This window comes from Danaus plexippus, chromosome 27 (assembly GCF_018135715.1).
Source record: "Danaus plexippus chromosome 27, MEX_DaPlex, whole genome shotgun sequence".
NCBI lineage: Eukaryota > Metazoa > Arthropoda > Insecta > Lepidoptera > Nymphalidae > Danaus > Danaus plexippus.
This window is the reverse complement of record NC_083555.1, coordinates 2,298,866-2,443,044: the sequence shown is the minus strand read 5'-3', so window position 1 is coordinate 2,443,044 and position 144,179 is coordinate 2,298,866. Positions and strand designations below refer to the sequence as shown.

The window sequence follows — 144,179 nt, the reverse complement described above, 5'->3', positions numbered from 1 at the left end:
TAAAAATGACCCTTTCATAATACGAAAGTCTTATAAAAAAATATATAGATTCAAGTGCAGATACATTATTTAATTGCGGAAAGTATTTAATAAATTTAAGTTATAAAAAGTGTCAAAATAATTTAAAATATTAAAACCGTAGCAATCGATATTGATTATTGTAACTGTATTTAGACTTGCATTAAAATAAAAAGTGTCAGCAGGTTTATGCATCACGCGTTTCATGTCATGTCATGTCATGTCATGTCATGTCAAATAAGCAGGATCCTTTATCTATCTAATCTTTATAAATCTAAGAAACCCCCCAAAAAGTTCAATAGCATATTTGTTGTTATATTAATTGAGTATATGCTAACGAACACACATTTGTTGACTGAAATAAATATGTCATGACTACACTCCATGTAGATTGAAACTAGTTATAAATTGTGTCCATTGTTCGTACACAATTTCGAACTTTGTGACACAATGCGGGCGAGCACAGAGTCAACTTTTATAGAATTAGTGGCTTTATTGTTTCCAATGAACACTATGACTTATTTTGCTTCTAAAAGGTTTTTTTTTTTACAAAATTTCCGAGGAAAGCACCAGTATTTATAGAAAATTTGGCGATCGATTGATGTAACTTTATATAATTATAATTTTTTTTTTAGTTTTTCAATGTTATAACGAAATGTACCTTATATTGTTTTTGTCGGTATTCCAGATTTAATATAAATTACACTTATACATAATTCTGAATTTAAAAAGGAACGATGAAAAATATTTAGGAACCGTAATTGATATTTTAGATTGTATTCTATTTGAATTAAAAAAAAACATTTTAATTTCCTTATAACGTTATAGATATTATTGTAGTAAACTAGTGTTACAATTATTGTTTGCCTTTATAGTATTTTTTATACTTAAAAGTAATTAAGGTTTTTAAACTATATTTAGAACAATGAATTCTGAAGTAAATTAGTCTATAAAATATTGGAAGCGAAGGGAATATAATAACAGATAATTATAAACAATAAATTACCGTCAGTACTGTATTAAAAGCCCGTCTTAGAGATTTGAGAATTACTTAAATATTTTATGCATACCTTTATTTGACAAACAATGGTAAGCTCAGGTTAATACACAAGCTATTATGTGTTCTACTTTTAACCCATTTCTTGTAAGAATAATTTTTATTAAATATATAGGTATGTCAAATTATTATATTTAAATGAAAGAAAATATCAAATCGATAAATTAAATTTCTTTAATTACTTGTACTTTAGCAATCTTCATCGATCTGTGTACTTATATTGTATACGCATTTTAAACATTCGTGAACAAAATTTGATAATATAGAATAAACAGAAACAGAATTACTTTGTGATTATACATATGTATTTCTTAAAGTTATCATGTTTTATCACGATATAATATCTAAATATCCTAAACAAGTAATTGATACTGAAGTAGAATATAAGTTTACGCAGCGTAATGTACAAAATTTATCTCTATTCCAGAAATATCTTCCTAAAAAACATCCTCACATGTAGTCTAAATTACACTTATATCGACTTGTTAGTGACAAAATAAAAATTAATAAGAAATATTCGGACTATTGTCACATGTAGAAAAGTTAACATAACATTCCATAAAAAAAAATATTTGCTTTCTCCCAACAAACAATCATAGAATAATAATCAATTTAACATTGTAAGAATATTTTTTGGCTGAAATTTGCGTTTACAAAGATAAATGATGTAGAAAACAAACACGTTTCTTAAGCTTAACTTTAACTAAAGACAAATATCAGTTCAAACAGAATGCACTGAGAAATGGTGTAAAGAGTTAATTTGAATAGAATGTTGTTATATCAAAACTTGCATCGATTTCAATATTTTAAATTTACAAATCTTAATTATTTAAATGCAATTTTCGCCTTTGCCTTTCAGTTTCGTATTTAGTATGTTTTAATTAATTAATATACTTTAAGAAAATTGCCATTTCATAAAATAAAAATTTTTAAAATACATTTTTTTTCTACGTAGCGGCACGTTATGACAACACTTTCAGTAACGTCAGCAGAAAACAAAAAATGTTTTTGTAATGAAATAAAATAATAGCACTGTATTGATAAAATATTCACGAGTAGATTTTAAATGAGAATTTAGTTAAAGAATACTTAATGGAGCTATTTAAAATTCTGTCTACTGTCACGAAGGAAGTTCAAGTTTCGGACCCAATGTATGCCGGTTACAACCCTCTTCTAGTTAAATTAACGGCTTTTTCAAACTATACCAAGTTCATTAAATTATTCCTTAAGCGTTTTTAAACCTTTCATTGTGCATTCATGTTTTTGTTTTCTGTAAGTAAATCTGATTAATTTAACATAGTTATATATTGATTTGGTATCTTGTTCTCCAATATTACAATCGAATCAACATGATTTGTTATTTTTTAATAAAGTGACAAAAAGGTTTCAGTTTTATAACTAATATCAGTAACGAAAAGTTTTGTATCTGTTAAATTTTCTAGCAATCTAAAAAAAAGTCTAAGAGTGTTCAAAATCATTATTAACAATGATACATACTACTTTTCGTTTATAAAACCCTATTGTAATTAAACAGGGACAGGGATTTAAATACCTGTAATACAGATGTTTATCTCGTAGAAGATATTTTATAACAAGTTTCGTTTTAACTTAAATAAATTGTTTTTATTACATTATTAACAACAGGATGGAGCAACTACACTACCCAACTATCCGTAGTTTCAAATTTAGTACAAAAGTTATAAGTTTTGCTTGCTATGTGTTAACTATATAATTTATTTATGTTTACATTTATTTCAGTATAACGTTCTTTAATTTTATTATATCTTTATAAATGAATCGTTCAATTGTAACAAAAGATATTCCAATTTAATTTTTTTTATTTCACATAGGATTTTCGAAGGAATTATATGAAAGTGTTTTCACTTTCAATACTATTTAAATATAAAGCATTTAAAATCTGTATTACCAAAAAAGTATCCTCATAAAGTTCACAGCTTTGAAAAACTTATTCTCTTATGCTGGACGTGACCAAAACTCACGAAACGAACCGACGTCCGATTATGTGACAGGGATTTTTCAGTATAAAATACAATGAAAAACATTTATGTTCCCCACAGAGATTTAGAAGATCTCGTGTCGTCGGTTCTTATAAACTTTCAAGAGCCATAAGAATACGAAATAATGTAAGAAAATATGAGAACTGTCCTGCTTTGGACCAATTGAAACAGTGAAAATAGATTTTAGAATTTTATTTTTAACCATCGTTCTAATCGTGGCTTATCCAGTTTATTTCAAAAGTGGCTTTAAATTCTATCTAAATATTTTTTAAATGCGCGAGTAGCCCTAATTTGTTGACGTAGATTCTTGTTACTTTTTGTCCACATTGCGAGTAAAGTTGCATAAAAAGCTAGTCCAAAATGCGTCCAGCTTGTTCATATATCATAATTAATAGGGTAAATTATTTTCCAGATAAGAGTCATTAATTAATTGCATCGAGAATTAATGAGTCATGTAGGAGATGATAGATAATGATATGTGCTTTAGCTTTGATTAATTGGATTCGTATACACTTAATATCAGGATTAAATAGGCATTTGTGAAACAATGTAGCAAATCAGACAAAAATTTTGTAATTTTATTATAAAAACTATTAATTTTTAACTAAACTTTTAGTTGAGCTTCAATGAGTGAAATTATTAATAAATCAGCGAATGACGTCTTAAAACTCATAACTATGTATTTTGGTTGTCCAAATAATACAATAGAACTTTCTTAATTTTTAAACGATGAACTTTTACTTTTTTCGTGTCTGAAGGATCAGAGGACCTAAATACGAACATGTGGAACCAATTAAAATGGCACATCTTTAGAACGATTTAATACCTTTGACGCTTTGTCGTGCTTTAAAAATATGGAAAGTATTTTATAAAAGCGTTATTCTTTTATAAAATAAAAATAATTTTCGTCACTGTTGTTGAGACAAAAGACGACACTTGAAGACACTTTGCGGATGTGGGCTTTACATGTATGGTATCCATAATTTTTGATTTCTTTTCCTATTATATTTTTAATAAAAATTCATTTGTTTTATTTATTTTTAATGCATTCTTTTGACGTTTCTTGCAATTGTTTTATAACAAATTTAAAATACTTAAAATTTGGTAGAGTGTAACATGTATCTACATGTATGTATGTATCTTTATGAGAATAATGAATTTATGAATGAAACTGTCAGAAAATTTCAAATTTTATAGAAATGTTGTCCTTAAACTTTATAGAAAATGGACACCCTTCTAACCACATACTGAAGCATACTTCTCATTTACGACATATTGTTCAGATTAGGTTTCGAGAGGCTTCTCGAAATACGAGTATAAAGTGTTTAATGTAATTATATAAAGTGGAATATTTTCTATTACTTTTATAACATATATTCAAATAGCAATGTTTTATACAAAACAATTTTGAGAAGACAACAAAACGTGTGTAAATGTATTTTTTTAACCCCCATTATAATATCTAAGTAAAAAAAAATATATTCGTATTTTTAATAAGCAAGATCAGGAATGATGTTATTAAAAACTTATATCATAATAATATGAAGGGGAGTTCGCTTGTGCTAATGAAACATTTCAGTGAGGTCACTGAGTAAATATGTAGAAAATCTAAATATACCTAATTGTCGCGATTTTTATTCTCACATAAACATATGCCTTAAAAGAATGCTGTTAAGAAACTATTTCATATTAAATTTCTATAAATATTTTGATGAAGCTTCCCTAAATGGAATAATTTATAACATCTATTTTAATTACACTGAATTTAACATTCGTGTAAGCTAAATTCAGCAATTCAAGGCGCTGAAATATTCGTGCCCGCCACTTCACTTCCATTTCCAGACTTTGCGAGGTCTAAATCCGCGCTTAAACCTTTTCTGCCAACTTGACCCACTTCGCTGTGGTCCAAGTTACAAGAAAATATGTAACTGCTGTATAAAATATAATTTATTGGTGCCTTTCTCTACACACTCTTTAATTTTATACATATAACATAATTATGCACAAAGATTATCAATTTTTTTCTATAGACCTAAGATTATATTACATTTAGAAACAAGTAACTATATTCATGCATTGTTTTAACAATTGCACGTATTATATTTTATTTTCAAATAAGCATCAAAAGTGAATTTTGCAAATTATATACATTGTATTTTTAGTGGTAAACAACCTGATTGTATAAAGATAGTGGTTGGTTGAAAATTGTTATCATTTAATTCTAAATGTATTTTTGCTTATCGGATATGATTTAGGTGGAATGTGAAAACGCAAAAGTATACTAATTATACGAAATATAAATGCTTGCTAAATGCGGATATGAATGTTTCTTTGTCACCGGTACAATGGAATACATCATCACTATTCTCTTTAAACGGAGCTATTTTAGTATAAAATATATAACGGCGCAATTGTTGTTATTTGAATAACTAAAATTGAGGGTAGTTGAAATTATGTGGTGTCACCCGCATAACTACCCGCGTAGCCACCTGTGCAGGTGTAGTCACAAGAATGTTGTTATAGATAGAGGAGAGAGTACAGATTACAGGGAGCCTCGCTCGAGCCTTTGCAGGGATTGGACCTCTTCGAAATAAGGTTTTCGTCAAACCTTAATGGTCAAGCCTTAATTAGGTTACCTTCAAGAGACTGAGATCCTGACGACATTCAAGAATAAAGTCATCGGTGATGTCAGTTATGCTAACGTCACTCTTTTACAAAAAGACAAAGTGTTTCATACTACGACATATAAATGTGTAAAAGTTTAAACCTCTCAGCTTCTATGAGTTATAAAAACTATTATAAATTTTACAACGCTTAAAATGTTATAATCGCGGGCTCTCGTCGCTTGCTCCTGTAAAGTGCCCACTTCCAAAACTTTTCTAACGTTGACTCTATGTAACTTTGCTCTTAGTTTCAATTTATTGCTTAGTTTTAAGGTAAATAAATAAAAAAATATATTTAAATCGAGATTATAATATTTGCTTATTGTGAATACATAAACACATTGCCCAGGAACATTTTTAACAAAGGGGAAATTAAGGAAGGATTGTACATTGTTGTTTGTTTTATTAAAGATTCAAATGCAACCTCTTTTTATACCAAGCTGATCTTCTGAAAACCTTCGTTTTATAAAAATAGTCTTGAGTACATTAAATTAATAATTATTATATATAGATTTGAAAAAAGTCTTTCTGCATCGAAATTCATTTGCCCCTTTTTATGTATATTCGAGTTTCCATAATGACTTATTTTTCAAGAGCTTAGTAAAAATATTGAAGTCAAATAATTAAAAAATACAAAAAGATTAATAAACTAAATATTGCAGGAATAAATAAAATAAGACAATGTCATACATATGATCGTGACTTAAAGTTTAATCCGACTCCAAAGCAAAGATAACAAGTAAAGGATTTGAAGATTTCTCTTCAGGGATTACATCGCGGACTGTGTTTATTGTATCTGAAGATAATTCCATGAAAGAAATAAATTATATGTGAGGGGATTTTATTCTTTAACCTTCACAATGTTTCTAATATTAGAAATTAATCTTTTGTTATGTCAAATAAAGCAACAAAATATTATGTTAAGTATAAACATAAATGAATTGACAAATCTAAAAAAAAATGTTTCGAATTTATATCTTTTAAATTATTTGTAATTATATTTTATTAGACTTTCTTATTATAAGTTAAAACTTATTAAATATACCTTTAAACATTTCATTGATGTGGTTTTAATAAAAACTACATAACCATTTCTCAAAATTTCTCCATGTATGAGATATAAATATTGTTTCTTTATATATACCTGATTTATATCTCACTCTCATAAAATATTTATGCCCTAGATGTATACCGACCTGCACACGCTTACAACTAATATTCAGCCATTTATTTATATATATGACATTTTATTAACGTCGTAATTTTATATCTCTTCGATTTAAGGCAACTTAACAGCCTTGAAGACAACTTCTATGATATACCAAACTGAATATAATAACTCTACACTGAACATAAATTTCGTGTAAATTTTATATTTGTTTAACAAGTCAATTTTTGCATTTGAAAACCCATTTTTCTAGTTTAGAAAACTATGTTACTTTTTCATAAGAATCTCATGTTGTTCCCTTCCAGAAATAATTTTCTTTTCATAACAAAGAGAACTACTCTATCAACTAGATAGATAGATAGATAGATCGATAGATAGATAGACAGATAGATTTCTAGATTTTTTGAATCACTTAAATCGCTTAGTGGACTTTGGTTTTAATATGATTTTTTTATCAGTACAATATTTTCGGTTTATGTATTAAAATATTATATTATTAAGAACTGATAGTAAATTTTTATATTAGGTATGAAAATCTTCCTTCTAGGACAATTAATTCAAACTATGTCAGCCAAGTGAATGAGTTTAGACGAGGCTACATGGAAAAGTTAGTCTACAAATTGAACACAATAAATTTTCATTTAATTTATAACTTTCATGTATGAAGCTAATGTAACAATGTTGAAACATGTTACGTTCGAAGCAATAAATCATTATACACTATGCAATGTTAACCACACATTATTTTGATCAAGTGTATTTCAACAGTAACGCAAAGGAATAAGGCTCTAATTTATACAGAAACAAATATTTTTTAAATTAATCACTTCAATTTGCAAATTAAGTTTTAGTTGAAAAATATATTTATGCTTTCGTGATAATGCAAATTTATTAATGTTTGTTTGGAGAAAATAACACTGATGTATAGCAAAAAGTTACTTATATTTATTGAAATAATATAATTACAGTAAATTTTAAACGAGTGAATTCACTACATTGACATTCTGAATTCTTATAAAACAAAAAATCTTAAAACCAATAGATCATATCAGCAACCCAGAGGGAGAAAACTTCTCAACATCCAAGGTTTCGAAATACTGACAATATTGAAGGCACCCTTGGGTTTCATTTCCTACTGCTATTCTTGTTGTGGTTATTGCATTATCTTAAAATACTGAATGTAAATTCATGAAATATACAGACTTTGACCAGTTAATTTCTAGCCATTCAGGAAGGAAGGATAAACAATAAAGAGAATTAATAATTAAAGGCAATCAGTTTAAAAGACTGTATTTTTCATTATTGTGTTGTGTAAGAGAAGATTGTATAAAATGTTTCCGAGAATCTATTAGAATAAATATAAAATTTATATTTTATTTTATAAAGTAATTAAAAATATGGCATCAAACCTCTTGACATTACAGTGAATAGACCTTAAGTTACATAAGATATTGACACATGACGACAAATGTACCAGCATTTGTCAGCGAGGTGACTTTTACAAGTTACTGCGAGGGTAAAAAGATTTCGACATATTCTATAATAATTTGAATGTCTTTTCTTTCGTAACATCTTGTACGCACTTTGTAAATGAATATTTGAATTACGTGGAATATTTTTCTTATATTATATCATAAAATTTTATTCATTATTTGTCTATCTTATCACAGAATACCTATTACACTAAGTAGAATTTATTTTGCATAAGTATTTTAAAGTATGATCTTCTCTTTGTTTCAGAAATAATCACAAGGGGGGATTTGACCTAGTGAATCTGACTAGAATTTTTTAGTGTGAGTCAAATATATAAATATTTTTTACATTAAGCAAACTCCGTTTAATTAATAGCAAACAATAGTCTTCTCCAAAAATAATAATTTAAACAATTCTATAGAGAGCTTACTTTTAATCATTATGAAAAGCCTAAGCCTAAAGCCTAAGAGTTGCAAAAAGATATACCGATAAACGATAAATATTTTTTTTTTCATTTTCGGTAAAGTATTAATTAAAACTTTATGGTCAGGCAAAAAAAATAATTATAAAAAGCCACTGATTTCAATAAACGTAGAATTTTAGAACTTTATGTAATAACAAAAAACTGCTTCCTTGTTCAAAGCTAATAAGTTTGGTGAAATTCAAAAAAGCTTGGCTAACTAAACGACTTGGTCTTTTTTATTTTAATACTGTCGCGACCAACGATTCTGCTTGTGTCAAGGGATTAATTACAGTTTTTGCTGTGTACCAAGCAAAGAGTCAATTATCCTGATGTACACTTAAATTCCAACTCTTTAATAATTTGAAGCAATTATTCAATTGAGAAAAAATTCAAACAAAATTCTTTGTCTGTTACGTTCAATCAATAAAGGTGGTGTGAAGAGTCTTAAGCAGCCTATACGTTTTAATTTGCCTGATTTGAAATATGTTTTAAATAAACATGACATTTATTATTTTATCATTTCAATACGTACACAATATCCTTGATATTTTAGTTTTATTTTCATATAGAAATCTATATATGTTTTTGTTTTTCAGAACACAGACAATAACAAAGTATGTTTTCTTTTTATAATACGCCATAAATAAGAATAAACAATTCATAACATCAAGGTTTTCGATATAAAGTTTGAGGTAGCTTCTTCGAATTTTGTTTTAAGTTATATGTATATTTGATATTGAAAAATAATTGTAGAGCTTTTTATTGTAAATAAAAAGTTTCTACAAATTTATTTGAAGATAAAAAAATATATTAATTAGACATTACGTAAAATTTATTACTAACGCAATATACATAATGATTATTTCAAAAAATAAATGATTTCAATGAAAAACGAATAAACATACCTTGAGATAAGGTTTTTTAACAGGCTTATTGTCCTTGAAAATAAATTATTTAGGTGTAATAGAAACAAGAATGGGTAAATGGAAGGGGATGATTCACGGCCAGCTAACACTGTGTCAAACAAAACGCAGCTGCAAAGTTACTTCACGTCAATTTCACTTAAATGAATGGTATTACATAAGATGAGTCAATCGCTCTTCACGGTGCAGTCAGTTGTCAAGTAAGTTAATGAAGTTTGTCTAAAACAAGCAGAAGTGATCATCGTAATAGCTACACTTAAATTAATAATACGAAGAAACAAAACATTCTAAGTCGCATATATATTGCAGAAAAATTTCACTATAACAAAAATTAAGCTGATACTGAGTAGGTCATTAACTTCAATTATTTCATTAGCCTCGGTTATGGCACTATTAATATCAAAATATAAAAGGGCTTTTGTATGGTAAATCACTATTGTCAGTCAATTAAAAGACAAGTTTGTCGAGAAATTCACCATTATAAGAAGACATTAAAAATAAATAAAAAAAATCTGTAGATCAATTGGTATAACAGAGACATGACTTGGAAATTATATTTTCAATTAACTTAATATTGAGTGATCCTGATTAAAACCTTTTCAACAAAGCTCAACAGAAAAATTATAACTTGCTTCACACATCCGTCACTCGTGACAATCTATCAAAAATAAATTGAAAATGTAAAACTTAAAATACGTGAAGATACACAATGAAACAAAAAAATATATCAGAACATCAGTAAACTTAATCTTAATACGAAAAAATTTTATCATCACAAATGGGTCTAATCACTAGTAAGGAAATGTTAAAACGAAAAATTGATGAAGCTACGAGCAATTCTAGGTATCTATGTATTTTCATACCTAAGACTTACGTTAAAAAAGGGTAATTTTGTTTGTTTCAAGGCTAAAATTCTCTCGGACCAGAAGTGACTTATATTTTATAGCTTTCTTTATTGTGGTCTCACTTCTGCAAAAATTTATTCTACAAAGTTCTTACATTAGAGGAGCTCCTTCCCAGTTAACTTGTAATTTTTTGGTCGCTAACCTAAAAGATAAAATGAAGAATAAAAAAATTAAATGATAGCAAAACAATTTTTTTTTATTATTTTAATATTTGCGAGCATTAAATTGTCTTCATTCTTTATAAAAAAAATGTTGCATTGAAGTTAATTATGTTATAAAATAAACCGATTTTTGAAATTCTTTGATAAAAATATTTTATATAATAACATTTTTTTTAAGCAATATCAAATAATAAACGCATAGCGTCTTTTTTCAGCTTATCAAATTTGCGTTACATTATAAATACGGATAAATCCAAATGGAAAGTCTTCAAGAAACGGGAGTAAGTAACTTTCAGCATTTTTGTATGGAGTTTGGGTTTTTAATTAAATTTTCATAACTTCAAAGGGTGCACGTACATCACATGATTAATTTTCTGCTTCATCTTACAGAGTTGCTCCTATCCCAGCCTACCCCGCAACAAACTTTAGGCCAATGAAAGGATGTCCTTGCGGCAACAATGGACCTTGTAAACAAAAAATAACACCACGAGGAGTAACCATACATTATCCTCAAAAGTTAGTTTATTTTTCACGAGTAATAACTTTGATTATGTTAAATAACATCTTATACTGTTTTTTGTATTTCAGTGAATGTAAAAAAAAAATATTGTTTTATACACTTTTTTCTGTCAACAGGAAGAAAAAATTTGGAAAATTTACTACTAGCAGAAACTTTATCCCACCAAGAGCAAGAGCAGTTGTTAATAATAAGTAAGTTGAGCACATCAAATCTTATGTTAATGCAGGAATGTTTTTATTTAAACATATTTTTTTCTTCAAAAAAGATTCAATAGTGTACGGGACTTAAGGAATAAAATCAAAAAGACTGTGAGAAAAGAAGTATCTTTTTCATTCCCTTTCTTTTTTCCGTAAGGTAAGCTATGAGAGTCCCGTTTTATGTTTAAACTAAATAGAAAACGTTTACGGGCTTCTTTAAAAGAATTATTACTTCATAATACAACACAGTCATAAAATTCTGAGCTTACTTTAACAACTTCGCTTTAATTTGTATGTTAATTTTATAACGATTAGTTTCCTGTTAGAAGTTAACTGGTTTGGTGAACTTAGGTATCAAGGATAATTATAGAATATATATTTAATTGCAATCGTTGCATGATAATAATTTTATTTGTTATTTTATTCCAAACAATTAAAATCAAAGGCCAAAACCACTTGTCATTTCTTATATAATAACACTTCTATAATTGTAAACATTATCAATATTGTAGGTTTTTCAATATTGATATGAATGCCTTGCAGTGGTTCTCAAATATATTTGGTTAATATAGATCCACAAACGTAAAAGGATCATCTTTTTTCCAAAATAACGTAAGGCATGTGTGGCCTATGATTACTATTAAATGTATCACGCGAACCAATATAAATGTTGAATGTCCATTAATGCATAGGTTTTTTTTTAATTAATATAATTTAGTTATTATGAAGATATTTAAATTCGATAAGGTCTAGTTAGTGAAAGAAAATATTTTGAGAAAATATCCGAAATCCTAGATTTTCTTAGATTTTTTGATATTTATTTAAGCTTTTGGATAATTTTTTTTTTTTTTCATATTTTGATAACCGTCTTAAATGTCGTAAAGTAATGCTTTAAGAGGCTCTAAACATTTTTTCACACTTATATCCTAGAAATTCTACGAATGTAAATTTTTATAGGGTATTTTACTGTCTGTTTGACATCTATGCATCGTGTATCATATGAAAATATAGGGAAAATTCTCCACAAAACCATGTGGACAATACCCCGTTCACAACTCATGAATGGCATAGAAATTGTATAGTGTTCAGTTTGACACTTAGATGATAACGGCCACCATTATGACCGTTATTGTTGTAGTAGAATCATGAATTATCAAATGTATCCTGATATTATTATAAAAGCAATAGTTTGTTTGATTTTATCCCAAAGAAACAAAAACTACTGAATAGATTGAATTAAAATTACTACAACAATGAAAACTCTATATACAGACGATTATTACATAAGCCTTTTCAATATCTCGTTCTATATATATGTAATTTTTTTTGTAATCAAGTAAGTAATGTAAGTTTGTAACAAACTTTTACCCAGATTCCTTTGTTTCAGCCCACGACCAATCCCAAAAGTCAAGGTGATCCGCCAAAGGAAATTTCCGACTTGGCGATTAGACAAGATATACAGTAGGTAGCTAATGTCAAACTTTATGCAACCAAGTTAGCACTTTTGGGGTAAATAATATGAAGTTCTTTATTATATTTGGTTAATTTATTATTGTGAACCATAAAATAAAATGAATGTACTACAATACATGTGCCTTTATATTACACAAACATTAAAATTATTTAATGATTCCTATATTAAAACGACTAATGGTCCTTCAATCAATATTTTTTGACATAATATTTCTATTTCTGTCTAAAATTCAAATATTCGATCCATATATAGCAATTTTATTAGATTATTATTGATTGCAATAATCACCCAAAAGAAATATGAATTTTGAATGTAATTTATTAGAATTCAATGAAACAAAAAATAAAACTGCCACCTTTGAACTCCAATTTGCACCGCAACAGTTACTTTTAATGCATGCGCATATATTTTCAAATCAAAACACCGAACAATGCAATACGAAGTATGCTAAACGCATGAATACTAACATATATGAAATATTCCATTTTAATTTATATTTATATACATATATATATAATAATCAGTAGATACTTATTATTCAAGAATATGAAATTACACAAACAATGTTACAATAAAAGTAAGCATAATTATTTTAATGGTCAAGCAACATTGAAATCTATATTAATGTTTTTAATTAATTTTGTCATTTCTTGTGTAAGCGCGTCTTATAGATGACGTCTATACGATACGACACGATATTACGAAATTTTTAATTCTGGTTTTGTCACTAAATTATTCGTTTTGAATTTAATTTATTTTCTTGTTGTACATTTAAGGTGCTGTTCTGTGTTAACAATATTAAGCATTCACTTAGTACATATTGTAGAATTTTATTTGTAGTCAATTTTAACCTGTAGATTGTATGAAAGCTATGGTTGGAATGAAAACCAGGGTGCTAAATTATAAAGCTCGCTGAGATTAGTAGACAAATGGGTCTTTGCTGTCAGCTTGACATAAATTTCTGCTTTGAATAATTATTCAGATTCGCTATTAGTTGAGAGCCGAACGTTTGAGTGTGAAAACTGAAGTAAGTGAAGTCGTTGTATATGATGAGTAGTAACTTGATGATTATTATCACTGATTAAATTGTCTGAACGACATATTGTTCATTGTATTGCAGATTTTATTATTGTCTATGAAAAAGATCAACTAAGCATGAAAAAATTCAAATGTTTAAATACATTAGCATGTATTTTATATCAAATCCCTTATATTTATCCTCGTGAATATTTAGAGATCACAGTTCGTTTGGTAATACGTGGTATTTGTTTTCATTAAAATCGTCAATCCTGTAAACGTTGATGGGTAACAAAAACATGTAACACAATGTACAGAGGTTGATGCCTAAATGAAATAGTTCAGTGAACGTATAATATATGAATAATTAATAAGTCATATTAGTTTACCATTCAGTACTAATGAACCAGGTAAATAATAAGCCATTATTTATTTCTCTTCTATAGTTATTGTTCGGAATTTTTTTGTGTTTTTTACAAAAAATTGTATTGATTTTTTTTTTGCAACTTAGACGACAGGAGATATCAATGATGGAGTTACGAATTTATTATCTTATTATCTTAGTAATAGGTATAAGGTTTAAGTCTAAGGACTTTTCTATTTATTTAAAAAAAGTATTTCTTTCTTTATAATGATATATGATAGCGTTAGGCAAATTCTATACCATTTTTAGTATATAATTTAATATAAAATTAATATCAGTGTATACTTTTTCTGTCAAATATAAAATTGAAATAATTCGGTTTTACTGTTTATTCCTCTTTTAGTTAAGGATAACAATTTCATGGAGAGCTTGTTTCAAATAAAACAGAAAAAATGATATGAATGAAATATATGAAGAAATTATTATAAGTATTTCGTGGTCTAGAATCTGAAAAAACAGAGGGTTTCTAAATTATTATTAAATCTATAACCAACTATATTATCTTGTCTGAAATTGCGATACAGAGCTTCCCGTGCTTATATTAATTTTGTGTGAAAATCCTGCTTTAGTTGTATGGTTGGTTTGGTATCCTGCTCTAGTTGTATGCAATATTAGATCTATAGTCCAAAATGTTGTGAATAAGGAAAGTTCAACTGATCAATTGGGAGTTTGTGGTCCAAAACATAGTATTAAGTAAGAGTTTCCGATGATGTAGAATTCCAAGTTGAACTTGAAGACTTACATTTTGTTACTCAAGACGTGATAACATTTACCCGGGGATTTGATTTACGGGATGCAATTTGTGTTTACAGCGAATAAAACGATAGCTAAGGTCTGTTGAATTATTTTATATAAAATAAAATGCAGGCTTGTTAAATGGTCTGTTTTAATTTTGAATTGATCTACATAATATCAAAAAGATGAATTTAAATTTTTTTAATAATTTTATTCTTGGTCTTGTATAGTTGAAATAGACGGAAATAATTATAAAATAAGTATTATATAATATTTTTTTGGTTAAACTTTTACGATTCCATATGTCTTGATTGTAAAGCAAAAGGTTTATGTATGATAGGTCCGACTAGAAAGCAATTTACCACATAATCTGGAACAAAAGATAAAAGTCGCATATTGACTCGTACTGACAAGGGTCCGGGTATAATAGAAAATGATTTATAGTAACAGACTCGTCTCGGGCCATATAACACATTGTCACTCTTTCGTACAACATGAACAAATTTATTGAGAGCTAGACAACATTGTGTGGTACAGTTGTTTGTTATAAATTCAACGTCTTGATTGACAAACTAGTGGTATATGTACATGTGTACGAGGTACATGTACATGTGTACGAGGTACATGTACATGTACATGTGTACGTACGAATTTCATATGCGTGTGCACATAATATAATTGAGATTTCCACAGTATATTCAAAATATTTTTTTATAACTTGCTTAAAACTTAATAACTGTAGAATTTCTTGTATGCAGTTATATATTCTGTAAGATTGATTTGGTTTTCTGAAAGCTCTTTGAAGTTACCATTATATTTGATACCATTAAGTCGGTTATTGTATTTTTAATGTATTGAGAAATATATATAATTTATTTTTTAATAATAATAGTATATGATGTTAAAAATTACAGTCGTTAATATGTTAATTTATGTTCCTAACCTTGACAGTTGGTTGAAATGTTTGTTGATTTCGTTATTTGCAAGAACCTAGATGTAATCTTCGAATAAATTCTTGTTGTTACCACTACTTCCACACCATTTAATATCTCTTCAGGCGTGTGAACGGCGCCCAATACAATGCAGCATCTCCTTTTCTTATGATATTGCTTTTATTAGTTATAGAAAAATTGATATAATTAAAGTAATATAATTATATATTAAACTATATCTATGAGTAATGACGTATATCCATAGAGTTAGGATTTAACACACACGATACATAAACATTGAAATTAAATTTACTAAACATATTTAATACAAAGAATGAAATATAATGAACTGTTAGAATAACTTTTAGCTGTTAAATAAGGTTTATTTGAAACGGTGAAAGTGAACGAAATCCGATACAGTCTATTTGTAAAGTAATTAAAACTTCCTCATTAGAAGTGTGGAATGTTCAAACTTATTTGATTTCTATCAAGTAGAAGTGCTTTAAGTTTAATTACTCTCAAGGTAAATAAGTTTTACTTTCTTGTTTGAGATGTTAATAGTTATAATAGAGAGATAAGTCTTTAAGAAATGTTAAATTAAAATAAAGATATAAATAAGATCCTCTTTAATTCATTCGTCTTTTGTTTAAAGTGACTTCAGATTTATAATATTTTTGTAAGATTATTATTTTCATTACGAATCATTAAATTCTAAGTAGGACTTATTAAAAATAAAACAGATATTTTTTAAACAAATTCATCGATACTCAAACGTCTCTATTATTGTATTAAAAAAAATATATAAGTAATTAAAAATCACAATAGATGCTTTTTTATGTAATAATAGCAATGGAGATTAGAATATTTTTAGTTGAGCAAAGCGTGACAGTATGTATGTAAGATAACTAAAAAACATAATGAGTTTAAACACTCCGATTGTATTTTTCAAAATATCAACAATGTTCAACATATTTATAAGTCATGTATTTCCTAAGAGTCCTTTGTCTTGTATTTTATTCGATGTTCGAGATAACATTATGAATAAAACAAAACTAAGGCCAGTGTTTATATTCTATAACAAAAAGTTGTACGAACCTTCAGCAATATTAAAGGATTACATTCCGACCTTTATAGCATTGCCATCATACGGAGGAAGAGCAAAAATATTTTATAATCTACTACTATTCGGAAGAAACAAAAAGATAATGATGCTGTTTACATACTCTGTGGAATTTATTTTAATAGGGAAATATTTTTCTTATTATGAGTTAGAACCTTTATACTATCGTTTATCGTTCTAGAAATGTTGGGAAAATATATGACATAATATTAATAATCTATTTATAGTTGGTTAGTTCTGTTATTACTGACAACATATAATATCACATAAAAAATATTTATACCGCCCTAACTACGAAAAGGTCTAGGAAACTATTTCCGAATTGAAAATAACTATTTTGGACAATCGGGTACTCGCACTGTGAAGCAAAATCCCCACCGAAAAGAAATGAAATACAAATTACCAATACAAACTGAACGAGGTGTGCGTTAGGAATGTACGGTAAAGTACTATGCTTTCAATCAAATATATACATATATATATATATATATATATTATAAATATTTTACTAACAAAAACTGTAATAAAATTTTAACTCCGCTTTTAAACTTAGAAATCAAGGCCGTTTTATCTAATACGTAAAGCTAATACAAGCAAACAAGCAGAAAAAAATTGTGTATTTCTCATGTATTTAAGCAAAATTTTTCCATTGACGTTGCAACATTGTTATTAAACGAAACCAAGCTCTTTCTGCGACTCTCAAATACATGAAATCTATATATTGTTAAAATTCTCATTTTTTGCTTAGTCTCAAAAAGCGGAGCACATCAGAATAACTTGCATTTCTCATTACAATAATTGCTATATTTTATCTAGCAGTAGAGAAGACTTTAAGTGGCTCTTATCTGTTTTCATACACACTACAAATTTTTCTCAGTACCCAATTCAGAAGTCCACACGAACGAAGTCACGGGTAAAAGTAGTTGCAGAATAATCAGTAAATATTAAACGAGTGCGTGCGTGTTGGGCCTGTGTGCGTGCGTTCGTGCGTAAGTATATTTTCTTCCTTTTGTGTTCCATTACGTACCAATTATTGTCTGCTCAATTTGGTATCATTAAACAGTATTTCATAAAAAAATATTTAAGGTTTTTGAAAATTTATAGGTGGAAATTAATCAATATAACTATCAAAGATGTTTCATCCGTGTGCTCTAAAAAAAGATTTAATTTTTCATAGACACAGGGTCCCTGATCACAAGAAGACGATTTCTTATTTTCTGACCTGCGCCATATTCAGTATTCTCTTATCATCAAATGTAAAAAAGAATGATGACTTGTATATAAATATTTAGCTTTAAAAACTAATTGTTATCAAGAACGTGAGACCTTAGATTTATATAACGTGCTCGTTTAGGTAACACTGGGATGAATATGCCAATATTTACGGCGAAACCATCCATCATTCATGATATCCACGTTTAGTCAGTAACATAATAGTATGGCAAAAATAGCCACAGCTTTCAAACACCATTACTATCAGGGCCGGAAAAACAATGTAAGAGTCTCAAGAATATTCCATTCATTATTGCCGAATAAACATACTATTCACGAACAATTATTTTTTTGTACCTATAAGTATTCCACTGTAATAATAATGTTATGTACAAAGACCCATACATTTATATGTAATTATTTATCAACAAACCAGCCTACATATACAAAAATCTCCATTATTGTTTCAAAATATTGATGTCTCAATATATTAAGCGAGGGAAAAAACTCATAATGATGATCATATATCAAACCAAAAAGTAATAACCAAACATAATTGATTATAAGAGAACGTTATGAAAATGACAGTGTACCACAATTGACAATTTCACGTCGGCTGTTTGGGTTTCTTCTTCGTTATTGTCACCTGCACGATGATTGATACGCCGCCTACGAGATAAGATGTGGTGTAAGCTATGAGAGACTTACTGTAATACTTGACTGTGAATCGGTCTACTGGTCTTCTAGTATATTGATCTACTGGTCTATTAGTCTACTGGTATTGGCGTAGTGGCTTACTGGTCTATTGGTTAAACAATTGAAATTAGTTTGATACATAACTTTAACTAATTTATACAAACATTAATCTTGATATAAATCTAGCTTTTTTCAAGAATTTACTTGGAGATATCAAAATCCATTTATATCTGCTGAAACGGGCTCAGTAACTTTCCATGGAATGAGTTTTATCTGATTGTAGAATCTGTAAATTTTTCCTAACTAATATTCGATATTTATTGATCTAAAATCGCTTTACGCTTTACACTTTAACTCTTATCGCTTGACTTATATTTTTTAGAAAGACTAACAAGAAGATGAAAATTTACATACGTTATTATAAGACAGTTAGTCGCAAAATATTCTTGATTACCTTACCTTCAATTTAGATTTTTATTTTTGACTGTAATTTCATACAAATAACTAATCTTACAATCATATATATTTTGCACAATTGGAACAAAACTACAACAAAGCATATTAAGTTAGATCAAGTTTATTCTTTCTTTTTCTTAATTTCTCAATGAACATTGTATCCTTTGTTTACTATAGGTTTCCATTGTGAAAATAAATACGAAGCATCACCAGTTTATCAATAATAAATCGCACATGTTAGTATAAAAGTAATTTTATAACTGAAGAACTGGAAATATTCCTTATTTAATTTGACGATGCTAACTTAAATAAGGGCTACATGAAAAAAGATATAAGCAAAATTAATTTAATTATCCTGAAAAATAAACTATTTTTAATTGTGTAAAGAGTTAGTACAATATTTCAAGATGGTTTATGAATAAAAAGTAATCTATCGATCCGTAGAAGTAACAATAGTTTTGCAAGAAATTTTATTCTATATAAACGTTAAAGACTTAAAAACAAATTGTAACTTCTGCTTATAACAAAGGTCATTTTGCTGTATAGGATTGATTTAAAGTTAGGAAATACTTCAAAAGCAAAAATATATATGTATAATTATTTTACAATTTGTTATATTAATTGGTCATATATAGTATTGATTGAAAATAATTACTTTGAACTCCGAACTTAAGGGCTGACAATTTTTTTTATTGATAGCTCGCTTTTTTAATGTTGGAAAAAATACATTGCTGCATTCCCCCTTGGGCTATGTCTGATGACTGGGGTGGTTGTTTGGGGCTCCCCGCAAGCATGCTTGGCTTCGCATGCCTGTCGATTTACCCACTAAAAGAATCAACGATTATCATCTTCGCCACAGTGGAACATTACGGGATCGCTTTCACATTCGACGCGATTAATAACTCGCCTGTTGACATTAAAAAAAACAAAGATTCAAGGATCAATATTCTTTAAACTATAGTAATTAAGGTTTGTAAGTTAACAATGCGTATTCGTGCTAAAAACTGAACAGCAGAAATAAAACTGTAATTAAACTGTTTTTATTAACCTTTTATAAAGTCGTTCTTTTTTACTACACTTATTACAATGAATATAAACGTCACACGATATTGTATGGGCACAAAAATTATATAAGTCAACATATTAAAAGCTTAAAACTTTACAACGGATACAATACTGTATTATAATCATTGTATTGTTAATACAAACATATTTTACTTTTTCTTCGCCTAAAACAATACGTTTCATCTAAAATTACAAAAAATATGTGACTAATACAATCCCATTACTTTAAATCTTACCAGCTCTTTGACAATACATTATCTTAATGCTCCAATAACACTATCGTTTTGTAATCTGAGAACTATTGTCGTTTATATCCCTATAAAATTACTTTGAGATCAATATGATAGTAAAAATACATAACTTGTCGTGAATCGACCGATTATTTTACTATATGCAATCAATATACCTTGATTTAATAAAGTGCCTCTGATAAGTATCTTCTCAACAGCTTTTTTGTTACACCTTTTTTTTGTTAAATAAAATATCTTATAATGATTAAGATAATAGATATTTTTTGGCTCGTTCATATTAATTTAGCAAAAAATATGTTATCTTAAAATACCTGACCGGATGCTGATGGGATTGTTTTGGAATTTGCGTAGGTGTAGTGTTATTTAAAGTCATATGATGACAGTGAGATTAAGGCATTTATATGAATACCAAAGAGCATTTATTCCATCTTCAGTGGGCGTGAACTGACACGGGTTTTAATAATTGTACAAAACTCAGTAACGATGATGTAATTCACTGTTCACTAAGAGGAAATTCTTTTATAATTAATACGAGTTTATTCAAAAAGATACGTGCTATATGTGAATGCCAGACTTATGAATTCTTGTAACACTTGTATGGAAGCTGTAAAGTTATGTTAAATCTACATATCAGTGGAATATAAGTAACTATTTTAAGAAAAATGATGTATTTATTTTTTATATATGTTATTTAAAATAAACGTGTTTTTTGTGCTATATATAATCTAAGGTTTTGAGACACAACATTTTTACAATTTTAATGTGATTGTTGTTGTAATTTGCCGTCTATATTGCTTTTTATTGTATAATACGAGTATATAGCCTTGGTGTTAAGTTTGAAAGGTGATTTTTTTCAAACAGTTTTAGTCTATGTCCAGGGGAAGTAATGTTTCTTTAAGATTTTTGATGTAGGGTCGAGTATAATACTATGTGACTTAAAAAAAAAATGTTATTAAAATATATTCCCTTTTTGGTGAAAAGCCTGTATGAAAAGGCATGAGTACTTTTACAATATATTATTCTCTTTCTGAGAAGAGTAAAAAGGGTTGCCTGTTCCATCTTACGTTCATTTATAATATCCAGTCAAATATTCACATAGTGCGTCCTCTGTAAACTTTCTTAAAGTGTTGGTTTCTGGTTATTTAAATATATGCATGTTTTTTTTATATATTCCATGCCGACTATATCAGTTCTAATTACAGATTTTTATAAACAAATATCATGTGACAATAAAACAATTTTGGCGTGATAGTACATTTATTTTTTTCGGTTCTTTTTAAACTCTACGTCTTCCATCTAAAAGTATACTCACATCGGTGAACCTAAAGATATGAGTAAATATATGGGAAGTAATGTCCATGTATATATATATACATATATAAGTACATACACAAAAAACAATATTTATTCTGTTTTGTCTCCATACACATTTATTTATTTTTATATAGATCTATAATATTCCTAATATCTTTACGTGAAATAGTGTCGTTAGAGAGCAATGTCTTATTTAAATCCTACTTTTATATTTTTATGTTGTACTTACTATCTACACATATATTTATAGCTATAAACATATAGGTATAATATTTAAAAATATGAACTTTAGTCTTAGATATATAAACTTATAAATCTTAACGTATGATTAAAAATAAAATCAAAAATAAAAACTCTATGGTCAAAGTCATCGAATACAAATTATTAAACTTCACTAGCATTACATTATGCTCATACGTTTTGCGCGCTAAAATCAAGGCATCTGTTATACCGATTTATTTGGCCATTAAAAACAACGGTTTCAATGGCATACCTTAAAGCCATAATATATTTGGGCTTAGTTAGTCTAACCGGAAGCATTAGGGTCGAAGATATATGGGTGATGCGATTCAATTTATTTTTGAGCATTTTGCCATCAAATTGATGTATGAGGCAAAGAGGCTATCGATCGGACCTTGGATATCTATTGTCCATTTCATGGTTGTGTTAACCTTTCGTTTAGGCTAAATTAATGGGTAATAAATTTGACTAGTATTATAGGCCTCCTTGAAACAATATAAAAAGAATATATCAAGCCCACTTTATCTTCCACAAAACGGACCATTAAGAGGAATATAAGAGATTTTTTTATTCTATTCATGGTCTCATTATGAAAACATTGCTCTGTTGGTCAAAGGAGAGTACTATGAGACAAATTGTATAATTATTCAAAATATTTAGTGTCTCTGATAACTTCTAAACCAATTCTGTATTTTATAGAGTATTGTTGCAGCAAAAAGGATTCGTTAATGATTTCTGACTTATTCATGAGTGAATGAGTGTATATATTGAAATAAAATCATGTTTCCGACACAAAATGACATTATATACATTTTTATTTTCAACACACAGTTTGGTTTGCTGTTCTGCTTCCTTAATATGTTGTAAATCATTGTCACTATAATTCTCATTTTGTACGCCTTTCCACGAGAAACTATTTTTACTAAATTTGTTTTTTGTTAAAGACTTCTATAATATAAAAACGCAATAACCAAAAGTGTAACGAAGCTAAAATTAAATATAATATCCAATAAATTTTAATACTTTTTTGCTATTACAAAACTAATATGACTATACTGTTTTAAATAACGATACGAAGAGGTGGATTGGGATTTCAAATGTAAGCCGAAATATCAAGATTGTGACATACGTGTTAAGTCCGCAGGGATGTAGGAAGTGTGATGTCTAAGGTTACAGATGAGACTTAGTGATATTTTATTTGAGTAGTTTTTATAATAGGATTATACATATGTCATTTTGCAAAAGAGATATTTATGATTATTATAAAACGATTTCAAGAAAGCATTTTCAATGTTAGTTACTTCTGTCTAATCAAAGAATTTAACTTACCATACTTTCAAACTAGTCGCATATATCAAGTAGCATACGAAGTATATATTTTTTGTAGATTTTAATATATAAATATTTATTATATTTTCTTAAAGCCCACATATATTTATCCACGGCCTAATATAATCAAAAGTCACATCAATTTTTTTACCTTTGTTGATGTAATGAAAAGATTTTATCGAATAAAATTTTCTTTTAATGACAATAATGGTATTGTTTTTATGTTATATGGTAACACATTCATTTCTTTGCCTAAATTAGTAAAAATAATCGAAAACATATAACGACAGTCATTTAAAATGTTTTACTTGTGGTGATAAATTTGTAAATGATAATTAATTCGTTAACATCGTTGTCATTAAACTGTAAATTTTATAATAATGTTTATTGTACGAATAACATACGGTGTTTAAAATTTAATATCGTTATGATGATTTAAACAACATTAATATAGTACCTTATTAAGACATTACAACGGTGTATGTACTTTAACGAAACTTCAATAGATACTGTTGCTGATAAGTCTTAAAAGTAACGATAAAAAAAGCTTTCTCGTATAGAAACAATTAAACGTAGTATAACATTACTTAGATAAACGCGTTAACTTATATCCTTGTATGGTCACATAAGGGACGTCCTTGAAAGCCTTACTAAGGCATTGTGTTTTTCAGCTCAACGTTAGGTCCATCCCCGAGGAACCATATGTATGAGACAAGTTTTGTGGACGACAATGACAACTATTTTACAATATACCTACCTAAATTTTTACAATATTTTATTTGCTATTAAGTTTAAGTTCGGTATAACATAATAGTCCAAATGAATTGCGGGAGATACATTATATTCATCGTCATATAATTCATGAGTGACACGTTTTGAATTATATACTTATCAAATAATTTCATCATTATTAATAATGATCAAACAATTTCCAATTCACGTACCAAAATTCCGTATTACATATCGCTGACACAACATATCAGAGGAGAATTCTAATCAAATGACTTAGAGACGCGAGTTTCAAGCGGTAATGAGTCCAATTCTGTTGAAATCACGAGTACAGAGTTTCAAATTCAATTGCTGATGCCACGAAATATTCAGCAAACTGATTTCACATCTAAATTCAAGTTTGAATTATTTTAACAGGCAACGGATTGATTGAACAGCTGTGATACTTATTGCTGTGAGATTAAGTGACCATCTAATCTTGTAATCATACTTTAAACTGCCGCTGAAAACAGTTTTCTATAAACGATCTACAATCAAATTAACAAACTCCTCTAGAAGAAGTTTTTACATATGTATGTATTATAGCATTTATAAATACTTCAATTGTTTTAATTATTTTTTTTTACAATAAAATATGTTATTAAATTAGTAGCGTATTTTTAAATTGAAATAAAGGAACTACGCTTGTGTTACACTTACTTTGTAACATTTGCTATAATAAAATAATATTACTTCACATTTCTTCAGCCATATTTCACTGATACCATGACTATATTTTGAAAAAATATTGATATTCTAAATTTAGGTAAAAAAGAGTAATAATTTAGTAAAAGTAAAAATAGAATTTTACAAGAAATCTTTTTTATTTTATAAAAATTGTTTAACAACCCCATAGTGCAACATATTTCTATGAACTAAGAGAGCTTTAGTTAATGAGATCGAAGACTTTCGCTAGTTTTCATTCAAATAATACTAATGTTTTTTGATTACCGCACCTTATCACATATGAACAATCCTCATCTCGTCTGCCCGTGATCACGGTTGCTGCAAAGTTACCGAAACGTTGGGATTAGGTATTTTAAAATATTTAAAGAGAGCTTTTCTTCCTGAAAAAGCGTAATATGTTGTGATAAAACATTATATTCTGTAATTTAACATATAAGTAAATTTAGTGAGGATTTTTTACAGATCATTGAATTATCTGGAATTTTTATAGCTTTTAAGTTATATAGTTGCTTGATTTGAAATTCAAACACTTGATGGTTAAAAATACATACAAAAATCATTCTTTATAATTTGATATTTATAAAATATTGTTCTTTATACCAATAACATTTTGAATGTAATTGTGTTACCCTTTCCGATTGGTGTATTCCAAGAATTTCTGTTTTCATTTTATTCTGATTTAATTTTTATAAGGTTTCGTATATTTCTTAGCATAATATATTTGAAGTTTACATGAAACGAAAGCAATTTCTTACCAAAACAAATAATATTTTCTGAGACAGAATTTTACGAATCAATCTAATGAAGTGGGCTCTATTATGTAAATTGTTGAAGGGTGTTATGGGATACGACATTTTTGATGTCGTATTTTCCAATTCTCATTCGTTCCAATTGGACGGATTGTTGATTCGGGAGATTAGATAAGCGCTTTTTGTTGACTGTTGTTGATGGGACTTTATTTAGATTACAAAATTATAGAATGATTTGTTATCAGAAATCTTTATAAATTTATAGAGTAACTTGTCTTTGTATATGTAACTACAATTCTGACTACTTTATCTTTCGGATACTTTTAAAGATATGATAATTTAGATTGCTTATCTGCAAACAACTAAACGTCTAACTTAATACCGTTTAAGTTGGATTTGAATTTATTTTGACAAGAATAATATAGAAAATCTCTTGGAGGAACCCTATTACCATTTATTTCCGAGAGAATATACCAGAAAACAAATGACCTTTCCTTCATTCAACAACATAAACTTCAGTTATTTATCGTACGGTTGAACTGAAAAGTAAACAATTCAATTATTCTAAAAGATCCGACACAACCTGAACAGAATATGCGTTGCTTTTATCCGGTGAATTCGAGAGGGTGAATTTGTGAGGGTTTGTCCATTCGTAATCCATGTTAGTACAGGAAGCCACTGAAAAAGAGCACACATTTGTTTTATAGAAAATAACTAAAAGGAATAGAAACTTTAACTCCCTGAAAATATATTAATTTCAGTTTCATGTAGTAAACTTAAATAAAAAATATAAAATTGTCGACTTATATATTAAAATAATATAAAAAAATTCTGTATAAACACTGCCGAAGAAAATACAAATTCATTAATATTTTTATCACACAGAAATCAAAACTATGATTCGATCAATAAATGAAAACTTTGACATTTTCAAAAAATTCCACAACACCAGTGTGAATGAAGCCTAAGCAGAAAAATAGTGTTAGAATTATTTTGTAATATTATTCTTACACGGTCTCTCAGACTATATTCGCAAGGGCTTTCCAGTTTCCACAGGTGGTTCTTTAAGTTATGTTGCCGGCTTTACTCGGACGAGCGAATATCGATAAAGTATGGGGAATAAGGTAAATGGATTTTTTATTGCATGTAAAATATTTTTGGATTTCCAGATTCGTATTACTTTGACTTGAAAATCAAGTATAAACAAAACGTTGGACAAATTTATAACAATATTTTTATTTTGTTTAAAAAAATAAGTTAAAATTCTTCTTCATATATTGAGAATTGCTATATTTATGAGAGGAATCAATAAGAAAAATAAAAATTATAAAAGCTTAGTTCGAAAAACCTTGCAAAATAAATTCTTTGATTAATTTATTTTGAATCACGGGAATAAAAATGTAAGAGCATTTTAATTTAGATAAAATAATGTTGATAAACAAAATCTTTGATATAATATAATTAGTGATTTAAGCCTCAAAAGCCTCTAAGCTTCATTTATATCATGTCTTTGAGAGGTAAACATCTGGCACAGTAGTTTTTTCTGATTTATATTATAATATGTAACGAAAATTATATAATATGGTAAAAAATATTAAGACGACACATTCAATCAAGTTGTGGCGCAGTCCCAGGACTTGAAGACGACAGAGTAATTTGCTATTCATGAACCCTTAAACATACTACGTGAATAATCACAGTTTAATAAACAATAAAATATTTTTGGTGATTTTAACAACAAAATTTTACACGTATTCAACCCAAATTATGTTAAGGCGGTTATGAATTAATAAAATTAAAAGAAAAATAAATAAATTTCTTCAAACACCGTTTTATTTTTATCACATGAAAATATTTTTAGGCGGATTATCTAGATTGAAATGCGCTTAAAATAGACAGGAAGTTTAATTAACAAAATAATACTTCCACATTTAAGGAATATTGTAAGTTTCACTAGCTAGATGTTTTTAAATAGGTGTAGAGTCATTTATGCACATCCTATGAAATCACACTGCACTTATACCAAACCTTTTCTTTTCTATACTTTTTATTATAGAATTTGATTTTATGATAAAACGTAGATTTCATTTGCAAACAGATCTAAATATGAAAATGTTACGGCAGTAAATAATTATTTAATGCACTTGTGAAGTGATGAATTTTAATTTTTTAATAATAAAGGTAAAGAAAGAACAAGTTTTTTTTAACGTATTACTAATATTTTCAAGAAATCGTTGTACTAATATATAAAACAATATTTTTCTTTCTAAACTTTCCTTACTTTAGTATTAAACAAAAGTATTTTAATAATTAGTTACTTCACACGCATCATATTGGCATGGAAGAATCTACTATGAAACGAACACGTATAATATAATCAATGTAAATGAAACTGTAACGTTATAATAAGAAAAATATGAAAGTATTTTAACGAAGCGAAATAATACATGAAGAATATATATATCATTTTTCAGAGCCTCCATAGAAAATATACAGAGGACATTTACTTATTTCTATTATTCTTGTTGTACTTGCTTCCATTTTGATACAATAATCCCTGGTAATAAAATAATAATATTATTGTGATGTAAATAATTATACTGTGTATTATTTTTGTACTTCATAATTTTATTGCAATCGAAGAATCCCAAAAAATCATCAGCCTTATAAAATACTTGTCTATTTTACTATTTATCTAGTAATCAAATAAGCTATTTCAGATTTCATGTCTAATTGAAGGAACAGTTAACGTTTGTTATTAATCATACTTTTTCAACAGACATGGCATTTTTTTATTCAATACATTTTTTACATTCCCCACAACCTGCTAGCCCGGAGATATCATTCACAAATAGCGATTGAATTCACAAGGGAGCGTAAACTATCCAGGTATAATATTTTCCACCGCTTTCCACTAAATTAGAACCTCCAACACTTTTGTACCTCATCACAAGGGCTTTTCAAGTATCAGCGTTACATCCTTTGAAATTTTCGGATTACATCAACCATTTCAAAATCAATCTTAAATGTAGCGCCCAAGGTTAAATTTTCCTTGAACTACGATAAAATAAATTGTAGCCTTCCCTTCTTGTGACACGTGCAAGAAATTGATTTATATCATGTATTTTGTGTTCTGGATGTTAGTTTATTGTAGAAAGAAGAATGAAGCTCCATTTTTATATACTTTTTATTTGGTTAGGACTATTGTCACAAAATACTACAGACAGACAGGCTGATTGTATTTTTAATATATAATGTATGAATAATAATAAAAAATGTAAAAATTTATAATATATTTAATTTATAAATAGATTTCAATTATAAATACATTGAAGGTCAATTAAAAATTACTAATAAACAAAATATTACAGAAGGGAACAGTCAAAAAAACAATTGAATTTAGATATAGTTAAAAAAATATATGATTCATTTATTTATTTATTTAAGTCAGACTTTTTTTTATGTAAAAAATATTTAACACTTCTTCAACCCTCTCATAATAAATCCGTGAGATTCAGCAGATGTAATAACAGATACTTGCTTTAAATGATATACAACAAGAGACATTTGTGATACATCTATAGATTTTTTTATAGAGTATTTTTTTATATTGTTACTAAAGCATATAATTTTAACCCATCAAAATTCGGGTCAACGAAACGAGATGAATTTTATAAATACCTTATTAAATTTTTGATCCTTATTTGGTATTCTGGTATTTTACCCTGTTTTTTTTTTAATTAAATACATTTTTTTAATTAAAGTATTTTTTTAATACATTTATTTTTCTTATTCTACTAGCACTAAATTAATAAAAAATATCATACAAATAATCGTCAACAAAACCAAATCCGATGAATTGAAACAGTATTTTTGGATTTAATCTTAAGGACGACTGTCATATGTTTTTAATTACCCAGTATTTTTTTTTATAATTTTCCTATCAAACTTTAATAAATTTGATCTTGGTATCTGTAAAAGTTTATATTAAACAAACAAACAAAAGTGAATTCAATAAAAATAACAAAAAGTCACTAACGACACTCAAATAAAATAATACATTTTCGGCGAACTTTTTTTTTTTGAATTGGACCAAAAACAAATTCCAATTTAAATGGTAATCTTCCGATACGTGGAAACCACTTTTCAAAAAATACTCCCAATTAGCGACTTCATGAATAAACATTTTGATATAAATATTGCAAAGTTTATAGAGTGATTTTATTATAGTATTATAGAGTGAGTATAAGAAAACGAATGCACTGGGAACTGGAAAAAAGGACCACACGGTCACTTCTTGTCAAGCTGGTTTAAGAGAATCTTTCATGAGTTTTCTCTTTCAGTAAACAAAAGTGTGTACATTGAACACACTGTGTCTCAACATTGATAAATGTTTTGTATATAAAGCTCACAAGATAAATATAAATGCTCTTTCAACTTTTTACACTTACTTTTTTGATATAATAACTAAACGCCAATAATCGTAGAGTCAGGTTTTAGTGTTTGATTAGTTGTTGCTATAATTATACGTGACTTAAATGATGAAACATTCCACATATCTTAAATAAATACAAAACAGGAAGCCAAATAATAAAATAATGAGCACAACTTGACTTGAGAATGTCTCTTCAACCCCAAAACCTAAAGCCTTAAAACAACCTTGACTCTCTTGAATTTCTATAGATTTCCCTAAATTACGTCTAAGAATCATGTATATAAGCAGATGAACAATGTCTTTTCATTTACCCTAATCTAGAAAAGTCATTATGACTTTCAGACAAAAAAAAACACATATGATTCGGTAGACACAACCAAGAAAGCAACACAAACCCAACTTCTTACTGAAAACGCTAAAAACCTTTTCATTCCGCATCCCAGTTCATTTCTTTTAAACCAAGTAAACGAATAAATTAAGAATTCTCGATAAAGTTTCTTGAAGTAAATCACTGGCAAATGAAGTCAATAAAATATCCAACAATTTGAATAAATTTTACAAAGCCGTTTAAGTATGCCAGTCAATACCCATTGCGATAAAGTAATTTACGTTGAATTTTTACGATTGTAAGTCGCGAGTTAATCGCAAAACAAGCTCGTTTTCCAAAGAAATTCCCTTTTTTGGTAACGTCTTGGGAGATAAAGGGAATTTATTGCCAAGATTAAAGCGAGCTCCGATTGTTTGGAACAGTGTCAATCTGGACTGAAAATGCGGGAAATGTCGCTGGGAGCTTGTATTAATGTGAAATATACGAAAATATATCTCTAATAACTATTAAATTTTATTTTTTGCATGGTTAATATTAATTTATTTACCGTTCTGGCGCCATTATTAATAATATGGTATTTATAGCTTTAAAGAAATGTGTGTTTTAATTCAGAAACGTTAATTCATGTGCAATTCGTTTGGTTTAATCTTAGGGCTGTTTAAGGAATCTAATAAAATATGGACTATAATAAGAAAATGATTACAATTATTTAATGTGTATAATTTGTAAATGTTTGCTCAGATGAAGTCATAAAACAATCCCGTGTGTTTTATCAATGGGAGTTGTCTCAATGCTTTGAAATAGCGCAGCGGCTCTTCTTTTCTTTCCGCCTTTTGTGTTTTTTTCTGTCAAATTTAATTTGTTATAGTAAATTGATCTATTGAATTGAATATCGATACAATAATAATTTAGAATTTTATATATTGAATTCGGTTATTGGTATTATAGAAAGTTAATTGTATTAGCAAATAATTATTTTAAAGTCTTAAATAGGTGAAATATATTTTTTTAATGCTAGATAAGTTATTGCTACTATATTTCAAGCTAGAAACGAGACTATTTTCAAGAGTTTCACAAGTCAAAGTGCAGTGTAAGCTTCACATTTCCAGTCTTTTTGGCGATGTACTGACGTGCGTAGAATATATTTACGAATTCATGTTTCAATATACTAAAATATTTTCACTTCATAATATTGCTTTTCAATAAATAAATCATGTATGTTTAAATATCGGTTATGGTATAAATATATATATATATGTAACTATGGACAAAAAATATGGCAGGTTGATAATGGTTTTGCATTTAGTCCAGCAAAGCTCATCAAAGCGTCTGCGCATAGCTTTAATTAATGTGCAATGAATTCGTTGTTAATACGAGTTGTAGGGTATCACACGGAAAGTAATGGTTGTCGATGATTGACCAATAAATCTCGTCTCAAATTATAGTTACAAAATTGACGGAGCGATACTATCGAATATCAAGTCATTAGTTACCATCAAAACTAAGCTCTGACAGAGTATACATAAGGGGGCTAACATTAAGAAGATGTATTTCAATCTGAATAAAAGATAAGATAATTTATATGCCAAAAACATTGATTTACTATCGATAAGTATTTCATTTTAACTGTATAAGTAGTAATAAATAAAGCGAAGTATACTTAAGTAATGGATTGATATCAAAATGTTTCACTGTTTTAAAAAACATGTTTTTTTATACACCAAACGACTATAAATCGTTTGAAAATCATCCTTTGTTTATTTCTATGTAAATTTAACCTTTGTTATCTGAAGTGGACAATGATTTTGGAAACATATTACATAATGTACTCTAGAACAGCGGCATAAAGTCCATTTTTAAGTAATAAATATGTTGTTTATTCATAGTTATTTTTTTCTGAATTTAAAACTGAACCAGATATGTATTTATTTGCATACGCAACTTTAATATGCATGTTTAAATTAAGTGGAATTATTTTGATATGCAAAATATAATTTTGAACTCTATATAACAGTGAAGGAGTTTGTTTTTCACTCTCAAACCCATTTATGACTTGTCGTTTTAAAACAAATTATTCTGTTAGTGAGACTTATTTCAAAAAAAATAAACTTAATTTATAATTTCACAAGAAACAACACCTATTATAATTGCCTAACCTTCTACTAATCAATTTGATCGTTAGTTATCTATTTAGAATAAAGTTTCTATTCTTGGTTTGATATAAAGAGAAAGTTAAAAAAATATATGAAAAAGTTTGATTAAATTTGGTACAATATGAAAAATTACATATAATATGAATTATTGATGTTATGTTTATTAGTATTTTATTTTAAATTCTTATAAATATATTCAATAAACTACTTTTATCTCTTAAATTTATACGTATATCTTTCTCAATGATTCGATGTAAGGAAAGATCTTAGTAATTTATAAAATTTTTAATAAATAACAGCTATCATAAACAACACACTTACCACGAGTTTCAGGCACCATACTAAAAAAAGAGCGTTTTCACTTTTTTTTTAAATTTATAAACGAAACGTCGATTCGATGTTCGAGTATTTAAGAACTCTAAACTGACCGTCCGTTTGACAATATACACGTGAAGTAATCGTACAGATGCGTGGGTAATAATAATGGAAATCAAAAATAAATTCAGAAATAAAAAATTAACAGTTTATATCAATACATAATTGAGACAGATGTTACTTTCCCGGCCTTTGAACGAAAAAAGTTGATCTAATAAGTCTCTTGGGTAATTAATTTTATTTCCATTCGTTATCTGTAAAAAAAAGAGTTGTTTTTGATTGGAAAAAAATCGTTTAAAAAGAACATTCTGTGTTTTTGTTCGTTTAAAAATAAAAACAAACATGCTGTTAGCACTAATTACAAATAATAAGGAATTGTCATTAATTGTTTAAATAATAAACTTCTAATTAAACGATTTTAAACATATACTAATTTATTAAAACTCGCGAAAGTCTTAAATCTCACTATATACTAATTTACTCAAAAAAACATCCTGATATATCATTATAATGAGATAAATTATAATAACAATTCTCTCATAAAACAATCTCTTAAAGTTTGTCTAAAATGTTATATCATTGTCGCTGTTGTAAGCAATATTATCCTTCAAAATTGTACAGCACAAAGAACTACAACCAACTTGCGAGTGCTTAAAACAGCTTAATATCCGCTGAGAAGCATGTAGGAAATATTTTATGCTCTATTTTGCATGCGCGTAAGAAGTTTTAAAATAAGTTGTAAAAAAAAAATACAATTTTTGATAAAACTCCATCTATACGAAATTTCGTGAAGTATTCAATTGATTTTTTTTTTTTTTCAAAATTTGTCTAAGCTGATAGGTATAACAATAGATAATTATTATATATAAAGTACTCGTATTTGGTATGTTTAATCAATGATTATTTGATTTTTATTTTTTAATCACATTTTACCTTCATCTCTAGTGATTGAAATTCAAGTCTCATTTTCCGAAGAAATATATTATCATACGACAGCTAACGATAAATTAATTTGCGTTTCAATTAATTCTATAATCATCTATGTCTTATAAATTTTTAAATTTAATTTATTTTACTAAGAAGACTACTTATTAGCCTTTCGATGTTCTCAAAGTAGCTATCTCACCGTAACGTAAATTTACGACTAACTTTGAGAGCTGAGAGAATTTCGCCTTTATGTGGACTTTAGTAATGTGATTTAGCATACTCTGCCAAAGAGTGGACCGGTTATAAAATGAACAATGTTCATATTAAATATTAAATTTTCTTGGAAATTTACTTAAGAATTTTTAATATCTCATTTTATTTAACGTAGTTCAGTAGAAGACGTTTTAATAAGACCATTACGTAGCATTTTAGTGTAACTAATGTATTGATGAAAAATTAAATCATTATTGAGAACAAAATGTTACCTTATACGAAAAACTTTAAAGTATTTTTGATAATACGTTTAAAGTTGAAGCGTCTCTAAAGTACTTAAGGATTTTCTAAGGAAAATCCCTCTTTGGAAAATAAATCAGGCTTGATTCTATACTTCGCCGTCTTCTCTAAAAACCTCAAACCAACTTAATTAAGTATGAATAACTAAACAATTATGCAACCAGTGAAACAATTTAGTATCACACAAAGATAATTAATTATAGAAGTGTCATGAACGAAGCTATTTTTATAACTACTATATAATTATATTTAATTAAACGTGGAACAAAAGCGGTTTAAACTGTTAACAAAGTTTATAAAGTGAAGTTAAATAAAACCTGTATTTATAATAGTCAAAAATTTAAAAATAAAGCATTTAAACATAAAAATTGTACACCTCCGTCGGTGTGAAAAATGCTGATATCGTTGTTTTGACATAAAACGAATACTAAATTAAACGCCAGTCAAGCCGTGCTATCCGTTTAAAATGTATTTTTTTTTTCTTCTATAAATAAAAACGTATATTTTAATTCCCTTTCATATGACATCTAACTGAATTAAAGTTGCGAAATAAATGATAAAAATTTTGATAGTATAAAAGTTTTATAACTTTAAAATGTACCTTATAATGACGTGGGTCTCAAGTTTGTTTTTAATTTAATAAAATTAAGTCTCTTCTAGTGGTTATAGTAATAAGGCTCTGATACTTTGTTAGTGACATCGTCGGCTGTGGATAATTCCATTAAAAGATTAACAAACGCCGTGAGATTGGTCCAAGTTAGAGGTGTTTGATTATTATAAGAATATCCAGATAATTCTACTCAAATAAATTATAATACACGTATAATTCTAGATTATTCCACTATATTATAGTCATAAAACAAACATTATTATCTTATTTTCTTATTTTAATTAAGTTTTTATGAAAATGAAATTATTCAGCTTGTTTTTATTATATTTATTTGCGTTTATTTCCATTTAGAATTTCTATATATATATTCTATATATGTCACAATTTAATATAATTTTCAACAAAACTATTATATAATAACCATCATGGGAAACGAATTTTTGCATGAGAAAGCTCTCATGATATTGGATCAGTTTTGTTATGTTTTTATTATATCACATAGGAATTAAGACTTAATATTTCTAAAAGGATTTCTATCTTTCTATGCGTAATTTGATTGTTTTTTATTTAAAGGCACAAAAAAAAATATAATAATGAAAACGAGCAACACATATTATTTCAATGTACGCGGATCCTTTATTAATATTAATAGCATTAAAAGTAGCAAGAGATATTATTAGTGGTTCAAAAATATGTTATCAATACCAAAGAAAAATATTTTCATAAAACATTTGTTAAAAGCAAAATCGTTACAACATTTTTGATATCTTCGGAAGCGAAGATATATTAAAGTTTTAGACAAAGTCAAGGTAGGACTCATGATAATTTAATCTGTCTTATAATAATCTTTAAGTCGGTGATTAGGTTTTGGTATATATTTTATACCAGTGCTATAAATAACAATCAAAATATAATTGCTGTCAGAGATCAAGTGAACAATCTTATAACGAAATTATTTCCGTACAAACTAAATGACAAGAAGACTTCGTTTGTCAACGTCAAAGAGTATTATTAGTGACGACAAATGGTTGGATCGCTATCGACTTTTTTTTAAATGGTTTTTGTTAGACAAAAAAATATTTCAGTCTCGTCTAGCGATTAAAACATGCTTGTACTATGATCGTTCATAGATCTATAAGCGGTTGGACTAATTTTATATTATTTTTTTAAAAACACTTTGAAAACCACTGTAAAAACAAACGAGTATCTATATTTAAATTCATTATGTAAAAATCTCCATATCTTTGAGATATCCAATGTAACATAAAATATATTATTGTAAGACAAGAACGGAAGGTTAAACTTTCATTGCTTCTATCTAATCTAATCTAGTCTAATCTAATCTAATCTAATCTAATTCCAATTGCATATATATAGAATTGAAAAGAAAGCAACCATTCAACAGTACATGATTTATTCATAATCTATACAGTTATGAATGTGACTACCACAGAATTAATAATATTTCCTTTTTCGTAACATATGAAAGAAGAATACGTTTTCTTTCGACAATAACAGGCACACGTGACTTGGATGCCTAAGATTTTAATCTCATCGCCACCCCATTACTACCGAAAATGGCAATTTGCTAAAAGATTACTGAGGGTATGTTAGGGGTGCATTGTCCTGAGGGTTATATAAATTCTTTTGCTTGTTGTTGTGTTTTCGTTACAAATTTGAGAATTTTTTTTTATACTGTTATTATTTTTATAATATAATATATTAAATTTATAAGTTCCAATGATTCAAAATATCAGGAATCATCCTTAGAATAGCACAAGTAAGTATCTGTATGTGTGTAAATTCTAGGAAATCCTACAAAACTTGTCCTGTCAAAGATATCATTTTATGTCTACATGTTCCCGACGTTTTCTTTACAGCAATCGTAATCAAGGGCGGACAAGATGAAAGGACACTTTGAGATATGTAGTAAAAACGGCGTGCTATCCGAAAAACGTTGTCGACTTTAATGTGTATACGCGGAAACCTTAGACATCATTATCAAACATATCATTAGACCAGGGAGATGGATAATTGATTATAACCATACATCATGGTTTTCAAATATAACGTCCTTATTTCTGATTAATGTTACTCTAATTAAAGTAAAAAAATATATATTCGAACTTTCCTTTAGAATTATAGATATCTTCGTAAACGTATTACGATGTATTCGGCAAATAGAAAGCACCAAGGAGCCTCTTCTTTAGTGTCTGTCGTGACAGCGCCCATTATTATTATCTGTTTTTTGTAGTTTAAAGAGCAAACCTTAAAATTATATAAGTTAAATAAGTTTCCAGTGCAGATTTTGTAATTATTTGTTGTTTTCTCTCCTTTGCTTACTTTGGTTATTTATTTTAATCCTTATCTCTTTGTCATGTTTTTATTTCCTCTTAATATAAGTTATTTGTAATTTATACACTCCGTGTTAAAATAATAGTGGAACTGTTTTGGCAATTTTTTTCATCTTACGACATGTTATAATGCAATATGCCGTAAGATAAAAATGTATTAAGCCGTATGTTTCCATTAAAATAGATAAACTGCTAGTGGGAATAAAAAGAAGGCTTAAAGGCGACTCTTGGTGCAAGCCAACTATCAAATCTAAACTGGCTCTGATAGTTGCGGATTTATTTTTCCCTTCTTTGACACATCCGCTACCACTCAAGATGTTTCAGACATATTACTTACTACCCAATTTGCAGTGCTTTATCTCACATCCATGGTTAGCTGCTTATATTCTACTTTCTTTGCGTAACGCAACTACTCTTGTCCTCTTTTTAACGTTCAACTCTTGCACGTGCCTGTAATGTATGAACTAGTTCTGTCACTCTTATTGATCTTAACAGTCATGACTTTATAATTTTATTTCACATATAAGTTTATAGCTACTTTTATGGTCAGCCGCCTGCCTGAGGCTAACCCTCCTTGGGAGTCTTTTGTTGATAAGAGTAGACATGGTGGAATTACAAATTACAGGAAAAACATGTTGGAGGAATACAGTCTGATAATAATATAATTAATACAGCAGTCGTGAAAGGGATATTAGATAGTGAGTGCAGCAGCTCAGAGACTCGGAGTCTTTTTTTTTAGTTTGAACTTGACTTTGCTGTTAGCCCTTTTGACTTTGACAATGACTTTGACAGGCGGTGTGTGGTGATGGGATAATTTTGAGTAGGAGGGGAAATCAGGAGGTATAGGCGACCTAAGAAGTTGGCCGCCCTATTCCTACCTATCTGAATCTGAGGATTAAATGAGAAATAGTTATACAGGTTGACCCCTAGATATTTGGCTCTTTTTTGCCAAGGAATGGTGTTGTCGTACAAGGAATTTTTTCGGGAAGGGATGCCTAGACGTCTGCTTCTGGGAAAGATTACTGCAGTGCATTTATCTGGGTTGATCTCGCGTCTCACTTGGCGAATCCATTTCCCTAAGGTTTTGGCTGCTTTCTGGAGCCGAGAGATGATATAATCTAGAGACCTTGATGAGGTATAAACTGCGGTGTCATCCGCGAATAGGGCAAGGTGTGTTGGTCCTTTTGGAACCGGGATATCGGAGTCTAGTACTTGAAGTACCCGTATTGTGAACAAATAAAACAAGTGAAAGAGGCACTGATTTCATAATATTCATGTTGTAAATGTTATAAATTGCATTTGTGTGTTTACAATTATTGCGAGTGAATCCTAGTGAACTGATGTTAATGAAATTAAAATAATAGTATCTTCTTTAATTGAGAGAAGAACTGATAAATTTAGTACATTGGTAGATTTTTATTGCTCTTTTTAATAGCTTAGGACAAAAATATTAAACCGAAAATAGATTGTCCTGAATATGAGGGATATTTTTTATTTTTTTTTTTTACGGCGTAAATTTTCGTTTATTGACCTATATTACCCTTTGAACATTTTACTTTTGATAGCTTTTGATGGAGAAGTGTATACTAAAATTTTTGACCTTTTTTTAAACTTTATGCTTCTGAAAAGAAAATGGTTGACTTTACAAACCATACACCATACAAAACAACCTCATAATTAGTCCAAATATCACGATTGTAGATGATTTTTTGGTGTTCAACTTTATTTGAATCCCAAGAAATAAAAATACATTATAGGCTGTTGTTTCAGACTAACCTTGACCTAATCACAGAGACTTAACTTGACATAACCGACTCATCCTTAACTCATTAATTCACAAGTTATAAAAATAAAAAAACGTGTTTTAACAACAGGATTATCACTGAATTAGCTCCTCTCATATCACACAATTAAGGAGATTATATTCAAATTAAAAGAATAAAATATACATCTTTATGATTTAACATTAAAAACAGGCTGAGTTTATCCGTCAGTGGCTGTACAGATTTCGACACCAGTAATTTAATGTCAATTGTTGTTCATACCCAACGGATTTACGGACTCATTAAATATTTAATATAAACAAATATTATTTTAAACAACTCGTTTATGCATTTTTGTAACAAAAATTTACTATTTGCCATAATTTTAAAAGTGCAAGCCATAAAATAGAAGTAATCTTTGTATAAAAAATACTAAATATGTTGAATTTTTGATAAACATTTGGTAGTTTCTCAAATTATATCATAAATTTATTATCAATCAATTCAATTTGGTACCCCAGTATGCTAAAGGTAACAGCATTAATTAATTCTTGTAGACAAATCGTATACAAACTGTGTACACAAAAGTCGCTGTGAAATAATAGCGCAAAATGACTTCGCAGGCGTCACAGCGGACGTAATTAGGCGGGTAGGGACAGGATAAAAATATTCCTCCCTTTTTAAAATTTTCGCCGAGTTTTTATTATAGTGCCCAGAGGACTTTTAGGGGAATGAGTCTTTTGGCATGTGAATATTCAAGTATTATGTCAAAATAAGCTCTACACTTCAGATATAGAGTACATTTTATATAATTCCATGTAAAACAGGTTTTATTCATTATATTTCGTAATCGTTTTGCCTTTATACGTTTTGTTTTCATTTGTTCACCTGAAGTGTAAGCTTAATGTTTGGATTGTGCAATTTTATTAATGACATATTTACATTTTTGTCATCTAAAAGTGTGCTTTTATTTGACCAAGAAAACGTAATATAATTTCATTTGAGTGTCTAGTAGTGGACTGTATATACATATATATATATATATATAATTTTTTTCTTTGGTAATTTATATACATACATATAAATAATCTCTTAGAAGCAACGTATCCTTAAACATTCCCTTTATGTTTACCCAAACTTTTATATCATAGATACAATTCTTAGACCCCTGTCAACTTATGGTATGAGGCAATTTCAACAAAACCCAATAGTGCAAAGTTTTCTTTTGCGCAATAATAAATTATCTTCAACTTCTTATTTATATCCGTTTTGTTGACGTTTTGTCGCTTCTCTATAATGTATTTATTATTTACAAAAATGACTTTTATGCCAAAAATTTTTTATAGTGTGAACCTTCCAAAGAAAATCATTTAAGTATATGATTTTTAACTTACATAATATATTGATCAGTAAATTACTATTTTTTTCGAAATAGTTGTTTCGAATTTAAAAATCTAATAAGATTTTTTTATAAGTTATGAAGAAATATGTTGTAAATATAGCTCGCTGAGTATATAATCTACATATTTAAATAGTTTATTTTCATAATTTTTTTTCCTCGTAATATTCACCTATTAATATAGGGTTTTCCATTAAGGGCGCTTGATCTTTCTTTTCTTCCATCGTAGCGTGTGCTGTGTGGCACGTAGCGCCGTCCTGTTGAAACCACATGTTGTCCAGATCCATATTCTCGATTTCAGGCCAAAAGAAGTTGGTTATCATCGACCGGTATCGCTCACCATTGACGGTGACGGCCACACCATTATCGTTTTCGAAAAAATACGGACCAATCACGCCTCCGGCCCAAAATCCGCACCAAACAGTCACTTTCTGCGGGTGCATTGCCACTTGGTGAACCTCGTGTGGATTGGTCTCGTCCCAAATACGGCAATTTTGCTTGTTGACATAGCCATTCATCCAAAAATGCGCCTCGTCGCTGAAGATGATTTTTTTGCCAAAATCGGCGTCAACTTCCAACTGCTCTAATGCCCAGTCAGCGAACACACGGCGCTGTCTATGGTCATTAACCTTGAGCTCTTGGGTCAGCTGGATCTTGTACGGGTGCAGGCTCAAGTCACAACGCAAAATTAGCCAAGTTGTCGTCTGCGAAAGGCCGAGTTCCTGTGCGCGACGCGGAATTGACTGCCGCGGGTTTTCGAGGACACTGTCGCGCACAGCGGCGATATTCTCGGCAGATCTCGCGTTACGTTGACGCACGGGAACCGGCTGATTGTTAACTGACCCGGTTGACTCGAATTTGTCCACCAATCGACGGATAGTCGACTCGGCAGGACGATCATCGCGACCGTAAAACGGGCGAAGTGCGCGGAACGTTGCTCGAACTGAAGACCCATTTTCATAAAACAATTTTATGATTTGCACGTGCTGCTCGACACTGTAACCTGCCATGGTGGTTTGGGAGGACGGAATGAATATAACACACTGCATTTGACAGCTGTCACTCAAACAACATGGCCGCAATCAGCTGTCAAAGTTCAAGCGTCCCTATTGGAAAACCCCATAGTAAGTTGTCCCTATAAATTTAAGTATTAGAACAGATATAAATAACTTAAATCCTAGTACCATAGTTAAAATATATAATATCGACAAACCTTCATTCAAAACCTTTGTTTTTCATTATAAATAATCAATAGCCTTTTTTTATTGGTAAAGCAAAGTAGTTTAACATGAAAACTCGAGTAATTCTCGTAGTAAGAGAATGTTTTCTACTTAATTTTTGTAATAAAGATATTAAGTCAAGAGCGAATCGGAATTGAGGAAAGGGATCCGCACCATTATCGTTACTTTATTTTCCTTATTGCGTTTATAAAGTGTTACTACGTTATTTGCAATACAATAAGATTTTATTTTCTTCTTTTACGGGCTTTAAGGGAATATATATTACTCTCACATAAGAATTACGCTGAAACGTCATAATTTTGAATATATATATATATATATATATATATTTATTAAGAAAGTTCCAAAATTAAATTCAATGAAATTATATCGTTCCAATTCTGATTGAACCACATATCATGGATTCCAGACGTAAATCTCCATTTGATTTGTAATGTCTAGATAAATTTGATACTAAAAGATCAGATCAATCAATTCATTTACATTTTCTAATGTAGTCTATAAAGCATGTTATTGAAATCGCAAGAAAATGTTAAGAATACTATTACCAACAATACAATACTTTATTTGACATTAGTACATTCCTATGTACGAATAAATAATAAATTTGATTAGTCTAATACCAGTCTATAGTACATTATATATATGTATAGTCAAAATCTACATTTATGTTTATGTAGTCCATGTGTAGTGCCAATTTGGTTTGTCAAAAACCGACTCTGTTTTTTATAACACATCTGATTATGAAATTACAAAATGCATAATTTTTTTTCGTTTTGTTGCTGTTTAAAAAAACATTATTTTACCCATAAAAAAAGTTTAAGTGTGGTGATTCGTGCAGAAATTTTTATATTACGAAATATTGTTTATAAAATACGCCATGACTAATAATAAGTAGTTTAAAATACTTTGAATTAGAAATCATTACACTGTAATCACGATTGTCATTTATCTTATAAAATATCATTTATGCACAAAGTTACCGGCTTTATCCATAACAAATTAGTGATTCATTTTAAGTTGTTGTATAATTTTATTATTTTCAATATTCCCATATAATTATTGTTTAAATTGTTACGTATTTAGTAGCTATTTTATATACGGGAATAATCACTATATAATTAAGAGCGTTTGAAAATTAAGAACACTGTGGTCATGCAATTCATGTAAACTATGTCATAAAATTAAAAATAGCAATGCTTATTGCATTAAACGAGAAAGATTTTTTTTTTTAAATAAAAACTTTTACAGACCAAATTACCATAATGAACTATTCTTAACGCTGAGTTACGTCCAATACACATAAAAGCGGTATGATTTGTTCCAATTAATGTTGAGATCAGAAGGAATTGAATTAATTTTACTAATGTATTAAATTAGTATTAGAGCCCACTGGTTATTATTGTGACACCTCGGTATAATCAAAATCTATTGATATTAATGATCAAGATAATTAATTTATGCTTGTCAAATTTAATTATTCAAAGTGAAGTTTCACAATTATATCGGTTTTATAAAAGTATTATTTGTATATAATTTTATAATTGAAGTAATACGCTTATCATTTGACTCGTTGATTGAAATTTTATACGTGCCTATGTGTGTACGTGTGATCGCAAAATACTATTATTCCATTGACACGTGAAGATATATCCCAGTGTTTCCCCAGGGACCAATGAGGGGTGGAAAGAAACTTTGGAATTTGGATGCAAGGGGTTGGAAGGTGATATAGGATTTCGGTTACACTCATTGGACGAAGGGTGTATTTATTAATTTACTTTAACCTTCTATCAGACAGTTGTTTTATTTAAAATAAGAATAGAAAATAGAAATATTTATACATTTAGTTATCATGTTTATAACATGAAATTTATTTAGGTACATATATAGCATTAAATTAAAATTAATAATAATTATGGACAAACAAAATCATGTGCATGTACAAAGTCTAACAGTTTTTTTTTATTACACGGAAACAAATTATAAATATTTAAGAAAATTACGGTTTCTCTCCAAATATAATAGGTATATATATAGAATGTTATTACAGCTTAGAAACAAGAAACACAAATATAGTCACATTAAAAGCAAGGTGCCTTATAATTTACATATACTCCTAACAAACTTTTCAATTTAAGATTTAATCCAAATTGAACAATCTTTATTATGAATTGTTGGATATTTAAAGAAATATAAATTGCCCAAGCTTAGTAAGCAATAATCCCGCTTGTTTTCCTCACAATTATATTAAAAAGGGTTTTAAGAATCGAGCATCGTTTGAATTAAGATGGTCATAACAAAGTCTCATTCTGAGCACTTGGAGACGAAACCTCTTAGCATTCAATGGATTCACCGTGCGGGTGCCGGGTCCATTGCGTTGCAGGGAGTGGAGCTTCAACAGTGCCTGGGACTTGCGACCCAGTTGTAGGTTTAAGGGGCCCCTAACTAACGCGCGTTAAACGCTCACCTCCACTGTCCAAGCTCCTCTCCCTACCTAACCATATTTGAAAAGAACCTACTAGGACTGTCTTCGAAGTACGTTCCAAGAACGAATTGATGTGAGTTCTGGACAGGCCCAAGTCTTTTAGTAGGTTGTAGAGAGATTTAGCCGTTATACCTCTCGATTTAGCCGTTATACTTAAATAAATAATAAGTATATTTTCTAAAAAATATGTAATATTAAAACAACATAAAAACAGTCTGTTTTTGTGATAAGTAGCTAAAACAAAACACTAACCATCTCTCAAATAAGTAACTGGTGAAACGCGAGTGAGAGAAAGGATCATAGTTTTGAAGATGTGCATTTGTGTTATGACAGGAAACGCTTATTCATGGATACAACACAAGCAAATCGCACGACTGTGTTAAACCGACATTCTCTCGATAATAAACCTATACGTACGTTTTTATATATAGATTCAATATTTAAGCTTCCCACTTATTTATTTTAACCCTCTATTATTATTATTATTTTAACTGAGTTTTTGATTCTATATACGAAAGTGATTTCTAAGATTATATAAAATAGCCAATGATTTATCTCAAATCATTGACTTATATATAATTATTAGTAATTGGTAAATAACTCATTATATAACGCGCAACAGGTTTTAATTTGAAACCTTCATATTCAAGGATTGTTCTGTATATCTAAATGATAACCAGAATGAATCTGTGCATAATTTTTAATAAAGGGGTATAATCATTTGAATTTATTACGTCAACGGACGCCATCTGTTAAGAGGAACTTCATTAAAATGTGCTAACTGTTGCACAGCGGTCGTCGGCTAACTCTCTGCGAATTCCTAATTTCTTTTCGAGTGATTTTTTCGGAACGATGCAACTCCGTTCAAAACTGATTAAAACTAGCTTCATTTTTGCATTGGAGATGAAGATTTAATGTTAATTGTGAAAACGAAACGGATTAAGAGTTCCAAAGACATTTACATTTCATTTATATATATAAATTCTAGTCTAGTCTATTTATTGTTGTCTAGGTATTGTTGAAGACTAAGGAAATGTTTACACATACTGCTCTGATCAGTTTTATTTTAAACAATAAATTTATTATAATATTTAATTTTAAACTGAAATACTATTTAAGATTATATTTGGATAACACAAAGTGAAAACCAAAATTTAATTAGCTTTGTTATTTATAAATTTTCCTTCCGTGTTTATAAAATTCAATCAAAGTAACAACTCATAAAAAAACATTAATTTCATTGTGAGGAATTTCTACATCGACTTCGAATTTCTTTTTGTCGGGGATTTTTCAGAAAGGATTAATTTTATTTTCGTCCTCAAAGGTAAAACTTCAATGCATTCGAGAAAATTTCCAAAATATTTCATCTTATAGACTGTAATATTTTGAAAAACAGAAACTATGCATATTCACATTAATTTTTCTTGTTGAATCTTTAATAAAGTTTGAAAAAACTTCCTCTTCTAGGCTATAAACAAGAAAGTCAATGAATAAAATTTATTATAACGAAAAGACACGACTTATATGGTCACACTTCACCCACTACATACATCATTCTAAACGAACTGGCGCATTGCCAGGGACCAATTTTTACATCAGTTAATCTTACAAAGAGACTGTTGGCGGAAATTCAAGCCTTTTTAATTTTGGCAAGTGGCACAAAATAAAAGCAAGCACCTTAATTGCTCTGACCCAGGTCGATGGTTACTTTGCATCTGCGCTAATTAAAAAATAAAAATGGTCAATGTAATACGTTTTTTTTTTCAAGTTCGTTTGAAATATTATGTTCATAGCCATATGTTAAGGTAACAAATTTTTTTTAGTGAAGTTAAACTTATATTCTCATTCCGTATCATTTAAATTAAAAGAAATTTTACCATGTTATGAACCCCCGTTCATAACATGGTATGGTATGGCATAGGGAATTATTCCCTCACCAGCGATGTAAAAGTGAGGAATGTTTTGCTAGGCACAATTCAAAAAGACTGCACATACACGTGCCTTTTGTACTAAATTAAATATTAATTAACTTCTAGTCATAACCTACAAATGTCCAAACAAAGTTTTTTTCCCAATAAAAAATAATTAGGAATATTTGTTTTAATTAAGTTTTTATATACGTAGTAGATCTGATCTATTAAAAATATTTATTAGATGTTTATTTTTACATTTTAATTTTTTTCAATCAGTTTATGGTTGAATTACTTAAGTATAACGTATATATTTTGAGTATGACCAAGTATCAAAAATAATGAAAAAAAGAGTTAGTCTAAACAAATAATGACGAAATCGCAAAGCTAAATAATTCATTTTATTTTTTAATACTTACTTCTATAATAAGCGGATATTAAGGTATAAAGATACCTTGAAATGACATCTTTGTGTAAAAATATATCCGACGGTTAGGAATTTAGTTCATTATATTGTTTATGGCTGTGAGCTTACGGGTGCATCTGAACTCAATGTGCTCATTTAATTAAGGAAAATTCGTTACATTTACATGCGATAGATTTTCCCGAAGACTTTTAATTAGTGTTGCCCAAAATCGGTTTTATTAATGCATTTTTGCAAGACCAAGACCAAAACTGGAAGTGCAATATCGTCTTGGTATTGATGATGTGTTGATGCAAGACCAAAACCAAGACTTGCGAAGTCTCTTCTTGTCTTTGCATTTTTGGTCTACACTACTTTCAATATAGTAAACACGTTATTTTCTCCTCATTTATGTTGCAAAATTAATAATATTTTAGCATTAATTCTGCTATTTGTCTATTTGACACGATAAAATTTTTATTGAAATCCCTTTTTATGTGCTTATTATAAGGAAAAAAAATCCAGTGATATGTATTTTCTTTGTCTTTTTTTTCAAATTTAACCCGTTTCCTTTCAGTTATTATATATATTTTTGATTGTTTCTGAGATTAGAAAATTACTAGACACAATAACACTGTTACAAGATAAGAAATATAGATAAAGGAGAAAACAAAAGCTTAAACATAATTAAGAGGACCCACGGAACTGATTATCCTTGATCCTGCTATTTTATTCAATTTTTATCTCCCTTCTTCTAATTCCTTAATCTTATATTCAAAACGATCATTTAAATTTGACAAGTGGCCATAGGCGATATGACATAAAAAAGACGTTAGATATTTAGACTACCAAAAATCTGATATTATTGAAAATAAGGAATCGTTTAAGTTAAGGAATTTCCAACATCCTCTTCCAAAAAATCCAGCGCATATAAAAATTCCTGATTTTAATTAAAGATTCCAGTGCCGGTGCTATTCATGTTTTAATTTCGTACAAAGAATTTGGAAGCAATACATGTTGAAAACAAAAATATAATGTTTACGATAGAAAGAGGTCAGTTTAAAAAAATCACTTAAAAAGTTATCAGTAACTATCATACCGAAAAGCGAAACAAAATATTCACATCTTAAACCTTCTCAGGGACAATTGTTAAGAAATATTTAATCCGTATGAATACTAAACAGAAAAAAGCCAAATGTGAAGGCTATCTGCTTATTTAAATTAGATTATTATAAAATACTACATAGAAATGATAAATTATGGTACTTCACTCACATAAACACTTCTAACATCAATTCTATTTTCAAAATAGAACATAAAAATTACGTTCCGCCCCATGGCTCTTTGTTAAGACATATTATCTTGTCTCATCAATAATTTATAGTGTACCTATTAATATTTTACAATCCCTGCCTCCTGGCTGTGGTATAATTTCTCCTGGGATTCAAAAGTTTCTAACCTTTAAATTTATTCAACTAGTTCCGTGAATTGAAACAGAAGCGGCATAGATTGCATAAAACAAAAATTATAAAAATTACAGAAGTAAGGTTATCAAACCAATAAAAAGTAAAAAAAATACGATCTAATATCTGTTAATAAAAACGGGACTTAATAAGTGTCAATATTCTAATATATTCATTATGATAGGAAGCAAATTCTTCATCGTTATTTTTGCTACGAGGGCACATTGTATCATTATCAATTACGATTAAAACTAGTAAATTTTGTGGTACTATTTTATTTAAATGGGTTCATAATATAGTTACTTTCTAATCCAAACATATTTTCGTTTTAACGATATATTAATTTATTTTCTATAATTTTTAAAATCTCGCATTTCCGATTTCATTTCAATCCCATTTTATTTCTTTTTTAACAAGGTACTAAATTTAAATAATCTTAAATTTGTTCGTTTTAAAAAGATATAATTTATAAATAAAAGAGATGGATTATTAATTTTTCATATTATTTTTTACACCCCATTATAAAAGTTACTATATCTCATAATATTACAATTTTTTTAATAAATACAAATTTTATTATGACCAAAATAAAGAAAACAAGAACGTAAATGAAATCCGCATTGAACAGACTAGAAGATTTTTTTAAGAATTATCATTATATTAAGAACGCGTAAAGATGGTAAGTCTTTTCAACTGTTTTTCCTATCCTAGCTTGTTACAAATCTACGTGTGACTATTATAATTATTACATTACTTTCGTTTATCATAGAATTGATATTTGTACGGGTATTCAATTGGTATGGATAACGAATACGAATTGCTTTTAAAATTCAGAAAATCAACTGACAGACATTCACATCTCGTCTGCCCGTGATCACGGTTGCTGAAAAGTAATCGAAACGTCGGGATTATGTAGTTAAAATAATAAAATTCGTGTAGTAATTTCGAAAAATATTAGTTTTATTTTGCTTTTAAATTTGTATTTCTATAATAATATTACAATGTTGTAATGATTGTTTTATCTATCTATATATATATACCAATAACTTTTTAGTTAAAGCAAACAGAAAATCCTATTATTCACAATATTCTAAACAAATTGTGACAGTTATAAAATAAAATAACGGTAACACAAATTTTGATGCTACCTTAAATTTATTTACTTAGAGTAAACACAATTTGCATTTTTTTAAAGGTAACAAAAAATAATTGTAATTTTGTAGTTTTATTAATATTCTTACTCTGAATATTGTCGGTGTTGAAAACACAAGTTGAGTTTACTTGTAAAACTTTAAGTGCGATTTACCATAAAGGTAATGTTAGCTGATATAAGCACTATCACCCTGCTTATACTTTTACAAATTTATACAACTTACCAAGAGCCAAAAATAAATTATTTGAAACAAAACAATTAAAGGCGGTTAGCAAAACGATATTCTTATTGAGATTTTATAGTCATCTTAATGAAAATGTAACATTATTCCATTTAGAATATTTTTAAAGTCATTCCTTCAAAATTTTTGCATATTTTTTTTTTTTTTTTAGACGAAAACATACAGCTTATATTACAATTAATTATTTCGGTAGGCGTAGAAAACAATTTGCCAGCACAGTTTCCACGGTTATTTTGACATGGAGTGTATTATACTTTACATTAGAAATAATACAAATAAAAATTTAAAAAAAGCTTCAAATATAACAAGAACATTAACAGAAAGGAGTACCAAACATACAATTTACTACAACAATCATTTATAAAGGTAACAAAACAAAAATAAAAACAATTAATTTATATATATGTGAGGGCGAAGGGATCCTCGTGGAACCTTGGCCAAGACCCTAGTCCTTTAAAAGGCTTTCGAGTCTGGGCGTTAAGTACCGATGACGATGGACAGGCTTCCATTTTGAAGCAAAGATAGTCTTTACTCAAAATGATACTTGTTTATTGCTAACAAATTCTTACAATGAATGTCAAGAATTGTATAGCGGAGATTCTACCACTGTGGCTCCTAAGAGCGACCAATGTAGAATGAATTCAGTACGATTATGCTTTGACTTTTATATGGTAAATTCTGTATTACAATTGTGGGTACTTGAAAAAAACTAATCACCTGATGTATTAATAAAATTATTAACATCGGTGAAGTGGGTAATTTGAAAACAATTATAATGAACGAATACATGAAAAGGAATATTTTCGATACGAGAAGGCTGTCGGCGCGACATATACAATGATAAAATCAATTGAATGAAGCAAAAAAAACATAAAATCTAAGGACAATGAATCAATCTGTGCCAGGCTAGTTGCTCCTAAAATAAGAAAAGTAATGCTAATTCGTTATAAATTAAATTACAAAGCTCGTGTTTAGATCATTTTTCCTCAATTTTTTTTTCTCTGAAAATACAAAATTCATAAAACTGAATTAAATTTAACTAAAAATATCTGATTACTACTGCGTTACACTTTTTGGAATTAATATAACGAATTTTTAATAGTGGACTTGAGTGAGCTTAGGCTATAATTTTTAGGAATGGTAATTACTCACCTTTAAGAAGTTATTTCATATTTTGTTATGGGAATAATATAAGATATAAATCACATTTGCTATGATAATTCACACTATTGATCTTAGCAAATTCTTAATGATATATTTCTTTATTAAGTATATAATATACTTTTTTATATATTATTATAATATGTTGAAAATATTATTTTAATACTATTGTCATGTATTCCCTCTTACTTGTACACAAAATAAATTTAATATTTAATAGCCAAATGATTTTGAAATAAAGTTTATTGAGAAAAAAAATATACATTCAGAATATCTCTAAATAATTTGTTTTTTCAAAAATATCTTTGATAAGACATCTCAAGCAAATATCGGGGAACAACTTTTATCATTATTTGAGCACGGCCTGTTGGCGACCATTCAAGAATTTTTTATTATTTTGGTATTGGCACAAAATAAAAGCCAGCTCCTTAATTGCTGTGACCCGGATTTGAGGTTCCTGCGCTAATTTAAAAATAAAATCGGTTGCAGAACTTTAAAATGTTTATATTTTCGATATAGAGATGTGACATTTATAAAATCATTTGTATCTTTTAAATACATATGTTTTATAAAGAAGGCTTAAATATATATACCTACTTTTTTTTTTTTTTTTTTTCATATCTTTCCGCTGTCCAAATATATTTATTCTAATAATATTGTATATGTCTTTATTTTCAATATGTCTTTCTAAATGGATATAAGTTTTTACAGAGTGGCATAGAGTGACATAAAAATGCATAACAATTTTATTTAAATCAAGTTACGGGCAAGATCTTGTAGTAATATATCATGCTCGGATTCCCATAAAGTGGTCCTTGTATTAGATTACCTGTGGCTAAAAATTGGTCTTTGGATAAACGCCAGATCGTTTCGGTACGGGCTAGACTCTAGTGGGTGAAGTGAGACCATTTTAATGGGATATGTTTACGACTTGATATACAGCTTGGCTTTTTTAATGACAACATTAGTTGGGATAAGTGGATAATCTTTTATGGAATAAAAAAAAAATTACTCATGCACGTTATTTGGAAGATTATTACTTGTTTTGCATTCTTGCTGTAAAATAGTCTAACGTTTATGTTAGTATGTATTTTTATTAACACATTAATAGTGCTCTATTTAATGTAAATATATTTTTTAGTTTCCAATTGATAGCTGGATTTTATAATCATATATCTGTTATCAAGTCACAATTAATGGTAATTTTTTTTATTATTATTATTTCATTCTTTTGTAGATAAGATTCTTGAACATGATATAAAATACATTAAAAGTATGAAATACATTTAGTAAATCTATATTTTTATTGAAGCGTAAAATAATATCTGGATCATTAATTGCTGCGACCTAAATTCAAGGCTTCTTTGTATCTGTAGTAATTTAATCAGTAGCACAGTGAGAATATTTATAGCGATCAAAAGTTGTATATCAATTTAACCGGGATCTTCTTTCAATGGCGTTTTTACATTATTTATAATGATGTCTAGAGGTCAATCAAAGCGTTTTTTTTATGTTATAAAAGTTTCACAAATTCTGCTTATACTCGTATCAGGTACTCATTATCACGAAAAACATTTATGGGCCCAAAAAATATATGTTCCCAGCTTGTGAAGATTATGTTTGGCTTTGTGATATATTTGCTTTCAATACTTATTTGACAATGTTGAATTTATACGAGAATGCGATATATTCTTTTAATAATAAACATAATATTTTTTTAATTTATTATCTGATAAATAAATAATAATTGTTCATCCATATCTTTCATTTTTATATATTTTTTTTCCAAGTTAAAGATATTAGAATGCTGTCTAAAATTTCATTTCTTGAAGGTAACTTTAACTATCTCACTTGTATTTAATAAAAATAAATAACACAAGGTGGTAAATGAATACGAGGAGGAGAAGACAGTAAAAGAAATGAGAAAAATATTTTCAAGGACTTTATATCATCATAATTGGAAGTAATACAAATTGTTTGACAAAAAAAAATAAGCTATGAGAGATTTGCATAAAAATATTCATTGTATAATAAAAAAAATATCTTTTCTCCTACCAAGTGAGAAAATGATAATAAAATATTTTTGGATATCAATAAATGAAGGGTTCTGTCTAATCAAATTTTACTTTTAATCTATAGGAATTAAATACTAAAAGTAAAATCCGAAGTTTTTGTACGAAACAATATGTTGTCTATAAAAATTATACCTGAAGCAAACGTTCTTATCCATTGCAAAGAAAACAGCGTAAACAGATAAATATTTAATTCAAGAGTAAAATTTAAATTAAAAGTCAGTAAAACTATTTATTATATAAAATGATTTAGCCATATTGAAAATATTAAATTATTTCAAATAAAAACCAGATCCAATACTATGACAGTGACACTTATATTTCATCAATTCGGGAACATTCCTCGATGTTGTTGCCACTAAGCGCGAATATAATGACATTTCAATTCTACTATTGGACTTGATATTGGCTATTTATCAATTGTTCAGAGGTAAAAAAAAATAGGGGGGTAAGGTGCATAAAATATAAATCGTTAAAGAATATATAATTTAATATAATGGTATATTTTATTTAAGCAAATCTTAATTATCCTTAATTTAAAACAAATTCACGAGACGCTTGTTGTTTTAGTATCTTTAGTTGAATGTTCGGAGCTTCTATTGTTTGAGTTGTGATACAAGAAGTACATTTTATTATATTAAAAAAGTTTTCATACCAGTTGCATCGTATTGCACAAAATTTTGCTATATTTATTCCACTGTAAATTATATTTGAATATCCAAGCTTTAACACGGGTTTAATTTGATCGATAGGTCGAAAAGTATTTTGATAAATTTATGTATAATTGTGTTTGCTTTGTCGAAACACATGAAAGATTTATTTATAGTTGTGATTCTCTTCGAACTGATTACTCTACCATATCCCGCCTAACTTGGAAGAAATCAAAAGCTATCGTCTCTTATAAATATACATATGCATACATAAAGATTTGTAACAACACTGTCAACACATCATTTATTCTTCTTACAAAACTAGCCAAGAGTTACAAAGTACAAGCTACGTTTGTATCCCAAGAGAAATCATTCCGCATCCGGGAGTCTGCGATTGTGAAACATTCAACAGTTACGCCGTAAATAATTGATAGGTTGAGGTGGTCACATTTCTTAACAAAATGTGGATTTTTATTACGGCATGTTCTGCGCTGTAGTCCATTTTCTTATAATTTATTTCTTACTAATATCAAATTGAATACCGTATTTTTGACATATAATACTTGTAAATCTATTCTGGGATATGGATTTTATTTTCAGGGTAGTTGATTGTCTATTTCTCCATTGGCTAAAACCAAGCTAACCGTAGTACCGTTGCATAAAATTATTAAGTAGCAATTGTAACCAGCGAATGTATTTCGTCTGAAGTTTTTTTTGTCATAATTTGTTTTATTAAATTTAATGTCTAAAACGTGACCTTAATATGCTGAAAGTTATTTTATATTCAGCTTAATAGTTTGTTAGAAGTTCAACATTCGCCCCTTTTCAAGCCTGGTGAGAATAGATTTCATCTTTGGTTCCAAATAATTAACGTTAAAGATTTAATGTAAAATTATTATTGGTTACTCACGTCTTTAAACTGTTTTTTTCTTAATAAAATAAAATAAAAATATGAAATATAAATTTATCAAAGTTATATAAGATAATTACATATACTTAAATAAGTACGACTTAAATGTCATTCATAAAACACTACTCTAAATTTATTCTTATTAAAATTAAATGGAAACTATATTCAGCCAATAAAATGCAATGTTACAGACAGTGGAATAATTATTATACTACATTTATAACATGCAGTTTGCATGTCAAAATTCAAATTCAAATTTTAGTGCTGGCGTTGCAAAACCCGCGTGGGCAGTTAACGGGTTGACTCGCAATAGTTTTGATGCTTGGTATAAACCAATGTATTATATATTTTACAGACAAACTAGTATTAAACGTACCTTTTAAATATAGCGAGAAATAATTGAGAGATATTATGTTTCATTTAGTCATAACAGACTCTTAAATATTTATTTATATAAAAGGTTTAAAAAATATATTAAATTGTTTGAAATAAATTAAAAGAATAAATATAGGAATTGAGTAAGTGTCCTCAGATTTAATTTATTTAAAACAAAAAGTTTTTATATGAGTGATCTTAATCTATTCTTATTTTTTAAGCTTACTCGCAATAAACTGTATGTTAGGGTTGCGTCTTATTACTTAATCCCTATGCCAAAGTCATATCAAAGTAAACACGAGACGTACCATGTAATGTTTGTTACATACGGGTTCAGAATATCGAATTTTTAATAAAATCTACTTTAAAATGAAAGCTTTATTAATATGCAATTATATATATATATATATATATATATATAATAACATATTCATGTTGTAAGATTTTACTAGTTTCCTCTCTCTTGTTTGATATTTATCTGATTATTAAATAATTATAATACTAAGTTATTTGTTTTGTGATTTTATTAGTTAACAATTTAAATATATAATATATTTTTAACGGATCTTTTTTAGGATCAAGCTTAGTAATAACATAGCGATATAAAAATGTTTTCACTAAGACCTTGTCTTGTATTTTTCTCGGCAGATTCTTTAATTTAATAAATTAAAATCTTAATATTAACATTTTTAATAACAAGTCTGCCGCTTTTATCTTAAGCTAATTTGGATTTTTGAATGACGTCACTTGTCTCACTAAGATCCAGGTTCACCAATCAATGTTAAACAAAAACCGTCTTGTTAAGGCGTTTGATGGACTGTTAGATGTATCGAGCGTCCCACCACGCACTAATGTCTGTTAAAATGTCTTAACACTTTATAAGTAAATATATAAATATAATAACAACACATTAATATTAATTCCTGCTCTAGAGATCCGTCAAATGGCTCACGGACTGTTAATCTATTGTTTTGTCAAAATTCAAATGTCCAATCCCACCCCTGTTTTATAGCCATAGTAACAGCATCCTTTTTGTTATTTCCGAATATTTATTACAAAGGTGAATAAAAATTTCTTTTTCATATTATGAAAAATTTTGCCTCCGGCTTTCTATGGCATTGCAAATTAGATACTCTTTTCATCACCTATGACTTGAACACAATTTATGCCAATAAATTGACAACACGATTTTGGCAGGTTCCATATAGTAAAGTGAAAAGAAAGCTTTCTGTGTGCCAAATCTATGCAATAAACGATACATAATTGGTCGCATTAGCTAAGTAACGTATCGAGGGATATAAACAATAAAGGAATAAAGGGGTGCATAGCAGCAGACATGTCGTATTAAACGCTGTAACTTCAATTTGGTCGTCTTATAACATGAAAGAATAATTTGGTAGCTTGTCATTTAACGTGTTATTTAATAATTCCTTGTTAATTTTTCATCGTGGGACGTAAATATTTTGACAGACAATTATATTTTTGATGGTTCGTTAGCAAATGCCCAGTTTAGATTTAACAAACAGAGTTCGGTGAAACTGGGTCTAAAGTTTGTAATCCAAATTAAAAATATTTTTCGTTTTTTATTTTATAACTGTAGGTAATTATTGCTTTAAAATCCGTTAGCAAAATTTTAACCAAACGTAAAATATTATAAACAAATCATACGTCGAAAATTAGAACAAAAATACTGTTGATGCCAAAAATGTATACATTTTTCACATAAAATGATAAAAAAACATACACCTAGTATTTCTTTAAAGCCACTTTATTGTTTTATCAACAGTGACGCTGACTATATAACCATAATTTATTATACATATAAAGGTTATATATATATAAGGTTATATATGTATATATATATATATATATATATGTATATATATATATATATATATAATCTTATATATATATATATAAAGGTTATATAACTATATAACCATAATCATAGGTTAATCTCAGAATAATATTGTATTTCATGTTAGCTAACGTATTCATAAGCAATATGTGCCAAGTGATAAGTTTATCAGTAATATCTGTGTAAAAATTCTGGACAATTTCATGAGACTTAATGTATAAAAACGTATAAATAATACACTTGGGGTTCATTTGTTCTAAAAAACATTCTTTGAACCCAATTGTATATCTATTACATCTATCTATCAGTGATTCTCTCAAGTAGAACTATTGAAGTGTCACTATGAAACTGAATAAAAGAGTAATAATGATGAAATACACTTACACTTCAACAGCAACTATATTAATTAGTTATTATATCATTGATTAGTAATATTAATTGACATTTATCACGCCTTACAGTCACAAGGAATCAGTCAGCAGAAACATTTGATTCGATCCAATTAGAATACTGTCTCCCATGAGATACAAGATAGTATGTGTAGGTGGATTTGATCAATTGAACCACTTATCAAGTTTGGCTCACTTTCATGATACATATGTATTGTAGTGCCAGTTTCAAGTATTTACCTATTCATTCCAATTACAACTTAGAGTTTAAATGAAACTAATATTTTTCGGATATACTACGCGGATTTTATTATTTTAAAAAGCTACATAATCCCGACGTTTCGGTTACTTTTCAGCAACCGTGATCACGGTAATAAAATCCGCGTAATATATCCGAAAAATATTAGTTTCATTTAAATGAATAAAACTAACGAAAATCTTAGATCTCATTATACAACTTAGAGTGTTGTAATGTATCTAATATTTTGTTTTTGTATTCATAGTAAAACGTTAATGTTTAGTCTTAGTTATGTTTGGAAAAGTTTTAAAATAATATTGAAGGATCCTTGAGGTCAATTGAAAGTTTTTAACAAAACTCAATAAGGGATTTACAAATCACAGAATTCAGTATTAACTGTATGCTTTAACATAAAATATCACATCAAAAACTTAGCTGCGTTATGCCTGTGATAAGTAATAATGAAATAATACTTTACGACGTTACGCAAGTATAGCCGAGGAATATAATAATATAGTAGAACAATAGTTTTAAGTACCAAATGCTAACGCTGAGCCATCACACGCCTTGCACCATCGGCGGGAATGAAAAATGGATTTTAACATTATTCAGTCTAGGGTTGATCGTTGACTTAGATTCAGGTATTTAGAATGAATTGGATACAGTTTTATAAGTTAAACTGTTTTTTTTACATCCTTCGCTGCCACCAAATTAAAAGGTTAACTGTGATGAGAAACAGAACGAGGTACGGACACAATATATCACAGATATCAATGGAGTTTATTATTGAAAAATTTCATAAATTATCAAATGAAAACTGGCTTTTTTGTTGAATACTTATGCTAATACAAAACTATTAAAATATAAAAAAAGAATCTTAATTTTAATAAAAATTCGCGTGTAATAATAATCATCAAAAATAGTTCGAACTTGCTAAAATACGATTAAAAATTGTAGCCAAGAAACCTTGCTATTAAATAAGTCGAGTCACTTGCCTCCATATAAATACTATTATCTGTAATGACCTACATAATTAAATGAGTTATAAAAAACTTTGATATTCGATTTCACAGGTCTTATTAATATTGATTACTATCCGATTTGAATGGAAATATATAATACTTTGAAGGAAAACTTATTATAAGTCGAATGTTAAAAGTTTAAACTCCACTTGAATTAATGTGCCTTCGTCGCCAGCTCTGTTCAGTTCCTGATAACTATTAATATGAGCCCATAAAGGAAGAAATGTAATGTGTGTATGTATATATACCTATATGTATATATTTATATATATATATATATTAATTGTAACCTATTAATATAAATATTACAAAATTTGAGATTTTTACCTTAGCACATGGATTTCTAGGTTTCAGTCCAAGGCCAGGTGATTCGAAGAGATCTTTTAAAATGACCAGTGGATTTTATACCGAATTAGGTTTTACAATACTGAGAAATTATGTATTAAGACTTGATCAGTTCTGCGATAAACGATGCTGAAGCAGCAGAAAAAATTGTCAGATATGCTCCCAAAAATATAATTATGAAGTCGGTTCTAACGCAAAAAACTTAATTGTTAATTTATTCCACATATATATTGTAATTGATTAAAATCAAGAGACCGTATATAAGTGTATAATTCTAATAAATTACCCAAAAATAAATAATAACCTGAACTAAGTTAGCGAGGACTCCAATGATTCGGGTGTAATTTTAAAGTACAGTGTGTGAGCACACAATGGACAAACCAGGCCACTACATTCGATTTGATGAACCACAAAGCCTCGCTCGTGAAGACAGGTACATACCGAGTTTAATCCGCGAGGCTAATGAAATTAAAAAACATTCCAATTTCAATGGAGAAGATGGTTGGAATCTATCCAACACCTGGGACCCCCTCCTTAAAAAAATAAAATCCCATCCAAAAGTCCGTCACCACACCGCAGGACCTCGCAACAACGAAAGCGCATTCTGCCAGCATCCAGAGCGGTACGCCAGAAAATTACGAAATCATTGGAGGTAAATGACAATTAACATGACCAACTAACAGACTTCCACTTCTCTGTCCGTGATCACGGTTGCTGAAAAGAAATCGAAACGTCGCCAGTATGTAGTTTTTTACAATAATAAAATACGCGTATTAAATCCGAAAAATATTGATTTTTTTTTTAAATGAATACTCACGAAAGTCTTAGATCTCATTACGAGTTTAATAAGTATTAAAAAGAATTATAAGATTTAAAGGTTTGACACTTGACCCCAGAAAGGTATAAGGTTACGAAATTTATCAATAAAGTAAATTAAAAAGAAATTCAACTAGGTCGTAACAGGAACCCTGAAACGGTAAAAGATTTAAAGTCTTTAAGAAAAAAAGTTAGCTCCTGAAATAAATGAAATGTAAATTTCTGTCAACATTTTTTTTCATATTATTTCGTGTAATGTACATAATATATCTACTAGACAAAACAAAATCACATACTGGTATAATAGTTAAAAAAAATCGAATAGTGTAAGTAGATTTGGTAATATTTTGGACCAGCTGTTTTTTAAAAAGTAAAAACTGTAAGGTTTATTTATATATTATATGGTAATTTTAAGGTCATTGGTACACCAAAAATAATAGCAAATACTATACAGCAGTTACATATTCTACTCACTTTATGATGAAACTAGATGCAAGCCCCGGCTTCGCACGAGCTCTTTACAAAAAATATAAAATAGCCAAAAATTTTGAGATTTATTAAACTTATATTATGATAATTTTCAAATGGTACGCCCGATTTAAATGTTTTAAAAAGTAATTTACAGATATTGATGTAAGCTTAAAAACGAAGTAATTTATTTTGATAAGAATTAACCGTATTTATGCAAATAGCTTTCCAATAAACGCTTTAGGAATGCCAATTTTTAAAAAAGTTGTGGATATAGCATGCTATCTTTAAGGTATAGACAGAAGCCATTGTGGACTTTTCTGTGGACCTTTATTAGATACACAATTCCACCATGTACTATTTTGTTATATCTCAAAGACTAGGCAGCGTTTTCGTTAAAAGCTCTCAGACGGCTCATGTTTTCCCGACATCTTCAACAAATATCTTTAATGTACACACAAGTAAATATAAAAACTTAACAAATTATATACTTAAACTTTCCTCGAGAATCGTGCTATCGGGTGGTGATAACTGTTTGAAACACCGATTATCAGTAGTTTTTCCGTTTATCGCGAACAGACAGACAGACGCGGCGAGGGACTTTGTTTTATAATATGTATTGATTGATTGATTGATTCATGATTGATGATTGATGTATATCTTATGAGAAGGACTTTTATCAAACTCCATGTTTTCAAATAATTTCATAATTCTCCTATTCGCTATAATTTGCGATGATATGATATCGACATTTTATACCTTTTAATAAAAACTTATTCACAAGCAATTTTAAATAGATAGTCTTTTACTAAGGCATATATTTTATGTAATACATTATTATAGCTATATATCTATTTCAGACGACTTTCTTTAGTGTGTTAAAATTTACTTAATGTTTTAAAATATGACATGTATGTATATCCAAACACGGTCAGCAATTGAGTGGATCAAACGCAAAGTTTTTTTGAATTGTGCTAATAATCGTATCAATAAGATCTTTATCTTTCAAATATGTCATATAAACTTACGATCTAAGAACGCTTGTTTCCCAAGAGAAATTATCGAACAAAAGGGAGCTAGCTTGTTATTGTACAATGTTCAACTGTTGCTCGTAAATAATTGACGGTAGAAGGCTGTTTGATCAATCTAAAAATACCATAGTTTAAAAGACATCTAGACGGGATCTTTCAAGTCATTATGTTAGGTTCAAAATTCATAAAAAACGATGGCATTTTTAAACTATATCATTAATCTTTCTAAATCTCTAATTTTCCAGTTGTATATGTTAATTATAAATTTCTCATCTCTTTATAATTTAAATAATTTCTAAAACATGTTGTGTCGATGCTACCTTCTGATTTGATTATTTCTGCATAAAACATGATGATAAGTCACTACTGTTTTTTTTAGATCTACAATATATATTTAAGTAAAGATTTCCGTTTTTGTATTATTATTGAAATACTTACTGTCTTCCCGATGAGTGCGGTGAGTCTTCTTCTTACTGTTTCTTTAAGTTCTTTAATGTCAAAGCTCCTTAAAATGCTAGCGCAATATTAGTGGTATATTGTATGTTCAGTAAACTTCACACAAAGGAAAATCTTTGTACTAAAATCCTAATATACTGAATCCCTGAAAGCTTATCAAATTGCTACTCATGAAAATGTGTATGTATTAATCTATTATATCTAGAATATGAATGAGGCTGTTATTTAGCTAAGACTTTCGCGACTATTCATTAAAATAAAACGAATATTTTTCATTAAAATAAAATTAATATTTAATGTGGAACGCTTCACGATTATCGTTCCATATTTTTGGGATTATGTAGTTTTTAAAATAATAAAATTCGCGTTTTAAATTCGACAAATATTAGTTTTATTTAAATGGTTATACATATAAAAGTAACTAAGTTTTTCATTATTTTATAACTTCACAATCACGGGCATCTCCTCTACCTGTGATCACGGATGCTGTAAAGGAACCGAAACGTAAGTAGTTATAAAACAATTAAAACACCTTACTATTGAAAAAACTTATTTTCATTAAAATGAGTACACCCGAAATTATTGGATATGATCATGTTTATACATACTTTTAATTATTATGTAAATTCTATACTTGTAATTGTGTATTTTTATTTAAAATAAAGTCCATGCAGTGATCAATATGGCTTGTACATGAAGTTTTAAATCTCTTGGAAAATCAGCAATCACAACTAGAATTCAATTCTAACTAGAAAAAACGTCGCTGCAATTACTATTGGAATTTAAATAGAGTTAGTCTGAGCATCTCTATCAATTACGACATTTTGAGAAAAAAATAAAACTAATTTATGTTAGAACTATTTGGCATTTGAATGTTTTAGTGGCTTCCAGAACAGCTTTAGCATATTATTATTTAGCTAATTATTTTGAAGAATTGTTACTGATTTTACGATCCTTAATTTAAAAATTCGGTACAAAATTTTTCGCAAGTGCGTTAAACATTTTATCGTTGTTTAAATAACAAGGACAAATTTTACCACCGTCCAAATTATCTGGTGTTTATTCCGAGACCAACGCTTAACACCAGGTAATTTAACTCAAATAGTTTTATTCACAAAGCGTTTGTGTTATTTTATATAGCAGATTATTAACATAAGTTTGTACTATACGAGTAAGTGCGCTTGTATGATAAGGAGAAATAGGTTATGATCGATTTTTTTTTTTAAATTAGTACATCTTTTTTGCACTAGATTTCAATAATCACTTGTTTAGATTTTGTGTGTGTGTGTGTGTGTCTCGCATAAACAAACAAAGTTGATGAATAAGGTTATACTGTGAACTTGAAATTTAATACGCACGCTCTACACATATTGAGTTTTAAAAAATCTGAAAGAAATATTAATTAATGGCAATCAATAAAAAGATTTTTCTCATCGATATATGTACGTAGTTAAATATTACGTTGTGTTTATTAATTGTACCATAACTTAAATGTCACAGAGTTGGATCATCTATAATTGTTCATAATATCCTTATCCACAATAAAACGTACTGTGCCAACAATTAACTTTTGTTACGATCCTCGGATAAATGGTTGCTTTTGTAAATAAATTACTTTTTGCCGCAACCTGACCTGTTCTTAAGGCTGTGCACCACTTAAAATAATAATATTAAAATATATTAGGAAATATAATTTTTAACTATGATATATAAATTTTAAAAATAATTATTTATTTTAATTGACTATTATGAATGTATTTTAAAATTATTATTATTATTAATGGTTCTCTATATTACGAATATCTTTTTTTTTTTTTTTTTGATGACGCAGGGAAACTCTTTTTACGAGCCGTCTAACCGGCCTTGGTGGGACCGGAGAGGATGTGTGAGACTCGGCCTGGGCAGGCCCCTACTCACTAAAACCACTGCGAAAGCCATCGGCCGCTATGTTGGTGCACCCCGGATCTGTCAGCAACAGGGCACACCAGCGACTGGCCGGTCCTGGCAAAGACCGGACTTACTCCCTCGGAGAAAGGGGGCGATCCCGGCAATTAGGATCGCCCCGACGACGCCGGGCTTTCACAGGGGCCGGGTTACCAGCCCGACCCCAGCCCGGAGTGCAGGGGCGCTATTGGAGGCGTTGCAAATATCGCCTCCGGCGCACCCCCGTCCGTCGTCTGCGAAGGGAGGGTGCATCAGCCGCATCCTCCCTTTCCCGCTCAGATGCCTCCTTCGTGGACATGACCGTCTCACAGAAGGAGGACACCGCCAGCCAGGACCTGTCACTCTCGAGCATCTTCTCCGCGATACTCGAAAGCGACAAGTCCACTCCGCCGAGAGCCGCCACAAGGTCTTGGCGCTGCGCAGCCCATCTCGGGCACACCTCGAGGGTGTGCTGGGCCGAGTCCACCGCAGCGCCGCACTCATGACAGCCTCTTCCCGGCTCTCTCCTGGCCGTCCGACACAAGTAATCACCAAAGCACCCGTGCCCGGTGAAGACCTGCGTCAGACGGAAAGTGAGGGGTTTGCGTTTCCGCCTCATCCAACGCTCTAGGACCGGACGGAGCGCTGCCGTTGTACGTTTACCGTACGGCTGCCCCGCCAGGTCCTCCTCCCACTCCCGCATAAGACGTGACTCCCCCTGCCGGCGAACCGCCCGGATCTCTTCTGATGAAGGGTTCTCTCCGAGAGCCCTCCTACCCGAGACGTAGGAGAACACCTCGGCGAGAACCGACGCCACAAGATCCCAAGGCGGATCGCCGGCAAGAGTCGTCGCTGCGGCCCAGGAGACCGTACGATACCCCCTAACCACCCTCACCGCGGGTGCCCTTTGCGCCGAGCGCAGTAGGGCCTTGACCCCGCGGCTCATCGGGCGATCAGCCCAAACGGGAGCACCGTACGTGGCTATACTCCGACAGACCCCAGAGTATAGCCATATTACGAATATCTGTCCGAGTCGAAGATAAAAGATTTTTTAAACTTACATGTTAAGTTCTTATTTTATTAACATTTTTAGGTGTGTAAAGTGTGTAAGCTGGGAGACTTTATAGTGTGGTACAAGCCTTACAACGAAATTATATGAGAGCCTAAATAAATACACGAGTGTGTAAATAAATCCCCATTTTATTATGAATGAGATCATTAATATATAACATGTGAAAATAAGCATAATATTATTAATATTTAATTTTTAAAATAAGTTACACAGTTTTATTTATAAACCTTTAAATTAATTAGTATGTGATATGACCCTATCTTAATTATTTTACTGGTTCGCTGATATTATCCACATTTTTATTTAAGATCTGAATGAAATACTTTTAAAAGTTTGTTTACAGACATTTTGTTTTATCAAAACAAACAATGCCATAACTGCACAAGTTGGTGAATGACTATCGCCGTAAATAACACAAACAACTAAGTTCAAATGCGCTCCACATGCGTTATATCCAGAAGTGAGTTTAATACTCAAATTTGTTCAAAGTGCCATTCGAAGAATTATTTTGCTTATAATTAGATTTAATATAAAGTAATAATATTATTACGTATATACAATAAATATTTACATATATATTGAACAAATAAGAAAGAAAGTTGTTGCGTTGATAATTAAAAACACGCTTATACGTGCACATTTTCTACCATAGTTAGAAAGCATAATGTTTTCCAATTGCCATGGAATAAAATGAGCTTGTACTCTATTGAAATGAGAACGAAAAACATCGGATCCATTGAAAGCGGGTTTTTTAAATAGAAATAACATTTATAAAGTCTATCGGATACAGCTGATTTAATTGTTAACGAAAATTAATCGAAGTGTATTTAATATTATAAGTTGAATTTTTTTTTTTGCAAAACCTTTTTTATTATGTTATTGAATGACAGCAATGAAAAATCTACTTCAAACTAATAACAAGTCGTTTTACAAGTATATTTATATCGTTGAAATGTAAGCAGAAAAAAAAAATTTTTTGATTGGAAGTTCTACCAGTCATTGTAAGGTATTTATCTTTATTTCTTATACTTTCTGTACATTTGCCAAACGATTGTACTTGTTACTGTCGTAGTAACTGAAATTGTTTTAAAAATAAACCTATTGAAAACGAAAGTTATAAAAAAAGGACAAATGTAATTAAAAAAAATACGTGTAGTGATTACAGTGAGAATAAACTGGAAAAGCATTTTTTCTCCCTTCGTTAAAAATCATTTTGTTTTTGTAAAGCGATTGAATCAAATGAGGTTGTTTGCTTATATTGAAATCGGAACGGAAAATATCCTATTCATTGTAAGTGGGGTGTTTTGGTATATAAGTAAACAGTATTGAAAAGACATATTGAACATAGTTCATCTACTTATTGACAAATATATTTCCTATGTCAATTAAATAAGCTCTCTATTAGGTACTGAATGTTGTAGTTTTATTATACTTACGTCCGTATAATGACAATTAAATGCAACTTTTTGAAAACTTTCGAGGTATAATTATGTATTCAAAGCGTTTTGTTTTTTCTAAAACATTTTGAAGAAGTCTCCAACTGGAACAGAATTTTTGACATCGATCAATTGTTTGATAAATTGTGCATTATTTAGTATTATTATACAATTTTCAAGATAATTTATTAAGATAAAAATATATTAGACTACTATGAACATCAGTTAAGAGTATTTAAATTCCTTCATTAAAGCTTAAAGTTTTTTTTATGAATTAACATATTAATAAATAAATTATTAATTTAAGTGATACAACCGTAGTACTACTTTTAGTCTGAAGTGTGAGCTTCAAATTTAGGTACATTTATTTAAAATAAATTAAATTCATATCTACTTCGTTATTTGGCCATTTACAAACAATAATTGACTTTATCATAATAATGCTTGAACTTGTATATTATAAAAGATAAGAATTTGTTTCTTTTATGGTTTGGTTTAGTCGTCCAATTTTAGAAACAACTCGTTCCAATTGTGAAATTATTTTTGATTTGAACGATTTTCAAATCAAAAATGTATGTATCTGTAATCAATAGCTTTCATGGATAAATAGACTTACTTACTGACGCAAGCTACAGATTTCAGGTTATGTTACATAACGCTATAGGAGCGGAGCTTCAAAAACTGTGGCAAAAACGAGAATAAAGCCTTCCTTTTGAGAGAAAACGGTGCTTGTGTTGCGTAAACTTTTGAAAGTTTAGCAAAAAGCTGCTTCCGCAATGTGTTTAGCTTTTACAGATATTCTGAAATTGTATGCGAAAGAAGTCGAAAGAATAGGACTCTTATTACTGTCATTAGAACGACAATGACATAAGCTATTTGTTTTTTTTTTATATATGATTTGCTTATAATTTTTCAATTGTTCTTATATTTAATTCAAATTTGATAACCTTATCAATTAAAAAATCTGAAAAATAATGAACTCTGTATACTTGTAGTTTCAGAATCCTTTGCAAGTGATTTTTGTTTAATAAGACTTTCGCGAGTATTCATTTAAATAAAACTAATATTTTTCGGATTATACTACGTGTATTTTACTATTTTAAAAACTACATACTCCCGACGTTTCGGTTACTTTGCAGCAACTCTGATCACGGACAGACGAAATGTGCCGTATACAGTGCAATCCGAAAAATATTACTTGATAAATTCTAAGTCAAATCTAGTAAATATTAGTTGCATTAAGATAAGTGTCAGATGTAAAAAGATTTTTAATGAAAGAGTATGATATTAATTTATGATAAATGATTAAATAATTATTTTTTTATTATTATTTGAATTTTGAATAGCAATTTTAGTGACAATGTTAATAGTTTTCATTTCAATTAATATTGAAGAAGTGACTACATTAGTTATATTCCGTCTGTTATAGAGACATGAATTTATACAAATGATTTCTCTCCGAATGAACTGTGAAAAGTTCTTAATTAACACCAGGACGAACGTCAATCAAATACAAAGGTTAAAGGATAATAAAAAAAGACTTTACTGTTAGACAATCAAAAATGTTTCTGAGCTTTTAACTTAAAGACAAAACTCTTAATAAAGGCAACACGAAGTAATTCAGATTCTTTACTTCTCGTCATTAAAATATTTTGGAAGATATTTTTCAATAATCTTAAATTAAATTGACATAATCCTTTTCATCATTTTCATATCTCTTTTCAATTCTAGATAACTACTCTAGATTACAGAACAGTGTACCGATTATATAAAATATGTTTGTAACATTAAGTAAGTTCTATGTCACAAAATTATTACATTTACTTTATTATGCAAATGGATAAAAGCTACATTCGTTCACTCAAACGAAACGTAGATTGAATTTTCCGTCCTATATAGGTCTTCTGGAATAAGTGCGAATATCTTAGTCCACGAAATCGGATGGAAAAATTGCTTTGATAAAATCAGATATTTAAAATTGTGGCCAATTCTTTAGGGGCTTTCAGTATTCTATTATACTAATAATATTTTGTGCTGAAATGTGACTTTTAATGCGAGAATTGAAAATGAAATTGAGTAATTTGGAGACGGTAAAGATATTATCCTTGACTCCGAGCTCTGTTTAATGATAAGATAAATCAATGTATTGAAGTAAAAATTGTTTTTAGGATTCATGTAAGATAAACATTTTATTGGTTTCTGTATTAAAAATATTTAAACTCTGAAATAAAGACCGATTAGATTTTTTCATTAGGTAGCCCAGTGGTCCATAGTAATATTTATACAAAGCTATAATTTTATAACGCTTTCTTGTCCTACAATAATGATTAATTTTACCAAATATATGAAGGTTCTTTCTTTGGTAACGCATAGACATAACCTATTGTCCTGTAAACGAGAGTTAGCACCATTCTAATTGCTATGGCAGTCCCAAAAATTGAAGTCCCATTTGAAACTATTCCATAGTCCAGTAGAAAAAGACAATGATGAATATGAAATCTTCACTTAATATAATAACTGCGATGTTCTTTTGCAGCTTTTAATTTTTGGTATTTCGTTTCTATAGGTAAGTTTAGAAGTAAACATAAAAATTGTTCTCATGGAATAAAATCACAATAGATAAATTTTTCAACCATTAGGAAAAATTTACATTAAGATGTTGATATTGGGTCCTGTTACTGATTTTTACGTTCCGTTTTGCCTTATAATCATTATTATCCAATTGGCTCTAAGATCGTTAGTTTATTATGAAAACATAAAAAAGTCATCTCAGGTTTAGAGGTATGATACAGAGTTTTATAATAGTGGTAAAAAAATTATGCTTATTTTTTATATATCATTATGTCGCAAAAAAAAAAAACTAGACATACGAGCCATTCGGTAAGCAATCTATGTTTTATTTATGTATTTCTTGTTATGAAATTTAAAGTGGCAAGACTGTCTGACACCGTGTGTTGTTAAAAATTTAATTCAGAATTGTGTTAGAGAAAAAGGCTACTATAGTAATATTTTTTTTTGTGCTTTGAAAAGACATTGTATTTCCTTATTCGTTAATGCAAAGAGTGTGTCACTGTGTATCGGGTAGTACTATTAGTTCCCAACTATAAAATTAGCAGTAAAAAAAGACAAGAGTATTAGAAATTTCTTTTATTATGATAAAAATGCAATAACCCAGGTTCAGGTTTGCATAAAAATATTTCATGATATCTGAGTATAAAAAAATTTTAATCTTCTTAATACTGTATATACTTATTTCATGTTTTGGCCTTTTAAGCAATTGTTTTTGGATGTCTACAACAAATTTAATTAATGAGCCAAGCTCTATTAGCATTTAAAACTGGTATGATCTTTCATTGTTGATGGGAATCCAGCCATGATCAAATAAACATTGTAACGTATTAACAGGATTTTACTTAAAAAAATAAATGAATTATATTACCTTCAATCGTTCAATGCAAAGTACGGTCTTCATTGATAACAATTGTTAAAAAAAATAGGAGAAAATAATATAAATAATATCACATTGAAATGATAACATACGCCTAGAAGTGTTTTTAACAAATTGTACAAAATAATAGCACTTATCTCATAAATTTCGGATGATATTGTTAAGAGGAAAACGTCAACTTTAGCAATAGCCCTTTAATTAACAGTACGAAGAGCGTCAATCAAATGAAAAAGGTGAAGGGATAATAAACTTCTTTATCTGTAGGATAAACTAAAACGCTGTTAAGCCCTCAACTTGAAGAAGAATTCTTAATGAAGGCACAAAGTCACTCAAGTTCACTGTTTTCACGCAGTTTGCTAAATGAAATCTATTCACACAAAAGTGCTAAGAAATGTTGGTTCTAACTAAACGGTTTTTTTTTTGGAATTTATATTGCTGTTAGCTCTGTGGCTTTGACAGCGTCACCGGGAGGGTGGCCAGTGCTGAGATCCCCCTTTACGAAGGCGACTAAACGCTTCGAAATAGCCATATTTTACTGATCAAGTTTAAGAGATTGGTGTTTCCTATAAATTTCGCATAAAAGTTACTTTATTTTATTGCAAAAGCTTTAAAAATTACAATTATATATGTTAACATTTAAATTTATTATCGGTTCTTCACATGCCTGTCTCTTACAAAACATCCTTCTCTTCCCTTTTTTAAATATTCTAATTTAACTATTAACTCATTTACGATAATTTTTTGTACTTATACACCTTTTCTCATATTATTATTTTGTAAACCGATATTCAACTATGTTCGGGTTGTATTATTTGCACCTATCCTTTATATTTTATCTTTATATGTTGCTACGGCAGGATTTTATTTATAAAAAATTACTATATCTCGGTTAGCAAATTATGCTGTGTTTATACCATATATGATAATGCTATAAACTTTGGTTTCTGAGTCATTCCCATCATAAATTCCATTCCCTTGCCTTTAATAGATCTAACACAGAAGGTTAGTTTTCGTCTTATCTCTTCCCACTTTTACGCTTACGATTTTCATCCTGAGGTTTTGCTGAAAACTAAACAAAAATTCGTCTTGTTTAATATAAAAATAAATTCATTCCCTAAAAATAATTTTAACATTGTTTTTATTAAACATTTTTTTCCAACATTGCATTTACAATGACATGGAGGACATTAAAAGACAAACTAATTATAATTCCATACATTAAATTAAATTATACTTTCAAAGGTTGCCAACTCTGATAGAAATTTTATATGTACGTGTATAATAATAAAGCAAAATCATATGACTCAGTCAAACATCGAAAGCTAAAGTCAAATTCACCTGAAATGTTTTGAAATATTTTCTAATAAGCAAATAATTCCTAGAAATATTTCGGAAGCATTGCGTGATCCTTTGATGTGTTAATTTTCCCTACCGTCAGATGTAAAATATATTTTACTTTACGCAACTCTTCATTTACAGAACTACGTGATTCAACAAACCATGCGAGGTTTTTTTTTTGAATACAAAAGACACCCAAAACAAATATAAAAGTTTGCATTTGCTGTAAGGGAAACGCAGATGTTACTTTACAAAAATATCACAACATGTTTATAGGATAGGAATTATGTATATTTTCTTTCTCAATCCATAGTTTTTAAGTTTAATAAATAAATATATATATATATATATATATATCTTGTTATTTATGAAAAGTAGTATAAAACAAAATAGACGGTTATTCAACTAATCGTAAGAATATGCAAGACTACTTTGTTTTAAATGTCATGTTTAAATAAAAATTTACAAAGCAATAACAGTTATTTACTTTCTCATTTAAAATATTTTATAAAACGAAGGTACTAAAATTTAAAATACAATTGTATATAATTAAGACAAAAAATATTTCATATTAATTAGTACCAATACTTGAATTAATTTGGAAGAAAAGATTATGAAGTTTGTGTGTTAATTATATATGTTGATTGAAAAGGAAATGTAAAAGAATAAAGTGATTTAGGAAAAAGCATGTTAAGATATCTGTCTTCTCATTGGTAATAGCCATTCATATCCACACTTACAAATGTAGGAATTTTATAAAGTTCTATAAAAAGGCGCTACCAATATGCACTAGTCACTAACGTAACATTTAACTTTTATGGTCAAATGCCCTCGTAAAGACAGTACGTGATATTTTTGGTAATATATCTACAAAAATGTCACCGGACGAAATGTTAACCACTTGTTGGTGTAACTTAGTGTTATTAGGAGTACATTTGACATTATCATTATTAAATTATTAAGAAATAATACGAATCAGATCAAAAGATACACTAAAACAATAATATTGGAGATAATCATTCAAAAAACATTATTTTTAAATCATATATTTTTTGTTTTTTTTTTTCCAAAAATATATATTTTCAATATTTATATCAGTAATGTACAATTTGTGAATTTAATTTAAAAATTTCATCTTACAGGAAAAATCGTGGTAGGACCTTACACCGTAGCTGTGCACAAAGTGAAAGTGTACGTGCCTTCTTATAGGTATTTGTAAGACTGAAAATTTATATTATAATTACAATAGAAAAAAAATCCTTTACAAAAAAAATCTTTGAATAAATCAATGCTAAAATATTCTTCTCTTCATATAAGAACCATTTAAATATTTTACCTTCAAGCAAGAAATGTATTCCAGTATAGATTGTTATCCAGAAAAATATTTAATATTTAAAAGGTCTCTTATTGATAATATATCTAGAACCAATTTTTATAGAAAACTGATTTTGACATAATGACACATCAATTAAAGTATATTTTACATAAAGTTGTTTAGTTTAAATAGTTTGGTAATGTTGGTAATTGATAAACCGAAAACCGAAATACAAGCTACTAAACTAGTTTTCATTTATCAGGTTTTTTTTTATGTGAAAGGTGGCGAACGAGCAGATAGTGGACATCACTGGCGAACATGGTGGACAGTAGCCACCGTCGCCCATGGATATCCGTAACATCTCTGTTGCGGATGAATGCCAACCTTGGTTTTTTAGGAATAGGGAGGGGTGGGAATGATGAAATTTCAGGAAAAGATGGGAATAGGGAAAGGGCAACCGGCTCTTTAACTCATCGGACGAAACGCAGCCATTTAAGGCTACTTCACTCCGATCTTCTATGAGAGGGTGGTACTTTTCCGGTTGAGCCAGTCGTTGTTCAATCAGTATTTACCTGACCTCAGCTAGGTCCTCCTCGAAGGAATAGTGCCGTCATATCAAAAATAAATGAAATGATAATGTTGTTGTTACGTTGCATTTCTATTCATGAACGACAGTGCTGGTATTCCCGAAATTTCAGCAACAACAACAAACAACAAATCTGAAGCCAAAAGAACCAGGTATCTGTGAATTACGAAAAATACTTAATATTAGGCGGGCCATCTACGAGTTTATTGGCTAAAGAAGTAATCAAAACATATTTTCTGACAATAATTCAAAATATTTATTCCTATTTTAAAATTATATAATCCAGTTCTTTTCATGTTAATAATAATTAAAACAGATTAGGCATACCCACATCAAATTGACAGAAACATTATTTAGGTTAATGAAACAAATAAAGGTTTATTGCTCAAAATAAAAATATATTATTAATATTGACTTCGATTAAGCTTCTTGAATGATTTAGTATAAGGTACATTAATTTTGAAACAATGTTAATTCCACAGATTTCATTGGTATGTAATTATTGTAAACCTTTGTTTAATATATCATTGTATAAATCTAACCGTGCTAGAATAATATCCAATGGGGAATACATTTAATATTAATATTTAAGAAGTTCTTTTCACATGATTTTCGTATTTTGTATGACGTTCAATTGCATTTATATTTAGTTTGGCATGGCATGGCACATTAAAATTTAAATATCCCCTAAGATTATAAAGTCTAAATTATTTTATAAAATAAGATCGGGGTAATTAAAATTTATGGAACTTGTGGACGTTATTATTAGTATAACATCTCTCCTTACAAAGTTATAATATAATATTTCTAAAAACGTCTAGCCATAAAAGTAAAAAAGATAAAAATTACTAGGAGATATAATAAAACATCGTTATCACTGCGATAAACTTTAATATTTCCGAGCTACCAACTTCTACACGAGATTCTTAATGAAGGCACAAAGAGGCTTAAATTCACTGCGTCTTCTGACGCAGTTGCCTAAATGCAATTTAGTAAAATATGCTAACTAGGACAAAGTTTGTTGGCGACTGATTCTCTTATTTTATGGTATTAATTTAATTAGAATCGTTAGTGAGTTTTGAAAGTTGATTGAACTTCTAAGAGATCAAATACGGAGTCTTTTCTGAATTAGAGAACTATGTGTACATATGTTTTTTTAAGCCTCGTTTAAAAATTTCCATATAAATTATATATTAAAATCCATTGCGTTTTTTTAAAGTAAAATTTTCAAACAATAATAGAAAAAGAAGCAATACTCAGTAACAATTTTATTAGTGTTTAAATAGTGCGTATATCAAGATGTACTTTAATGATTGTAACTAGATTTTTAATAAAAATAGCAAAAATTAATGATGTAATTCTTTGGAAGTTTGTTGCACAAACAGCTCGCAAACATCTAAAAGTTATCGTTTACAATAATAAATTTCTCTTTTGCTTATTTATTTGCGGCTCTAAGATAAAAACTAATCTAAAAAAAAAGTTGAAACAGCATATAGAAAAAATGTAATATATTTTTTTTTAGTTTTAAAATTTTATAACAGCGTTTTAATTTAAAAAATCTATACTCAAATGTTATTTAAACTTTAGTTTTTATCTCTATTAAAAGGCAAAAATAAAAAACAATGTTAATAAATAAAAAAAAATCCAATAATATCATAAATTTGTAATCATTTTTTCCTGTAGTCTGATTATTGATTGAATTTCATCAGTACATCTTATTACTTTTAAATTTACTTTAAAAATACATATCATATAACCAAAGTATACTCATAAATATTACAGCATTAAATTAATAAAAATGTTGTTCTATATTTACTCCAGAAAATGTACAGCGTAAAGTTTCTAAAATATAAACGTCTTCCAGACATCTGTAACACCTGATTTTGTACAATTTTCAGCTTACAACATTAACAGGAACAAAACGGAGCTCACAAATTTGTTTCCAGTCCGGTCCGTACTTGATATAAATATTTGAGTAAAAGTCTGCGCCATAAAATAAAGTTAACTATTTTGTTACTTTAATTCCCGGAGAGCAAAGAGCTTAATCTTTTGGCATTGTTGCAGTGATAATATATGAATGTCCAGCCTGGGCGCATAAAATAATTTAATATTAAAAAATAAGGTTCTCAAACGAGAGTTCAAATAAAATATATTTTGTATGTAGATTTGCAAAAAAAATTATACAAAAGCAATTGCAATTAGGACGTATAATTACATTAAATTAAGTAATTAATTTACTATTAACATTATACTGTTTCAGGCAATGTCATTATTAAGTACTACCTACACGTAGGCTATTTTTAGTCTTCTTATTCATTAGATTTTATCTAAATTTAAACAGTAATAGGGTGTAAATTGATGTTTTAGTAGTAGAGATGAACAAATGATCGTTATTTAAGGAGATAAAAAAGTTAATTGAAAAAGCTAGAAGTATTTTAATGTATGTACATTAAAAAAATATTAATACATCAAAGTACATACGCTTCTATAACAATAAACGGGATAATTTTATAAAAACAAACAGCAGAATAGATGCACGCATTATTTGGGAGGCGGTTTTGTGTAACTTTCTTTTTATGTTCCAGCGCCGGTTCTCGTAAAGTCAGGACGTGATATTTTTGACAATACACCTACAGATATATGGCTGGCTGAAATGAAATGTTAAACATGTGTCGGATGTATTTCGCTGTGTATTTTTATGATCTTTTCAGAATTAAAAAAATGATATTTGGAATAAACAAAAATCAATAACAATTAATCTTACATGTGCACTATCAAAATAAATATATATTGTATTCAGTTATATAAGGAAATTGTCAGTTCTGATGAACGTGAAACTTGATAAAGTTAGTCTTTATATACTTAAAATAACTAGTATGAAATTTGTATATAGAATTAGAAACATATATTAAAATAAACATAAAATAAGCATAACACAAAACTTCTAATACTTACGTGAGAATACAAGAGAATTGTCAATGTCATTCTTGTCACTAAATATTATTCGTAGCGAGATTTCTATTCAACTATTTACCTTGTAATAAGTCGGAATACGATGCGATGACATCTAGTTCGTTGTAAAATTATTGAAAATTACAAATTTATTATACTTAGCTTATGTTTTAAGTCTTAAGACGACTGAAGTAAAAGCCAGAGACTTGTCTAGACCGGACGGAGGCAGGCTATTACTGAATGTTGCGCTATAAACGATATTACACCACTATCCCGATGCAATGGTCAGATCATTTCGTGTGGTTTATCGGGATAACAGTTGCTGTACAGGACTGATACAAATGCATTAAAAGGATCCTTTAACCACACTCTGAAATCAGTGGTACTTTAAAGACATAAATTAATACAAGCCAGCATTCCCACGAGTGACTAGTAAACTATTCCGTTTGTACTTATTTAATGTGTTAATTTTTTAAATAATAACCTATTGCACAAATAAACAATATTGAAGACAGTTTATAATACTAAAGTTATTGTTAGTGTTATAATAATAAAGTTTCTAAGGGAGTGAGTCTTTATGTCCATGATAGATGTCACGTAAAAAATATTGGCTGCGAAGAGGGTTCACCGCTTAAAAAGTCACGATTAAGGGATAAAATTAATAACAAGAAAGATGAATTAGGTTACTTACACTTCATATAACCTCACAGTATTTATGATCTTTAATATGAGTTAAATAATATATATCGGCGCAAGCATCTTCAATGACGGATGCAACATGAAAATAACTCAAGGCTGGCATCAATTATTATAACAACTTATTGGTCATCGTTACTATTGTTAAAAGTAAAACGAAATCAAATAGAATAGAACTATGTTTGAATTCTGATATAAATATGACGCCTGGACGCACCACAGGGAACGGCAGAGTTCAGCGAGTGCGGATCATAAAGAATGTGATTATGAAGAACCTTCGAGAAATACAAGAAAATTTAGAAGAATTGAAGTTTCATTTTAAAATATCTGGAACGTACTGAAACAAGTGACATTAGTGACGTCAGCGAGGCTGGCGTCCTCTCTTTAAAATAATGAATTTATAATAAATCCGATATATATATAAATGTGTATAAACAATTCCTCAATAGGATATTGGTGTAGAGGCACACTTCATAAATATATTCCATAACTTTTTAGTACACAGTTTGAAGGCTTACAAAACTATTATCTCTCGTGTCACACAAGCTGTGGATATGTTTTTTATTCTTACTTTGTGTAATTCTACATTTCTACTGTTATCAAAGTAGCTTGTTGTATCACTTTTATTAAAACGATTATAATTTTTTACCGTTGAATTTGTCTCTTCAAATATAAAAAGGTTTTAACCTGGTTGGTGAAAAGCATATCTGTCCTTAGGGATCAAAATTCCTTGTTAAAATAAATACAAAATTTTAATACCTTCCATTAATCTATCTTGTTAGAATAAAGACATTGAAGTATCTAAACTTAACGAGTCTTAAAGTGTAGAAACTAAACAAGTTTTTTTTTTATAAAAAAACAGTGTGTTATATACATTTATTTGTTATAATATTAGCCAAAATCGCCTTACAATATTTAATCTATTTGTGTAAGCCTGAAGCATAATTAAATTTTTTAAAACGTGTAAATTTGGTCGAGTACAATGTAATTGTGTTCAACGATTTTCTTTTTAATTAAGCCGAAATGGTCCCCGGAAACCCTAATTCAAGTCTGTGCCAATTCCGCCGTTCGATTCAGCTGTAACATGACCTGGTTTCAGACGTTAACAGCCTATTTTATTAGTCCATAAAAATATACTCCTGTCAGTGTATCGCCGCTAAATATCTTAGTTTATTCAATATTATTGATTTTTTACATAACATAAGAGCTAGCAAGCTAGCATGGACGAATTGTTTTTTGATTAAAATATTCAAAATGGAAATTGAATTCAGTTATACCTTCCTTTATAACTAGAGAACTAGGTTGAACCGAACAAAACGTTACAATAAAACAGAAATAACCAATAAGTGGAACGGGAGGTATTTTTATTTGAGTCATACATTCTGATATCGTTTCTAGGACTGTTATTGTAGAAGATGAGTTCGTGGAAAGTTTACAATGAACCGAACAGAACATATATCGCAATATAATATTTAATATCAGGGTTTATTTAAACTATCTTTTTAATTAATATGTTTTTATTTTTAACTTAAATTCTTTATTCGATTTTCACAGTCACTTAATTTGGAAAAATCACGGTACTAATGACGCCCTTTTATCTAACAGTGATTCAAAGCACAGAACTAACAGTGTTTCCGATAAAACAATATGCTCCTAAAAAAAAACTAATATTTTTCGGATTTACTTCGCGCATTTTTATAATTTTGAAAACTACATAATCCCGACATTGACAGATCTCAACACATCTCGTCTCCCCTGAAAACAGTTGTTGAAAAGTAACCGAAACGTTGGGATTATGTAGTTTTAAAATAATAAAAATTCGCGCAGTAAATCCGAAAATATTAGTTTTATTTTAACGAATACTCGTGAAAGTCTTAGATCTCATATGATCCTAATTCATTAGGAACGGTGTTGTAAAAAATAACATGGCTTTTTTAAACAATAACCCAACTTTTCATGCAAGATACCAAATTAAATTGATTTTCAAATATATTGATATATTTATTAAGAATAAAAACACTAGTAAATGAAATATATTTGAATTTCAATCTAGTGATGACAGAAGTAAATTCTTTAGTGAGGTGCAAGTATGTTTGGGTGGGAATGATTTTTACGAAGCTCTGTCTGTCTGTCAAGAGTTCATTGGAAACGTAGATCTAAAAGAGATGAAGGTTTCATAAAGAATAAAAGGCATATAGAGAATATCGATTCCATGAACTGATCATGACTTGGTAAGTGAAAAGGTTAGAACATGTGTTCATGGATTGTGGTATTTTATTATACAAAAATAAATATCTAAACAGTTGTTACTATTCTAAATATGGTATATGATATGTCGTAAACTCATTAATGTCTCAATTTCCCAGGGTGAGTTTCGAATACTCATTATATATCTGCTTAAATGATATCATAAAGTTGTGTCACCTCCATTACCTATAGATTGAAAAAATCGAAAGCCTTTATCTTAAGCCTTTTTAAGCGATACAACCTCTTTAATGCCAACATGAGCTCTACCTACAGACGTAGTGAAGCCACGGCAGTCACAATAAGTCATAGCCTGGGTAGCTTGATTTTCACAAAAACAATTTTATATATTAGTTTTCATTATGTAATATAATATTGTAGGAATAATCTATTGAATACAAAATATAATTAACTTCATATTCTAAAATTTATGTGCGTTAAGAATACATTCTGTAAGTATATTTACGTTGTTAGTAACAAATTCTGAATCATAACCACAACTAATTTCCGATAGTACGGAATATTACTGACCCAAAGCTATAAAATAACTTAATAAATAATGAATCATAGTATAAATGTAGATATATTGAACGAAAAATCAGTTAGTTATTTGCAATTGTTTCATTGTATGAGATGTAGTTTTTTCCACTTCTTAGTCCTCGAATGGTGTAACGTTTGAAAGGATTTCACTGTTCGAAATAAAACTATTGAAAAAGATCTCAAATCATTAAGGTAACAAATTCAATGACCCATAAAGGAAGCCCGAGGAACACTAATTCAGTCCCAGATGCGAAATTATCTTTTTTTTTACAATGTTGTTTTTATGTATATATGTACATATGCAAAATTTCATTGATTTTTACAAAGGTCACACAATCAACATAGATGCCATATTAAAAAAAAAAACCTGTAAACTTTTGGACAACAACTTCTGTAATTGTTTTCAACTATTGCGTCTTTTAACAATTATACAGTTGATTTTGTTAAGAAACCGACGCCATGATTTTGGTGGCACAGCAAGTAATGGAGGTTAAATATTTTTCTTAACTACATTTTTTTTTGTATTTGTTTTAGACCTTCATTTTTAAAATGTATCGCATAAATATACCTCCATCTTATCTTTAATAGATCTAAATATGGACATAAGGTCTACTTAACCAAACCAAAATATTTGGAAGCATTACACATTATACTTATACGAACCTAGACGTTACGTTTGAAATTAAATGAACCCTTGCAGATTATTATTAACAGTATTTGGGATAATAAAATAATATATAACACTTTTCACAACAATGAAATTACAGAAAATGAGCTTGACATTCGTTTTTTTTTTTTGGTTTATTCAAACAACTTTTGTTGTTTATAATACGCGCATGTTAACAAAATTTTACAATATTTTTCACCAAATAACATTTTTTTTAAGAAAACGGATATCTTTAAACGAATCAATTAGGTAGTGTCAATGCCTATACAGAAGGTTCCTGATCATATGAAGTATTATTCTCATCTCTAGTCCGATACATTAGGTTATAAATTATTAGTGGGACAATTTCTTACATCTTAGAAGCTTTCGAAGTTAAATGAAAAGATTTAGACACCTTACTAGATTTACCTGATTTTTGTAACCACCGTAAGTAAACATCATTTATTTAAGTTGAAACATATCTTGGGACATTAACTACAGAAAGTTTCCAAATCGAGACCTACATTTTTAACTAATATTCTACAGCATACACATGTTTCGATATTTATTATTTACACGGGTAGCAGGTAAAATTTTGTGATAACACTTGTTCTTCTACTGTTGTTGCGGTGTGGTAACTTAATTCGCTAACTTGGGTAACGTGATCAAATTTTAAATATAATAGCATGACATTGCCTTTAAAACTTTTGCTTAAACACGCAGTTGCAAGCAATAAATTTACTATAACAAATTTAAAATTATACTTTATAGCTTACAACAATTAGTACTGATACCTAAAAATTCTTGTCATGTAAACCATATTTTTTTACATAAATTTTAAAAGTCTTAAATATAATACGCGTACAATTTTATTATATTTAATTGAAGCTGAAATGATCTGCTGAAAACCCTATTTTAGACTGTGATCCAATTTCAAACGGTGACCATGTCTTTGATTTACTAAGCTGTAATATATATCGTATTGCCGAAGTTGAAAGCTCATTTTACAAGTCCCTATAAATATTTTCGACTCACGTTATATTTACAGCAAAACAAATACAGTAATAATTATCATTGTCTAATGTAATCGATAAGTCAAAGAGTAAAACAAAAAGTTATACCACCTAACCCACTTGTAAATTTCAACGAGAGGAAACACGATGTCAGATTCTGCTTCGTCATGATTAGAATTATTTAAACAATCCATCGGATAATGCTGGAAATGAACTGAAAATTCCGTTATAAAATCCTATATAACTCTAGAACTAAGTTGAACCGAACAAAACGCTGATATGAAACAGAAATAACCAATAACTGGAGCGAGAGGTATTTTTATTTGAGTCATACATTCGGTTATCGTTTCTGAGGTCGTTATTGTAGCGGATGAGTTCGTGGAATGTCTGTAATAATCCGTTCTTGATATATTTTCTATTGTTTCGTAATGTACAGAAGTTGGTGCATTATATATGTTTTTTTTTATTATTTTCGTTGATTAATAATATAAAAAAAATATTCACAAAAACATAAAAAAAATCATCAAATACAACTTTCAAGGTAATTATGCTACTAAAGGTCTTGGAGGTAAGTATGAATCTTTTAATATTAAAGAAAATATAACCTTAAAGTATCTTTTGAAATTTAAAATGACATCTTAAGCAAAAACAATAAACATTGTAATGAAACGACTTCAATAACTTTGTATCAATAACAAACTTTATTATTGATAATTTTCTTTGGTTCAGTGTCAATATTCATTATCTATGTAAAATTGCAGATGAAGTTTGATTTTGAATTGTTTAAAAAAAATTGTTCAAAAGTATGTGCTGCAATATCAAATACATTTTTTTTTTCTTTTTTAAACCGATTAATTACTTTTTAAAGGTCAAATTTATTCTGTAAAAAAAAACTATATATATTAGTTAGATATTCTTTATTCTCAGAGGCTGATATCTTTTTCGTGGGAGTGGAAGATAACCTTCGTCATTCTGTATGCTCTTGATAATATTTGCAAAATATTATGACAATCGCCTTTACGTTCAAGGATAATGGTAGTAAACTAGAAAAGAAAATTTGCAAATTTCTGTAGTTCAAGTGAAATTTGTATACGCTGTATACAAATCATAATCTACACTTAAATACATTTGGACCCTTTAAACCTACACCTGGGTCGCAATTCCCAGGCACTGCTGAAGCTCCTCTCCCTGCAACGCGATGGACCCGGCACCCGCACGGTAAATCCATTGAACGCTAAGAGGTTTTGTCTCATGTAAAAAAAATGTATATTCACATGAATATAAAAAATATATCATTAACAATATTACTAAATGATTTTCAGTAAAACCGACAAAAATTAATTCGTAATAAAGAAACACAACTCTTTGCTAATAAACATTTGATTTTGATAGGAAAAATAAAACTACATTAAAATACATAGGCCAAAGTTTCATTTTATTTAGAAAAGTAATTTGTACAATTTTCTAACTTACATTTTTTTTTTCATTTGTCTCATAACATTTGCTCATTCTATTAAGTATCTCACTCCACAAAAACGCGTTAATCTATCATCTATTTACCAAAATTGAAAGCTTTACATTATTTTATACACATTAGCAGACATTATTTACAAAACAAAAAAAGAATCACACATTTTATTCTATGTATCACAGAAAAAATAATATACACCGCATAAAATTTTCATTTACAGCAAAACATTTATATTTTAAAGTAATTTAAAAATATAACTTGCACTAAGAATATACATAAAAAGACACGCTGTAAATGACCATTTCATACTCAGTAGTACTAATAGTAATGTTATAAAAATACACCAATCGACAAAATCTTTTCATAAATTGCTGTATCTTTACCTTCTTAGAAATTTAAAAAGGTATATGTATTCATATTCTATTCAAGAACATTATATTACCCTATAAAGATTATCGCAAGTGTATAAGCAATTTTTTTTATTTACAATTCTCTTAGCTAATGAAAAACTCAATTCTGTGATTCCTTGATCTTTTTTTTTTTATAATTGACAGATTTATGTGATTTTTAACTCTACATAATTTGACTGTATAATTTGTATAAGAAGTTTAACTTATGATTTGCGATCTTAAAATTATATCATAGTGAACTATGTTAAATATATTTTAAATAAATTATGATTTTTATAAGAAATCACGAATAGCGAGTTTTAATATATACTTATAAATTAGTAAAGAGACGGCTGAAACGATTCTAAGCATAGTAATGATATTGTTTTTATATTTTTATCTAAAAATCTAGGCCATTTTCGAATTGAGTTCGTTTTTATTCAACATTACGTAGAAAATTAACTAACTAGTTACGTAATTTCATTTCACCTATTAACGAGAAATAGTTAAAAGTAGTTAACGACTTAAATGTAGTATGGTTTGTCACTCAATAGTAAAATTTAAAATTATAATGAAATTATAAAAATGTCTTTGAAAGAAAATAAACAAGTGTTAAATACAAGACTAATCAAAAGTCCTTTATAATTAGCTTCATATCCATATATTATTTTTAAAATTAAAGATGTCTTAGACTTACTTTCAGAATACCAATTTCATTTAGTTAACTGTTAGTTTCATAACACAACTTTGAACCATGCTTACTTTTAAAATAATTGAACTTCTTTATACCTTTATTTTGATGATTAATTAGTAACATTGTAAGGTATCAATTGTTCATTTATGACCCAAAAACCTGAATTGATTTTCCCAGCATTTACTCGTACGAATCATTTGATATTTTAACTTGCTTCAATAAATTATCTATATTAAAAACTTTCCAACACAATCTACAATGGGTTACCATCTTTTATGCACTATAAAACATTGCTGCATTAAAGAATCAAACTTATATCAAGGGAATACAGTTTAAAATCGTTTTTATGCACTCCAGTCAATCCCATCTATCTTAACTAGCTTGTGTTATAAAGCCAGTGACGTCATAGTTCATATATGAAGCTTTACAGCTAATAAAATTTATTGATAATAAAACAGAAGCAGGTAGCTACGTTATAAGAAAATATTATTACGACAGGGAATTCCTTTTACTGAGGGCTATATGATAAAGTTTAGTTTTTACCTGAACTTATAAGACGATGGAAAGTATATGTATAAGATTTGTTGACATTTTTTACACATAATATATTTTAATATATAATATTATATAATATATAGTCTTTAAAAAATGTTCATCGGTTCCTAAACATCTCATAAATATACACGATAAAATGTGGTCAAAGAAACAAATTCCGGAGACGTGCTTCGGGAAAGCGTTTTTTGTCCTTATTCCCAAAAAAAAAAAAATCGAGTCACTGATCCGAAAAATACAAGACCGATAACCTTAACAAATACTATATCTAAACTCTTTTTCTCCGTTCTTCGAACGAGAATGACCCAACTCATGCTCAGCAACAGGTATTTTAGGCCAAATCACCAGAAAGGGTTTTTACCCGGAATGTCTGGATGCCTAGAACACAACACTTTGCTGTCGAAGAGTTAAAAAATGTTAGGAAAAGCGAGAGGCAAATTACAGTTTGTTGAATAGACTTAACGCGTTCTGAATGCGTTCAGGTCGATACAATATAAATTAATGCTATTCGCGCTAAGATGGTACAACTTTCCACTCCTAGTTAGTGATATGATCGCGTCATATTACTCAAAATTCAAGTTTTCTATAACAACTAAAGAAGGCCCTTCAAAAACTTTGAGTTACAATGTAGGACTATTTCAAGGTTGCTGTTTATCTTCAATAGTATTTAATATTGTTATTAATATCTTAGTAGATAAACTGATCAGCAAGGAGAAAAATGGGGGTATCGGTTCAAGTTTAACAATAAATATACAGAATCCATTTTTAGCCTTCACTGACGATCTCGCAATACTGATACTTAACCCCGAATACTGTCAAGTACTATAGGATGAAGTGGATAAATTCTGTGAGTGGACGGAGGGATTGAGGACAAAACCAAATAAATGTCACTGTCTGTGTTGGTAGGCGGAATATACCTAATAGGAATCGGGATTATCGTTAGGCGTTCAATGCGTTTCTACGGTTCCGAAAATGCACCATTTAAATTTCACGTTCGTAAGATTGATAATATAGGTCGTCGTAAAGATAGATCTTTAGATGGAATAGTAGGAAGGTTTTTAAACGATCTTAACAAGGTAGATAGCCAACAGATCAGTGACGTCAAAAAAGCTTGGATATACGACAATTACCTTACTTCACGTTTAAATTGGCCTTTCCTCGTCTATGATTTTAATAAAACCCTTTTCAAAATTAGATCCAGGTGTCATAAAGATACTGAAGTTGATCGGGCTCGAACTAACGGCTGATTTATCAGCTTTATTCAGGGATCGAAAGTTTTGGGATGAGTCTTAAAAGGCAATCGGAGCTCTATAAATACCTGAGAGTTTCCAAGAGTCATATCTTGGGAAAATCCCATGATGACGTAGGTACATCGCTTCCAAATGTCAAAGATAGCCCAGAGCTCAGACCAAGAGTCAAGACTTCAACTCAAGATTTGACAAGAGTCAAGACTTCAATAAGCGGTAGCCAGAGCGCAAAGAGAAATAATCACAAACGAGCGATCAGTAGGTTTTGTGAAAGTAAGTACTAGGGCCATAAAATCAAACGTCAAGCCTTACTCAATCCTTAAAGCGGCTTCGGATCGGACTATAATGATGGATACGTCTGATAAACAATACAAAATCCTAGAGGTTATTTCTTCTTTGGCTTCAAGACCAGACATATTTATGTATTCGCGATTTTAAAGCGTGATAACAGAGCTTACGATTGCTTGGGAAACGAACATTCCTAAAGGCTATACCATTAAGGTCAATAATGATTACGAGCTCACTAAAGAAGTCACTAGAAATAGGTTCTTCGTGGATTTGTACGCGGTAGAAATGGAGGCGAGAGGTATAACGGCTAAATCTCTCTACAAACTACTAAAAGACTTGGGCCTGTCCAGAACTAATGTCAATTCATTCTTGGAACGTACTTTAATGGCAGCCCTAGTAGGTTCTTTTCAAATTTTGGGTAGGTAGAGAGAGGAGCTTGGACGGCGAAGGTGAGCCCCTTTAATCTAAACCTAGATCGCAAGTCCCAGGCACTGTTGAAGCTCCTCTCCCTGCAATGCGATGAACCCGGCACCCACACGGTGAATCCATAGAATGTTAAGAGGTTTCGACTTTCGTCTCCTATGATAAAACTCAATTATAAAGGACTTTTGATTCTTAACCATGAAATAAATTCCAGAGTTAGAACTCTATAATTGGAATCAATGTTTGCGACGTCCGTGTTGGATGTTAGTCTAATCAGTCTTAGATCGAAGAATACAAAAGAAATATCTATATTTATTGAGCGTAAGATTAGCTACTGTTAGTTAATTGATATAACAATCTCATTTATATTATGTAGAAACATAATTTGTACCTAGTATGATGATGGAAGATATGAAAATTATCAATCAATTTAGATAGAAACAAATTTTATTAATTTTATTAATAACGAGCAAAGGGGCTTCGATTTATTTATTAACTTCCAATAGAATTGCTCGTATTTTATAATCTAAATAAAATTGTAACATGTATGTCTAAATCAATTGATAATATACTTTTGATATGTAGACTAATGGCACAAAAATTAATCGAGGTTTAAAGCTATTTACGAAATTAAAACACAGTTTATTATTTCATTAATTCAACAAACAATATGAATATTATAATATATCTTAACGTAAATAATACTCGATTTAAAAAAAAACTTTAATAATATTTCATTGAAAACATAGAAAAATATTGTTGTCTATACCGATTCCTATCTAATTGTATTGAATTATAAAATAATATTATTTTTTGAACTCAATTAGAAATTGCAATAATAAAAAAGTTAGAGGAAAATTCTTTAAAATTCTAGTAAACCGATGTAGAAACTACGAAGCCATTATAATGGCTGTAGTGAGATATGAATAATCGTTTAATGCACCTATAATAGAAATTAGGCTAATAGTTTTACCCATAGCATAGACCAGTCTTAATGGGATGATGCTAAATTGACGATAATTAACACTAAGCGAAAATTTATATGAATATACATATATATGAAGAAAGTATTGTCCTCAACGAAAAAAAAACAGAGCCCATATAAAATAATAAAACTATAAATTCTCAAAATATTCGTTATTGATTAAAGATTGTTGATTAGTTTTTTTTTTTTGTTTAAGCATTATATTGTAATCCAATAATTATTTAATCATAATATTAATACAGAATTAATAAATTTAAAACATTGAAAAAAATATATTAATGTTAACGTAATAATATTAGAGCTATAAGAAATCGAATACTCGTACAAAGATGTTCATCTTATTTAGGTTTATTTCACTCTATAACACTTGGTCACTAAAAGTACACAAACAATTTTTAAAGTCTACACGTGTGTTGCTAATGGCGTTTGGTGGGCGTTACCTGTAATTAATAACTTCGGCTATATCATAAAAAGACGATTAGTTCCTAACTATAATTTATTTTCAGTTTCAGTATTTTCTAATATAAACTATTAATTTTATAATCAACATTATTCGACATAACCGATAAATCAAAAGTTTGATTCAATTATAGTGTTAGTAGGAAAATATTATGAATTTTTTATAATGTAACAAAAATCTCAATAGGAATTTAAAATTTTAACCGATAATTTTAAGTTTTTTATAAAAAAATCAAGGATTTCATAGGAATAAGAATCGCAGTTTCAGAAAGTTAGGCTTACAATGCAAAGTCATGTTGAAAACGTAGTCTTACCTTTCTTAGTAACGCTTGTATTGGCCAAGGTTCGATTGGAAGGAGCGAGTATGTAATGCGAGCTAGGCGATTGAGGAGTGGCTGACGTTGTCACGCCCTGGATAAATATGCACTATGTTTATTATCAGTTATAAAAGGTACGACATTTTAACAAAAAAATTGTAGATACAATAAAACCCAACACCTAAATGATGGGTATTTCATAATCCATACTGTCTGAGCTTTCGAAAATTCACATAAACCTATATGATACTTAAAATAGATTATTCCTAGAGTCGACTGTAACACTGAACACGAAAACTATTAAATTTGAGATATATATTTTTAATGTTTTTGATAGAAAGCTTAAAAACTAGAACATCCAAATAAGTTCCTTTGTTTGTCATCGAACCCAAACAGCGTCGCAATCAGTCAGACACCGTAAAGAACTAAAACGCTTACGTTTACAACTTTGTTTAATCTGGAACTGAAAAATATTTGAGAGAAGTTATGACGATGCATTTTTATGACAAAGAATTGAAATATGACAAAAAATAATCTTTAATTTGTATTTACAAAAAGGATATAAAAGTATAATTAATTTTTTTTTTCAATTCTAAACAAAATTATTTTTGATTCGTATAAATTTTGAACTGTAGTAAGCTTATTCTATGCAACCACATAGAGATTGGTTGCTTAAGGGATTACTATAGGCTTTACTGTAATCAGTCAGAACCATGACAAGGCATACATGCACTAATCCAGGCTGTGTAATCTTAGCAAGGCTGATAAAAGGTATTGCGGGTATGAACTGTTTTTAATTTTTGAAATTGCTTTTTTCGATAATTTAAATTTGACATTATATAAATAACAAACATAATATCGTGACTATTTTGATGAAACTGTTTTCATTTAGGATGACTTTAAGCTAAGCATCTCAACATTTCCTGTGGTTTATGCTTTACAGAGCTAATAATACGGAATAAATTATAATTTTTGATGAGCCTTACCGGTTGTGCGCTGTCCGTAGACATCGTAGAATTAGTTACTGGGCTTGTGGCACATTGGGGTGATGTTAGACTTGTGGGTGATGTTATTGAATGCAATGATGGACCTGTGATAAAAATGTACTTTATATATACTGAGTTTGATGGGTGTTGGGTGAGATTAACTATAGGAGTTAACTCTAGAGTAGAACAAGTTCAAGCAATCACAGTGAAAATGAAAGAAACAAATTGATGTGTAGAAAAATAACTTTTTTAAATGGATTAGAACTGCAAGCAATGGACAATTGTTCCCTCGTCATATATAGGTAGGAATAATTTTTCAAGAACGAGACAAGACGAAACTTAAATAATAATTTTGAAATTATTCCTTAAAATAATATTTATTATGAGTCTTAGCTAGCTAAAACTTTGATTGGAAAAGTCATATAAGAATAGTTTTATATCTACTGTAATAATAAATAAATAAAAAAACCTAGTATCTAAGTTCAACGAATATATACATATATGTATATAAATTTTTATCTTCTATTTGACTTACCTGATGGTAGTACCACAGAGTTTCTCACAGACGAATATGGTGGCGGAGCCGGAGTCGACGCTGGTTTTGCTGTGTGAACTGTGAGACCAGTGCGTAGATGAGGATTCCCGTATGTAGCAGCGTATCTTACATCCACCCCTTGAATTATGCCATTTGGCATTCGACCTGTACGCAGATTTAGTTTAAGCCTTTCTAACTCACCTTTATATATCCGACTTAGACATATCGTCAAATTTGATCCGTTTGTGGTATTAACTATTAGTTCTGAGTAAGCCATTAAGTGAGCCATTGAGCAATAAGCCAAGTAATAAGCATATGTGGGAACTATTGCTTGACTTTATGTATGTTTTCATCGTGTAATTAAAACATACTAATACCTTATCAATGGATTGAATTTAATAATTATTTCTGGAAATTCATTTCAGCGATACAGGTTTGTTATCAAACTATGAATATTTAAGCATAATATTCTCGTTTAACCGAAATCTAATTCAACTCCAATATACGCAGAGTTTCTAGATGTATCATCAACAATATATTTCAACATTGAACGTGACGATAGTTCATTACCTAGTCAAATACCGAAATGTTACACTAAGTGTCTTAATAATATAGCCTTCATTGATACAAAAACTTTCTTTAATACGTAATCTATAAAATGAGTACAAGATAATACTATTTTAGCTTATTTTACTTATTTTTTTTTTAAAGTCCTTCGCAAGTGCTTATTTAGAGGAACCATTGAATTATTCCATAGGATTCAAATTGAATTTTTCATTTGTGCCATTTTTTAAGTTAAAGTTATAATTATAAATTTGCTTACTCTTTGATCTAATTTTAATCAACACAAACATTTTGCTAGGTATTTTAAATATTCAAGTATTGGTACGTAATATTAATTTTCAGAAGAGCACTTAAAAGCGTCTCAGTACATTATAAAATTTTCTTTCATTGATCTAAAATGTTAAAAAAATAAATAGACTTAGTTTGTTGCGTAAATTGTTCTTACCGTCGTTGGCTAAATTATTCAAAGCTGTGTTACTTTCGTTTCTTTTCGTTGATCGTTGTAAGGAATTGCTCTGAGATCCATTGCTTGTATTGTACTGAGCTGAAGACGGTGTGTCCACGCTTCTTGGTAGACTGCCGTTAATGGATCTAGAAATATTTTTTATAGTGAAATCACAAATAATTTTAAATATTGCTAATACAAAAAGAATCAAGAGTAGAATACACTATCGAACAGCCAAGTTCGATTTTGATATAAAAAAATATTCATTCACTTTGACGTAATGACACTCATTATAGCGAGTAATTATACTTTTCTTTTGAATAATATATCTTTGTTATGAAAGCGAACAACATGTCAAGGTCTTTCATTTGTCTTCGTTTTCTTTGAAAATATTGCAATTTTTACTGAAAATGTTTTATTGTACTCACTTTCATAATGGATTATTAATATTGTAATACTGGTAGAAATTAAATAAATATTTTATGAAACCAAACACGTTATGCGTTATTTTTTAAACAATAAAAACGTTATGAAACCCTTATTTTATTACCTATTTGGGGTCAGTTTGTCGCTGCCTAATGTTGGTGACTGTACCCGAAGCGAACCAGGAGTGTAATCGTGCCCATAATGAACATAAGTCTGGTAACCGTTCGTAAAACCATTTACCTATAAAGAAATAATGCGTTTATACATTGCAATTAGCTGGTTTTGTATAGTTAACAAAAACTATAATAGCAGTCGAGTTCATAAATACCTTACCCAAGTTTGAATAACAGTTGTAAACGAGTTCAAATACTTTAGTAGGTTGTATTAACGATAATCTTGGTAATAAAAGTAGTTATTTTTAAAGTACGGTCCTAACTTTTTTGTTTATTCTGAAGTCTTTTTTTAGCAAAATTTTAATTCTTAAAGATTCATTGGAAATGAATACGTCTACTTCTTGAAAAACGCATTTAATTATTATAGATTAAATAAAAACGACCTTGGAACCATAATTTACTTTTCATTACTATTAAATACTTAAAGAATTTCATGGAGAAATTAAATAGGGAGCAACTTCATGGGTATATTTTACTCATTTTTAGATTCTTATTATAGGCATTATTTTCACATTGTTGTTCTATTTTAAACTGAATACAATCTTAAATATATACAATAGAATCAAGAAGCAAATTTTGTTTAAGTCGATTAAAAAAGACTTTTCCAAGCCGTCTCATGTTTGAAAATCATTCACATAATAATATATTATAAACAATTGTTGTATCATATTAATTTACCTTATAACAGTCAGCATATGCGGGATCAGTATAATCATTACTGTATCTATATGGCTGGTAGGAATTTTGATTTATCGTCGTTAGTGGGACCGAACCTGCTAATGGTATACCGCTGCCTAATTTAGCATTTGAGCATAGAGTGCTATCTGATCCCGTATTTGAATAATCCTGTAATATAACAAATTATAAAAAAAGCCATTTTCGGTTATTACCGTCGATTAGGACTTTTGTGGTGAGCTTAAATTAACCATAATGAAACCAATTACATTACTTAGTGTGATATCGTGTAAATTTGGTAATATTTACTAACATTTTAAACAAAATATAGGTACAATCCTTAACGAAATAAATAATTTAAAGTTTCTTGTAAACTCTATTAGTAAGTTACAGGGAGTGCTAACTTAAATGAGAAGTAACTTTACTATACCAATGAGCACATTGTAGTAATGTTAACAACCGAGACGTAACTATGTTGTAAAAACTTTAGTGTGTGCAATATCTTCAATTTGACCGCTAAAGTTGATTAGTTTTATCGCTGCAATACTTGTTACGGGTATATTACCATACAAAATACAATCAGAGTTGCTAGATAAGAAAAAATTACCAAAAATATGAGATTAGTTAAGTGAAATGTATTTTATTATGTACTATCTTGTTTTATGAATGGTTACATATTTATTGTGACATGAACCATGTACATAATTAAAAGTGTGTTTTTATTAAAATGATGCCTTATATTTACGAAAGATGTGTTAATGAATTTGTTTTAAAAAATAAGGATATATTAAGAAACGAATTGCCATTATTTTTAGAACGATACAATGCCATACAATATTTGTGTATTATTTTAGTCATAATTAAATGTGTTCTAAAAATATATCAATAAACTAGAAGAAAGGCATTAAGGAATGGTAACAATAAAATAAAAGCAATACTCACAATTTCACAGCTGCCGTTAGCTTGTCTGAGTTCCAATTTTAGATCACTAATGTTCGAAGTCCTATCGTTTTCTTTAAAAAGCTCCTCGGCTGTGACCGTTACGTCTGGTTTCTCTGTAACTTGCGTCTGTTTGTTCTTCCTTTGTTTCCTTTGACATAAAATTACTAGCATCACAAGCGCCGCGACCATTATTGTCCCAGACGTCACCCCGAATAATATCAACAGCAAGGGGAATGTTTCTAAAAATAATTACGACTATTATTTGAAGCTGAAAATCGGATTCGATGTTTGCTTACAAAATTTCGGATATATTGAGTTTGTAATATATATTTAAATAATTTCTCAAATAGAATTATAAGGCTAATAAAAGTTTTTGGTTTGCGATTTACCTATAGAGACGGTAAATTCCCTGGACGCCATACAATTTTTAAACGACCCGGAAATTTTTATGAAAAATGTGTCGGAAAATATTTTCGTGGCTGATAGATGGCATCTTTATGTGGCGGGCGTAAAGTTAAAACGGCGATACATTTACGATAATGCGTGGTCGTTGGGTCCATAATGGCTTCGTCAATGGATACCCCTAAATGTACCACAACATCCCTAGAGTTTGTTCTTTGAGATACATTTTACGAGACGGATTGATTGGCATATTGGTGATATCTTTTCATAACTAAAATTCAACAATATTGTAAAATTCTATCACAAGATTTGACCAGACGTTCAAAGAATCTCGAAACACGAAAGCTTTGTTCAAAATTACGATGTTTTATATTTATAAAATACTTAAACAGCCCCAGTTCTTTTTATCTGTGCGCAATAAAACTTATACAATGGAAGAATAAGGACGTCTCAGTTATTCTCTTGGGCAATACAAACGGCATAAAGTTTAGATTTTAAAACTAAAAATATATTCTAATTTCGAATGTTCAACTCGAAGCTTAGTGGCCGAATTGAAAAAGTTCTTAAGAATTTTCTATATATACGTACATCGGTGTATGACGTTGAAATTTTATGAAAAATTAAATTAACATTTTAAGTGGAAAATTACATTTTCACGGTATGGCAGAACAGCCGATATATCAACAATGAATAATTAATTATAAGTTATTTCTAAGTAAACATATTTCATAATTTTACTAACACCTCAAAGGAGACCATTTTGAACATTTTTATAATTTGAAGTATCTAAATATGTTGTGTAAAATTAATCTTTAATAATTAATTTAATTGACAGATTTAAAGTGGCTTTATGAAAAAATAACAACAACATAGAAACGGTCTGTCCGTCTCATGTATTGTAAAATTAAACTACTGAATTGATTTTAAATAAATGTGACTTGGAGTTAATTAGGCCTCTTAACTTAACTGGGTTTCAATCGTCACCCGTAGACAGAAACGCGGACAAATGATAGTGTCATTATATAATACGTGTTTTCAATCAGTTAGCAACCAATCACGATATCAGTATTATAATTTATTCCGCATACATATTCCGTTGATGTTCAAGAGCTATAGTGTATCGATCCGAATATCATTAGAGATGTATAAGGGTGTAAAATACATGCGACGAATTATTAAAGTATATCCACATTAATTGAATCCAGAGGCTATGTTTGTGTCTGATATATACTGATGCAAGAATAAAAAACTGATTACGAGATAATTATGGAGGAATGATATGGTAAGCATTGTAATAATGGTCTGTCAGCAAAAATTTTTAAGTATGAAATCTTTTTTAAAATACAACTTTATCGCTCATACATATATAAACATAAATATATATTAACTTTTGCTTTTCTTCTAGACCTAAACAAATAAAATACATGTCGATTTCAGATTCACAGTTAAAATAATTATAGCATTTTAAAATAAGATATGTATGTTATTTTGATTGTATATTAGAAGACAAAAGTCGTACTCACTGTTTGGCCTCAAAACGATTTGTAGCGTGTCGCTTCCGTAATCGTTTGAGACATTGCATTTATAAACACCGAAATGTTTTGATTGACTATCCCGTATGATCAACGTTGAGTTTACAATGCCTCCATCCTGTAGGTCTTCAAAGAACGCGTAATCCTGTTCATAAATATTGATTAATACGTTGTTTTAATAGCCTTCCAATTTATTTTCACTTACATACAATTCAGCAACGAACTCAATTTACACTCCAAGTCTAGATTATACAAAATCAAATGAAAGTTACCTGGTCGTGTAATGAGTCAATTTCTTTTCCTTCGAACGTCCACACAATAGAGTCAATTCTAGGAACTGCGAATGCAGCACATTCAATATTAACCGTGTCACCTTGAGACCCGAACTGTGTGTGGTTTGAAATTATTTTAGGTGGACCTAAAATAATTGTGACCATATATTATTAAATAAAAATATCTTATTATAAATGTAATTAAAATTTTCCTTTGTTACATTTATTTCTTTATATTCTTTCACAGTCTAATTTATTATTAGAATAAATCCTTCAATATAAAATTATGATATACTAATAATATGTTTAATAACATAAAGGAAAATGTAATTTTATAAACGTATCAAAGTCTCTTTTAGCTTTATCCAGTTACAATCAGGAATACGAAAGCAATTTTAATAATTGGATTTATGATAAAGGAATTAAAATGATATGCATTTATACAAAGACTACAACTTGATAAAACAAAGCCTTAGATTCTAGAAAATATTCTACTTATTTATATGAAACTATTATTTATCGTGTAGCTAGGTGTATTTTATTATTATAAAAACTACATACTCCCGACGTTTCGGTTACTTTGTGGCGACCGTTATCACGGGCAGACGAAGTGACGTATGTGTTGTTTTTAAAATAATAATATACACGCGTATACGAAAAATATTAGTTCCATCGAAATGAATTCTCGCGAGAGTCTTAGATCTCATTATATTAGACTAATATATACTCGTAGCAAGGCTAAATTCGTTTGCCCATTTTTAATATCTGCATACATACATGAATTAAGACTAAAAGTGATATCTTTAACATTAATTAATATAATGAAAGCATATACTAAGAGAAATTTGACACACGATGGGCAACAGACTAATGGACTTTATAACGAATGTCCGAATGAAAAGTTGTTGGAACTTGAATAAATTATAGAACAAAGGTCTGGAAAATCAATGACGAATTCAAAGAGCTCGTGTTTTTAAGAGTATTTAATTATTAACATTATTAGACTATTGATGAATAAACACGTTTTTAATCTTTTAAAAAAAAAGTTATTTTATTCCAGTAGAATAAAGACGACGGTACGTTGTACTTAAAAAAAATTGTAACCTTCATTTAGGGAAAGGGTGATTTTTAAGAACACAAATGAAGTATGATTGTAACTTAGTATTTAATAGTGAAAGATAAAGTTGTCGTTTTCATTATAGTCTTATACGTCACATGTAATCAACAATTATGATATAAAAAAAATATTAAAAATTTTAATTTCGATGTACTCAGATTCTTTATCTTTATGGCTTTTGTTGTAAATCTTGAAATGTAGCAAAACTTTACCAACTAAGATTAAGACTAGTTCTTCAACGACTTTAGAGTAATGAAATTGTTATTTATTACAGCCATAACGGCACTCACTCGTCTTAAATCTTTTAAGGTAAGTTGAACGTTAACTCAAAATTATTTAATGAAATATAATAAGATACATTCAAATTTCTTTTACATTTATATGAATAATGTTGATGAGTATATGTGAGAATTGTATAAAATTATCATTAAAATTAAATGTAGTCTTTCTTGAAGTAGATTTTATTACAATAAATTATTTGATATCACTGGATTAATAATTACCATCAATGTCTTACTGATTGGATTTTAATTTTTCAAGCAATACGAACTCAACAATTTTATTACTTTTAATATACATGTTTTATATTATTACATATAAGCGTTAAATTAAAAACGTGATACTTATATTTTCTTTACAGATGTGATGCAACAATTCTTGTACAACAGAGGAGTTGTTATTAATTTTTGTTTGAGAATCATCCAACAAAAAACTTCATGAAAGAATTTAATTAGGAAACGAATAGAGAATATGGGAAATAATAAAAAAGAAAGCGCGGATTTTTTTTTTGTTACAATTTTTACTCTTAAAAAGAATTCTAAAATAGCTCAACAAATATAGACTACAGTCGATATATGTTACTTAATATTGTTGGCCAAACATTGGACGAGAAACTTTAGTAACCAAATAAATATCTATATTAAATAAGAGAGACATATTATTTTAAATATTTCACTTAATTTGTAAATATATTTTTTCATAATACTTATTTCTGCACTGACTAGTTTGTATAAAATTTCAAATACATTTTTTTTTATAATTAAAATGAGATAATACTATTTTGATTCAAAGATCTCTATCTTTCAAATAGTAAATTCTATAAACAAAAATTTAATTTAATTTTACAACTACCCACCCATATGTTAAAAGTAAAAGTATAATTGACTCGAGTTGTTTTTCAGAGTATTTCTTACATCACCGAGATATTTCTCGAAAAATCACAGAAAGTTACTACAATTACGATAAAGGAAATATTTATCCAAAAAATATTTGTGAGAAAACAGAAAGCGTTAGCGAATATTTTCAAAGAAATGAGCCAAGGTTAGAATTTCTTTTACAAAAGGTAAATTCTACGCATATAATAATGTTACATACAAAAACTTTCATACTGGAAAAATGTATTTGATACAATTTTACTGCTACTTTAGGTTCAACTAAATTCAATTATATTTAACAATGAAGTTAAAGTAATTTTTAAATACTTATTTTATCTTTTTTTTTATCTACCAAATTATTATTAAACTAAGCTTCAAATAAACTTAAATGAAACTAGTATTATTCGGATTTACTACGCGGATTTTATTATTTAAAAACTACATAATCCCGACGTTTCGGTTACTTTGCAGCAACCGTGATCACGGGCAGACGAGGTGTGGTGGGCACTTCAAATAAACTTATATTACCAAACGATATCATTGATACTACAAATTCAGACTTACCTTTAATAAAAATTGAAGCTTCAGCCTCAATTTCCGGATATCCTTCAATACTTGCTTTACACATATATCGGCCAGTTGTATGCGTGTCCACTAACAGCGTTAAATTTGGTGTTTTACCCACACGCTAAAAACACATACTAACTTACTTAACGAAGTAGGATAATTTAATTAACATATCAATCGGTTTTTTATAACAGTTTGTAATATGTGAAAAATATTTTTGTTAATTTTTACGTAAAATATTTTATTTCTTTGATTTCAGTTAAGCCATAGCGTGACGCACTAATCTTGATAAGAAAGTCAAAGTGAATGTTAGTGATCGTATAAATTTAGCGAGTCATGTATTTTTTGGACAACCAGTTATTTTGTATACTCGTTTTGGAGAATTACAAATAAGCTCTTTGATTATATAAAATAATTTCCTTATTATATTGGAAAGAAAAATATTTTTTTTTTAGTTATTAATATTTTATTAGCTATACTCGTATATGCCGGTTGTAAAATGTTGAAACCTTTTGTAAACTCTTTTTTCAAGACCATCATTGAGAATCAATAGTTTTTTATCGACAGGGTAAATTATTTTCACACAGACACTTACAATATTAGTATCTTCTTCGTAATGCAGCCATATAATCTCTGGAGCTGGGTATCCATCTACATCACAGTTCAACGTAACCTGTTTTCCTATTTCAGCATCCACGTCTCTCGGGCGATTCCGGAAAGATGGAGGATCTATTTCATATACATAAATGTTACTTAATTTTTTTAACAATAATAATCGCCATCTATCATAGTATTTTAAGATGATAACATATATATAACCTTTTTTTTGTAAATAGATACCTATAATACCAAAAAATAACTAAGCTCTACATTTTATGTTAAAAATAAAAATAAATTTACAAATTTTCTTTGCGATAGTGTATAGACTTATAAAGCTATAAGTATTTATATCGAAAATAAGTTATTAGTTAAAGTTATTAATTTAAGTTATAAATTCTGGAATCAATAAAAAAAAATGTATACTTAAAAAGAAAGAGTCACGATTTTAAATAAAACCCATACACAGATTGCGATGTTTTTATAATGCATTTCGGTTCAAAAGTAATTTCAACTTACAAGTGATTTGAAGTACTTCAGTTTCCTCGCTTTTTCCGACTTCGTTGAAAACTATGCATTTTAATACGGCTCCATTGTATGCTCTTGTTATGTTGTTAATTTTCTACGAAAATATTCAGATCATAAATATAGATATGTTTTGTGGGTAATAATCAAAACTTTTAGAACATCTTCATTATCTTCCATGATGTTCATTTAGATTTTTTATTATTTAACTTTAAAATATTTCATGTTTTGAATAAGACTTAATTCTTAAACATTTTTTGTGGATTGGAAAGAAATATAACAATGTATATTTATAGAAATAAATCTAAAACACTAATATATCGTTATACCTACGATTTGCATTGTTCTATAGAAAATGGTTGGTTTAAATTTTTTTGCCAAAAGTAATTATCAATTAAAATGTCTTCATAAATGTATTTATATTATTATTACTTAGTTATATACGATCGCGTTATCTTTATTGTATGACCATAGCATAGTATATTTACCAGCTCTGAAGCATTTCCAACTATTGACTCGTTCATAATCCATCTGTAAGTCAAGTTGTTGGGATTTGCCTCCGCTTTACAACCTGAAGGACAATCAGTCTAAAGTTATATCATCAGATCAAATTAAGAAAACGGACAGAACCAGACTGCGCAATATGTCTACGAACATCTACAAATAACATACAGGATCCATACAATTAGAAAAATGAAATATGAATTCCATAAAAAATGCTATAGTAACATATTGTAATAAAATTTTATTCTAAATTTACATAATATATAGAAGTGAGAATATATCGTGAATGAAAATTGTAAAAGAAAAAGCAGGAGTAAAACGTAGATAATTTAATGCATAACTTACTTATAACAGCGTCATGTCCCTCGGGTATTCGTTTGTCAGAATTTATAACAATCTTCACTTTAGGGGCGTATTTTACCTGTGAACAATAAATAAATAACACTAATTAATAATTTCACTAGAGAGTACAAAAATGTATCAATGTTTTGAAAAAAAAATTATTCCGTTATCAAGACGTAACTAATTTGTAATCGAATATCAAAGGAATATTTTAAGTATTTTAATCGTAAGAGTATTTGCCAGCAATAATGCCAAATACTGCTTACAGTAATGGCCAGTAAAAAAGTTTCGTAGTGCAAAATTTTTATCATCATCCTAATATTTTATTTGTTTGAACATTGATATTTTGTTATTGTTATAAATACAACTAATTAATTGATAGTAAGAAAATTAATTATCTGCAGCAAACGGAGATAAGATCTCTCTCTTTTATATGATTGTCAAGGCCATTATTAATTAAACCTTACCTTTGAAATTCCACTTAGGTTACATAAATAGACATTCTGTTTTAGAACAGTAATTAATGATACTGACACTCAGACTTTAATTTATATTATCAGGTTAAGTAATTTGGTCTAAGTAAATTCAAAATGCGTAATCCTGAAAGTGAAGTGAAATTCAGGATTATTAAGGTAAAATAAAACTAATATTTTAATCACATTATTCTTGTTTTGGTAATTAAATATATATATATTTATCTAGTAACGTAAAAAAAAATAAAATCTTGCAAAAGTTGATAGTTTTCCTATGGAATATATTATAGTAATATTTCATTGCCACTGAAATAGGTTACTTTAAATCACCCGCCCTGTATCGTAACATCGGGTTGGATAAAAGAAATACTTTACGCTCATTTATCACAGTTTAAACGTAGGAAAAACGCCAATAGATTAGCCTGCACTGCGAACTATTAAAAATGCACTCCAAAATATATTATACCACTGCTATGAGAGACCGTTTGTTCTCACTGTATTTATGGCGTTTTTCCCTACGTAATGAATTTTGTTTATTGTCCGAACGTTCTAACGTTTTTATTGACTTATAAATGAATTTCAGCCGTTGGATTTTATGAATTTTTTAACCAAACGAAAGTTTTTATACGGTTGATTTTATTTCATTTTCCAAGTTTAAATTAATTGCCTTTTTGTTATTTCGGTTCGAAATATATGTGAGGTGTTGCGTGACGATGGAATCATTCATATGATTTGGTTCACGTCCTTTTAAAGCTGTCTTTATTGTATTAAAACAATTTTTGATAATTACTTTTTCTTTGATATATTCGGAATACGAAAAAATTTTTTTTTTAATATCGTAAAGTAATGATATGAACGCTTCCAATGATATATTTTTTATTAAATAACGATGCCAAAGAAGTTATTACCCAAGGGTCTAAACTATTGAGGCGCTAATGATTTTTATAAAAACATCTGGGATACAACTACAGATATATAATGTTATATTAAAAAAGAAAAATATATTTCCTTTTTAAACAGAACGAGTCAAGGTTGTAGCAACATAATAAGTACTTAAGTATCAATTATCATGACGGTTTTGTTTACAATATTGATTTATTGATTGGAATGTTCCACGCGAGCATAAAGCTAATAGCAGTGTGAAGGTAAGAGTGTCAAAATGAAAGGAATATATTTCAATGGTGTATTAGCTATGGTCGCAGTACAAGAGATATCTCAATATAAAAATGGTATCGTCCATCGTTCTATAAAAAGTAATTGGGTACCCCATAAAAAGGGTTCTTATTTTATGACCAACGAAAATGTACGATAAACAAACCTTCCTTTTTTCGCCATAACAACATTGTTTTTATCAACTAGAAGCGTCAATTTTAATGGAAATTTTGTATCTTTAATTGTGTTTACCTATATAGTGATCCCATTATCCTAAGCACAACTTTGTTTGTAACTTTAGCTGTTCATTAGTTACAATAACGGATATTCATTCCTTGGTTCTGTTACATTAATTATTTACAATTCTGTACTAGATTAAACACAGCCAGTTAATTTAACTTTTATTCAAGACGAGAAAGGGAATATAAAATAAGTTCAATAGTTTAATTTTTTTTCGAAAGTCAAGAGAAGTTCCGATAATATTAGTTAGGAAATAAAAATATGTATTTTAAATAGATCCAAATAAAATATAAAGGCTGCCGGATTAAAATTGCCTTTTAATTTATGATAACTCAATAATGATAATATTGCACAGCACTAAGAATACTTTTTTCGAGACATATCCAGTATTTTATAAGGGTGTTCTTTTAAACGACTATGAAAGACAATAATTTTTATTATACTACGTGGCATTCGTTGGTAGTCGTATTTTGACTTTATATTCTCTGTTGTATACTTTTTTACTTATACATTTTTTAATGGTATTCTAAACGGTTTGAGGAGTAAATTGTATGTAGAAATTACAGAGCGTTTTATGATATCATGTCATACTAAGTATAATAAAATGTTGTAATTTATTTTTATAGCTTATTTTTGGTATACTCTTTCTGTTACATTTTAAATATTATCGTAAGCAAATATGAGTGGATAAAAAATTCGAAGCTTGTTAAATTTTACTTTTGAATTTAACTTAGACTTGTTTATTTAGGACCTTCAAAACACGAAATTATTCTTCATTATTCATCAACAAATGGACAAATGGATTCATCTATATAATTTAATTGGAAAAGGTCAAAATAACAGACATTTTCCTATTGACACAACCTTTTCACTGCAAAACGTAGAAGTCAAGATACACATCAGCACAAAACGACCCGTTTCAGTAAACTGACCTCCCAACCTAATTACCCCATTTTGTACATGAGTAATGTGGAATAGAGAATACTGTGGTGTAAAATGGGGAGTGCATTTTAAAATTAAACACAAAGAAGAATAGAAAAAAGTCTTAAGATTGTGAAGAAAAACGTAAAACTTATTGGTAGATATATTTATATTTCATTGCTAGAAAATCTTCATGATAATTAAATTTAAGAAATATAGCAATTTTAGTTAATAAAAAGGTAGCATGGTAGTTGAAATTTTAATCCATAATGACGGAGCTATCATTCTGTGTCAATATTTTGTAAAAGTTGGGAGGAATATTGCAACTCATCCAAGGAACCTTTGGCATACAAAATAAGAACTATTCATGATAATCCCTCCCTCAGATTTAGCCACATCTATCGTCCCTCTTTATAAATATACCGTCAAAGTTCAACCTTTCGTTCACGTCTCCCTATTCTATATAAATAATGTAGAAACATACCCACTCGCCCTTTTTGTATACACACAGAATTTCTAAGCTACACCTTCAACGAAAAAGGCCTCAGAAAGAAAAACTACGAGAACGGAATAAATAAAGAGGCAGAAAACAATACATTATGCTAGAAATACGTGGGTTTCCTTTATGCCAATTAGAGATATACTTTATTTATGTGTTGGTAAAGAGAATAAATTTTGTTGATAACAACATTGCATTGAGCACAAACCACAACTCAAAACGTAATTCCAGAATTCTGGAAAGCTTATTTTACATTTATTTCAATAAAATGATCGTGATCACTGTTTTTGCAATCTTATTTGAATAAATAAATGTCCATTAAACAAACACTTAAATTCAACAAGTCGAGACACGAATGGTACCACGAAATTTCCTATTAATTTCAAGTTTCAATCAATGTACCTTGTCAAGTGAATTGCAAAATAGAACAATTTGCAGAAACGATTCAGTAACAATGTCATAAGGTCTCGTTCGTAACGTGACAGTAATGAGGGCCGCCACTACGGCTTTTTGCGCAGTGAGTTTAATATCTCCATGAATAAGCATTTTTGCATCCCTTTGACTTTTGTTTTGCTTTAATTTATATCTGAAGTCATTTACCGACAGCTCTTTGTTTGTCATTAAAGTGATTTGTGTGGATAATACTGCTCGAGTATAAAATATAGAGAGCGACGTCTGTTATCAATTTTCATAAATATTATATTAATCTGTTTTGAAAATTAATGCATTTTATATCGGTTCTTAAAATCTTCCTTTACAAGGATCCCGGATTCGAAGATGCAGAAAATAATGAGAATAATTTTATACAAATGTCTTTGTGTAGCGGTTCTTATTTAGAAATTATTACTCTGTCGAATTTTATAACACTGTCATTGCAAAATATGCAGTAGTAGGTAAACATCGATTTTTATATTCATCTCCCTCTATCGCTCTTTCCTATCATGTAGATTGAGATCTGCGAAGTGTATGGAGTGGCCCACGAGGGATTCTAATGTTGATATGATTCTTTTCATAAATTTTACATCCTCTGATATAATATCCGTTACCACTGACATGTTTTTCTCGCGTTTTATTTTTTCATTCAGTAAAATATAAATGATAAAAAAAGTATATTTTTAGGGACTTTTCTTGTTGCTGAATTTTCTATGTTTAGTTTATAAGATATATACCCATAAACAATCAAAAAGGTAAATTGAAAAAGTCATCACACATCAAGTTCGTGATGGTTTAGTAAATTAATGGAAAACTTAAATAATTCGGTGTCCTTTATTTATCAAACATATTTAAGATATTTTAAAAATCAATAACATTAGCTATCAAGATTGGTCTTGCATAATTATAAATTGAGAAAATAAACTCATTAAACAATAGGCGATAGAAACTTTAACTAATATTAATTGATCAGATAAACAAAGAAAAACGTAATTGATTATTATTTACACAGAATTTTAGATTTGGTATTGTCTGAAAATTTTATTGTAATAGCAAATATTTACATTCAATTATTCAAACTCTTCATTTTATTTTTAGGATTGATAATTTGACTGTAATAAAGACATTTCATTACAATGTCTTACATAAAATATCCTCAAACTCACCTCTATTTGAATACTCGCAGCTCTGTAAGCCCTGTCTGCTGTATTTTGTGCCTGACAAATGAATGTCTGGTTATGATGCTCTTCTTTGGGTGACATTTTAATGACAGACCTAAGAAAGAAAACTTCATGTATATTAAAATAAATTATATGAAAAATATAATCGAGTTTTCATAGGCAAAATTGTTATTATAACTTCAATTAGTACTATAAACAACAGTGAAAGGCTACAATCATCAGCTTCAAAAGTAGATTTACTAACAAAAGCAATGAAAGACAAAAACAAACAGAGCTTCAACCGACAGCCGATTCTGAATAGAACGATGACAGGTAAATTACTGACCTGGCAGTAAATCTTTGTCCGTCAGACAAAGGCTCCACAGTATAAGTAACACCCTGAGTTAAGACACCAGCGTTGCTGTCCACCCACGTGATCTGAAATAGGATGTTATTAATTACGGTAGAATTAGGTACAATTTGAAGCTCAATTCACGATCATTTGAGTTGGATGTTCAGAAAAGTAGGGGTACAAGGAAGTATACCACATGTTTTCAAAATTATGTACTATCGAATTATTCTGAGTGACATAAATCACTGACATTCGATGTCAGTGTATTCAGAGTATGTCGCTCATTATCGAAATAAAATTAGAAAAAAAAAATTATCAAAATCTCAAACGTTACACCGAAAAACACTTCCAGCGTCAAAAACGTAACTCAAAAGCTTAATTTATTTCAGCTGCGCGTGTTACTGCATCGTTAGTACCGTGTATTATAAAGAAAACCACAACCGGACAGTTTGCGCTGTAAATATTTTAACTCTAAAAGCTGTATTCTCACTGGAGCTCTCATGTTTCGTCGCGACATCATATTCAATTTAACTCCTAATTGTGTTCGTCCCCACGAGGTACATACCTACTCACTCAATTTGAATAAATTAAATGAAACATTGAGTTTATAATGACTACAAAGGAATAACAGCAAAATAAATAAATGATATCAAAGAAAAGGTGTAGGATTAATCAAAGAATTTAAAGGATCTATTAAGTTCGTGAAATCCTAGATTTATCAAATAAAATTTGATGAAATAAGCTTTTTCGTGTTTTCTTTTGTTTTGTGTGCGGTTGATAGCAGTGTAGGCGGCTTAGTTTACCGGTTGCAGTTGATAGATAACAATCCTTAACATGCTCATCCGTGCCATCGAAACGCAGTTAGGCTTCTGCATTTCCTCTATAGGTCAACTTTAACTGTACGTAAAATTTATCACCTATGTTTACTTTGCAGTAAATTTAAAGTAAGAAACCTTTACTTTCAAGCTATTAGTGAATGTAGCAACAAAAGGAAAATAATTAATAAATCTCAAGAAAAGTTGAAAAGGAAGAAAGTTTGGCCATTTGTATTTAAACTCTCGCTAATTTAAGCAACAAAAATGTTTAGCAAGTCGTTATTCGACGCTTCTAAAATTTTGCTGCATTAATTACTTGTAAACACATTCCGAATAAAGATGCTCTAAAAAGATAAGATAAAAACGTACGAAACCTTCAATTAAGTTTACTATTTAATTCTTGTATAATGGATTAAGTTCCTTTCTCACAATAATGCATTTTCTCAGAATGTTAGCCACAACAGATTGAGAACTATTTAAGTAAAAAAGTATGTTAACAGGCCAATTTGCCGAAATATGTAAAGAATGTCATCTGCTGGTATGAAAAAATTCAAGAACGTATACCCTACAATGTTAAACTTCACCGATAACATAATCCGATCCGAAAATATTAAACTTAATCCGATAGTTGTAAGGATTAATATCCATTGTATCACCATGGGCAGTTAAATTGTTACTTACCTCCGCAGGTGGTTTTCCACCGACGGACACACATTCCAATGTAATCAGTCTGTCTTCGTTAGTAGAGTAGAAATTGCCTTGCAGTATTTTTGGTGGTTCTGGCGGTACTAGAACTGTTAGGCGGGCGTACCGTGACCTAATTGCAGGCTCACCTGAACAAAGAGTTTTAATTTATTTCAGCGGTATACACGGCACATAGTTGTCGAGAATTGATACTTTTAGAGCTAGAGTTAGTTTTACAAGGCTTTGTTTCCACACTTCATTATTATTATTAATGTTTTTGAAACCGCACATTCAGAACTTAACGTCTTTTGTATGTTATTTCATATAACCCGTCAAATAATAAAAATATATATGTATTATATATTCAATTTGTATTGAATATATTTATCATTAACATACATGACTATAATGTTTATTACACAACATTTATTTTGCAGTAATAAGACGGACAATAATAAAATAAGATAGACACAGCTAAAACCAATATAACCTCTTTCCTTAATAACTTTGGTCATTGAAATGGTAAATTTATTATGGCACGTTTATTACCTGCATAACTAAATGTACACATTTTACAACTAATACCAGAATTGCTTTAGCACCGGAGTTCAAAATTGCGACTTTAAAATTTTTAACGAACCGTGCAGATTTACGAACCAAGTAGTGACTGAAGAAATTCTTGTAGTATTTCTTGGAGAGTTGGTTAACCACCCACTTGAACAACTTCATCTATCATTAGCAAAGTTTTTTCCTGATATGTAATTGAGCTTGTATAATCAAAGCTCGACTTTTCCTAAACATGACTCGTGCAAGTGTGATAACAAAGTTTGTGGATTAGTTTTGTAGCTAAGATACCTAATTAGGAAGTTAGTTTTGGAAATGATATCTGTATTAATAGAAATAAAAGACGCAATTTGCTACATAAATGGTTTAGTTAACCGAAATGAATATTGTATTTGAACATACGAAATAGTTATGAGCGGAGCCTCAAATCCACTTTTTATGTTAAATAAAGCAATTAAACCTTTTCCTTTTGCAGCATACCTACTTATACGTAGGTGAAAAGACAATAAAGACAGAAGTTCCTTCCAGATAGTTTTCTATAGAGAAAACTTTCAGTTCTGAACTAAGTTTCAAAGTTAAATAGTGCAAAGTTGTACAATTTAGCCGCAAGCTAGTAGTCTTTTGTGCTTCTTTAATAAAAAACATTATTCCACATTCCATTATATATGGAAGGCTGCATCTCTATACTGCATTTAAATTTATCTTGTATGTTATTCTAACACCTGTCTCGAAAGATGCTCAACTTCAGCTTTCCTACTTAAAAAAATAAATTTCAAGATATAATAAAATCCCTCAACTTTGAATAAGCTCTTGCATAATCAACTACTTAAAATAATTGAAAATTATGCTCTACTAAAATTTGGTAATGTGACCTGTCAAATCTAAGCCTGAATAAAAAAAATGGAATAGTTATTTCCAATCTCTTAAGGAAATAATATACAACAAAAGAAAAGGTAAAAAAAAACTGTAACCATTAAACGGCGGAAGAAGCAATTTAAATATAAATTAAGAGAGCAAATAGAAACAAGCAAGAAGAAAAATTAATAGAATAAAAGTAAAGGAAATGTAAACGGTTTAAAATTTTGCGAAGTTTACACCAAGGAAGTTTCCAATTAGCTCTAAACCGGTTAGGCAGAAGTCTTATCATTAAGTTCTGATTGAGTTTTGATACTACTTGAGTTTTATGTATTAAATTTTGCCAAAAGTTTCTCGTTGGGGAATGTTTTCTCGTCTAATCTTCCGTAATCTCGTCTGGATAATAGATCGATTTTATTAACTGGTAAATCTATATTCGATATTTTGACAAATTTTTAAAGAATTAAAATATGTTTAAGAAAATTTTAATGGATAAATGTTACCTACAGATTTCGGAGTATTCAAATACGTTCATTAACTTAAATTTCGTTTAATACCTCAAAGGAAATGTGAGCAACGATTTCTTGAACAGAGATATTAACTTAAATCTTCAAACAAAGACCTAACAGAGTCAAGATAAGAGTATTCCTAAGGAGTTACAATAATTTATCACGAGCACAAAAGCGTATGTAAATTAATTTTTGAACCTTTCCCATTCTGAATTTATCCCGCTTCTGAATGGGTTGTGATACCGAAAATTTCTGAGATGTCTGATTATAAATTCAAATAATTCTTATAGTACGATACAATGAAGAATATTTACTGGTACACATGCTCTTTGTTTGTTTGTTTCCTCATGTTATTTATGATAACAAAGCAAACGTCTATTTATGGATATTTTTTAAATGTTACAATCATTGTATAAGTTACATAATATTTAAATTACAAAATAAGTATGGTTTAAAAATTATAAAAAATATTATATTAATTCTAGTAATATTAGTTCTGAGATTCATACGCCAATATAATTTAAAAAAAAATCAAAAAAGCTAACTTCTATTCAATAAAATTGCTTTCGCTCTATATTGATATCAATTAAATGATTTTTTTTATTAATTTCATTAAATAAATCGATATAAGTGATTTAAATATATATATCCGTATGGACACATTGACTTTCAAAATTTAATCTAATACTACAAGAAATAGTAATAATATTTGTGTTAGATATATGTTTGCTTAATTTTTTGACAAGCACGAAATTTTAATAGAAATTTTTAATGAATGTAGGTAGAACGGAAATAATGTATTTTTATTAATTTTTTTGACCTTAACACTTTGATCTGGACCTCGTTAAGGATCAACAAAAGAAAAGGCACCCAAAAAAAAACTCTCTTGAAAGGCTGCTTCAAGGTAATTTTTTTTTGTATTCATTCATCTATTATGCTATAGGATCGAATTTCCTTTTTTATGTTAAAATTGAAGTTATAAGGGTGCTGCTTTTTTTAAACATATTATAGTTTCAAAGTTTTATAACACGCATTTAAACGATTCTATTTCAAAATATAAAATTTCTCATCCCATACGTAATTCTAGAACAGTATAATTGTTCCATTGAAAACTGAGCAAGTCTTAGTCGAAATTATAAATAACAAAAAAACAAGCATACTTTGTTTTTATTCCTTTAAAATCTTTATGTAAACTAAAATAAAAAAAAATCACTAATATTTAATGTTTAAACCAATTACAATTAAATTTTCTTTCCTTTTGTAACATTTAATTTCTTTAATTCATTATTATCTGAATTATGTAAAAAAACAAGTTTTATAAAAATTAAGGTATTACAAGTAAATATATCGAATAATTTCAAAAAACTAAAAGCAATAAAATAGATTATCTTGTGTCTACCAATTAAATATTCTATATTTACTTATCTATGTAAACCTTATCTCAAATATAATTACATAATAATCCGTTCAGTGGGTTTCTGTTGAGAGATTAAAAAACATTCATCCATCATAACACTTTTCCACCTCATAATATCAGTGGACGAACCAACGAAAACCAAACATTCAACCGTACATTTCTTAGGTCTATCTTTAAACAGCCATAACAAGATTGAAACATCGTAATTATACATTTCAAACAAAGATCGTGGGATCATGTCTTGTTGGGTACATTATTTTGATGTTCAAATAATTATTATACTTCGTGGCTTATGTACATATTGGGTCTCGATAATTTAAGGCTCATTTTCTTATACGCATGTGTTGGAATTATTTAATTGCTATAATATAGCTCTATATTTATTTTTATTACAAACCAATTCACATTTGTATATTTATATAATACTTTCGAATTAATATAACCATCAATAATATTATATTTACCTCTCGAACCAGAGCTGACTTGGCACTGATATTTTGCGTCGTCTTCTAAAGTAACGTCTCGAATATCTAAAGAATAATCCCCTGTAACAAACAAAAATAATATAATATGTTCTAGACGTCCTTAAAGCTTATGTAAAATGGCAATATCAAAGAGAATCACGCAGTTGGTGTCGTTGGCCTGGTGTTTAAAACTTTATCAGGGCACCAGTCGTTTATAAGATGATGAATATAAATATTCAAATAATCTTGCAGAATGTTTTGTTTAATAGACATTGAAGGCTAATGAAAGATGCTCATACTAAGAACAATTTCTAATACAAGTTTCTTACGCTATGATTCAATTAGATTAAAAAAAAAATATTCAGCACAAATATATTTAAATTGTTTTATGTATTAATTGGAGTACAAACAAATTTGCTGTTGGCGTAACAAAAATATGTTACAATATGTGTTACAACACGTGAGCACTTGGATGACTTGTATGAGGAATATTTATCCTTTGGACAGATTTTTCTTGTAATGTGATTATGAATTTTTAGAACAGAATATATAATCTTATCGGTTTATATAATTTTCTTCTCTATGTTTATAGTAATTAACTTTAAAAAAAATATTTTTAAAACTAATATACCAAGGAAAACCGCACAAGATAATTTTATATGAATAAATAAGAATACAAAAAGATAAATAAATTTTCTCTAACTCCAAAACAACTTAAAATTCCCCTTCAGTTATTTTCTGGGGTTGAACTTTATTCCATAAAAAGGTTACCTTCTTCGTCACTTCCGATCATTTTATACCGGTCGTAACCGCTGAGTTCTCTATGTAAACCAAGACCGAAGTCGTCTTTCGTCCACTGTAATTGACCTGCCTTATTTTCCACTCGGCATGGCAATGTTACTCTTGACCCAACAACAGCGGTCTGCAAGAGAAAATACGTATAACGAATCTTACATTTAAAAATAAAGTAAAATACTAGAATTTATATATTTATTTATTTTTAAAAAAACTTCTTATTTTAAACTATATCAATTCTATTATTGTTTTATTAGTGATTACATTTTCACAACAAAGTTAAATAAAGAAGTTCTTAATAAAAAATAAACTATTTGTGTGACAAAACAAAAATTAATTTATATATTAGTAGACATCAATGAGTCTTCACATATCTTCTTTATTTGGTCGTGAAGATACCCAAATCTAAAGAACAAATAACTGAAAAGTATCTTATTATATCGCTAAGCTTTAATATACAAAAAAAAATATATACAAGAGTTCATTCATTTTCCTAATCTATATTTAATTTTGTTGATGAACATGTTTTTGTTTTATTTAATGTAATCGGAGGTCGATTAGAAATCTTCTATTACAATTTAACCGAGATGATTTTCCTCGAAAAAACGTTTAGAGTTATTAAGCGAAGGGACTGACATCAACGTCCAAAAAATATCTATCCATTACCGATGTCCCTTTTTAAGAGTTCATTAATAGATGAGTGAACATATATTTATGGGGATTCCAAAAAAAAAATATTTATATAAAGAAACCGATTTTGGTCATTCAATAGAGTTTCCTACTTTAGTGCGTTCAATAGAGTTTGTATAGAGTAATCATATAAATGTATTCCATATTCGTTAATATTCGATGAATAGATATGAAAAATGGAAATCATTTTCGAAAATTTTCCTATGAAGATATTTTTCTACATATTTTGTCAAATTTAATGGAAAAAAAATCGGCATAATTTCTTACTTGTAATAAACATCCTGTAATAATTTTTTTGCAATGATAATAATTCTCATAGTATTGTTTTCAAGCACTTGCAGATTATCGAAATGAAGTTTCGTGCCACACAAAGATTAAAATATTTGAGGGGCGATTAATTTAATGCTATCTATAAATTTATCTCAACATTAAAATATCGAGTATCCAGTTTACATCCGGACCCCTTACAATCTGTCCGACATATCTTCTGGATATATTTATCAACGGGAAAGGTCGATTTATTATGACTGTTAGATTTTTTAAATACTATATATCCAAGGATATAACGAAATCGATATTCTTGGATGTTTTGTCATAAGACGAATTTAAACGTGCTCGGGATAAGTGTGCTTGAGATCTTTTTCTATCCCAAACAAACCCTGACAAATAATAATCATAAAAATATTTTTACATTGCCATAGAAATCCTTGAGTTATCTTTAAAAACAAATATTAAACTACGCCCATAAAACCAATATTAAAAAAAATAAAACATTATATTCGTATATAAATACTCTTTAGTTTATTGAAGACATCCTATGTCTTTTTAGTATTGAAAACTCAATAAACAATGTTTTACATTTGTAAGAAGCTGATGTCAAACAAGCAGAAGTTTGGCCCCTGTGGTCCCTTTTACAATAACCGCTTACCATAAGTGGTAATTGTCACTTATAAAAACTTAAATTAAAAATAATTATTGGACTTTAATTCCTTCAAATAGTGACTATATTGAATTGGCAAAGAATGCTGTATAAAGCTAGTCATTACTTACACGATACTTTTTTGTACTAACGAGCATAAAGACACGCAAAAAACTAGAGGACACAGCACTCCGGGCTGTACGTTACAGTATCTACTTTAGCTTTAGTTAATCTGAAATAATAGCTTATTATCTTTAAAGAAATCTTTAAAACTTATCATAAATTATAATAAAGTATCTCAATATAAGATGTTCTTCGGAAAACATTTTAACAAGATACATTTTATATTCAAGCTCCATTGAACCATCGTTATTGTACTATAAAATAAGTCTTAAGAAAAGCATGTAATGTAAATTTATACGGAACTTTTAACAATGCTTAGCGAAGTATAAATGTTATGTAATTTTAATGTATATATAAAGTTAGAGGTGTGAGTTTTGTCGTAAGCTAAGTTGTATAAAATAAGTGTTTCAATTCCTTATAAACAATAAACATTTGCATATTAAATTGTAGGGTGTGTTTGTGGATTGAAAAGATGTGTTTTTTTTTAAACTATGCTCATTTATAAAATTGAAGTATTTTGTCTGTCTTTCTTTTCCAGTATTCGATACGATCTCTGAAGGTTTTTAGGACTTTTTAATTGTACAATTATTGTAAAAATTAAAGTTAACATTATTTGGTTTTTGACTGATGAATTAGGCCGAGTGAATATATGGAAAAACTACATACTTTTATTCTCATAAGTATAATCACAAGAATAAATATATCATATACCTATTATCTACCACTACAAAACTAATATATTTCCAATATATAAATACGAAATAGACTTAAATAACAAACATTAAGATAACTGACCATAGATACAAGGTCATAAAACAAGACTTAAATGTATATTATCTTTAAAAATTCTTGTAATAATTTTTAACCTTACGATATCTTTACAAATTAAATTGTATTCTACAACCTATTTAAGGAAATTTTAAGTGAATTCTTTAAAACGTATCTCACAGCACGGGTTTTATTGAAAAAGATATGTATCAATGATATATATCTCTGACCACTGAGAAAACTTACACCTGTATTTTCTTTACTCTTTTGTGTAAATAAACTTGTACATTTATCTTGGTGAATTCCCTGCCTTTGAGGTATTTATTTTGATAATACATATATGGTATGAAATATTGCTGTTACATTAAATGTATTGGTGTGAATAGAATGTCTTTATAATTATTATGAAGCCAACGATTTTACAATTATACAAGCCGAATAGTAAATAAATATGGGTCCCAGTTTATAAAAATAGAGCAGGAAATCTTTAAAAAACCGTCAGTACTTACTTTTATTATTGAATTCACTTAGTAAATTAAACAAACTATTCATATTATAGTGATATCTCTCGCCAGTTGTAATCCTTAACTTTGTGACGCTGAATCCTTTAGAAGAAAAAGTAACGAGTTAAGGAACTTATGCAAAATGAGTCAATAATCTTACCTGATCTTGGGGTTCCATCGCGAATTTCTGCTCAACGAACCCGCAGCACGTTTCCATAATCCCAAACACGACACACACACATAACCAAGTCCGTAACAGTAAGAACAATGGTTTAACACACCTACTAGTAACTTTAAGTCTATAGTAAAACATTTTGTTTGATTATTTTATGACAATCAATCTTTTATCACATTTTGAAATGCTGTATTTTCTATGTGTTCGCTTTATTGTTTGTGTTCACGTGGAGGGAGCGGGACATGACTATTTTAAACCTGTAAAGGGTGACCTGAAACAAAATATTTGAATTTTAAAATACATTTCATCGGTTGTTTTTCATAAACTATCGCATAGGTAAAAACGTTTTTAAATATTCAACTTCTTTCATTATATTTTTGGTTCATATGAAAATTCAAAGATTAAAAAAAATAAAGATCTTAAGGAAACTTGCTTTAATTTATATTTTAAATGGAAATGAGCTTTTTTTTAAAGTACTATAATACTGATAATCATGTATTCTTAACACTATAAATTGAGAAATATTGATTTCACTTGAACATTTTAAATGTATAATTATTTATAATATGTATTTAGGGTAAAAACAAATACACGCACACAGTCATACACAAAACATATACACGCACACAATCATACACAAAATGTGTTATTAATAATGTAAGCTGTTTAGAGCGACGATGATATATGGAAGTAGACTTAGAGACACGACGTCTCAAAGCGGTATCAGCCTTGAAGATTAATTTGCAACTTAAATCTAGAATTCCTAAGACAGTTGAAAATACGAAAGAAAATGTAAAGAGAATAATGTAGTGGGATACGTGCTTCTGCTATGATGTACATTGCTAATTCAAAATATTTCTTATTTTCTCTGAAGATTTTCATTTTATGCCATGAGTATATAACAGTTCCTTTTTAATACTATATGGCTATCTTATGAGAGTGAATCAAGGATAAGGTGGAAGAAATGGTATAGCTTTTGTTACTCTTTTTGTATATGTATTAACGCTTCAAATGTATACAAAAAAAACATAGGAAATGTGTTAAAAAAGGGCCAATATTCCAATATTATTTATAAGTGAATTTTTTTTTTCAATATATTTCAATTATATATTTTTCAGATAATCACTATTAAATATAGATAATAAATGTTATCGTTGTAAATGACTTAAAGGATCTTTGTTTGGACACCGTATAGCTCTTGATGAGTTTGACAGACAAAAAATTAATCTGATTTTAAAAGTATTAAAAAATCCGTCATTTTAATCTCGACTTTATAAGTAACCAATAACATGGGCACTACCAAGTTTTCAAATTATAATTTAATATATATTAATTAAACACACTAGCATTTTTGGATTCTAAGACAATGTTTATGATTAATTCTAATTGATATTTTTTAAATAATATTTTTCTCATCTTACTCGCTCCTTTTGGCGTACTGGCCTAACATTGATTTAATCAAGTAAATAAGTTGGCTGGAACTTTGTCGGGGCAGGAATAATTCTCAAGTTTCCTGTACTACTGTCTTTTTTGTTTCAGAATTGTTTGCTGCTATAAACTTTGAAAATGTCGTCGGTTTTACGCTATTTGCGAAGAATAACTCATTTCAAACACGACACTATTAAAACTTAATCAGAAATATTATTCCCAAACTTTATTTTAACGAAACAAAGATAATTAGTTGTCTGGATATAAATAACGCTTCTGAATAATATCTTATTCTAAATAAACACATGTGGCTTTTGTTAGCTTATACCTGGATTGCTTGTTGTTAGATGCATAAATTTTATAGATGAAAAACAGCAATGTCATATATTGAACTATCTAATACAGTAATTATATGAATTTATATTAAACTAAGATTTTTCGGATTATACTACGCGTATTTTATTATATTAAAAAACTACATGCTCCCGACGTTTCGGTTACTTTGCAGACCATGATCGCGGGCAGACGAGATGAGAATGTCTGACAGACATGGGAGTATGTAGTTTTGAAAATAATAAAATAACGCGTAGTAATCACAAAATATTAGTTTCATTTAAAAGAATACTCGCGACAGTCTTAGATCTCATTATATCAATTTATATTTATGTACAGAATTCTGAAAATGTACAAATATATGAAGCGATGTCAGGACGGGAAACGTTCAATAATTATACAAGCATTGAAACCGTTCTCTCAAGTTAAATAAAATTCTAAAAATTTCACTGAATTAACCATCTCTTTTAAATGTATAGTTTAGATAGTTATCTTAACTTAAATGAAACACTTAAGTTAGCTTAATGTAGTATTTATCAGGTTTAAGCTATTTATTATTAGTTATTCCGGAAACCATAACCAGTAGTGGTCTCAGAGACCGATGCTCTCATTAAATATGCTTGATCTGTTCTCATATAAATTACATATACCAGTCATACTGGTTATAGGAATAATTTACATACAGCACTTTAAGAGTCTTGTAAAAAAAACTTGCATGACAGTTAACCAAAACCTTGTTATTACTTGCTGAGGAATATAAAAATTCTAAATAAATTTTGCTCAATAATTATTCTAAACTAACCACACACAATGATAAAGTAATTATTCAATTTATAAATATGTAAACAAACAATAAAAAAATATTATAATATTATACTTACGATACAAGTAAATCAATTAATTAAAAACGTCTTAAAACTCAACACTAAACTCTCTACGTGGTTCAACGGAACCCAACTGAACAAATGAGCTCATTTTGGACTTGGGTATTTTTAACCCACCCCTTGTAAACCGTGACTCAGATTTACATCCGACATTAAATGAATATATTTTTAAAATAAGTTGCTTTACTTTGGCTATTAATATACATTAATTATTTGGAGATAAACCGGATGATTTCTTATTTCAAATATACAGAGAAGTTTCTATAGTTAGCGACATTCCTTTGAGTTCATTCGACAATCTTTTTGAAATTTATTTCCGCATAAAATAAATGCTCTTCGACATTGCAAAGAAATATCAGCTAATTTAAAGGCAGGAATTCTTTGTGACAAAATATTTGTTCTATTATATTTTAAGGCGACAATAAATCGTAAGCCACTTGCAAAATAAAATTTTATTTAATACTAGCTATTGTCTGTGACATGCTCATAATTCGTCTGTATTCAAAAAGCATGTTAAATAAAAATATAATATAAAAATACATACTATAAATTCAATGTTTACGTCTGTTTGTATTTAACAATAACCTACTGTAAGGCTATACGGACGACCATAATAAAAAAAAAATCTATAAAATGATAGTGAAATACACTGTTTCGTATCTGATATATTTATTTAATAACACGTTATATATATAACTATAAAATGGATCAAAGGCTTAGGTTATGTAAAATGAGATTTATTTTTAAGTTTCAAAGATTTAAACATGATCCTGTCCATCAGTTAAAGACATTAGTGTCAATAAAACATGTTGAATGCTTGCCGTTTCCGGACACGTCAAACTTTTACATTTAGAAAGGGACCCATTTAGGATTCGTCTCGTTAGATGTTATCTTCAAGTACGGGGTTATTTAAACTTAAACGCAGCTCATCGGATTGTTTAGTTTACCCAGAAAAGGAAGTATGCTAAAGGTAATTAGCTAAATTAATAATTTTACCAGTCCTTAAGATGAAGTTGCCAGACATTGATCTTTCTTTCATGGATCCTATTCTATTAGAATTAAGATGTTTTTGAATTTCGCTTATTTAGTTCTTTTAAGGGATCTACAAAATAAATGGCACGACTTCGTGTTTGGGTTGTCTTAATTTTTTCTTTTATTTTAAATAGCTCCGTTTTAGTCTACAATTTTTATTTTTATGCCGTTACCAACAATAGTCTGTTCATTTTAATTTTTGTATAAATATTGATATTATAAATATATTCTATAGGATACTTTCCTAGCTTCTACGTCAATAGCCAATCAAAGATTAAACCAAAATCCATACTAAAAAATAAATCACTTTAAATCGTTCCAAAAAAGAGAAATATATTTTAAATCTAGAATATTTTTTTAAATATGACAAGTAAATATTTTCCTTATCCTAAATTTTTGTTGTATGATTACATTGAGTTACTGTCAAGATAGCAGAAATTTATTACATACAGCTCAAGAACTACTTAAATAATGAATAGAAACTATTATTAAAAGGATGTTTTGTTTACGTTGACTATTCAATGACTTACAATATTAAATTTATTTATGAATATAAAATTATTTATCAACTACGTGACAACGTTTTGAATTGGTACGTAAATTGAGGTTTTCATCTACATTCAACATTTGGGACATTCGTCCCAACACGGATCTAGTTAGTGACGTCACACGTGAAATGTTCATTTAAGTTTACAGATACTTAACTCAAGTACTCAAACACGAAATAGGGCTGGAATTGCCTTGTCATCAGATTGTGTTAATTATAATTAACTAGCATCCAATTAATTAGCCGACAAGTGATCATAGTGGTTGATAGACTAATCTGTTTGTAAGCAATTTGGAACAAATGAGCTAATACGCTCAAACGGCACGCGGTTTTCTATAGTTAAGTAAATTTTAAACTTGTTACAGCATATACATATATATATAGAGTGACGACTGGAATATGAAAAAATTCTTTGAAGAGACTATGTGTTTGTTCTGTAATGTATTTAGCCCCTCGGGTATTCTATTGTTTTACGATTGGTTCTTGATAAAAGTTTTGTGGAATTTATACCGACTTTTATTTATATCAGATAATGGTGAACTGTTGCTAACGGTTAAGTACGAACTGTAATTTTAAATCTATTCTTATTTTATCTAATTTTAAGTTAACGTACACGATTGTCATAATGTTTGTTTGTCTGTTTATTACGCCGTAACTAGTGAAACGCCTTTGATGGTTCACGTTGAAGGTAATGTTTTATAACAGTACAAAACAACTCATCAACCTTATGCTCTATTATAAAGTTCAGAGAGGCAAAGTCGGTAAGCTGAAGTAATTATAAAACCTTTTATTCTTATCCGTAAATCTAATCTATTTTTTCAATACAAGTCACATAATTTCCGTAAACTTGATAATCAATATTATTCTTTATATTAACTTCATTTCATGAAACGTATCTTCAATGTTAATTTAATATTCCATTAAATATATTTTTTATTTCACTCTAATTCATCCTCAAAGCTTTCTGTTTTCGAATACAAAGAGAATTGCCAACAGCTTTTGTTGCCCTGGAGATAAATTTACTTTACAGTTCTTTTACACTTTTCAAATTTTGCTTATTTAATTTTGATGTCTCTCTTTAAATACTTTGAAAATCATAATGTCAATATTAATTCATTAGAAGAGAGATAAATTCTTTACCTTATATGCAACGACTCTAAAAAACGATCTATAGAATATATTTAGTATATATATCAAAATGCTCTCGAAAGCTTAAGAGAATTCAGAATGAGAGCATAAAAAAGTCGATAGCGACAGGTTGGTGGTTGAGTTTTTTTCTTATTATCTCGCTTCTGGGAACGGATGTAGCCAACGTCCGTGACGTAGATGCCTCGTTTACGCATGCAGCCTTAATAGAGTGAAATTGAGCCTTGGTACATAAAAAAATGTCAGTTCCAATAATATTTTATTCGAGAGTTCCTTTTATACATAAAAAATATATAAATAGCATAACCTTTACTCTTATTTTTAAGTCTTTATAATAATACATTTTTATCCCTGAAGCTAATATTCAATGTTGTAGGATAATCATTTATAGTCAAGTGTGAGCTAAGTTCCGTAAAACAAACCTTTATTACATAATTTAGAAAGTTAATTTAATAAAAAAATTATACCCGATGGAATAAAAAAAAAAAACGTTATCCGTTTTAAGGATATTATTTAAAACTTATTCACTTGCAAATTGGATACTGAAATTCGATTGGTAATGGATCCTATAAGTTGATTTTCCGTCCAAAACAGTTCCCGTCAGTTTAAAATTTTAAAAATATGACCCAAATGCTTTTAAAGTCGTTAATACGTTTCTATCAGTAACGTGATATAGCAGATTGGATTTAATTACGTTTATAATAAAGTTTAAATTACTACAAGTGCAATTAAGTAATAAAGGAACTGTTTTTTATTACTTATAATATATTTCGCCTTATCAACATTATGATATGATCATTGGTTATCAATTAATAAATATATGTTATGCTACTTTGTTTTTAGAGTGTGAAACTAATATGACAGTGGGTCATTCATAACAGTTAGTATAATAAGTATAAAAATACAATAAATATTATTCTTTTGAAAATTAATGAAAATATAAAATATGTTAATCCCGTTTCTAATATGCATGTCTATTTTCAAAAATATACGTCACGTAATAAGTCATGATAGAAAACAGTTATCACGAAACAAAAAGGCTCCGCAGGAAAGTTTTGTATTGATTATTCCAAATAGAGTATCCGACCGCTAATTAATTTATTCAGGGCAGATCCTTTTGACCGCCACCTTATTCCCACTGAAACAACTGATCGTGATTCAAACAACGGAGCAAAATTTCATTACCAAGGGTCAGTACTATCCGTCACCATTCCGAAGTTCAAAGGTGTTGTATATTTTTTTGATATTTGTTGTTTGGTAATGTTTAGAATTTATTAACTTTTAATATTTCAACAGAAAAAGTTCGTTATGTTTGCTGTATAGTGGTTATAAAATAGTTTTGTTATATCTCGTTTCGTTATTTTAAAATAAATGAAAGGATTGTTATAGCTACATGCATTAAAACATCATTCATTATTATCATATCATTACTTTTTAATATTAATATGTATAATAAAATAAAATATTTTTTTCTGTACTTATTGTAAATTAAAATCAACAATATTGAACTAAAAAGCTGTACGTCAAAGTAAATTACAGAAAATTTTAATTAACAAAGACCGAGTTAAATTTAACAATGATATTTCAGCATATCCAGTGTACAGTGTACATTTTTTTCCTATCAGAGCTTTGTTCAATGGAGTGTAAAATACTGCCCCATTATCCATATATCATCACGCCACCCATTGATTGTGACAAAAAGATAGCATCTTGTCAGAATTGGAATGTTATAAATGAATGGGTAACATTGTAATAATCAAACCCTTAAAGCGATTGCTTTTTACTATAATTCCATGGAAAGGTTTTTAGTCTATTACTTTGTTTCCAAAAATATCTTATAATGGAACTAAGGTTTTCGAATATTACTACGTGTTTTTATTATTATTTTAATACCACATAATCCCCTCATTCAGTACCTTTACAGCAACCGTGATCGTGGGCAGAGATGAAAGTGTCGTGACACTATGTAGTTATAAAATAATAAAAGATTAAGTAATATCCGAAAACCTTAGTTTCGTTTAAATGAATATACGTAAAAATCTTCGTTATATCATATCTCATAATTTGTATTACTTTAGACGTATGTGTTTTGTATGACAGAATATTATAAGAGGATGTACATTATTCAATCAAAATTTATACATATACCAGACATTTCGCTATCAAAGAACTGGTATAATGAAATATCACAGTCTCGTTGGCCTTGATTTACATATTTGTGGATATGGAGTATTAAGGCACTTGTAATAGCTATATATTTCATACTAAACTTTGGTATTGACTTAACTAAAATGATTTTTAGGTTTAGCCCAAGACATGCGTGATTAATTTGTATGTTATTTTTTTAAACGATATTCATGAATATTACAGTTTGTATTGAAGAAGATACACATAGATATTTAAATTTTAATGAAGTTTGTCTGAGTTATGAACACAGTAATATTTGATATATATATGAAGCGTTTAAGTGATTTCTGTTGTAGTAAAAAAGGGAGCTATCAGCTTGCCTACAAAATGCCCTTATTGTAAATAAGATGAAAACTAACGCATTGTATATGTGAGAAGTGTTTATTATAGACAAGTTTTTTTATCAGTTTATATTGGAATATTAAAGTATCAGTGAACGTTTATGATACAGTGATATTTAAATAAAAAATATATTGGTATTTACAATTCAATTTCTATAAAGAATGATATATTTTTTTTATTAAGTCATATTTATAATTGTTGTGTTACAATTATTAAGATATATATTTTTTATAGAATATTTTTATCCCTATACGAGTATATTAATCTATGTTTTTATGTGCATATGCGTAATTATATGCATGTACATTTGTACCTCTCATGTCGTTAGTACATCCAAATGAATTGTAAACTATTGACGATTGATTTGTTTTGATATCCAGCCACCGGGCGGTCGGCCACCGTTTCAATCAATATGGTAATGTTTCAAGTATCTGGACAATCGTTTGACTGTTATTTCTAAAAACATTGTATCCGTAACGCATTGCTATGGGTTTGGGATAAGAAAATATATGGTTGGTTCATCTCGTACCAATACACTATCGAAGAGAAAGCAAAACATTTGCTTGATATTTATAAAAAAATATCCTTTGTGCAAAAATTGTATTATGGAAAATTTTTATCATGTAGAATATTAACACCCACGTTAGTCAGGATTATTGTAGTCCATTTTTTTTTTTTGAATAGTATATCAAATAGGAAACCGTGTTCTGTATGCAAAATAGAATTTACAATTCAAATATACGATAGGTATTTTTTTTTTTAACAAAAAATTCTCACAGATAAAAAGGAAATAATTTAAATAGCGGTGTCGAGATGGCGCCGGCGACGATTACAAACATGTTATAAACCTGTTGATTTAAGTTCACGGAAGTCTCTGAATTAATTGGTGCATTCTCTGTCGAAATTACCAGTATTATTGTACAGTTAGACTAATAAACATTTCACTACTACCATTTCTACTATCATACATGTAAAAGTTTTTGTGTTTTGACGATAATCTTTAAGAACACTGAGGCTATTGTTATAATATTTTTTAATTATGATATTTGTAGGTGTCTTAACTCAGGCTGTCAGTCAGTTAAATTTATCGTCTGTGTTATTTTAAAGTGTTTTTTTTCTGACATAATCACTAAATTAAACCGATTTCAAAATTCGTTTTAAGTAGGCGAGTGAACTTAAATATAAAATCTGGTTTGACCTGTATTAAAAAAATTATTATATGATGAATATAAAATCTTCAAAGAAACTATAATAGTATTGTATTTAAACATGAACACATAATAAAAAAAGTTTACGGAATAATATAAACGAAGATATTAAGCTTAGAAGATAATTAAAGTTACATCTAGTGCAAGGAAAAAATATCTGTTTCTATTTCGCATTTCACAAAGGCCGGGGTTGTTTTCTTATTTTTTATTTGCATTCCAATCTCGAAAGACCTCTGACGGGGAAAGCGGTCAAGTACAAAACGCAATTTGTGTACAGGTCCCGTTTTAATACGTAACTCGGTGCATTCATTGATAGATTTTTTATGCGTTTAATCAATCAAATTAAATATTTATTAGCAATTTCTTTATCTACAGAAAGATTGTTTGATGTGCAAACAAATATAACATCTTGAATGTCATAACAAAATATTTAATTTTTGTTTGAAATCAATTAGTTATTTAAACAACATATTCAAAGTTTTATGTTTATGTCTGCAGTTGAATAAATTTGTATGAAATGAATTGCAAAATTATCAAAATGTATTCAACGAAGTCTATGTAAAGGAAGTTGCATGTATAGTATAAAATCAATCTATTAGGATCCTTAAAGGCGATGTACATTTCTTATGGGTACGGGAAAGGAGTGGCATTTCCTTTCTATAGATGTGTGGGTAGATTGCTGAAGTTACATATAGTAAAATATATAATACAAATAATATATTTATCAGCGAGGTTCTCGCCAACAAAGAGGATTCCTAAATGTGGGAGTTTTAGTTTGTATCAAGATGTTACTTTCTCGAGTATTATATTAAATTGCGTCAGAGAAACGGTTATGCTTTACGATAATTGGTACAGTCTTCGTTTGGAGCGAAACAATTTTTATATTAATTTGTAAGCAGGTCTTTTCTCTCATAATAAAGTGTTGTATAATATATATATATATATATATATGTATACATATATTGCCTATATGATACTGTGTATAAAATCAAAGCGGCCATCTTATATTCTGATATATAAATATACTATTCCAGCCACTTAACTTCCCGACAAGTCAAAGCCGGTTATATGTCCAATGCACCTGCCGTTCCGCTATTTTTGTTACCAATCGTACCGTCAGAAAATAAAGTTTTGTTTAGGATACATAGTATTTAATATAATTTAATCTATTTATCATATTAATATATATTAAAGAATTTAAAATGAAACGAATCGTCTTTAAAATTAAAATTAAGTCTCTAAAATATTTTAGTTGTCGGTTTTAATGTCCATCGGTTTATAAAAGCTATAGAGATTTCAATATTCGCGATGCAAGTCTTCTTAATATAACGAGTCATATATTATATATCAAATCAAAATATCAAATCATATTATTATTAATTTGTATTATTTAAATAAAAATAAACTAATATTATATTCTTTTTTATATGTTATATGTAATTGCTTTACATTATCACACAATTCAATTTAACAAAAACGTTTTTTTTCCCCAAACATTTAGATTATAATTGGTTTCTAATTAAAAATAAAAACTTTGTGTTTTTGTTTTGTTAACTGTACACCACAGAATCTTGAGAGTATTGATTCTTTATTTTAACCACTCCGTATAGCGATGCACGCCTTCTAATTCCAGAACTTGTTCTTAAAACAACATGAATTATGAAAAAAAAATATCAAATAACCTTTAATGTATACTTAATTATATTACACGCGCTTGATATGAAAGATACGTTTATTATTTTAGGAATTACGGTTTCATTTTATTTATAGTAACGTAATATATTTATGCAATAATTTATGTTTTTTTACTGTTTCACAATGTTGTACTGGCAACACTACTACTTATTAATACAGTATAGAAGTTAGTCAAATTAAGTTAATTACGTTTGAAATATTACGCATGCTTTTAGAGTATTTCGCAGACAAATAATTAAAGAAGATTAAAATGAGTTCTTTTGGACGGTAGTCATCATATATATATGATAATATTTCACATATATTTCCTTAGCACACTCGTTAAAGTCCTTCGAAAATACCATCATTTCCTAAAAAGAATACAATTTTTCTTATAATATGATTTGATCTATTTTATCAAATAAGTTCATATTTGAGTACTAAATATTTTTTTTTACATACAATCTATAGATTAAATATTATAATTAAATTCAAATAAGGATGTATATACATGAGAGTAAATTTCAAATCAAAAAGATATTAAACATTAACTTTAAATGATCTGGAAAAAACAACACCGAACATCAGTCGTCTTTTCAAAATTCTAAATCCCCATGCTAGAGTTAGACAGAAACTATCATCTTGCTTTTCTGTGGAGAATCGTAGAGTTGTAGAGTCTATTTTATCATGGCTTAAAAATAAGCTTTAATAATAAAAGTGTGACTCTACTAAACTAGGACGCGGCGAATAATGCAATTTCACCGGAGCTCCGTTTAAAATATTTTCGACTGCTTTGCGACAAGAATACCGCTTGGGGGTTTTACAATTTGTCTACGTTCAAGAATTTTATTGCCTTTTACCACTCTATTAATAATTAAATGTATTTCTAAATACTTTTTTTTTTAAATTTCATACATAAAATACTCCTTTTTAAATATATTGATAAATACTTTGAGATAATTATTTTTTAGTTTACCTATTACAATAATAATTGTCCTCAAATGTTCAAAACTGAGTTTGTGTAGGTATCTAAATAATTATCTATTTTGAAACAGCTTAAAAGATTTGTTTAGTTATTTTCAATTAGAACGAAACCTGAATATTTGATATTTGAGTATATTAAACCTAATATGCTTGTTTGAAACTATCTCTCATTACCAATTCTCATTATTTTAAAATAAAGACGTAGGGTCTATGGAGAGAAACAACGTTAAATAAACATTAGATTACATTGCGATTTATTTTAATTATATTTGATGACAATATATCTTACAGCACGCAATGAACTTTGTGAAACTTTGTAATGAAGTTAGAAGTACTAAACTCCGACTCAGACAATGGCGTGTTCGGTGAAAATTAAAACTGCAAAGCTGATGTAAAAATGCATAATTTAAATCCAATTCACGTGAAACACTAATATGCCGAAAGCTTTGCGGTGATAATTGAGCAATAATTCATGTCTACCAAATTAATGTTTTTTATGGAAAAATTATGACGCAATTTAATTTAGTTATGTGTTATAAAGCCAACAGACAACTTTAACTTGCTTTAACTTGCCCGCGACTTCATGCTCGTTGAAGCTGGTGACGTCCTAATGTTAAAATATTTTTGTACTTTCAAGATATTAAAAATTTACAGTAAATAACGCAAAGATTAAGAAGGCTAATACTTCAGAACGTTAGATTACTTGTTCTTTATTATTTTTATAATACATCCGACAGCAGAAGATCTTCAATAAAAAAAAAATTCAAAACTTTTTACTGATACTCCGCTCTTATTGGGTATAATGAATTCTATACCTATTTTCAATAAAGACTACTTGGCATTAATAAAAACTTTCAAATCAGAAAATTAATTCCCAAATGAAATATTTTTACGTGCTTATTAAAATATATGTTAACTTTATACACTTCACTTCGAATACTCAAATAAAAATATAATTGAAAGGACAGATTTGTCCTCAATTCAATTCAGTATTCCAAATAAGGGGTTCTGTTCTCATGATTTTCAATCAGGCCGATACGTGATGCTAATATAGCCAGTAAATCTGTCAATTTATTTATGCCCACATATCAAATATACTCAGCGATGCCAAGGAGCGCTGACTCATTCATTGAAAAAAAATTCTTATTCTGCTCAAGTCACATCGGCAAAAAGTCGGAACATCTGGGAAAAGGTAGAAATTGCAAACCTGTTATACAAGTACGTTGCATATCACGAAATACCGTCATAGAAGTGATATTTGTGTTGGGCAAATTTGCATCCTAATATTATGACATGAAGTTGATTTTTCTTTGAGTTTTATAGCTCGCGTGGCTGTCTACAATTCCGCTCAACTGGAAAAGGTCGTAAAACGCGAACTTTCATTCAACATGATGTCGTAATGCAAAACACTATGGTGTATTTTCGTATAGATGTCATCCTTTATTGTAAATTACGTACTGTTTTGCGACGTTTTAACCCATCACTTGTTACCAGTTCTGCTTAGGGTGCGTTAAACTTTATATGAATGAAAAAACATGTCTAGTTTTATTTAAATTTACTTTCAGCGATGTAGACAAGCTTTACCATTAAAATAAAAGCAAGTGCAGTCTTACAGACTTTGCACAAAATGTGTTTTGTTTTATAAAATGTGAATCTATTTACTTTAAAATACAGTTGACTGTATAATAATATAAAGTGTTAATAATGAATGGATATTATATTATCATCAAATATATTCCATGAGGGTGTAAATTTTTAATTAATTTATTTATATATAAAACCAAAATGAACTCGAACAATATCAAAACGAAACATATATTTTTCGTATTATAAGTACTACGGGTATTATATTACTTACAAAAAAACTACATACTCCCGACGTTTCGGTTACTTTGCAGCAACTGTGATCACGGGCAGACGAGATGTGTGACACATCTCACGTTGGGAGTATGTAAGTTTTTAAAATAATAAAATACGCTTAGTATAAAGCGAAAAATAATAGTTTCATTTAATGAGCACTCGAGAAAGTCTTAGATCTCATTAAAACAATATCATTTATAATATTGTGACTCATCATACCTCATGAAAATGTTTACTGAAAACTTTATTACTTTGCTTGTGCTACTAACAGATATCTTAAGGTTTGATATCACTATAATGTTTCTCTTCACAACACAAAAACTACTGCAGCAACAGTAACAATTTCTTTATAAAACCATTTCCACTTTCTCAACTATGCTCATTAAAATAGCTAGGTTCTATCCGATGCTTCGTTAATTTTCAAATCGCATTTATATGGATTGAAAAAAAATCATGATTTTATTGCATATCATTATTGAACTACAAAATCGCAATCAGATTCACATAAATTACATGTGAACGTAAATTAATTGATCAACTTAAAATCAGGTTTCGAACCTGTGTCAAGAAATCGTGTCATGATCGCTTTGCCAATTAAGCTATCGAGTCCTTGCTTGCGACTATGAATTTAATGCTATAAATGCTTTAACCGTCACATTTGAAATGCCATTGATTAAGTTCCTATTTAAAAATCCCATTCAATGTTATTAATTTATAACGGTAGTTTTTAATATTTAAGTGAATTTGAGCTGGTTGGTTTAAATATATATTATAATGTGAATGAAATTCATACATTTGTGAATTTCATTCACATTATAATATAATAATAATTGATATTTTTCTTAATAACTTTTTTTTAATATTGTATATTGTTAGTTTGCAGTAATATTCATCTCTGTATGCTTAGTTTTAAATTGATATGCTAATTCCTATTTTTGCAGTCTCACTATTCTGCGTTTATTTAATTTAATCTAAAAATGTTATAATAATGTTTGAACTATATTTTCATTTCAATTTCTTACGTCCTTTGCCATACTGAATAATATTTTGTAGTATTTAGGACTAAACATATCTCGATTTGGACTAAACATATTATTAATTTATTGCAATATACGACATGCATTCTACATTAGCTTTGATTTATAGCACCCAATAAAATAAACCGGTGATAAATTAAAGTTATTTAATTTTATGAATTGCATTCACGTGCCTTTTGGTATGGCTGTGGAATTTGGTAAAACAATTCTATATATATGATACTAATTGTATTAAAATACAAATATATTTATTGAACAGAATTGATTTAAGTTATTACTAAAACTATATTTTAAGTTAAAAAATGTGTAAAAGAAAATTTATTTAAAAAATTACAAACAATAGAAGCTGTTACAGAACTTAATTTCTATTAACAAGTTAAAAATAGAATTTTATGTTTAATATTTTTCAGTTAAGTCTTTATTCATGAGAATACAATGAAGATTGTATTTATCGTATAATCTTAGTACTTTCTTTGCTAACTATTTCCAGCAAAGTTCATGAAAACTTACTAAACCAAAATATTAATTTAACTAAAGGAAATTACAGACCAAAGAAACTATTAATTAAAATGTGTAAGAAAAAATTCTGCTATTATTTATTGTTCCAAGAGATGTTCAAATAATTTGATTACTTTTAAATTGATATGTAAATTTTTACATTATTATTATATATGTATATTGAAAAAAATTACGTAATTACTGCCGTATCTTACTTACTCTATAATGGTGGATACTCCATTTAATAAATAATTAGTTTGTTTCTTCAAGAATATGTGGAGAGGACATTTTCAAATTTAAACTTTTAACTTAGGAGCGTTTCTTTACGAAAACGACATTAAAGGAGTGCCTCGATGACATAACTTATGCATTATTTGGAATTTAGTCAGTCCAAACAAAACTGTTAAGGCACTTTTTAAGTTTTATATTTTTAATTTTTAAAAACAGATAACTAAAATTAACAACAATGAGGGAATAAAAAATATATGTACTTACAAACCAGAAGCTTCCAAATTTGTTTCAATAAGAAGTTAGTTAAAAAAATTAGAACGTTCTCTTTTTATCGCAAAAAGTTAAAACCGGTACCGGTTTTTGTGTTTATTTCTAAAAAAGTATAACTACAGCAATAGACACGTGTCTTATTGTTAATTATTGCTTTCCATCCAATTTTATTCTAACGGCTATTAATTATCTGCGGACCACCAATCCAAAACATTTTGTAGGAACACTAAAAGCTATATACGAGTAATTTAAATTGCATCCAAATTGGACTAGATTTTTTTTTTTCAATTAAACGTCTCTGTATATGTATTATAAAACATATCAGTACGGTTTTTTTTATCTTAGCTTATAACTCTGTACCAATAAAAACCTTTGCCTTCTAATATGCCGGCCGTAATAAAGACATTTGCTACGTATAAAAAAGATACTCTGCATGAATTACAACATGTTTGATGATGATGTTCGTAGGAGTGATACTAAAACATTTATAACACATACAACACTGACAACATATATAATATTTTTATCAAAATACAATACAATATTATTTAAATAAAATAATAATAGAAACATCAAGGTTATTGATTTGTAAAAATGCTTCTTTATAAATAGCATTGTCATAAAATGTATCTCAAGATAAAATCATTTTGAGATATAAATTTTAATTTAAAAAATATTAGCAGTTCAAAAGTTTATTATGGGACTAGTTTTGCCGATCGTATAGCATAAAACAAAATTGATTTTCCCCGCAAAAAACCTCGATCGTAAATTATGTTTTATATTTTATCTACTTTACACCGAAATGGGAGGTAAGACCATAATTCTTTTATACTGGCTATAAATGTCGAAAATTTCCTTCAAACTATCTATAACGATAAAAATGAAACAATAACAACCTCTGTAAATATAACGCTGTGATCGGCTGTATCAATAATCCTCCTTTTTATTGAAAAAAATATATATATATATATATATATATATATGTATTTAAAACCTGGATCCAATTACGTTCATTATTTATTTAACCTACAAGAAGATATGAATAAGGTTAATACAAATAAAGCTCTCTATTAATTAACAGTTTAATTGGTTTATTCGTTATTATATATTGAGTGAGTAAATTTAAATTAAAATCATTAATTAATTTAGTCTCAATATCGACCTGAATATTTCTGGGATCGGTCGACATTTAAACATTGGCCTAATTATTAGTAGACGATAGTTTATATAGTTAGAGATGGCTTTTCATATAAAATAAGCCAGTGAGAGGTGATACCTATATATATATACTTAAAATTATTAAGCACTTTAATTAATTATATTGATTACATCTGGGTCAAGTTGAGGAACCGTGGCAAAAAAACCTAGTTCTAAAATAGAGTTACGCCTAATATAAGTAAATAGCAAAATCATAACATTGACCACAAGCTCGGAATATGGCGACAAACTGTCTTAATATGTTATAATATTTTAGAAACATTATTAGTTATTTTAAAGACAATAACAAATTACTCTAAAAGCTAATGAAGCTCAAAACTATATAGTCACTGTTATGACTGAACGGTTCTCATAACATCACAAAAGAAGTATAAAATTTATCTTTCAAACAAAACGCTTGAATATTCTCAAAAGTGGAAAATCTTAATTATGTCGTATCCAATAAAAAATATATATAAAACACCGGACGTGGAATTAAAAAAGCAATATATTCATCCATTTTAGCTTTGGGCGAAAGGCTCATATATTTTCTCGAAAAAGATCGTGTGGGTGGAATTGTAACATATTTATAAGGCTGTATATTTTTGTTATAATTTATGTCAGTTTACGTAAAACAGAAACTCATTTAGGAAATTCTGTTTATATACGCATTCCTTACATAATGAACGAAAAAATGGAATTAAAGTGGAAAAAAAGAATCACTTTAGTATAAGATACACGAGTTGATTTTACAGGAATAGGCTCTTACAAAACCCTATGTGCTGATTTATTGTTTATAAATTATAATTTTTATTTCGAGCTAATATATTTTATTTAGTAAATTCAAACAATACAAATTTTAAATCTAAAAATATACTAATCTTAGATCAAATCAGTATTAATTAATTTAAAATGGTTTATTACAAAATGGCATTCGGATTTTCTAAGGTTGTATACTCTAACTTCTAATATAACCACACTAAATTCAAATATCACACACGCACACAAATAGCCATTAATGAAATAAGTAATCACAAAATAACAAGGCGTCTAATGATAAAGCCGTGTTACTTTACAATAACATAACAATGACATTAAGAGAAAGCGTTTACTTAGCCATTGTTACTTTCTTTTATTACCTGGTTATTACCAAAAAAAATGTCAATTAATAACAATTTAGACCAGAAACTGTTTCAATTACTTTATCGCTTTGCGGTCTGCTTTTAATATATTTAGGTGAAAGTTTAGGTCGAGAAATTCAAAACAGTGCTACAGTTGTTCATAATAATGGCACAAATAATATGCCTTATCATACTATAAATTTTATATAACAAGCGATCGCGCCTTCATTTTTTTTTGAAACTTTGAATTGGGTTCAAAAAGAAACGAATTGTGTGCTCGAAAAATAAATTCGGTAACAAGCGGGTAGCGCCATCTATCGTCTGTTACGTGACTTCATATAAAAATATAACTGTTACTATGTACTGTTGCCATGTCCCCGCGGGAACTACGCGGAATTTCGAGATAAATTATAGCCTTTTGTTGTTCTTATTTGTAAGTTATATTATTATAATAGAGTGGAATGGTAACAAATATTCATCTGTACATTTTTTCGTATATATAACATTAATAGATAATAGAATAATAGTAACAGGAGAAAAGTTTTTTTGCCAAAATAAATTTTTCCAGATAGTCACCAACGAATGTATATTTAACGCACTGTCACCGAGTTATTATAATTTTTTCTATGTAGAGCAAATTCATTCATACATTTAACAGTTTCACATTCTCTAAGATTGTCAAGGTTGAACTTTAATTCAAATCTTCACCAAGATGCGAAACGTTGCCACCTCGTAAACGCCCGCGCTAGGTATGTACGTGGGCGGGCCAAACAAAGAAATGACCGACTTTCGTTCTAAAAATTCTATGCAATCTCTTAATGGTACTAAGAAAATTGTATGCGGTTTAACTTATAGCTCGTCTCGCAACATTTGGTTTGAGTACTTTATCAATTACTTTTAACACATACACAGTTCATAAGATATTCCGAGCACATTTGAAAGCACAGCCAACATACTTTATAACTTTAAGAAAAGTTCAACCAAAGTGTGTACTTTAGAGTCCGGAGAGCTTTTTAAATAAAACCTAACTGAAAGGCCAGCTTGCCTGATATTTTCTAGAACAAATTATTTTCACTATCTTTATAGTTTTAAAATTTACAATATGTTATAAGTATATTGTTACACAAGATTGTAAGTCACATACATTTAAAATGTACTAATGTATCAAGAATTACTTCAGATGAACAAATAATTTTACTTATAATCTAGACAATAAGGTTCAAAATCAATGCTTATCAATACATCACGTTTTAAGACTTAATTTACGCTCTGATAAGAATTAAGTGACTACGCGCTACTGAAAACAATGAAACAAGAAAATTGTTAACAGCTATGATTTATAGTTCCATAGCTTTTATAACTTCCTAGTTCATTTATAGCATCGATGTAAATAGTTAAAGATTATCAAGTTTTTTATCAAATAAAGAGATATTAATACGTGAGCAATAATTTCAAAATGCTATTATAAATGGGAAAGGCTGAACCTATCGATGAAATTCTACTAAGATAAATGTAAATGTTGCATTTGACTATGTGATTTGTTTGTTAAAACTTATCTATATATACAAAAGAAAGTTGTGTGAGTTACACTGTTTATAACTCAAGAACGGCTGTTGCTATATGCTTGAAAATTGGTGGGGAGATAGCTTAGAACCAGGAGACGGATATAGGATATTTAATTCTGTTCGATCGAAAAAGAAAAAAAAAATACTGAATAAATTCCAATATCTGGATATTTATGGCTTCTAGGGCGGAATAGAATTAGCCCTTTATACATATATTACTAATTCTGAAATAAACGCGGCCCAAGTCGCATGCAAAAACTAGTTATTTATGATAATGTTTTCACTACTAAATAAACGATAAGTTGATATGTTTATGAAAAGATCAGGATTCGTATTTCTGGTTGTTTTAAAGAATTCTTCATTCTCACTTACAATTTAAATTTTAATTAAACTGATATATATCACAGAGTTATTTTCTTTCCACCATTATAAAAGTCAAAATTTTACGCCTGACAGTAGAATTCATTGCATTTAAGAAATAACCTCTTTATTTCGACGTTTCCTTTAGATTTGCGAAACAAAACAAAGATGGCAGCACAATAGGAAAACATTAGTATAGGGTATACCCATAATCTTTATGTAGTATCACGAATTTCTTATTGTAAACCAATTTAATTAAAAAAATTTAATATATATTTCATTTCCACATATTTTTGATGTTTGTTATTACCTAACTTCTAATTTAATTTTAATAAAAACTAATTCATGCCAACGTACAACAAACACGAGCTATAACAACATTTAAAGTCATCATTTAAAATACAGATAACGTATTGGCCTTTTGATTTAGCCAACGTGGAATCAACTAAATAACAGACAGCCGAATAATAATTTTATTTGTATTTTTCTTCGCTGTTTCACAATTTTTTCCTATGTTTAATTTTTTCTTAGCTACCGTGATCACGAGAAGTTGAGTGTGTCCAATGTCTACAAATTATCTATTTTTGACAAATTTTATTATATACTTTATAAAACCTATATAATATATACAAAAACATAATCTGAGTCGCCTTGATTCTCGGTAAGCAAAACAATAAGTGTAAGGAACGGTTATATCACGATACATGACCGCCTGTGAATGAAGCCGGAGTAACCCGAGATCTTTTTACATTGAAAATAACGAACGCTGATGTCGACTCAACAAAAAGTTCCCATTCGATCAACTACCGGTTCTCGATTGTGTGTCCGCGGGATAAAATAATTATTTTCATTATTCATATTATTTAATTAGCAATTAACAACAACATAATTTTTCAAATTAATAATATTCTTTATCCCTCGTAGTATTGAATTATAAAATTATTTCACTTTGATATCATGTTAATAAGATGCGTTGTACTGAATATTTATTTATAACATAATTCTTCAAAATGGCACTTATACATAAAACGTAATTAATACGGCTTAAATAATTCACAACACAACAATCGAGTCTGCATAATAGTGATAATATTCAAATAAAGTGATATACAATCGAGGAATCATAGTAGTGGTGTATATTAAAAAGTGGAAACGAGTTCTAGGGATCTCTTGGGATAATTGACCAACAGGTGCTAGGCTACTGATGTTTATTTTGTCCAAGGGCAAGCTTTGCGTCTCACAGACGCAATCGTAACGTAATATTATGAACAGGAATATACTTACTCATATATTTATCTGTTTGATACATTTAATCTTTTATTACTTTAGCTTTTACAGTAATGACATTAGGACGCCATTTTATTATTAATAAATATTCTGGGATTGTATAAATATATTTCTAATTAATTAAGTTGTGGACGAAACATACTTGTTTTTCTATTATGAACTCGCGTCACCAAACTTGGGGAGTGGACTTTAAGATTTGGTTCAGATAAGAAAGAGGAATGTCCGCTTAATAAAATATGACAGTTAACTAGCAGCGCCATCTTTTGACTTTGAATTAACTCTTAATTAAATTTGACTTAAATCAGAAATAGTCACAAATTTCATACATTTATCTAAACACTTGTATTGATTACAGGTGCTATTTGTATTTATCGTATCTATTCGGAAACATCACTTTATAGGCAATATTATCTTAATAAGGCACGGCTAACAGTATAATAACTTCATTATAAGCTCACCAAAAGTAATCAAACATTCCGATATAATAAATCACTGAGGTTTAAATAACATAATCTCACAATAGTGATAGATAAGAAGAATGATTGAGATACATTCTATGTATAATTTAGTTTGAAATTAAAATATACAAAGTAACATTAGTGTCATAACATAATATTTGATTCGGAAGTGGCTTTTGAAATCATTTAAATATTGATGTTTATTTGTTTGCTTTCATGTTAGTTATTATTTACTTACACATTATAAATAAAATTGAAAGCCTAACAATTACGTCAACGCAAATAATATGGGCACATTATAAGAATGTTAGTCCTATGACAGTGTTGGAAACTTTTTTTTTATATTTGACAGACAGTGTTTTTTATGAGATCTAAGAATTTAGCGATTGTTAATTTAAACAAAACTACTACGCGTTGAAGGCGTCCTTTATTATTTTAAACGTAATACTTCCGAGGTTTCGATTACTTTGCACCAATAGTATTAAATAATAAAAATCACATAATAAATCCGAAAAATATTAGTTTTATTTAAGTGTGTTTAATAAATTAATTTATTATTTTTTTCTTTTTAAGCGATTAAATTTTTTTTCTTATCTATCTCACCAATATATATATTAAGACTATGGACAACATGAAAATACTTAAATTCACGTCTAAATTTGAACATTAATATATCTTACATATAAGATTAGGTACGTGTTCAAATAATGTCATTAAATTTATACACAAGAGTACTTAACGCCAGACTGTTTGGTGGGAGCAACTAGTTTATATGTACATTAAAAATTAATATCCGAAACATATGTTTTTACGGTTTCTCCTACGTTATTTTTTTATAAAGTTATTTTCTAAATTATTAAATATACTTAAGAAGTTTCCGTGAAAATATCTATCCATAAGAACATGTGCTTTAAATATATATCGATAGCTTCAAAGCCTACACTAAATTCGGATAACGTATTTGCTGTGCATTGTTAACATAGCAAGAGGCTTCACACGGTACGCATTCGTAATTTACCTACGTATAGAACAAACAGCAGTACACTTACACATATCGTACACATGTACAGATTGTACACATGCAGGTGTACAAATACGTAACGTGTACATAGTCCAGTGGAATAAACGATTACAATATATAGATATACTATTATAAATACATAATTATATAAATTCGTAAATCGATCCTATATAACTATTATTTTTATAACATCATAAGAGTTATTATTCATAATTTAAGAATTATATGAAATTATATCGATAGTACAATAATCATTGAAATAATACGTCAAAACAACTATCGATATATATATATGTGTGTGTATGTTTGTGTGTGTGTGTGCGTGTATACTGTTCATAATTTAACAGGTTTTAATATTCGTAAGTGATATAACGTTAGTTTTCTATATAATAAACGATTTGTATCCAATATGTAGCGTATATTTATCGTAATTACTAAAGTTTTACTTTGAAGCGTTTTCATCAATTATGTTACAGCCTAATATTGGGCATGTTATTAAAGATTAGGAATTAGGGATGCCTGCTCGAAATTATAGCCTTCTGTGGTCGGTGTTTCAAATTAATCTATATTTATAACATTTGATACATTACACATTCGATGTTTCTACCGGTTTTTAATTAAAAATTAAAAAGAAATAGTTTTAATTTTTAACATCCTCAAATACAAAAGTTTTGATAATGAAAGTGTTAATTTGTTCATGTTTATATTTTGAATGCAAATATAATTTTATCCTTAAAGTCTTAATGTTGGACTTTTTTAATACAAACAAAAATAACTTCCCAACAAACACTGTACATTAAAAATTAATAAACCAAGCATTAAAAAAACGCAGTGTCGTAAATTCCAGCGTAATTAATTTTATATTAACCGCTCGAACAAGGCGTAGGTGTATGTGCTTTAGAATTTAATACAAAAGACAAGTGAAATATTATTTAAATAAACTTATTGAATTCAATTTTCAAAATCTCAAAAGTTAGTTTAACTTTTTTTTAATAATAAAAATAATGTAGTATAAATTCGTTGTGAGCATATGTTTTTATTTTCCTGTCATAACAGTCTGCTGTGAGCTTTGGGTTAACAAGCAATAATAGAGCAACCGCATCGAAAAAAGTTAAGCATGTGTACTTTGATTCACGTGGGCGAAATGACGACAGGAGTCACGAACATTTCACCTTTTTTAAGTCTGAAATATTGATGCAAATTTATAACAGTACATTTCAGTGAATACTTTCAATTATGAAGCTAAGATTTTATCATCAACCTAGAGTAATTAAATTCGGTCTAATATGATGTAATTACAAGTGAAATAAATTCTAACACATTATTTATTTTCTGACAGACGAGCATTCATCGACTATGTATTTTTTTTTAATTTTTAAATATAGAAAAACTAGAAAACACTTTACCGATTAAAATCATTAACATTTTAAGTACAACTGGCTGATAAGTGATTGAAAAAAAAAAACAATGTATACTAACTGAATGCTTCTAAGCATTTTAATCAATCAAATGTTCCAAAACATTCTCTCCACATCTCGTTGTTCTTCGCCACATCACACCGACCGTTTTCCTCAAACCCTAAACAATTTTTCTATTTTACGTAAATCTTGATACAAACAGACAAATCACCTACCTCCCGTAACAAAGAGTTTATACGCTCTATACTACGTGATGCGATTAGGATCCTTTTCTTATCGTATGTTTAGTTTACGAAAAGACTAGCTGCATTAATATAATGTAAATTTTAATGGAATAATAATATATTATTATGTGACTTTATATTTAATAAAAAATAAACGAGATTAATTCGTTTTAACTTGTGAAATCAAAGCAATTATGATAAAAGTCGGGTGCATCGACTTAATGTTACTATTCGTAATAAAAATAATATTGAACTTCAGTTACACGTCTCATTTTGTCCGATAATTAGTGTACAATAATTATCGCAATCTTTTTTGAGAATCGTATTTTTTCCCATATTTCATTAAAAATGCTCTTAATGTAAATAAGTACAAAAATATTCGATAAAATAACTAAAGTATCTCGTTTATTTGGCCGCCACTAGAGCTGGTTTTATTTTCGGAAACTGGTACAGCTAAAACCAATAAAAGTTCGTCACATTTGCAGATTAAAAGGAATAAATAATTTAGTATTATTTCGTACTATTGTTAATAGAGACCGCGGTATATGAAATAAAATTTTAATGTCATGATGAAATTACGTCATTAAAAATGTATAGCTCACCTCCACCCTCACAACGTTCAAAAATCCATAAACAGAACGCAAAAATTTCCCAAAACAATGAACCAATTCAGAAACGTCAAATATTTTTTTTTAATTTTCAACCACTATGTCATCTGTAACCAGAAGTTTATAATCTCACATCACTCTGTATGTAGATCGTTCGAAATTCAAAAAACCAAGATGCCGCGTAAATATCTGGTTGTAGCTACAACGAAGGCATGTACGGAACGTTGCCAATGGCGTCTGGCCGGTGACTGAGGGTGTATAGGCTCCGCTCGCCCCGGCCAGGCTGAATAAACACAGAATAAAAAGAAACAGATGCTCCTATTTGGAGATATCATATCGTATCTTTATATTAAAATAAAATAAAAATAAACGAAATTACTATTGAAATTTTTTTATAAAATTTTATTCATCATATCATATATGCTTCTACATATATACTGGTTATTTTTATTTAATTCAGATAATATCATAGAAAATTTAATTAAAAGAAAATAAATATGTGCTTATATATTTAAAAAATCTGTGAAAAAATATTTAAAATTCTCAACATGCACAGCTAACACAAAATCTTATCTCTATATATCTACAAGTTGTACAAATTAACGTAATCAGTATCTAAACATCTATATTTTACACTTTTTAATCTATGACTCGACAACGACCTTAATCTGAAATCCCTTTTCAACTCCTCGGGCCTCTCATTATTGATCTCTTTCACTCCTTACCACCGGTGCAATAATGTCAGCATCCCGCTCTAACATCAGAAAGCTGGCTATTTTCATCTCTCTCACACTTCACTGCAGAGCTTCCAAAACAAGGTAGAAGCGCTCGTATTATCAATGCGTGTAGTAAATTTTTTTCTATAATCTCGTATTAGCCATAGATTAAAAAATATATCTGTTTATTATATTGGCATAATGATAGTAGGTTATTAGCTTTTTTTTCCCACTAAAGTTGTTTTCACTTACTTGGGCGGGGGTGAGTTGTAGCTTTGATTCATGAATGTTCGTATCTTCAATGTCACATCAAAGAGGCTGTTTTAATGTTCTTTGCAAAAAAATAATTATAAACTTAATTGATTCTGCGATGAAAATATATTTTTTTTGTCATTTATCAAAATCAGTTGTCCGATCGATTCCAACTTTTCACACCTAGCATTTTAAGTGATCACGCCATCTGAAACATAGAAAGTATACATTGAATAATATTAACATGCATTAAATAAGTAACTTCATATAACAAACGAACAAAATGAACCTGTTCGTAATAAGAGTTTACCGTAAATCATAACTTTGGAACATAAGCGTGTCCTTACAACCATAACGGTGGGCTCTCAAATTAATAATACGGTTTTTTTTAGGGACGATTAATTATTTTTGTACCATTATTACCTTAAAGCGATCCCATAATTCGGATTTAATTTTTTTTTTATCGTAAATCAGATTTCTTCTGAATAATATTTTATTAAAATATTTTTTCTTCTTAGACAGCTAATTTAATGACGTGTTAGTGATTTATTGATTAGTTCTAGCTTGATGTACATCTAGGGGTTATATCTATCCTTATTGCGTATCTTTCTTGATGACTTTGACCTTTGAGATATGTTCTGACCACCGACCCGAATAATACGGAATTGTATCAGGAAGGGAAACCTTTGAACAACAATGGTCTCTTTGATCACCAATCAAATTACATCCATACTTTTAAGATATTTTAATTTAATTCCAAACATATTGAATTCTTATCAAACCTAGATTTATTTTCAGACCGAGCAGAAATTTTTGTCACATATGGAATGTAATATGTAAAGAAACGCTGAGAATACAAAATATTTCTGACAGACGTCATTGCAAGGACTTGACAAATGAAACTATTGACTATAGGATGTTGGAATACGAAATACAGTTTTGCTTATGATTGCTCATTATATACACGATTACGTCGATGTTTATATCTTCGAAATGGCAAGAAGCATTTACAACAGCTTAGTATTCCTCCATTACAACCTCACAGCAAAAAAAATCATCAATGAAATTTAACAAATATTAAACGGTTAGGCAGGTAATAATCAAAAAATGTGTTTCTGAATCAAAAAACCGGGTTCTATTTTAAAAAATGTACATCACTCAGTTATAGTAACTGTGCCTGAAAAAAATATATGTTTTACAAAAGTTACACATTATAAACAAAAGTCTATGATAATTCTAAATAAAATAACCGAAACTAGAAAAAAGCAAACTGAAGTAGCCTTAAATCAATTGCGTTATATAAAGCATTTTCTCCCATAATTCGCAACGCCTTCAAAGCCTTATATTAAATACTTTGTCTATCATCATGCCTTGAAATATATTGTATATTATTTTCCTTTCAGTTGTAGGCTTTGTCAGAAAACTCCTGAAGATATTCAATTAACTTCTACTAATATTAACTTGGAATAATTAGTCTGGCTTCTATTTACAATCTCAAATTACAATTGAAATCATTCTACAAAAAAAGTAGTGCGCTTTTTTAGTCGTTATAAGTGTTAATAAGATAAAACCGAAATTTTAATGCTCAATGAAATGTATACAAGAAAAAAAGCTCTTCCATGTCGCTTCAAAGTTAATTGGATGTGTCGTTAATTAAACGGATTCCATAAAATCTCTTGAACTTAAACTTAAAGTATGTACACGGAAAAACTTGTCGCACTGCAAATTGCAATTTATCCTTTAGAATTCTCTGGCGAATGCGACATCTCTTGTCTCTATCCATCTTATTTTATTGATATATTTTCATCTCTATCATACGCCACGCGTATTTATTTCTTATAACTGGATCTCGCCGGTTAGATGCTTGGATAAAAATAAACATTATCTTAAGCTTTTTATAAGGATTGTATTAAAATACAGCAAAGTGTTGAGAATCTAGTGAAGACCGTCCATTATTTTATATGATATACTTCTTCATAGAGTAATGGAATATTAAAATAGTTTTTATAACTCGATTCATATGTTTTTAATAACATATTATTGTCTGCAGTCGTCCAAGCGAGAAATAATATTCATTTAAACAAATTATTTGAGTGTATTTTAAATTTAGTTATGTAATGGAAACCGCAGAATCGAAACAATACGGACATGGCTGCCCTCTGTTCAACATGAATAAATAAACAAAAAAAAGAAATTGTTCATTTATTGAAGATATTTTTTATGGTCTTGTCGGACCGCATGCTTATGTTAAGTTGAAAATATATTACTTAATCTCAGCGATTATTTGTTAAATTTATTCGTATTTTTATTTCAGACACAAATTTTAGTTTAGACCACATAACCATTTACATTGTCAGTTATTTTTCTGTATAATTATTTTTACTTTAAATTTTAATATAATTTACTTATGTTTTGGTCTTTTCTTTGGCAAGGACACTCATCAGTGACATTTGGTACTTGCAACATTTCCAAAATGTCTTTCAATCTAGTACCCATATACCAGCTCAGAGTAAATGGAGACTGACAATTTTATCTTTTAGCAAATCTCTTTGAGTGTCTCGCTGTATTGGGTACACACAGATAATATCTAGCTTCTGTTGAATACAGATGAGGACCAAAAATCGAAGAAAATTTTATTTTTATTCTATAATATAAAAGACGAAAAATTAAAAATTATCTAGAGAAGAATATATTACATCTCAAAAGTCATGCAAATCTTTATTTCCGTGTTTAAATAACTGGCTTTCAATGTTATTGATCGTCACATCGCGATAAAAGAGTTGAATGTAATTATATGTGCAATCTTTCCATAAAGAGAGAAAACTTTCGCTATCTCTTTTTATAATCACCTCTATTTTAAATTATCAACAAACATTCTCTTTGAAAGAAACTCAAGACTTGTTAACCGTAACATTTCTTTGCCTTAAAGGGTAAAAAGATTCCGTTATTTTATTATAAAACGTCTTAACCTTTTGAATAACATTATTATGTCCTTAAGTGTAAATATTCGAATAATATAAAGGAACGCCTAGGTGTGTTTAAGAATTTACCCTTCACTTAGAAGGGATTTCGACTTTCAACACTGTCCGGATGCAAATAAGCTATGTTTTATGTAAATTGACCAAACGACCTTGAGATTTCGATCTTTTCTTACAAAAACAAAAAAGGAAGAGTAATTTCAATGAAAAGACAGATAATTTTGAGTGGTCAATTTCAGTTAGTTGCCTCTAGTTGAAATACGGCTTGACTTTGTCAATGATTTTTTGAAATTATAGTTTATTTATGTATACTATATACAGTATGTAAATATAATGACGATAGGAGACAACGTAGTACAAAACAAAATTTGTTATAAAATTAAATATAAAAAATTAAGGATATAAAAATAGTGATCACAATTAACGTAAATGTTTTTTTAATTATATTTTCAGGTTTTACCATGAGACACTGTGAAAATTTTTCTATGGTATTTATCCCTGAATTTCACGCTGTGAACTATATGACAATTACAAAGGAAGAGTATTGTCATTATAAGATCATCTGTAGAAAATTTCGAACACTAGTTACACTTTTAAAGTGTCAAGTATCTGCGGCTTTTTGGTTACTTGTGTCACCCGTCCGTCATTTTGCAGTGCATTTTAGATTATTTTGAACATTATATCATCATTTGCTATAAAAGTACATCTGAAAGCGTAATATAATCACTATATTATTAACCAACTGCGTCTGCGTATAACATTGATAATATTAATTCTCTGTTCATGGCTTCGTTTCAAATTATATCTACCAAGGAAATCTGTAGTCTATGGTGCTGAAGTTTAATCTTTCACCCAGCCTGCCCAACGGATTGGAAATAAAAGATCGTGGGAAAGACGATAAGTTATATTACTCTAGAACAATTCATATACTTCGTTCGAAAATTATAAAACGGAAAAGTTCGTAAGAAAGTTTTATCAACCTCTTGAAAACAATGCAATCACACCTCTGTCCCACACTTGTAGTCTAAAGATAAAATTAAAGTCATTCGGAACAACTATGTCAAAGGTTTTGATACGTAAGTTAACTTTACCCTGTTTTCAAATCAGATATCGAAATTCTTCAAAGTTATTCGATGTAAGGGTAAAAATTTAAATAAATATTTGAGAAAACCTCATGTTTACTTTTATAATGAGCACACGCCGCCAAAATTAATTTGGTAGATTAACGTGACTTCGCAGAAGATTTCTACTCACCCTCATCTTGATGGCTGGTTTCTTGCCTTACGTCAAAATTAGTAGCTGACATCTTGTAGTATCTTTGCCCTAATTTTGTATTTTTTATACGTCTATTTTATGTCATTTGTGTGAAAATACCACATTGGCTTGGAGAAGTATTCTTTCAGCTTCAGAAAATGCAATATGTGGCTGGGTA

At 28.8% G+C, this 144,179-nt stretch overlaps 2 protein-coding genes and 1 long non-coding RNA gene across 4 annotated transcripts; 2 read left to right on the top strand and 1 right to left on the bottom strand.

The window, feature by feature from the left end:
* Window positions 1-10,414: 10,414 nt before the first annotated feature.
* On the top strand, window positions 10,415-13,154 carry LOC116775536 (uncharacterized). 2 transcript variants are annotated; one of them, XM_061525127.1, is made up of 6 exons: window positions 10,415-10,626; window positions 11,065-11,130; window positions 11,240-11,365; window positions 11,486-11,560; window positions 11,635-11,723; window positions 12,954-13,044. In XM_061525127.1, exons 1-5 carry the CDS (start codon window positions 10,562-10,564, stop codon window positions 11,720-11,722), a joined length of 420 nt encoding a protein of 139 aa, XP_061381111.1. In that variant the 5' UTR covers window positions 10,415-10,561; the 3' UTR covers window position 11,723; window positions 12,954-13,044. The 2 variants fall into 2 exon arrangements, with proteins under 2 accessions (XP_061381111.1, XP_061381112.1); XM_061525128.1 differs by lacking the exon at window positions 11,635-11,723 and having other exon boundaries at window positions 10,416-10,626; window positions 12,954-13,154.
* A 69,048-nt stretch (window positions 13,155-82,202) lies between these two features.
* On the bottom strand, window positions 82,203-139,032 carry LOC116775671 (irregular chiasm C-roughest protein-like). The gene is made up of 22 exons (XM_032668609.2): window positions 138,796-139,032; window positions 113,867-114,152; window positions 110,680-110,830; window positions 109,909-109,989; window positions 106,097-106,248; window positions 104,595-104,686; window positions 104,255-104,363; window positions 99,375-99,450; window positions 99,014-99,096; window positions 98,520-98,622; window positions 97,999-98,132; window positions 97,401-97,524; window positions 94,566-94,711; window positions 94,285-94,438; window positions 92,360-92,598; window positions 91,421-91,588; window positions 90,694-90,809; window positions 90,144-90,289; window positions 89,135-89,299; window positions 88,600-88,703; window positions 87,611-87,707; window positions 82,203-87,277 (listed from the first exon to the last, which is right to left on the bottom strand). The coding sequence occupies exons 2-22, from the start codon at window positions 114,017-114,019 to the stop codon at window positions 87,240-87,242; spliced, it is 2,631 nt and encodes an 876-aa protein (XP_032524500.2). The 5' UTR covers window positions 114,020-114,152; window positions 138,796-139,032; the 3' UTR covers window positions 82,203-87,239.
* Window positions 93,869-96,711, top strand: LOC133319731 (uncharacterized). The gene is made up of 3 exons (XR_009753251.1): window positions 93,869-94,043; window positions 95,957-95,991; window positions 96,323-96,711. It is a non-coding gene; the product is annotated as an uncharacterized LOC133319731 (long non-coding RNA).
* Window positions 139,033-144,179: the final 5,147 nt, after the last annotated feature.

What these genes read in the sequence shown, in the direction of transcription:
- LOC116775536 (XM_061525127.1), top strand. Translation starts at nt 10,562, where the DNA reads ATGGGTCTAATCACTAGTAAGGAAATGTTAAAACGAAAAATTGATGAA. An exon ending in GAAGCTACGAGCAATTCTAG is followed by an intron (nt 10,627 to 11,064) that starts GTATCTATGTAT and finishes GTCTTTTTTCAG; the next exon opens with CTTATCAAATTTGCGTTACA. An exon ending in ACCATACATTATCCTCAAAA is followed by an intron (nt 11,366 to 11,485) that starts GTTAGTTTATTT and finishes TTCTGTCAACAG; the next exon opens with GAAGAAAAAATTTGGAAAAT.
- LOC116775671 (XM_032668609.2), bottom strand. Translation starts at nt 114,019, where the DNA reads ATGTTTTACTATAGACTTAAAGTTACTAGTAGGTGTGTTAAACCATTG. An exon ending in GGGACATGACGCTGTTATAA is followed by an intron (nt 99,097 to 99,374) that starts GTAAGTTATGCA and finishes ATTGTCCTTCAG; the next exon opens with GTTGTAAAGCGGAGGCAAAT. An exon ending in GAATAATTTAGCCAACGACG is followed by an intron (nt 89,300 to 90,143) that starts GTAAGAACAATT and finishes ATCTGCGTACAG; the next exon opens with GTCGAATGCCAAATGGCATA.